Source organism: Dictyostelium purpureum (assembly GCF_000190715.1).
Source record: "Dictyostelium purpureum unplaced genomic scaffold DICPUscaffold_62, whole genome shotgun sequence".
In the NCBI taxonomy this organism is placed as follows: domain Eukaryota; phylum Evosea; class Eumycetozoa; order Dictyosteliales; family Dictyosteliaceae; genus Dictyostelium; species Dictyostelium purpureum.
The window spans coordinates 1-103,660 of NW_003519399.1; the positions used below are offsets into that span (position 1 = coordinate 1).

The 103,660-nt window shown below is 25.4% G+C and overlaps 31 protein-coding genes across 31 annotated transcripts; 21 read left to right on the forward strand and 10 right to left on the reverse strand.

The window, feature by feature from the left end:
• Positions 1-151: 151 nt before the first annotated feature.
• Positions 152-448, reverse strand: DICPUDRAFT_150070 (uncharacterized protein; the record flags this gene model as incomplete). The annotated part of the gene is made up of 1 exon (XM_003286102.1): positions 152-448. One exon carries the CDS (start codon positions 446-448, stop codon positions 152-154), a length of 297 nt encoding a protein of 98 aa, XP_003286150.1.
• An 802-nt stretch (positions 449-1,250) lies between these two features.
• On the reverse strand, positions 1,251-1,559 carry DICPUDRAFT_150071 (uncharacterized protein; the record flags this gene model as incomplete). The annotated part of the gene is made up of 1 exon (XM_003286103.1): positions 1,251-1,559. The coding sequence occupies one exon, from the start codon at positions 1,557-1,559 to the stop codon at positions 1,251-1,253; it is 309 nt and encodes a 102-aa protein (XP_003286151.1).
• Positions 1,560-4,863: 3,304 nt separating this feature from the next.
• DICPUDRAFT_77025 (uncharacterized protein) lies at positions 4,864-7,824 on the forward strand (the record flags this gene model as incomplete). The annotated part of the gene is made up of 5 exons (XM_003286081.1): positions 4,864-4,921; positions 4,989-6,315; positions 6,363-6,864; positions 6,933-7,327; positions 7,401-7,824. The coding sequence occupies 5 exons, from the start codon at positions 4,864-4,866 to the stop codon at positions 7,822-7,824; spliced, it is 2,706 nt and encodes a 901-aa protein (XP_003286129.1).
• Positions 7,825-8,255: 431 nt separating this feature from the next.
• On the reverse strand, positions 8,256-10,599 carry DICPUDRAFT_46585 (uncharacterized protein). Its single transcript, XM_003286104.1, has 3 exons — positions 10,511-10,599; positions 9,589-9,744; positions 8,256-9,503 (listed from the first exon to the last, which is right to left on the reverse strand). Exons 2-3 carry the CDS (start codon positions 9,618-9,620, stop codon positions 8,279-8,281), a joined length of 1,257 nt encoding a protein of 418 aa, XP_003286152.1. The 5' UTR covers positions 9,621-9,744; positions 10,511-10,599; the 3' UTR covers positions 8,256-8,278.
• Positions 10,600-11,414: 815 nt separating this feature from the next.
• On the forward strand, positions 11,415-12,258 carry DICPUDRAFT_54064 (ribosomal protein L23). The gene is made up of 3 exons (XM_003286082.1): positions 11,415-11,436; positions 11,664-11,870; positions 12,001-12,258. The coding sequence occupies exons 1-3, from the start codon at positions 11,427-11,429 to the stop codon at positions 12,192-12,194; spliced, it is 411 nt and encodes a 136-aa protein (XP_003286130.1). The 5' UTR covers positions 11,415-11,426; the 3' UTR covers positions 12,195-12,258.
• Positions 12,259-13,371: 1,113 nt separating this feature from the next.
• On the forward strand, positions 13,372-14,256 carry DICPUDRAFT_77028 (uncharacterized protein; the record flags this gene model as incomplete). The annotated part of the gene is made up of 1 exon (XM_003286083.1): positions 13,372-14,256. One exon carries the CDS (start codon positions 13,372-13,374, stop codon positions 14,254-14,256), a length of 885 nt encoding a protein of 294 aa, XP_003286131.1.
• A 1,193-nt stretch (positions 14,257-15,449) lies between these two features.
• DICPUDRAFT_150076 (uncharacterized protein) lies at positions 15,450-22,226 on the forward strand (the record flags this gene model as incomplete). The annotated part of the gene is made up of 3 exons (XM_003286084.1): positions 15,450-15,497; positions 15,631-18,548; positions 18,632-22,226. The coding sequence occupies 3 exons, from the start codon at positions 15,450-15,452 to the stop codon at positions 22,224-22,226; spliced, it is 6,561 nt and encodes a 2,186-aa protein (XP_003286132.1).
• A 292-nt stretch (positions 22,227-22,518) lies between these two features.
• On the reverse strand, positions 22,519-25,565 carry DICPUDRAFT_77030 (uncharacterized protein; the record flags this gene model as incomplete). Its single annotated transcript, XM_003286105.1, has 4 exons — positions 22,519-22,933; positions 23,001-23,401; positions 23,467-25,376; positions 25,460-25,565. The coding sequence occupies 4 exons, from the start codon at positions 25,563-25,565 to the stop codon at positions 22,519-22,521; spliced, it is 2,832 nt and encodes a 943-aa protein (XP_003286153.1).
• Positions 25,566-27,253: 1,688 nt separating this feature from the next.
• DICPUDRAFT_77031 (uncharacterized protein) lies at positions 27,254-27,586 on the forward strand (the record flags this gene model as incomplete). Its single annotated transcript, XM_003286085.1, has 1 exon — positions 27,254-27,586. The coding sequence occupies one exon, from the start codon at positions 27,254-27,256 to the stop codon at positions 27,584-27,586; it is 333 nt and encodes a 110-aa protein (XP_003286133.1).
• A 187-nt stretch (positions 27,587-27,773) lies between these two features.
• On the reverse strand, positions 27,774-28,976 carry DICPUDRAFT_30483 (uncharacterized protein; the record flags this gene model as incomplete). The annotated part of the gene is made up of 3 exons (XM_003286106.1): positions 27,774-28,274; positions 28,350-28,767; positions 28,834-28,976. Coding segments are annotated over 3 exons (1,062 nt in total), but the record flags the coding sequence as incomplete, so codon positions are not given.
• Positions 28,977-29,517: 541 nt separating this feature from the next.
• On the forward strand, positions 29,518-29,718 carry DICPUDRAFT_150081 (uncharacterized protein; the record flags this gene model as incomplete). Its single annotated transcript, XM_003286086.1, has 1 exon — positions 29,518-29,718. One exon carries the CDS (start codon positions 29,518-29,520, stop codon positions 29,716-29,718), a length of 201 nt encoding a protein of 66 aa, XP_003286134.1.
• Positions 29,719-29,773: 55 nt separating this feature from the next.
• Positions 29,774-30,693, reverse strand: DICPUDRAFT_91656 (uncharacterized protein). Its single transcript, XM_003286107.1, has one exon. The coding sequence runs from the start codon at positions 30,623-30,625 to the stop codon at positions 29,921-29,923; it is 705 nt and encodes a 234-aa protein (XP_003286155.1). The 5' UTR covers positions 30,626-30,693; the 3' UTR covers positions 29,774-29,920.
• Positions 30,694-33,332: 2,639 nt separating this feature from the next.
• DICPUDRAFT_150083 (uncharacterized protein) lies at positions 33,333-34,590 on the forward strand (the record flags this gene model as incomplete). Its single annotated transcript, XM_003286087.1, has 3 exons — positions 33,333-33,343; positions 33,384-33,676; positions 34,571-34,590. 3 exons carry the CDS (start codon positions 33,333-33,335, stop codon positions 34,588-34,590), a joined length of 324 nt encoding a protein of 107 aa, XP_003286135.1.
• Positions 34,591-34,927: 337 nt separating this feature from the next.
• Positions 34,928-35,611, forward strand: DICPUDRAFT_77035 (uncharacterized protein; the record flags this gene model as incomplete). The annotated part of the gene is made up of 1 exon (XM_003286088.1): positions 34,928-35,611. The coding sequence occupies one exon, from the start codon at positions 34,928-34,930 to the stop codon at positions 35,609-35,611; it is 684 nt and encodes a 227-aa protein (XP_003286136.1).
• Positions 35,612-35,739: 128 nt separating this feature from the next.
• DICPUDRAFT_150085 (uncharacterized protein) lies at positions 35,740-36,902 on the reverse strand (the record flags this gene model as incomplete). Its single annotated transcript, XM_003286108.1, has 2 exons — positions 35,740-35,745; positions 36,519-36,902. The coding sequence occupies 2 exons, from the start codon at positions 36,900-36,902 to the stop codon at positions 35,740-35,742; spliced, it is 390 nt and encodes a 129-aa protein (XP_003286156.1).
• A 682-nt stretch (positions 36,903-37,584) lies between these two features.
• On the forward strand, positions 37,585-39,048 carry DICPUDRAFT_77037 (uncharacterized protein; the record flags this gene model as incomplete). Its single annotated transcript, XM_003286089.1, has 2 exons — positions 37,585-37,605; positions 37,699-39,048. 2 exons carry the CDS (start codon positions 37,585-37,587, stop codon positions 39,046-39,048), a joined length of 1,371 nt encoding a protein of 456 aa, XP_003286137.1.
• A 1,256-nt stretch (positions 39,049-40,304) lies between these two features.
• Positions 40,305-42,604, forward strand: DICPUDRAFT_150090 (uncharacterized protein; the record flags this gene model as incomplete). Its single annotated transcript, XM_003286090.1, has 2 exons — positions 40,305-42,175; positions 42,325-42,604. 2 exons carry the CDS (start codon positions 40,305-40,307, stop codon positions 42,602-42,604), a joined length of 2,151 nt encoding a protein of 716 aa, XP_003286138.1.
• A 617-nt stretch (positions 42,605-43,221) lies between these two features.
• On the forward strand, positions 43,222-47,780 carry DICPUDRAFT_46589 (Rac-binding component of scar regulatory complex; the record flags this gene model as incomplete). The annotated part of the gene is made up of 3 exons (XM_003286091.1): positions 43,222-43,805; positions 43,893-47,199; positions 47,520-47,780. The coding sequence occupies 3 exons, from the start codon at positions 43,222-43,224 to the stop codon at positions 47,592-47,594; spliced, it is 3,966 nt and encodes a 1,321-aa protein (XP_003286139.1). The 3' UTR covers positions 47,595-47,780.
• A 10,711-nt stretch (positions 47,781-58,491) lies between these two features.
• DICPUDRAFT_91657 (uncharacterized protein) lies at positions 58,492-59,322 on the forward strand. Its single transcript, XM_003286092.1, has one exon. It carries the CDS (start codon positions 58,952-58,954, stop codon positions 59,174-59,176), a length of 225 nt encoding a protein of 74 aa, XP_003286140.1. The 5' UTR covers positions 58,492-58,951; the 3' UTR covers positions 59,177-59,322.
• A 26-nt stretch (positions 59,323-59,348) lies between these two features.
• On the reverse strand, positions 59,349-60,287 carry DICPUDRAFT_54069 (uncharacterized protein; the record flags this gene model as incomplete). Its single annotated transcript, XM_003286109.1, has 3 exons — positions 59,803-60,287; positions 59,554-59,730; positions 59,349-59,485 (listed from the first exon to the last, which is right to left on the reverse strand). The coding sequence occupies exons 1-3, from the start codon at positions 59,900-59,902 to the stop codon at positions 59,349-59,351; spliced, it is 414 nt and encodes a 137-aa protein (XP_003286157.1). The 5' UTR covers positions 59,903-60,287.
• Positions 60,288-60,570: 283 nt separating this feature from the next.
• On the forward strand, positions 60,571-63,701 carry DICPUDRAFT_87019 (uncharacterized protein; the record flags this gene model as incomplete). Its single annotated transcript, XM_003286093.1, has 4 exons — positions 60,571-60,583; positions 61,958-62,079; positions 62,158-62,282; positions 62,345-63,701. The coding sequence occupies 4 exons, from the start codon at positions 60,571-60,573 to the stop codon at positions 63,699-63,701; spliced, it is 1,617 nt and encodes a 538-aa protein (XP_003286141.1).
• A 460-nt stretch (positions 63,702-64,161) lies between these two features.
• On the forward strand, positions 64,162-65,151 carry DICPUDRAFT_150094 (uncharacterized protein; the record flags this gene model as incomplete). The annotated part of the gene is made up of 1 exon (XM_003286094.1): positions 64,162-65,151. The coding sequence occupies one exon, from the start codon at positions 64,162-64,164 to the stop codon at positions 65,149-65,151; it is 990 nt and encodes a 329-aa protein (XP_003286142.1).
• A 210-nt stretch (positions 65,152-65,361) lies between these two features.
• On the forward strand, positions 65,362-69,056 carry DICPUDRAFT_46595 (uncharacterized protein). Its single transcript, XM_003286095.1, has 5 exons — positions 65,362-65,744; positions 65,829-66,611; positions 66,674-67,884; positions 67,963-68,724; positions 68,793-69,056. The coding sequence occupies exons 1-5, from the start codon at positions 65,454-65,456 to the stop codon at positions 69,034-69,036; spliced, it is 3,291 nt and encodes a 1,096-aa protein (XP_003286143.1). The 5' UTR covers positions 65,362-65,453; the 3' UTR covers positions 69,037-69,056.
• A 171-nt stretch (positions 69,057-69,227) lies between these two features.
• Positions 69,228-76,159, reverse strand: TagA (uncharacterized protein; the record flags this gene model as incomplete). Its single annotated transcript, XM_003286110.1, has 6 exons — positions 69,228-70,607; positions 70,680-74,209; positions 74,952-75,251; positions 75,394-75,619; positions 75,695-75,783; positions 75,877-76,159. 6 exons carry the CDS (start codon positions 76,157-76,159, stop codon positions 69,228-69,230), a joined length of 5,808 nt encoding a protein of 1,935 aa, XP_003286158.1.
• Positions 76,160-76,597: 438 nt separating this feature from the next.
• Positions 76,598-77,563, forward strand: DICPUDRAFT_77048 (uncharacterized protein; the record flags this gene model as incomplete). Its single annotated transcript, XM_003286096.1, has 1 exon — positions 76,598-77,563. One exon carries the CDS (start codon positions 76,598-76,600, stop codon positions 77,561-77,563), a length of 966 nt encoding a protein of 321 aa, XP_003286144.1.
• A 332-nt stretch (positions 77,564-77,895) lies between these two features.
• DICPUDRAFT_87022 (uncharacterized protein) lies at positions 77,896-80,609 on the forward strand (the record flags this gene model as incomplete). The annotated part of the gene is made up of 4 exons (XM_003286097.1): positions 77,896-78,286; positions 78,338-79,093; positions 79,289-79,606; positions 79,693-80,609. 4 exons carry the CDS (start codon positions 77,896-77,898, stop codon positions 80,607-80,609), a joined length of 2,382 nt encoding a protein of 793 aa, XP_003286145.1.
• A 1,584-nt stretch (positions 80,610-82,193) lies between these two features.
• DICPUDRAFT_24393 (uncharacterized protein) lies at positions 82,194-83,168 on the forward strand (the record flags this gene model as incomplete). The annotated part of the gene is made up of 2 exons (XM_003286098.1): positions 82,194-82,252; positions 82,328-83,168. Coding segments are annotated over 2 exons (900 nt in total), but the record flags the coding sequence as incomplete, so codon positions are not given.
• A 2,583-nt stretch (positions 83,169-85,751) lies between these two features.
• DICPUDRAFT_46602 (uncharacterized protein) lies at positions 85,752-93,977 on the forward strand (the record flags this gene model as incomplete). The annotated part of the gene is made up of 7 exons (XM_003286099.1): positions 85,752-86,129; positions 86,199-86,332; positions 86,410-86,918; positions 88,770-88,877; positions 91,882-92,266; positions 92,340-92,487; positions 92,556-93,977. The coding sequence occupies 7 exons, from the start codon at positions 85,752-85,754 to the stop codon at positions 93,960-93,962; spliced, it is 3,069 nt and encodes a 1,022-aa protein (XP_003286147.1). The 3' UTR covers positions 93,963-93,977.
• Positions 93,978-94,050: 73 nt separating this feature from the next.
• Positions 94,051-95,005, reverse strand: DICPUDRAFT_150105 (uncharacterized protein; the record flags this gene model as incomplete). Its single annotated transcript, XM_003286111.1, has 2 exons — positions 94,051-94,526; positions 94,615-95,005. 2 exons carry the CDS (start codon positions 95,003-95,005, stop codon positions 94,051-94,053), a joined length of 867 nt encoding a protein of 288 aa, XP_003286159.1.
• An 816-nt stretch (positions 95,006-95,821) lies between these two features.
• Positions 95,822-96,644, forward strand: DICPUDRAFT_30479 (uncharacterized protein; the record flags this gene model as incomplete). Its single annotated transcript, XM_003286100.1, has 3 exons — positions 95,822-95,856; positions 95,959-96,037; positions 96,153-96,644. 3 exons carry the CDS (start codon positions 95,822-95,824, stop codon positions 96,642-96,644), a joined length of 606 nt encoding a protein of 201 aa, XP_003286148.1.
• Positions 96,645-98,609: 1,965 nt separating this feature from the next.
• DICPUDRAFT_87026 (uncharacterized protein) lies at positions 98,610-100,977 on the forward strand (the record flags this gene model as incomplete). The annotated part of the gene is made up of 5 exons (XM_003286101.1): positions 98,610-98,906; positions 98,975-99,182; positions 99,260-99,546; positions 99,595-99,877; positions 100,748-100,977. 5 exons carry the CDS (start codon positions 98,610-98,612, stop codon positions 100,975-100,977), a joined length of 1,305 nt encoding a protein of 434 aa, XP_003286149.1.
• Between the last annotated feature and the right edge of the window lie 2,683 nt (positions 100,978-103,660).

Below are 103,660 nucleotides of genomic sequence, written 5' to 3' on the forward strand. Positions count from 1 at the left end.
ATAAAAAAAGTTTATGGGTAGATTTATAAATACAAAATGATTAAAGTGTGTTTTTGTTTTATAGTTTTTTAAAATTACAATTTATTTTTTATCGCACAGCGAAAGAGAAACACGTAAAGAGGAGAACCACTTGTAAACACATACTATCCTTTTATTGATATGGAACAAATTCATAGATTACAATTTTTGGTGTGCATTGGCTATTTGAAAAGAACTTTTTAATTTTTAAAAATAATTTATTATTATCATTATTGTTTAAAAGATCGTTATTATTTATAGTATTATTTAAATTATTATTATTATTTATATATATATTATTATTTATATTTATATTTAAATTATTACGATGACGACGACGGTGATGATTCCTTATATTATTATTTATATTTGGATAATCTGATAATATATTTATTTTATTTGGTGATACAATTTGATTTGGGATAACCATGTTTTGAATTTATTAAATTAAACAAACTGTTATTTTTATATATTTGTTTATTTATTTATTTATATTTATTTTTAATTATTTATTTATTTTTTATTTATTAATATATTTTTGCCGAGGGCGGTGTATAATAAAAAAATTTGTAAAAAATTATTAAAAAAATTAAAATAAAAATTAATTTAATTTATTGAAAAAAAAAAAAGAAAAGAAAAAAAAAAAGAAAATAGTTAAAAAAAAAGATATTTATTTACATAATCGAATACTTTTTTTTTATTTAATATTATAAAAATTTTATTTTTTTATTTTTTTATTATTTAATTTATAATCATATTTTTTTAATTTAATATATTTATTATCGTATTTTTTTTTAATTTAATATTATATTAATTAAATTTTGTTATATTATTTTTTTTGATTTTAAACCCTGTGATTTTTTTGTTTTTTTTTTTTGTGGTGTGTTTGAAGATCATTTCTTTTCGTTATTTCAATACATTTAATAAAAAATAATAAAATAAAAAAAAAAGTAAATAAAAAAATAAAAAAAATAAAAAGTTTTATGTGTATATATATTGTACAACCGTTGTACAAAAAATAATTATATAATTTACTATATAATTTTAATTTATTAAATATTTTTTTTAAATTTAAAAATTGTTATATAAATTTTTTTAAATAAAAAAATATGTGTTATATGCATGCGTATTAAATATTATTATTATTTAATTCTATTATTAGTATTTCTACTATTGAGCGTGGATTTTAAAAAAGCTTTACTTGTTCGTACTTTTTTTTTAAAAAAAAAATTTTAAAACAATGGAACAAAACAATAGACAACAAGTTTATCTTTATCGGCTTTAACAGGAGTACTATTAAATAATTTTGAAAAACTTCTGACGAGTCTATTTTTTTTATTGTTTCTTTCAGCAATGGAGGAGTTGGCGCTTGATGAGGGGTTTCTATTTTGATTATTATTAGCATTATTATTATTGTTATTATTGTTATTATTGTTATTATTATTATTTCTAAATGGAGCAATTCCGACACCATTGTTGAAATAAGCAATATCATTGCAAATAACTCTAACTGATTTAATATTTTGATTTTGAGTAACCATTTTTATAATATATTGTATATGATTGAGTTTAATGAAAAAAAATAATAAAAAATGTATTTATATTTATAATTATTTATTAATAAATATTTGTTTTATTTGTTTAAATAAGATTTTATTTGATTGAATGATTTTTTTTTTTTTTTTTTAAACAACGTTTTATACTGATTGAAATCTGACATAGATTAATAGTGAAAATAAAAATAAACAAAAAAATAAAAAAACAAAACTTACATTAAAAGTGTGCTTTTAATAATAGGTGTGCTAGATCTATAGTGCGAAAATTGATTTTCACTTTTTTTATTTTTTTATTTTTTTTTTTTTTAATAAAAACACAATACACATTACACACACATTAAAATACACATACACACACAACCCACACACAACCCACACTTAAACAAAAAATCCCTAAAATTAATTTTGTTAATACCCGCATGTATTTTTAGTGCCCCCAATAGAGCAAATTTATTCCATTTGTTTGTCTTTTTTTCTATTTTTGAAAACAATTACACAAGATAAAAGTGTTATATTTAGGTACTATTAATAGTCTGTGAAATTAAAATATTATTTTTAAATTTTTTAAAAAATACCTCCTAAAATTTTAAAGTAATTAATAAATTATATTAATTTTTTTTTCTATATTTAAAGTGTTTCTAATTTTAAGTGCAACTTTGAAATAATTTATTGGATAAATGTACCTAAATAAAGTAAAACCCATTTTTTAAATTTAGTCTTTGGTTTTATTGGTGCTTGATGATGTTATGGATTATTTTTTTTACTTTAATTCTAAATTTAAATTTTTTATTTTTTATTTTGTGTTTTTTTGATCGTAACAAAAAAATTAAAAATTAAAATAGAAAATTAAAAAAATAAAAAAAGAAAAAAGAAATAATTAAATATAGCTTTTGAATAAATAAATAAAAATAATAATTGTTTATTTTTAAAATTTTATACAAATATAAATTTTATATAAATAGAATTTTCAAACAATTTTATATTTGAAAATAATTTTATTACAGATAATTATTTTTTCAATAAATCTATTTGTTATATTATTTCATAATTTTGATAAAATTAAAAAATGATCAAACGTTTATAATAATTTTTTCGTTTTTTTTATCAAAATTTTTTTTTTAATTTTTTTTTTTTTTTTCGTAAAATTTTTTTTAAATTCCCATAAGTCGGTTGGTAGTGCAATGAAAGCATATGAGAATAATATTTTACTCATACAATTCGAACAATTAAATGGATACCCAAATACATTATTAATTTCAAGTGAGATAATAGTCGTTCCTGTATCCAAGAACAATGTGTTATGTGTATGGTAAAACACTGGACTCCGTGCTTCGTTGCGAATGGTTTTCGGTACTTGGATCATATTACATTTTAAACCCCTTTTAAAAATTAAAAAAAAAAACTTTTAAATATTATTATTTATATTTATTTAAAATTGCAAAATTTTTCACACAAGAAAATATTTTTTTTGTAAATTTTACAAAAAAAAAAAAAATGCATTTTATAAATTTAACTGATTATACCATTGTTTATAAAACAATATTTAAAATCCATACTGTTCATAGTATGAGTTTTTTTCATTTCTGATTGTGCTACATCAAACAATAATACAAATCAATATTGTATTATTGGATATTAGACGTAAACAATAGTCATTAAAAATAAAAATATAATAACAATAAAAAAAAAAAAAAATAATATTAATAAAAAAGAATAGAAAATTTTTAAATTTATTTATTTATTTATGTGGAGAAAATTTCTTAACCTAAGTATATGTATTAATATTAATACATATAAACTATATAAAGTTTTATTTTTTAATCAGCCTAAATCACAATCGCAAAGTTCAACCACTCTATTGTTTTTTTTTTTTTTATAAATATAAGATGTTTATTTTTTTTATTTATTTTTTAATTCACCCAATTTTTTATTTTTAAGAAAATAATTATAAATATTTTTACTTTTTTTGTTTGTTTAATCAATTATGGATGATAAATTTTTTTATATCACAACAGAAATCTAAATCTTGGTTCATCATCAAATGTTTATACACTCACACAAAGTAATATAAACTAAAATAGTTATTATTATAGTAAGTGTGTGTTATTTTTTTTTTATTTTTTTTTAATTCATTTTCTTTTTAATTTTTTTTAAAATTTTTTTCTTAAAAAAAATTCCTTTCAATCAACTATGTGTGTCCCTTTGACCCATGCACATAAATGGAATTAACACACACATAGTTTTAACACACATAGTTTTAACACACTCCTAAAAAAAAAAAACAAAAATTTTTTTTTATAAATTACTGTATACACAGATTTAATTTTATACATTCACATAATTGTGTTAAAATTTTAGATGTATTTTGAAAAACCCACACTATTTAAACATACAATTATATAATATATATGCCAAACTACTGACTGCATGAACACACTTACACCCCCACCTACTCACTTTTACATATATTCCAATAACAACAACTACAATAACAACCACACTAATTCACTTTAAAAACACACTTTTTTATATTTCATTTTAAATTATTTAAATATAATTCACTCTAATTTAATTTTTTTTTTGTTATTATTATTATAATAGGGTTAACTACAGCTAATAACCACATATCAATTATTTTTATACTTACTAAAATATATTAATGTTACCAAAATTAGATTCATTTATATGAATAGTTTATATAAAAATTATTTTTGTTATTCAATATATTTAAAAATAATAATAATATAAAAACAATAAAGTTTATATTTTACATATTATTTCAAAAACAATTTAATAATAATAAATATTACCACTCCTTTCTTTCAGTCTCAAAATATATAAATCCTTTTTTTATTATTTATTTATTTTATTTTTTTATTTTTTTTTTAAATTATAATCGGAAAAAAAAAAAAAAACAATCACACAAACTTTATTATACTATTGTTTTATTATTATAATAACATCATTATAATATAGAGATAAATAAAAAATAAATAATTATTTTAACAATAATAAAAATAAATATAAAAATAATAACTAGTGGGAATAAAAAAAAATAAAAAAAAAAACCATTGATATATAGCATATATAATATACAATTAATTATATATATATATATCTCATTTGTTTATTCATTAATTTAATAATTTGTTTTATTTTTAACCTTAATTTTAATTTATTAATATTAATAATTAATTAAAATATAATTTTTCAAAGATTAAAATTCTTTTTTCATTTTTTTTTTTTTTTCATTTTTTTTTTTTTCAATTTTAAATAACATACCAATAAAATGAATAAAACAGATAATATATTTATTATACAACAAAAACTCCAGCAACAAAAAAAAGGTAATTAAAAAATTAATATTATTTTTCTTATTTTTTATAAAACTAACAATTTTTTTTTTCACAACAGCTGAAGAAAAGTCAAATTTAATTTTGAATATAAATAAAAATAAAAAAAACCAATGTGATGAAAATGTTTCATTTTCAGCATCAACTTCATCACCCGCACCCTCATCACCATTACCAAGGACATTTAATAAAAATACCTCCCCTACCTCAGCAACTCCCATTTCAACTATAAATAATAATTTTAAAAAAAATGTAACCACATCACCAATATCATCTGTATCATCTACAACTAATATAACAACACCACCACCTGTAAAAAAAACACCACCACCAGTGCCACCAAGAAATTTTGTAAATAGCCCACCAAATTTAGATAAACTACCTAAAAATCCACCACCACCAGTACCACCAAAACCAATAAACTACATGAAAAAAAATAATATTGAAAATAACAACACCAACAATAATGATATTAATAATATTTATAACAATAGTAATAATAATATACCCGAGATTAAAGATATTGAAAATGAATATAAAAAACTTTCCATCGAAATACCAGATAATAATGATAATAATATAGATTTAATAAATACACCAACTCAAAAGGAAGCTGATGATGATATGCATACTATTAAAACAGCTTTTAATAGTAATACCCCAAATACACCAACTCCTATTAGCATTGATACTAGTGTCGAAATTACCGACATTAATATCCATCCACAGGTTGTTACACCCCCACCATATCTATCACCAATAGATTCTCCTCAATGTAATAGTACAGAATATTTTTCACCTCAATTCAATAGTCCAACATTATATAGTCCAGCATTATATAGTCCACTTAACGAATGGTCAACCCCTTCAGGTGAATCTCCAGAATATAAAAGCCCCACAATCAACATAATATTACCACCAACACCTAACGATATTCCACAAATAACTGGTGAATCAACATCACTATCCACATCGGTCGAGATAAAACTATCCAATTCAAAACCACCACGAGATCCAAATAGTTCACCAGTTTTGGTTAAGAGATCTGTTTCTATTATGGAGAACCTTAGTCAAAAGTCATTACTTTCACCATCAACCGCTCTTAACCTTATGCCTAGAAAATTAAACACATCTGGTGAACGTTCATCTGGAAGTATTGCCCCTCCACCCTCTCCAACCTCATCAAAAACTGGACATCATCAAAGCTTAAGTACATCACTCGGACTAGATTATCAAGAAGGAAAACCTCAAAGAGTTTTAACAAGAAGAGTTGCATCATCAAATCTTTTAAAAGAAGATGCAGCAAATGAAAACTCGACCAATTCCAAAACATTTATAATGAGCAGCAGTACATATAACCTTAGAAGTGATGGAATTGAAGATGATGAGTATGTAGATACAAAAAATATTTTTAGAAACCAGCATCAATTGGCAGAGAAAACTCTCCTCCACCAACACCAAGTAAACATCAAAGAGCCCATAGTTTGAATAATGAATCTTATTCATCAGCCACTATATCATTTAATTTAAGGGATAGCTTTGAAAAAATCATTCCTGGTTCAAGTAAGAGTGAAATTAAAGGAATTTTAATTGAAAAACTTGATATCCAGCATTGCAAAATTCAACAAAAAGAACCAAGAAAGCTAAAACTACCAGCTATTGACTCGACAACTAGACTTAACAAGAGAATAGCAGAAATGATTGAAACCGAAGCAGACTATATAGATGACTTGGAAACAACATTAAATCTTTATTTATTTGCTTTCACCGAAATGGAGAAGTTAAAAATTATTACCCATAATGATATCAAATCAATATTTTCAAATATAGAAGAGCTTTATCACGTTTCCTTAAAACTTTACCCAATGCTACTTAAAACAATTCCATTATTAGAACAAAAACAATATCCAAATATTGAAGAAATATTTTTAAATAATGTAAAGTATCAATATCTATTTTATTTTATTTTTTTATATAAATACTAATTAAATTTTCAAATTATTAGTTTAAAGCTTTTCAAAGATATGGTCCATATTTATCCTCATATGAGCAATCAAACAAATTTTTAGAAAACCTTATTGAAAAAAACGAAATTGTAAAATTCATTATTGACCATATTAAAAACAAATTACCATTATCAAAACTATTAGATTTACATGCCTATCAAATTAAACCATGTCAAAGACTTTGTAAATATCCATTACTTTTGAAAGATGCCAAATCAGCAGTACCAGAAAGTGAAGAACTCCATCACAAAACATTTGAAAGAGCAGTCAAATTAATGGAAAAAATTGTAAATGATATCAATGGTAAAATCAGTAATGACGAAAAAATTCAATTAATAGTTAAAGAAATTGGTAAAGAAATTGAAACTTTAATTCACCATCAAACCTTTTTAAAGTAATTGTTTTATATTATTATTTATATTAAAAAAAATTATTTTTAACTAATATTTATTTTTAATTTATTATAGGGAGAGTAAAGTTAAAAAACTTAAAAAGAAAAATACAGTCAAGGAAATTCAAATATTTATATTAGATCAAAATATAATTCTTTATGAAAAAGGGACATTTAAAAAGAAACATAAAGTTATTTCATTTAGTAAAATTTCAAGAGTTTGCGATCATGAAAGTAAAACCCCAAACAGCTTTGGAGTTTATTATACAAAAGATGGTAGCCCCACTAAAACACTTTCAATACAAACGGACACTAACAAAGAAAAAACAGATCTAATGAATTTAATAGATGAAACTCTTCAAAGCTATAAATATATTAATGGTGATAACAATAACTTTTTGTATATAACTAATAATAACAACAATCCAAATTTAAGTAGAAATAATTTCAATACAATCAGACAAAAAAACAATGATAAAGATGGTTTTGTTTTCTTTTAAAACAATTTGAAATATTAACAAACAAATGTAAATAAAGAAACAAAAGATTAATAATTTTTTTTTTTCCTAAATATAAATAAAAACGAATAAAAGATTTATAATTATTTTTTTAAATTTAATTATTTATTTAAATTTTTCTTTATTTCTTTTTTTTTTTTTTTCAAAAAAAAAAATATAAAAAAAAAGAGGAAGAGGAAGGATTTTGATGAAATTACAAGTTGTGTAATGTTATTTGTTATTTAATTATAGTGTGATTTATATGATGAATATAGTGAAAAAAAGATAAGAGAAAAATTGGTTGGTTTTTTTTTTAAATTAAATAATGAAAAAAAAAAACTATAAAAAAATTATATATAAAAATAAATAATATAAAAAAAAAAAAAGTTATATTTTTTAATTATATTTGTTTTGTTGTGTTTTTTTTTTTTTTTATATATGAGATGGTGAATTTGATTTAACCCAATTTCCAAATTTTAATTACATCATCTACACCACCTGTTGCTATATGTGGATTATGTATACAAAAATCTAAACATGAAATAAAATGAGAATGAGCCTCATTAATTGTTTTAATACAACGGCCTTGTGCTATATCCCAAACTCTAATAGTTTTATCGTCTGCAACACTTAATAAAAATTTACCACATGGATGAAATCTGACAGCTCTTACCCAGTTATCGTGACCAACATAAGTAGCTAAACAACGACCAGTTGCCAATTCCCAAATTTTAATTGTTTTATCTCTGGAACCAGTTGCTAAATAGCCACATTGTCCCAAAGAATTGCCACCAGGACCTGCTTTAACCTTAGATTTACCTTCAGGAGTTGATAATAAAGAGCCTGGAATTTCGACAATATTTGCTGGAGAGAAGGCTAAACACTCGACAACATGACTATGTTCTCTAAAAGTAGCTAAACATTCACCTTTAACAATATTCCAAGTTTTAATAGTTTGATCGCTTGAACATGAGGCTATACAACTGCCATCTTCGCTAACTGTTACTTTTCTAACCCAATCTTCGTGACCAACCAAAGTTTTAATGCAATAACCCGTTGAAGCTTCCCAAACTTTAATAGTTTTATCTCTACTCGATGAGACTAATTGATCACCACTTGGAAGGAATTTAACACAACTGACATTATGATCGTGACCATGTAATGTTTTTATACAATCATAGGTTTGAAAATCCCAAAGTTTAATTGTAAGATCGGCTGAACATGATGCTAATAAATTACCAGTCTTATCGAAATCTACATCTTGAACTGCGTTGGTGTGGCCTTTAAGTGTACGCTCAAACTCTCCACTTTCAAAATCCCATACCTTCATTGTGGCGTCCTCTGAAGCTGATACCATCAATGAAAACATTGGATGAAATCTAACACTATTGATACAATTTCTATGTCCTGTTAATGTATGCTTTTCTGGTGGTCTTGGTAATGCATCTTCTTTTCCTCTTCTTGATCCTCCTGCTCTACCACCACTATTTAACTCTTCTTCTAATTGTGCTACCTTTGCTTCTAAATCCAATACTTTTTTTTGTAATCTAATAACTGATGTCCATTTTTTTTCTAATAACCCTTTTTTCTTTACATCTAATTCTGAACCTGTTTCTTTTTTAAATTCTTCAAAACTTGCTTTATAATTTGATGACTCTAAATAATCTAAAATTGATCCATTTCTTTTTTTTTTTGAAAAAATAATAAAAAACTATTAATAACTTTTTCCTTTTTTTTGTTTGTGTTTTAGAAAATATAAATAATTACAGTTCTTCTTTTTGTTTTGATGTTAACACCATTTTATTATTTTCGTTTTATTTAATAAATTTGAATAGTATTAAAAAAAAAAAAAAAAAAAAAAGAAAGAAAGAAAAGAAAATTGCTACCTAATTTTTTTTTTTTGGTGCTAACTCTTTTTAAATTCTATAATATATAAATATAAAATATAAAATAAAATTAGTAAAATGTATATATGTATAAAACTCTTAATATTAAAAAAAAAAAAAAAAAATTTTATATATTTATGTTTATATATCTATTATTTTATTATTTTAAAAAAATAAAAAAAAATAAATAAAAAAATTTTATATATATATAAAAAACAGACACAAACACACACACAAAGTCCCATCCATCCAATCCATCTTATTACAATAAACAATCATATCACACAAACAGTATAAGATTATATGGGGTAAACAAATAAATAAATATACAAAAAATCTTTCTTTATATTATTTTTCTTGTTAAATTATTAATATATTATTTTTATTGTATAGCTATTATTATTTATATAAACTCTATTACTATCGATATTTACTGCTGCTGCTGTTATTATTATTGTTATTGTTTATGTTTATGTTTATGTTTATGTTTATGTTTATGTTTATGTTTATGTTTATGTTTATGTTTTTGTTTTTGTTTTTGTTTTTGTTTTTGTTTTTGTTTTTGTTTTTGTTTTTGTTTTTGCTATTATACTATTCTATTATCTTTATTACTATTTTTATTGTAAGTATACCTATACTAGTTTATTAAATAACTTTTATTTCTTAGTTTAAAATAAATCTAAGATTATTTAATCTTATGACTTTTTTTTTTTTTTTTTGTATATTTGCTGTTCTTTTTTTTTAAAAAAAAAAACTATTTTTCTCCTATTATTTGTAATTTTACTGTTTAATATATAATTTACCTTTTTTTGTGTATAATAAATGCAATGGTTTTTTTTTTTTTGTTTTTTTTTTTTTTATCTATAAAGGTGTTAATGAAAGCTTTAATTGATCATTCATATAGTAATAAAATCAAAAAAAATTCAAAAAAATTTTAAAAAAAAAAATAAAAAATTTAAAAAAAATTCAAAAAAAAATTTAAAAAAAAATAAAATAAAATTTAAAAATTTTTAACAGTTATAATCATTGTTATAATTAAATTAATTAATCAACACATAATTCCAATATTTTATTTTTATTTTTATTTTCCTTTTATAAATAAAAAAAAAACAATATAAATATGTATAAGTTTATACATATTTGTATTTATTCCAATTTTTTTTATTGTGATTAATGGTAAATATTTATTAATATTTATAAAAACTGCAAGAGTGTAAAAACACACATAATATCTTTTTTTTATTTTTTTATTTTTTATTTTTTAATTTTCATTTCATTTTTAGTTAAAACCATTACCATTTTTATTTATATTGTTTCATTGTTTTTATGTTCTTTATTTTCCTTATTTTTTTTAATTTTTTTTATAATTATTATTTTCAATTACTATTAAAAAAAAAAAAAAAAAAAAAAAAATTTTTTTTTTTTTTTTTTTTTTTTTTTTTTTTTGGAAAAAAAGAAATAAAAAAATAGTAATAATTGCTTTAACCAAAAATGTATATCTATATTAATATTCATTTATAATTTGTAATTGTTATAGTTTTTTTTTCAAAAAAAAAAATTTTAAAAAAAGTATAACAACGCTACTTAAAAATAAAAAAAAAAAAAAATTTTAAAAAAATTAAAAATTTTTTTTTCGGTTCGTGTATTAAAAATTTTGGCTGTGGAAAAATAATTTTTTTTTTTTTTTTTTGTTGTTAGCTAATTTCCAATATCATAAAAATGAGTAAAGGTGTGTATATACATGCTGAATTTTTATCTCTTCATCAAAAATTTATCACTCTTATCTATTATCCAGCAATCAATAAAAGATATCCATCAATCCAATAACCCTATCAATAATAAGACCTATCTATTATCAAACACTAATAATCTATCACTACAAAACATATCTATATCTATTATCTATCTCTCTCTCTTTTTATTTTTAAATGACAAATCACTAATAATTTTCTATAGCTCAAGCCGTCGGTTCAAACTACAGAGTCTCTCTTGGTCTCCCAGTCGGTGCTGTCATGAACAGCGCTGATAACTCTGGTGCCAAAAACTTATATGTCATCGCTGTTAAAGGTATTAAAGGTAGATTAAACAGATTACCAAGTGCCGGTGTTGGTGATATGTGTATGTGCACTGTTAAAAAAGGTAAACCAGAATTAAGAAAGAAAGGTATGTTTTACATTATTTATTGGATAGCAACGAAAACATTAAAAAACAAAGATATTAATTCAATTTACAACAATTCATAATTGGAATTTTTTCATACAATTTTAATTAATGTTGGATTAAAATAATTTAGTTTGCACTGGTTTAGTCGTCAGACAAAGAAAACACTGGAAGAGAAAGGATGGTGTTTACATTTACTTCGAAGATAACGCTGGTGTTATGTGTAATCCAAAAGGTGAAGTCAAAGGTAACATCTTAGGCCCAGTTGCCAAAGAAGCCTCAGATTTATGGCCAAAAGTTGCCACCAATGCTGGTACCATCGTTTAAACTCTTTTATAAATAAAAATCAATTATAAAAAAAATTAATACAGCGCGTAATTCATTCAGATACAAAAAAAAAGAAGAAAATTTTTATAATGTGGCTTTAGGAAAAAAGAATATTTGTCTTTTATGTTTTTATACTATTTTTATTCCTATTTAAAAAAGACGATTATTTTATTTATTATTTTATTTTATTTTATTTGTTTATAATTTTTTAAATATTATTTTTTTGTTGTTGTAATATGATAAATAAATTTTGTCATATATCTGTAGAATCTCAAAGTTCACATTTATATCTCAAGAATTTTATAAAAAATATCAAACACTCGTTTTATAGTATTTTATGTTTATTTTATTATGGTAATTATTTGCCCATATGTTTAATAATTTTTGGGTAATTATTTTATTTATTTATTTAAAATATTGAAATTTCATAAAATTAACTTTTAAATGTATGTGGGTAGTTTAAACTATATATTATTATTTTTATTTATTATTATTATTATTATTATTCTCTATTTTTATATGAATAATATTTTTATAACAAATACAAATATGTACAGACTAAAAAAATAAAACACACCCGCTTTAGCCATTTATGCTAACACACACAAAACACACTTTTTTTTTTTTTTTTTTTTTTAAAATTTTTTTTTATTTTTTTATTTTTTTAATGTAATAAAGAATAATAATTTTTTTTTCTTTCTTTTTTCTTTTTTAAAAGTTATTTATATTTAAAATTTCAATATATAATAAAATAAAACCTTTAAATTCTCAATTAGAATTCTCAAATAAGTTAAACTTCTTGTATTTTCTTTTTTTATTTTATTTTTTTTATTTTATTTTTTTTTTAATAATAACTTTTTTATATTTTTTTTTTATTTTTTTTTTTTTATTTTTTTTTTAAAATTTTTTTTTTTTATAAATTTTTCATAATTTTTAAAAATTGTATTATGTTTTAAATCAAGTTTTTTTTTTTATTTATTTCCTATTTATTATTTTATAAATAAATAAATTAATTAATTAAATAATCATTTAATTTCAAAAAAATTGTTTTTTTTTTTTAATATATAAATATATTTCACATATTAATAATATATATCAATATAATATACAAAAATTAAAAAAATTTTAAAAACAGCACCATATAATAATTTAAAAAACGAAAAAAAATAATAGAAAAATGATAGAAAATTCACCATCGAGTATTAAACAATCACCAATTTTAGTACCTACATCATGTAGTTCATGTTGTTGTAACTCAATTAAAGATATAGAAGACACAGTAGTTACTTCAAAAAATAGCAATAGCAATAATAATGGTTTAAAAAATAGTAGTGATAGAAAAATTATAATTGAGCAAAAGGTATCAAAAGATCAACCATTAGCAGGCGTTTTAAATAATATATCAAATTCATTACACATGATATCAAATGACCAATTACCACAGGCAAAAAAATTATTAGAAAATTTAGAAAAAGAATCATCGTCACCAAAAAGTAACAATAAATCTACAACAAAGTTAGTATGCGTATGCCAACAGTCCTCAAATTTACCATTTTGTGATTCATCTCATATAAAGTTTAATAAAGAAACCAATTCAAATATACAACCAATTTATTTAACTTTAGATAATAATAGTAATATAGAAAATAATAATAATAATAATAATAATAATATTGAAAATAATAAAAAACAACCACAATTGGTTAAAAAACAACCGGTTCAACAAAAACAACAACAACCAATAATACCCAAGCATAAACCAGGAAAATTAAATGACCCTGTAAACCAACAAAATTATTTTTCATTAGAAGAAATTTCAACCCATAATAGTTTAGAAAGTTGCTGGATGATAATACAAAATAAGGTTTATGATATAACGGCTTATATAGATAAACATCCTGGTGGTAAAAATGCTTTACTTAGATTTGCTGGTAAAGACGGTACCGATAATGTTCAGTTTCATTCGGCAAAAATGTTACAAATTTTAAATAATTGTTATTTCATTGGTCATGTTCAAAAGGATCAACAAACTGTCGAGCCTTCTAGATGTTCAATTTCATAAAATAATACTATTTAATCAAATAAAAATATAATAATAATAATAGTATAAATAATATGAATAATAATAATTAATAATAATAGACAAAAAAAAAAAAAATCAACAAAATAATAATTGCAATGGTTTTTTTTAAACAAACGAATATATATTTTAAATTAGAAAAAATTAGAAATCACATTCAATCAAAAATAATATTTTATCACAAAAACAAGAACATTTATTATTTTGGTAAATCTCAGCGCAAAAGAAGAAAAGAAAAAGAGTTTTTTAATCAGAAATTTTTTTATAAACCACATATTTTTTTTTTTTTTTTTATAATAAATCATAATAAATAATTATAGTTTTATTGCTTTTGGTATTAAATTAATATCAAGATATAAAAAACAAAGAAATAAATCTAAAAAAGTTTATTTACAGGTTAAATTAGTAATAGTAATTAACTAATTTACACATATAAAATTTTTTTTTTTTTTAAACAATTTAAATATTTCCTTTTTTGATTGGGTATTGCTCAATCCTATTGTTTTGTTTTTATTTTTTATTTTTATCTCTAATTTGGTTATTCATTTTATATATATTCTTTTTTAAAATAATGAGTGGTAGGTTCAAAGCATATATGGATTAGATATTTTTTCAAAACAGAATTTTCATATTTATCAATCTAAATATGGATATTTATATACCCACTAACATTCAATTATAAGAAAGAGGTATAAATGATATAATATTTAACCAAAGAGATTATTATTATTTTATTTTTTAAAAAAAATTTAATTTTTTTTTTTTTTTTTTTTTTTTTTTTTTTTTTAATTTTTTTTCATTTTTTTTTTTTTTTTTTAATTTTATTTTTAAATTTTTTGTTTTTTATTACATTATTTCTCTATATCCCTTACTATAGAATAAATATACATACATTGTCGTTATATTTTTATAAATATTAATATAAATCAAGTTTTTAAACAAAGAACAAACCAACAAATCAATATATAAATTTTTTAATGTATTTCTTTTAACTTCAACAAATATTGATATTAATTAAAGGGGTTTTGGGTTTTAATTTGGTTTAAATACACTCAAATATAGTATTCTATTAAATCTATAAAGACACCTTCTTTATAGTTTAATGAAATATACTTTAAAAAGAAAATATAGATATCTAAATAATACATCTAGTACAAAAATAAACATTATATATAATGGTTGATCCAAATGATTCAACTGTAGAGTCAACTACATCAATAAGAGTAGGTTTTAAATTAAATTAATTTTATCAGTCTATAATTAAATTTCAAAAAAAATATTTTATAAAAAAATAAAAAACAAAAAACTAGAAAACTAAAAAAAATTATTTTCAAACAAATCTTTTATAAAATTTAGAAAAAAGCTAATAAACAATTGGGATTATGGAAAGGTGAAGAAGAGTTATTAAATTATACTGGTCTTTCCAGGAGATCTATAGCTGCATTGAAGCAAAGTCAAATTGATGTAGCAGCGATAGAAGCCTCAAATATACAAAATACTGACGACTCCGCTACAATTGTTCCAAAGAAAAATGAAACTAATAAAAAGACATCAAAAAAAGCGGCAAAACCAAAGGCATCAGTTTTAAAGAAAAATACAATTAAGGCCAAAAAATCAGTAAAAAATAATAAAGATTCAGATTCAGATTCAGAACAATCTGATGTTGAGGAGGAAGAGAATCAAGATAATGATGAACAAGATTCTGAGGAAGAGGTAGAGGAAAAACAGACCAAGGGTAAAAGAGGCAGAAAAAAGAAACAAGCCATTAAACTCGAATCTGGATCTGAAGATCATGACAAGGAAGGCGAGGAAGATGAAGAGGATGATGACTATGAGGGTGAAGAAAATGATGGAACAACCAAAAGAAAGCCAAGAGCTAAGCTTCAAACAAAAAAGCCGACAACAGTTAAAGAGGAAATCACCCCAACTTGTACAATAGATTCTACAATATCAGATGGTAAAAGGAAAAGAGTTCAAATTCAACCTATGTTACCACCAAAAAATAATATAAGAAAGGCTCCTGCTAAAAAGAATAAAACAAAGGTTCAAAATAAGAAGCTAAAGCCGCTCGAATCAGAAGAATCGGAAAATGAAGAGATGCAAGACCAATCCGAGGATTATGAGGACAATGAAAGTGAAGCAAACTCCAATGAAGAGGATGAAAAGGCTATTGATTCAAGTGACGAAGAAATTGATAAATTTAAACAAATGGATGGTGATCAAAGAGTTCAGAAAGAATTTTCAATTGATAAAATTTTAAACAAAAGATATGTAAAAAGAGTTGTTGATGGCATTGATGAAGAAGTTTTACAAGTATTAATTAAATGGAAAGACCTTTCATATATTCATTGTTCTTGGGTCGATGCAGATAAACTAAATCAAACCAAATCAAGTAAAATGAGATTGCAAAGATTTATTCAAAAGGTGGACGATGAAGACGATGAGGATGTTGAAGTAGTTGTTGAGTTAGAAAGTGGCAATTTTCCATGGGATGATTTCACAGAAGTTGAAAAGGTACTAGAGGAAAGAACAGTTTCACCATCATCAAACAAATATCAAGCCGATAAACAGTTTTTAATTAAATGGAAATCACAAAGTTATTCACAATCTACATGGGAGTTCAAGGATGATTTTAAAGATGATATTAAAATCGAGTTGTTCCAAAAACAAAATACATTTCCAACAGATGAGGAATTAGCAAACGCCAATAAACCAAGACCACCAGCCTCTCAATGGAAGGAGTTAACTGAAAGTCCATCATACTTTTTAAAGGGCAATAAATTAAGACCATATCAATTAGAAGGTTTAAATTGGTTACGTTACTGTTGGTTCAATCAAAGAAATTCAATTTTGGGTGATGAAATGGGTCTTGGTAAAACTGTTCAAAGTGTTTCAATTTTAGAAACTTTAAGAAAAGCACACGATATTCGTGGCCCATTCTTAGTTGTTGCTCCACTCACAACGATTCCCCATTGGAAGCGTGAATTTGAAAACTGGACCGATATGAATTCATTGGTTTATCATGACACTGGCGCCGGTAGACCAATCCTTAGAAACTACGAATTTTACTTTAAAGATAAGAGTGGTAAACCAACCAATGTCGTCAAATTTAATGTACTTATTACCACTTATGAAATGGCCATCAGCGATCGTTCTTATCTTTCAAAGATCAAATGGAAATATTTAGTAATCGATGAAGCTCATCGTTTAAAGAATAAACAATGTAAATTAACAAGCGAGCTCAAAACTTATCATTTTGACCATCTTTTGCTTTTAACTGGTACTCCACTTCAAAATAATACTCAAGAATTATGGGCATTACTAAACTTTTTAGAGCCATCTAAATTTAACAAACTTGCAGAGTTTCTTGTAGAATTTGGCGATCTCAAACAAGCCGAACAAGTCTCTAAATTACAAAATCTTTTAAAACCATATCTTTTGCGTCGTATGAAAGAAAGAGTCGAAAAATCTATTGCACCAAAAGAAGAGACCATTGTGGAAGTGGAGCTTACTATGGTTCAAAAGAAATATTATCGTGCCATTTATGAAAAGAATTTTGCATTTCTTAGAAAGAATTGTAAGGGTCAACAGGGTCCAAGTTTATTAAATATCATGATGGAATTAAGAAAGTGTTGTAATCATCCATATCTCATTAAAGGTGTTGAGCATTCAGAGACTAATGAAATTAGCGAAAAGGACGAGGTTTATACTAAATTAATTCAGGCCTCTGGTAAGTTGGTATTGGTGGATAAGCTTCTACCAAAGCTTAAGGCTGGTGGTCACAAGGTTTTAATTTTTTCACAAATGGTTAGTGTATTGGATATTCTCGACGATTATCTTACTTTTAGAGGCTATCCACACGAAAGAATTGATGGTTCAATCAAAGGTAATGATCGTCAAGCTGCTATTGACCGTTTTTCAAAACCTGACTCTGATCGTTTTGTTTTCCTTCTTTGTACTCGTGCCGGTGGTATTGGTATTAATTTAACTGCAGCTGATACCGTTATCATTTTTGACTCTGATTGGAACCCTCAAAATGATCTTCAAGCCCAAGCCAGATGTCACAGAATTGGCCAAGATAAAATGGTAAAGGTATACCGTTTAGTTACTAAAAATACTTATGAAAGATTAATGTTTGATAGAGCCTCTAAAAAACTTGGTCTTGATCGTGTTGTTTTAACTAAAATGAATTCTTTAAATCAAACAAGTAAAGAAGAAGTACCAGATAAAGAAACAATTAATAGTTTATTAAAATATGGTGTCTATGCTATAAAGTAAATAGGATTTTTTTCAAATTAGACAAACAAAAAAAAAAAAAGAATTTTGTATTAATAATATTATTTTTTTTCAATATTAGGGACGAAGAAAATGCAAACGAAAAATTTTATGAGGAGGATATTGATCAAATTTTAGATAGATCAACAGTTGTAAATACCGAAGTAGTAGATCCAATGGCAAGTAGTTTTTCAACAGCAAGTTTTTGTTCTTCATCAGCCCAGCCACAAATTGATGTTAACGATCCAAATTTCTGGGATAAATTTGTACCTGAATTGGATACCAAAGATGATTTAATTTTACAACCAAGAATTAGAAAGAATGTTCACAGATTTGGTACCAAAGATGAAGAATCATCATCTGAAGAATCAGACCTTGAAGCTGAGGATGAGGATAATGATCAAAATAAAGATAGCACAAATACTAAAACTTGGACTGCTGGTGAAAGAAATAAATTAAAATCTGCGTTATTATGCTTAGGTAGTGGTAGATGGAATACAATCAAGACTGTTGCTGGTTTAAAACGTTGGACTGTTGAACAAATTAGAACATATGGCCGTGCTTTTATTCATAGGGTAATCACAAATTTTAATAACGATAAAGAAGTTGCCGAGTCAAATAAACTTAGTTTAGAATTATTAAATGCATTGGTCGTTGAATTAGAACCTGCTATTCACAAATATTATATTGAAAAGAAGGAATTGCAATTTAAATTAAAACAAGAAAAGGATAAAGAATTGGCTCAAAATACAAATGTGGGTGAAGAAAAAGTAGATGGAGACCAATCAAATAATATTAATAATAACAATAATAATAATAGTAGTGATAATAATAAAAATAATGAAGATGAAAAAGTTAAAATGGATATTGATTCAAACGAATCTTCAGTTGCAACTACATCGTCGACGACAATTGAAAATAATACTACAACCACCACAACCACCACTTCATCATCATCACCATCACCATCACCACCAGTGGGTTCAATCGAAGACCAAGTAACAAAAACCACCACTATAAATAATACCGAATCAGCTAAAGAGGAAATTGAACTATGTAGAGAATTTAACGAAAGTTCAGAGGATAAAGGTTTTATGGAGTTTATTAATCACACCACATTTAATGATCACTATTTTGCAGATTATTTAATAAGAAATACCAAAAAGATTGCAAGAAAATTACATAATATGGCCATGGTTGCTCAAGTATTAAAGTTAGGTTATCCTTTAATTGCAGAAAGTTTAGGTGATTTATCAGACCCACCATTCCCATGGTGGAGAACTAACCTCGATAATGATTTATTAATTGGTACATATAAGCATGGTTTTGGCGAGTACGATTTAATTAGAAATGATCCAGAGCTTTTATTCTCAAAATATAAGTGGAAATTATCAGTTGAAGATATTCAAGAAGAAACAGAAGAGTCATCCACAAAATCAAAGGATAATATCGATACTGCTCCAGATGGAGGTAGTGATACTACCAGCACCAGTACTACCAGCACCAGTACTACTGAAGAGCATAATACAGACGAGGCTATTAAATGGCCATCATCAAAAGTTTTATCACATAGAGTTAAAAGATTATTAAGAACTATGGAGTTTTATAAAAATAAATTGGAAAAAGATTCAAGAGTTGAAAAAAAGAAACAAGAAAAAGAAAAGAAACAGGAGGAAAAATTAAAAAGACGTCAAGAACCAAAAGTCGAGTGGACCAAGCGTGAAAAGGATTCGTTCTATCGTTGTATAACAATTTATGGTATCCAAGAAGAAACAAAGGGTGAATTTAATTGGGATTTAATTAAAGAAAAAGCCTCACTAAAAAAGAAATCATCTGAATTGATCGAACGTTTCTACTTTGAACTTTATAACAAATGCGAGCAAGCCATTCTTGAGGAAAAGAAATCTAAAGCAAATACCATTTTCAATACTAAAGAGCATCAAAATCAATTAAAAGAACGAGAAAGAGAAAAGCATCATAGCGATAATCAAGATAGTAATTTAGATGATGAAGATGATGAAAAAGAAGAAAAGGAAGAAAAAGAAGATAAAACTGACAAGAAGGAGGATTTATCCCTTGTTCAATGTAAAAGATTTATTTCAAGAATTCAATTCTTTAATAAACTTCGTAACAAAGTATTGAAAATAGAAGATTTAGAGAATACCCTCAAAAACGTTCCAGTCCCACATCATGGTTTCCCAAGCTGGTGGAAAACACCATATCACGATATTGCTTTGCTCAAAGGTATTGCAAAGTATGGCTATTCCCAGTTTGAAGATATTTGCAATGATCAAACTTTACCATTCCATTTAGTTGCAGATTCAATTAAAAAGTCATCTGATACCACCACAAATAGCGAAGATGAAAAGAAGAGAAAGAGAAAAGAAAATATGCTTGATATTATAAATTTCCCAAAAGATAAAGCAATTGCCAAACGTTTAGAATATATTGTAAATTATGCTATGAACCCACCAAAAATAACAAAACACTCATCATTCGATATAATTTCACATCGAAAAGAAAAAGGAGGGGTGTTCTATATAAGACCAAGTAGTAATAATAACAACAATAATAACAATATTAATAATAATAACAATAATAACAATAATAACAATAACAATAGTAGCTATAATGTAGAAAAGAATGCAAGTTTAAACATTTTATTGAATTCAGAAGAAGTCTCTTCAGATAATGAAGATAATATTAAATTCAATATTCAAGACAATCGTAATTCTAAAAAAATTAAATCATTAAATAGTAATAATACCCGTCAATCGCAACATAAAGCTTCACACCCTCTCAACAAGAAATCACACACATTTGAAACTAGTAGCGATGAAGATTATAGCGATGATGACTTTGGTGGAGATTCATATATTCATATTCCAACGGCAACATCAAATAAATCATCCTCATCTTCGTCCTCATCATCATCATCATCATCATCATCATCATCATCATCATCATCATCATCATCATCATCATCATCATCATCATCATCATCATCATCATCATCATCATCATTTTTCTCTAAAAATAATGGTTCAACAAATATAAACAATACTTTATTTAAAACTTTACCACCAAAAACAAATAGTTTACAACCTTTAAATAATAGTTATAGCAATGGTAATAACAATGATAATATTAGCAATATTAATAATAGCAATATTAGCAATATTAATAATAGCAATATTGGCAATATTAATAATAGCAATAGCAATATTAGCAATATTAATAATAGCAATATTAATAATAGCAATATTAATAATATAAATGGTTATAATAGTATGAATATAAATAACAATAGTAATGGTTTCAGTAATTATAATGATAATAGTAATACAGCAGGTAGTTTTTTAACAAATCGTAATAATTATGGTAATAACGGAAATGTTAATACTCATAATAGGTTACCACAATTACCACCAGTTCTCAGTCATCCATCACTTCCACCAATTTCAAATCGTTATTCAAACCCATTACCACCAAAATTTAATCAATATGACTATGAAGATAGCGATGAAGAAGAAGAAGAAGAAGAAGAAGATTATAAAAGTATCCCAACAAATAATAAAGTGCATTATCAATTTAGCGACAATGAAGAAGATGATGATGGTTTAGGAGACGACGATATGATTTACATTCCAAAAGATACCATAAAACCCAATAAATAAAATTTACTTTAAAAAGAAAGTCCAGTTTTTGTTTATATGCACATGTTTATATTTTATTTTTTATAATTATAAAAAATAAAGAAAATAATAAAAATCTATTTTAAAAATGTACAAAAAAACTATAAAACTTAAAAAAATTATAAAACAAATATTTTATTTACTGTTAATTAATAATAATGATAATAATTAAATTATAACTATCATAAATTAAATTTTTATTAAAAAAAAAATAATAAATAAAGTTTACATATAAATATATAAATGTATTGATTTTATAAAACAGATTCCTGGGTTACATTGATGCTATTGATGAAGAGGAGTTTGATGCTGATATTGATGTTGGTGAGTTGGATTCACCAGAATTATTTTGAAGATCTGAGGTTACATAAAGATAGGTTCCATTTAATACCTTGAATGTTTGAATGGTTTCATCTATATCATTAATCCATAGTAGTTTGTGGCTATAGTTATCACAGGCTAAAGAAACATTATGAGTGCTGTTATCTTCTTTGTTATAATTTATTCCAACTCCAAATTGATGTTCTCTTTCGATATCGTTAACACTATTAATTTTTGATAATGGTATGATTATAAGTTTTTTCTTGAATGTGCTCTTTTCAAAAATTAAAATAATTTGACTTAATAAATACACCGTAACATCTTTATAACCTTTTTTCTTTTTGAATGCTTTTCTCATTTTAGAATCCCTATAAAAAATACATATTAGTATGCCGTATTATTAAAAATGATTTTATTATTAAGTGTAATAGTTACTTTATAAATGTTTGGTTCCATAATAAAGATTCGTTTTCTTTTGAGATATTACCAATTTCTTTAATAATTGATTGAATTTTTTCATCATTACTAATTTTGCCATTAATATCATTTACAATCTTTTCCATTAATTTTACACTTCTTTCAAAATTTTTATGATGAGCCTCTTCACTTTCTGGGACTGATTTCTTTAATTCTCTTAGCAATAATGGATATTTACAAAGTCTTTGACATGGTTTAATTAAAAATGAATGTAGGTCTAGTTGCTTACATAGCGATAATGATTTTACATATTGAAAAATTGATTGTATAACTTGATTGCTATCTATTAAACCATTTAAAACCCTAATTGAATTTTCTTGTGATGATAAATAAAATCCATATCTTTGAAATGCTTTGGACTGGATTAAAAAAAAAAAATTAGAATTATAAATTAATATAAAACTTTACATAGTACTGCACTTACATTATATAAAAATATTTCTTCAATATTTGGGTATTGATTGTTTTCTAATAATGGTATGGTTTTTAATAGCATTGGGTATAATTTTAATGAAATATGGTATAGCTCTTCGACATTTGAAAATACATGGAATATATCAGAGTCACTTAATATTCTATATTTGTTCAATTCGATGGCTGCAAATAAATAAAGATTTATAATAACTTCTAGATCATCTAAATAGTCTGCCTCTGTTTCAATGATTTCATTAATAACTTTGTTAACAGATGTTGATTGGTTAATTGGTGGTAATTTGGATTTCCTGGTTGAGTTTGTAAGCATTTGATTATGTTTTTCTTGAATTTTTTCCATTAAAACACCCTTTAAATCTAATGTCTGCTCTCTTCTTAATGTTGCATTTGAATTATTGAATAAAAATGAACCTTTCTTTTTGTGTGATGATATAAAACTTGTTAGTGATGACGTACTGCTTTCTTTTTCTTTGGAGGTTGTATTATTGTTATTGTTATTGTTATTGTTTGTATTATTGTTATTATTATTCTCTATATTAATGTTGTTTGTGTTGCTTGTATTTGTTATTTCTAAATCATCTGCACTATTATTTCTACTGGAAGAATCAGTTGCAATATCATCACCTATACTACCAACACTGCTAGCTAGTTCACTAATTTCACTGCTACTATTGCTTTCAACAATATTATTGCTTGGACTGCTATCTCCATCCTTAAGTTTCATTGTTGCTTGCTTTCTTGTTAAAGTTTTTTGTCTCGTTGTTCTAATATCACTGAATGTAATTGGAGTATCTAAATTGCTTGCACTTAAGCTTGCCTCTTGTTTTTCTTCAGTTTTATTATTATTGGATATGGTAGATGGTTTTGGGAGTGGGGGTTTTGAAATTTTTGGTAATGGTTTAACGGGTGTAGTTGATGTTGTTACAGGTGAGGTTGTTGGGGATTGGTTATTGGATGTTATATTGTTACTACTATTCTCTCTGCTATTTGATGGACTAGTGTTACCAGTATTAATACTCCATGGTCTTGGTGGTAATGATGGTTTACTTGTTGTTGTGGTTGGTGGAGGCATTGTACTTGCATTTGGTTGTGACAGGTTATATGTTGTTTTGGTTGCTGCTGCTGTTGTTGGAATTTGATTTGTATTCATTGGCTCTGGTGTAGAATGTAATCTTTTTGAAACTTGAGGTGGTGTAGTAACACTAATTGTTAATGAGCTATTACTATTTCCTTTGTGTGGTATTAAATTTGTAGATGAATTACTTGGTGAAATAGTTGGTGAGGTTGGTGGCGAAATAGTTGGTGATTTTGGTGGTGATACAGTTTTTATATTGTTGGGTTGTGGTGGTTGGGGTTGTGGTGACCATGGTCTAGGTGGCAAGGGTCTATTTGTATTACTATCGATATTATTGTTATTATTATTGTTTTGAGGCTGTGGTGACCATGGTCTAGGTGGTAATGGTCTATCATTATTATTTTGTGGTTGTGGTGACCATGGTCTTGGAGGTAATTTATTGCTACTATTTGTTGTAGGAGATAAAGTTGGTGTTGTATAGGCTGATTGTGGTTGTGGTGGTGTTGGGGATAGACATCTTGGAGGTGGGGAGGGCTTAATAGTGCCTCTTGGTGATAGTGGTAGTGGTGATACAGATACAGAAGAGGTAGGAGCTGATAAACTAACTGGAGATATTGGTGTTTTTAATATAGGGTTATTTGATGTGTAGCTTGGTGTTAGAGTTCCTTTAATATTAGAATCATTATTATTATTGGTTGTATTTAGTGATCTTGGTGGAACAACTGGAGGTGAGTTTGTTGTAGGTGTGCTAGAATTTGATGTTATTGGTGAGTTATTGCTACTATCATTACTATTAAATTTTGAAATCATATTAGAAACTCCTGTCACTAAGAAAGAAAAAAGAAATTAGTAAATTTTATAATATGAATTCAAATAAATTTATCTATCTATCTAAATAAATGTAAATTACTTTTTCTCTGTGGAGTAACTGTATCATTACTAGGTTGTTTATTTTTATTTAAATTGTTGATTAATGCACTAACTGACCCATTTGATGCTGATCTACCCCTGTTCATTTTCTTGGTTTATAAAAATTATAAAAAAAAAAAAAAAAAAAAAAAAAAAAATTTAATTTTTTATAATAAATGTTTGAATTTTGTGTGTGATCTAAACCTGTACAAAAATTTTGAATTGATTAATAATAAGTTTTAAAACTACTGATTGTTAAAAAATTTAACATACACAAACTCTATCTTTCCTCTTTTTTTTTTTTAATGTTGTGCAAAATTGTAGAAATTTAATTTGATCTAATTTAATTTATATTTAATTTAATTTAATTTTTATAATTCCAAAAGTAAAAAAAGACATAATAATCTAAATTTATACTGCGAGCCTATTGATAATTAATAGTTTATTATATATAAAAAATATTTATTAATTTTATGTATATTGAGAAAAAAAAAAAAAAGATTGTAAATATAATTCTGTGTGTGTTGTGTGTTTGTTGCTGGTTAAAGTAATGTATTTAAAATAGAGAAGAAAAAAAATAAAAAATAAAAAAGTTTATTTAAATTTTATTAAAAACTATTTTATCTGTTGTTATTGTTGTTTAGTTGTTTTGTGATGAATATGAGATTGGGATAATAACAAAAACACAACTAATACAAAATGCATTAAAAAATTGAAAAATTGAAAAAAAAAAAAAAAAAAATTGGTGTGTAAAAATTTTTGTGTTTTGTGGGTGAACAGATGTATGTTATGTGTAGTGTGTGTGGATGTGTGTGTGTGTTTTAAAGTGATTTTGTGGGTTTTTTATTTTTATAAAAAATAAATACATACAATTATTTATATAAATAATTTTATAGTTTTAAATAAAATAAAATATTTTTTTTTAATTAAATAAAATCAAAAATTGTCCAAAAAATTTTTTTAGGTATCAAAATATTTATTTGAAAAAAAAAAAATTTTCAAAAAAATAATCTTTTTTTTAATCCAAAAAATGATTTTTATTTTTTTTATTTTTTTATTATTTTTTTTAATTAATTAAAAAATACAACAATACTTGTTTCCAATAATAGCGACACTGCCTTCTATCGAAAAAAAGTCTTAATGTAAGCACAACACCGTTTTTTTTTATAAATAAAAAAAAAAAAAAAATGGTTTTAAAAAAAATTAAACAAATAAAAAAAATATTCCAGTGATGTAATAAAGAAGTCATATAAAATCTTCAACACTATTTTCAAGGATTTTTCTATTTACACTTTCTCTTTTGATAGCTGAAATATCAAATATCAATTTATGACACAGAAAGTTTTATTATTTTTTCATGCCACACCGACCATTTTTTCAATGCTGAAGCTTTATTCGAACTATATCAATATCGTTTAATTGGATAAAAAATAAATAAATAAATAAATTTTGTGAAGGAAAAGCTATTACATTATTATTATTGTAATTTATTTATTATTTTTAGAATAATTATAGTTTAGGGGCAAAAAAAATTTTTTTTTAATTTTTTTTTAATTTAAATTTTTTTTTTTTTTCGATTTAAAATTAATTAATAGTTTTTTTCGATTTGAATTTAAAATAATAATTATTTTTAAACTATAATTTTTTTATTAAAATTTTTTTTTTATTTAATTAAATACTTAAAATTATTATTTTTTATTTTTCGTATTAAAGGTGTGTGCATGATACATACTATTTCAACGAATTATTTCAACAAATTGGCAGTGGCACTTGTTTTGCTGTTATTAAAAATTTCATGACTGGCCAAGATTGTTTTCCTGACATCGAGAATGGATGCACCGAGGCTTGTAAAGCAAAAATGATAAAATATACCCAGTATGTTTTTAAAAACTATATGAACTCTGTGTGTTGGTACTACCACGATGTTAAAATATTGGAAGACTATAATGGTAATATAGATTATGGTTATTCAAGTTTTTCGGATTACAAATCATCAATAGTAAATGGTTTTAAAGAAGAACATTCAAGATATTTCAACTACACACCACAACTCGAAGAGGGTACCAGTAAGTTTCCAGATTACCCTAATGTTTTAAATGATGATAATAACAACAATCAACAACAATAATTTAAATAAAAAAAATTAATATATATTTCAAAGAATTATTAATTCTTTTATAAATTTTTTTTTTTTGTATCTATAAAACAACCCTCTGTATAATCATTCTGTGTTTGTATATATGATTTGTGTGTGAAAATTTTTTAAAAAATGTATCTAGTCGAAATTTTTCTTTAATTTAATTATTATATTTATTTTATTTTTTTTTAAAATATTTTTTATTATGTTTGTGACCATCCATTGAAGAGGATAATTCAACACGTTTGTGGAATGATGGCATTGGAATTTTACGATCATTGGTTCTACCACCACGATCAGGTACTTTTCCAATGATAACTGAATTTAAAGTTGCGGCAGAGACACTGTGTTGGGAAGTTCTTTTAATTTGTAAAAGATCTCTATGCACATTGATCAAATCGAAATAGGTATAATGAGTGATTGATGGTAAGGATTGGATAAAATAATTTACATTTCTTTTAATTTCTTTTAATTTATCTGCAACTCTTTCGTTCCATAATAATGATTCGACAGTTACATCTAATCTCTTTTGTAAAACTATACTTCTCTTTTTATAATCTTGATACATTGTTTTACTCATTGTTTCAATTTCTTCTTTTTCTTGATCATTAAATGATGTTCTCTTAAAGAATGGTTCGCTAATAAAATCACTTGGTAATAATTTTAATGTGTCTTTGATCTAAATAATTGGGTTAGAGATAGATATTAGTAAAGTTATTATATAGTATAATAGATTGGTTAAACAATATCTTACCTTATCAGAAATTAGGCCTAATGTATTGGATAAATTATCATAGTTGTTAAATTCTATAGAGAATAGATCTGATAATACTTGAATTTCGCTAATGATATAATCTTCTTGATTAACAATTTCAACATCTTTCATTTCTTCACTATCCATTTCTTTTTCTTTTTCTTTTTCTTTTGTATTGTCGAATTTTTCGAATAAATCTAATTGAAGTGTTTGTAATTGTAAAAAGAGATATTCGATCATTGATATTCTATTTTCATAAGTTTCTTCAGTTTTATCAAAACCACTATCTTTAAGTAATTTATTTATTGATGATTCTAATATTGAATTAAATTCCCCTAGTTTTTCAACTTTTTCATTTGCTGGCCATTCAATATTAAAATAAACTGATAATTCTTTACCAATAGCCCAAATTAATTCGCTAAGAAAATAACAATAAGTAACATATCTTTAGATTGTAAAAACCATTAAAATAAAAGTTACTTACTGATATAAAAAGTCAGATTTACCTTTTTCGATAATTGATTTAAATGATTCTTCAGTTTGGTCATTTACCCAATCACATTCTATTCTTAGTAAAGTAATATCATCAATGATATTTTGAATTCTATAATTTTCAAATTCCATTTTATTTGTATATTTTATTTATTTTATTTTATTTAATTTACAACTACACACAAATAATTAATTACAATGAAAGATAAAGAAATTTTTAAAAAAAAATATTTTTTTTAAAATTAAAAATATTTTATTTTTTTATTTTTATTTTTTTAATTTTTTCATAAATTCCTTTTTATGTTAATTTTTAAAGAAAAATAATAGAAATATGATTAAATCATTTATAAATAATTATAACTTTATTAAAATAAATAATAGGTTTTATTGCAGTTTTAATAAAAATAATTGCCAAATAAAATATTCAAAAAATCATACATGGGTATCCATACCCAAAACTGATGATAATTATGATAATAGTTTCGAAATAGACATAGATAATTACAACAATAATAATAATGATAATAATAATAATAGTGAAACTATAGTCACATTTGGATTAACTGAGCAATTTATTAATAATAAAATAAATAATGATGATATTTTGTATATTAAATTTCCATTAATCGATGGAAATGGTATAATTATTGATAAAGAATGTATTAGTATAGAAACAATGTCGGATCACGTCAAGGTAAATTCACCATTATCTGGTAAAGTAGTTTCAATTAATCAAGTGCTTTTAGACTATCCAAATGATTTAAATATCGATCCCAGAAAATCATGGCTTGCAAAACTATTAATTCAAAATAAAAATGAACTAATCCAACTAATGAATGAAGAAGAGTATAATAAATATTGTAAAAACTATTTTTAACCAAATTAATAATATTCATAATATAGAATATAATAAAAACCCCATAAAAAAATATATATCAATTATTACAAGTAAAGGTATTGTTGATGCTGGTTTTGATTTTTCAATAGTATAGATATTTATTGGTAATAATAGAAATAAACATTCATACATTATTTATATATTTTTTTTTAAAACCTTTAATTATAATTTTTTTTATTTTTTATTTTAATTTTATTATGTCGTGGAAATTTCGATCTAATAAATCCAAAAATTTTGTGCATTTTCTGTTTACAATAATTGTTTTCAGATTGTTATGATCAACTAACGGGCAACCATCATTGACAATTAAAGTTTCCAAATGTGGAAAATTATCGATATTGATAATTTCAGAGTAATCATAATCGCCTAGTACCAATGTTTTAATGAAGTTAGATTGTAATTCTGAAAATACAATTTCTGGTACCAAGTTCTCTGATAAATCGAGATACTTTAAACTGTATCTATTATTTAATGTGAACAGTTCTGGATTGATTGAAGCTCTAAACTCTTTTGGAGCTTTGAATGAAATTAATTTTTCAAAGTTTTTTTCGAATTGTTTATAATAGTTACAACAATCCACAATGGTTTTTGGATTAGGTAGTTTGATTGGGAATTTGTTGTATTTTTGATTTTTGATCTGTAACAATTCTAAACCAGATGGTATTGAACCACCATTAATTCTATGATAGTATCTTTCACCAAGTATAAGTGTTTTTAAGCTTTCTGGTAGCACTTTAAGACCTGTAATTGGTTCATTAAAAGTATCACCCAAGTTGAGATAGGTTAAAGATGATGGGAATAAATTATCTTCGGCTAATAGATTGCCTCCATCATTGTCAAATAAAATACCAATGAATTCGATACTGGTTAAACTGGATGGGAACATGTTTGGTTCGAGCTTTTGATTAAAATGACCATTTCTAATAACAAGTTTTTTCAAATTTGTTGATAGAATTGATGTTAAGTTTGAATTGGTTTTGCCTAAACATGTAATATCTAGTACCTCTAAACCATTTGGTAAACTTGTTATAGATTGCATATCTTTAATTTGTATTTTAATTGATTTTAAACTGGATGGGAAACTAATTGGATATTCAGAATCACAAATTGTATTAATTTCTAAATGTTGTAGTGAAGATGGAAGTTTGAAATTATATGGAATTATATAACATTTATCTGTTTTGGGACTTAAATTTTCACCATCATTTCTGTTAATTTTTAATTTTTGCAATCTACTTGGTAAGCCATTACCATCTTTTATTGGGAATGTTGAATCCATGGTAAGAATTGATAGTTCTGTTAAGGAGTTGGGTAAAATTTCAGTTTTTAAAACTTCACTTGTGTGGATATAAAGTTTCTTTAAACCTTTTGGTAACCATGATAACACAACAGGAATTGTTGATGGAAACTTTAATTCTTTTAACATTGGTAATGTATTTTTAAAAGAATTTTGTGATAGTTGGTCAAGCACTATCTCTGATTCAAATTCTAGTGTTTTTAGATTTGGTACCTTTGAAAATAAAGCTTCTAACTTGAGAGGTTCAGATTCGTAGACATCAAGAGTGAGTTGTTGGTCATCGACAATAGAGACTTTCTCGATCCAGCTTGGAATGGGTGTGAGAAAAATTTTAACCGAGATAACCAATGATTTAATGTTTTTTGGTAATAATGTTTCTAAATCTTTTGAATCGTCAACTATAAAATTAAATTTGACTTTGTATAAATATTCCTTAAAATTAAATACCAAAAGGTCTTCTAAACTATAAAATTCTCTGCATTCATAAAAAATGCTAAAAAGTTTAGAATGTTCTCTGATTAACCCTCTTAAATAAACATTTTTCCATACTGTAATAAAAGTTACTGTATCATTTGTATTATTATTGGTTATATTTTCTGTTTCATTATTAGTTATATTTTCTTCATTACTCTCTGAGTTAATACTGGAGATAGCTTTGTTGTTAATTATACTATTTGTTTCTATAAATGAACCCAATCTTGAACCAAAAATCTGAAAAGATTCCATTGTAAATGTGGTGAACAGACGGTAGAATAGAGAAATTTCTGAGTCATTGAAATTCTTGTAGCTCAATAATCTTTCATCTGGTTCATTACTAATAATAGCACTTCTAAAACTCTTACGAGAATATGATCCAACGAAGTCCATTAACTCTTGAAGGGATTCTCTTGAGAAGTAATAAAGGATGACACCTAATATGTAATAGGCACCATGAATATCTTCTGACATTGCAAAAATCTTGATTAAATTTTTTTCTGCAGCTGGAAGTAAATCATGATCTTTAACAACCTTTGAAACATTCAACTTGATATTGGATCCAAAGAGAATATTAATGCTACTGGAGTTGATATATTCCTCAGTTTTTCTGAATTGGTCTGATGGCGATTGGTTTGGCTTAACATCAAATTTGGTAGTTTGATCAAAAAAGTATTGATGCAATTTATTTTTTCTATTGTCTATTAAAGAAATTTAAATTAATTATTTTGTTTTAATAAAAATTTTATATAATATAATATATTTTATATATTATATAATATATTTTATATATTATATAATATATTTATATATTTGAATGTATGTTAATTATTTTTTATTTTATTTAATATAAATATACATATAAAATATTATATTTATTAAATTTATATTTATTAATATTAATATTTTTATTTTACTATTAATATATTTTATTTTATTTTACTAACCTGAACTCATTTTTAAAATTTGTATGGTGGTGGAATGATGATATAAAGTAAACTTAGAGAAATAATATAATATTTTATAGAATTAAATATTTATACAAAAAAATTTTAAAATAAAATAAAAAATAAAAAATAATATTGAATTAAATATTCATATAAAAAATAAATTAAATTAATATAGTATTTTATTGATCGATATTTTTTTTTTTTTATATCTTCATTATGATGTTATAATATAAATAATTATTGTGGGTTGTTTTTGTTTTTTTTTTTTTGTGCTCCCACCTAATAATAATAATTATTGTTAATTTTACTTGGGGTGCGGTTAGTTTGGAAAATATTATTTGTATTTATTTATATTTTTTTTAAAATCCAAACAGATTTATAATAATAAAAATAATTTTTTTTAATAGATAATAGATATGATAATAAATAAGTTCAAAAAAATAGGTTTTCTTAAATTTTTACTTATTAAATCCAATAGATTTAATTGGAAAAAAAGAATAATTATCCATTTAAAAATTTTTAGAAAAAATTATCTCTTTTTTTAAAAAAAATAGTTCATTTTTATTCATTTTTTAGAATTTACAAATTAATTTTTTTATTTTTTTTATTTTTTTTAAAAATTTTATTTTTTTTATTTTTTTTTAATTAAAATCATCACTTTTTTTTTAAAATTTTTTTTTTAAATTTTGAATTTTATTAATTATAATATTTTTATTATCCTTTTCAAAAACCTTCACAAAACCATATTGATAAATCTAATATTATGGTGCTATTTTTCACATGTGTTGATGCTTATATTCGCACCTCTTTATTTCGTACATCACCATTAATCTAAAATATAATATAAAAAAATTTTATTTTGGATAAAAAAGATGGGTTCAATGTAGTTGATGGAAGGAAGAAAACATTTTAAAAAGAAAGAGGTCATCTGAAATTTCAACAAATTTTTCAGGTTGCGTTAATTGGCACGGGGTTGGTTGTGGTTCCTTTATTAATAGTAGCAAGGATGGCGAGACCTACATAAATGTAAAGGGGGATGTATATAAGGAAACATTAGAAGACTATCAACTTGATTTAGATAAAGTCACTCTTTTTCAAGAAAACTGCTCTGTCCATAGGATAACTGCTGTTAAAAAATGTTATGAAGAAAATAACATTAGGGAACATTTTTGCTATGCTGCAAAATCACACGAATCGATATTACTCATAAAGGGTGGTAAATCTATACAAGTATAAAACACATACTAAAAACTATAAAAAAACAATAAATAAATACTTGACTTATGGTATCATTGAAATAAATAAAAAAAATAGTTACAGTGACACCTATTTATAAATTTATTTAAAAATTTTTTTTTAAATTTTTTAATTATTTTTTAATAATTAAAATATACACATACATAAATAATTAAGTAATATAAACGATGGCGGATGTAATTAATAAAACAATACTGGAAATATTTTTAAATGTCTATAATCACTGTTAAATTATTTAAAACTTTTTTTTTAATAACGAACACATATAAATTTATAGAAACAAGGAAAAAATAATTAAATAATTAGTTTGTATCAAATAATTTGCAAAAGCCCTATACACAAATAACCTAAATAATATTTATAAATAAGATTCAGTTAGATGTTAGTTAAAGTTGTGGTTAAAGTAATTAGTCAAGCAGTGTTTTAAGAAGTGAATTAATGGGGTTAGTTCAAGTGTATATTGCAACAGGAATTATGATTTTATTTATATTTTATCGAAAATATAAAATATAAAATAATAATTTAAATATAAAATTAATTCAATGTTTTAATCTTAAAATAGTAATGACTATTAAAATATTGGTTAAAAATGCAGAAAATTTAAAAAAAAAAAAAAGAAGGAAAAGAAACAAATTATTATTTTCCTATATGAACTGTTATTTTAGATCTATTGGCAAATTTTAAAAATGGATAAAAATCAATAATTTTTTTTTGAAAAATGTTTATTAAACACGCTAACGATAATTGGAGTTTATAATCATTTTTAATCATTTTGCTTATCATATTGTCATTATATTTTATTAAATTAAAAATAAAAAATTAATAAAGATTTATATGTTTATTAAAAATATAGCGGTCTCATTTACATTATGAAGTTCAAGTAATATAAATAAAATTTAAAATTTTTTTTAAAAAAAAAAAAACATTAATCCCATATCATTGTACTACGCAATGGTTTATAGTGTGGGGTGTGTGGTACAAATTCCTTCATACCTAAAAAATAATTTTTAAAATAAAAAATTTTTAAATTTAAAAAAAAAATTTTTTTTTTATTTTTATTTTTAATTCACCCACATAGACCTTCTTTTAACATTATTCATGTAAGTAGTATTAATAAACAAAAAATAAAAAATTTATTACAAATATTAATAACTTTTAAAAAAAAAAAAATTTTGTAATTACAGATATACAAAATAAATTATATTCAAATATGGAACAAAGAAATAAAAAGATAAGAGCCATCCCAACTGTTGATCCAAGAACAATAGATGAAATAATCAACGAAAAACTTGCCAATGATTATGAAAAGGAAATTGAAGAAACCAAAGAAGAAATTATTGATAAGGAAATAAAAATTCAAAATATCAATACTGGAAATAAAAGACCATATTATTATGAAGAACAAATGGAAATTTCTATATTAGAAAATGAAATTAAGGATTCAAAAGAAGAAATAATTGAAAAGTTATATTTATTAAAAGAAAAAGATAGTGCCAGAGAAATCCATGCCATATCACTAAGAAAAATGCAAGAAGAAATTGAAGAATCGGAACAATCCTTTGAAAACGCTCAAGAGGATTATGAAATCGAAGAAACCACTCTTGAAATTGAAAAATCCAATTGTAAAGAAATAAGAAAAGAACATGAAAAGCAATTAGAAATTCTTGAACATGATATAGATGTTATAAACTTTCAACTCGAAATCATAGCCAAAAAAAATGAAGAAAAGGAAAAAGAATTAGAGGAAATAAGAAAAAAAAATGAATTCAGATATTTTAAGAAGCAAGCTATAGAATCACTTTTGTACCAATCTGAAGAAGAAATCGAGAGATTAGAAATGGTTCTAGGTCAAATGGTTTATACAAGATTAAATAAAATGAATATTGATAACTAGATCGTATTCATAAACTTTTTATAGATTAATTTAATTTAATAAAAAACACTGTATATTGTAAAAAAAATTTTATTTTTTTATATGTTTTTTTTTATTCATTTTTAAAAATTTATTTTACAAAATAATTTTTAATTCTATTATTATTTTTAAAAATATAAATATATTGGGTATTATCTTTTTGTTTAATATTATTACTTAATATTATAAATTAACATAAGACCTTTCAAAAATTGAAATTGAGGTTTTTCTACATTTATAATTGTTTTATATATGTGTGTTTTCGATTGGTTAAATATATATCTCTTAACAATTGAATTGTATTATGTTTGAGGTCTTCTTATTTTATATTTGAAAATTTGATTTTGATGTTAGATTTTATATGAAGGCATATATTCAGGTAAATAGTATGTGTGTGTATATATTGTTTAAAGTTTATATAATTTTAAAAATTTCCTTTTTAATTTAAAATAATTTTTTTATAAAATGTTACCAATAAATAAAGATAACCTCCACTAATGAATAATGTTAAAACAATTATAAACACAAAAATTAATATACTTTTTATTTTCATTTTTTTTATTTTTTTTTTATTTATTTATTAAGTAAAAAAATAATAATAAATAGTAAGATTAAAAAAATTATACAAAAAAAAAAAATATAAAAAAAAAAAAAAAAATTCGGGTAACAAAAAAGATATTAAAAAATTTTTAGAAAAAATTATCTCTTTTTAAAAAAAATTATCTGTTTTTTTATTGTCTAAATATTTTTGGTGCAATGCATACATTAAAGCAGCATTTTACAAATAATGTATTCTCTTTTTCTAATAGTCACTGTGAGTATTCGCAGTTCCTACAACAACAGCAATAGCAATAATAACAATTACAAGAACAGCAAAGAAGAAACATACTGATAAAATACCATAAACACGTGCAGTTTTGTTTTTATGACGAATGTAAGCAAAGCCAGCAAGCCATAATACAGTACAAAAGAAACCACAAACAAAGATCAATAATGCTGAATTAACAGCACCTTGATCTACTGATGGGTCATTTGCTTTGGCAACAGTGACTGGTGGGGGGGCGGTAACATATACTGGTTGTGGTTGAGTTGGTGGTGCACCATATACTGGTTGTTGTTGAGTTGGTGATGGGTAATAAGCTTGGTTTGGTTGAGTTGGGGGACCTGAATATTGAGGATAGGCTTGTGGTGGTTGAGCTGCATATTCTTGTTGTGCTGGATTTACTGGATGGTTGTATCCAGGTGCTGTTGATTGTCCATTTGGCTCTTGCATTTTATATTCAATTTAATCTTATTTAATTAATAAAAATAAAGTTTTAAAAAAAAAAAAGTTAAAATATAATTTTTTTTTTTATATAATAATTTTTGTTGTTATCAATATAGGGTATGTAAAAAACAATGGTAAAATTTTTTTTTTTTAACAATATAAAATAAAAAAAATATAAATAAATAAAAACTTAAAAATAAATTTATTATCATAATTTTAAGATATTTTTAATTATTTTTTGAATATTTATTTTTAAAATTTTTTTTTTTTTATTAAAAGGGGGTTTAAGACTTAAAAAAAAAAAAAACCGTAAAAAAAATTATGGATTGTTGCTCTTCAAATCCTGGTTAATGAAGAAAGTTCCAAATTTTTTTTTTTACCTTATAGTCTGCTCTTTTTTATTGGATATGTGGTGACTTTTATTACTGCACAAACAGTATTTCAAAATTGGGCACTCAATGCTATTCATCTTTTATTACAAAGCTACTGATTGCTAAAAATATATTGAATTTTATCAAATACAATGTGCATCCAAACTACCAAATTACTTTTATTTGATTAAATAATTTTTTATAAAAAAAAAAAAAAAATTTAAAGAGAAAATCGCTGGATACTCAAAAAGCATCACCAATAAATAATACAACTAATAATAATAATAATAATAATAATAATAATAGTGATAAAATAAATGAAAATACTAATAAAAACAGTAATATTAATAAAAATAAAAAGAAGCAAAGAAATCATTAGAAAATAATTTTTTAAAAAAAAAATTAAAAAAAAATTTTATTTAATTTTTTAGTTTTTTAGTTTTATTGCGCCAATGGAAGATTTCATTATTGAATCAGATGATAATACAGTAAAGTTTAAAACAAGAAATAAAAAATGGGTAAAAAAATTACATCCCAATGATTTATTTTCGGCACCAATGTTTATAAGGTGTAGTTTTTGTTTTAAAGGAAAAATAGATTTAAATAAATTTATTTTAGCATTAAATGAGTCGTTTAAAGACTTTGAAATGTTTTTAACTACTTTTAAAAAAGATAATAACAATGATATCTTCATATGTTATAAAGAGAATGAATATAAACAGGTATTGGAGATTGAAGATAGACCACTAGATCTAATTGAAAACAGTTATAGTAAAGTTGAAAACCTTGTTCCAACTTTAAAAACGATATGTCCCATTCAAGAATCTGGTATTAGTTTACATTTAGATGGTTTAAAAATGGCCGCATTCAAACTATCAATTTTTGAAAATGGTTTTTGTATTGGTTATAATATAAATCATGCTTGTATAGATCAAACTGGAATTTATTATTATTTTAAATATTTATCTCAACTTTATTCATTCGGAAGAGAACATTTAAAACTAAAAAAACCAGAGTTTATTGATTATAAAAGCTATGAAAATAAAGAATTTCAATTTGCAGATACAAATGAGGCTCATGAATATGCAAAAAAACTTGGATTCTATTATAAAGAAAAAGCACAAGATAATAATATCTTTGAAAAAAACTCTATTTTATTTTTAAATTTCAATTTAAGGGAAATCGATAATTTTAAAAAAGAATCAAATGAAACAACACTTTCAAAAAATGATATAATAATTGGTATAATATTTAAACTGTATACTTTTTCATCTCATTTAAATGAAAATCAAGATTTTAATTTAAAATATATTTCAAGCGTTAGAAAACATGGTAACATTGGTGAAGAAATTATGGGTAATATATTTAGATATAATGGAATTTCGTTAAAAGTTGGGGAAATCAGAAAAATGAATATTATTGAACTTTCAAAAATAAACAGAAAAAGTGTTAATAGTATAACTATTGATCATTTTAAAAATGATATTAGCTGGTTTAACTATATTCACTCATTAGATAACTATGGTTATTTTATTCCAACTATCTATGGAACAAATATTTCAAATTGGAACTCTCTAGATTATAATAAAATTCAGTTTGGCAGCTCAACTCCATTTGCTTTAAAAACATTTTGTCGTGCAAGAGATGCAACCAATTATCTTTCTTTTGATATTGATAAAAACAATAACAAAACAATTACAACATCAATATCAGTCCCAAATGATAGTATTGAAAGAATTATTAATTTTTCAAAAGATAATAATTTATTTTCAATTAAATAAACCAAGGTACCTTACTTTTTTTTTTAAAGGGTAAATATTTAAAGTTTTAATGATTAGTTTTTTAAGGTACCTTATATATTGTAATAAACTTTTTTTTTAAAATTTAAAAGTAAAAATGATTTTTAATGATTTTTTTTTTTTTTTTTTTTTTTTTTTTTTTAAAAGTGAAGATAATTAAAAGCAAATGCTTTAAATTAATCAGTAAAATTTTATTTAATGTTTTTTTTATAAAGTTTTTAAAGAAAATATTCTAAACTGTTGATATTTGGTAAAGATTTGATGCTGATGAAGTATGCTCTTGCTATTCTTCTTTTGAATTTTCTATATTCTTCATTGATGTTGCTAATTGTTTGTGGTTGTTTAGCGTGTCTTTCCTTGATGTTTTTTAAACCTTTTAAGTATTCTATAGTAGCTAGTTTAGTCCATTTTGAGGTTAGATTCTTATAATCGAGTTCTTTTATTGTATTTTCTTGATCGTCATATAATTCTTTACATAACCAAATCCAAACTTGATGAAATACCAGGGCTATGGCATTTCTATATGCGAACCATCTAGTTAAGTCGAAATCTATTGCTTTATAGTTCCATTGGAAGTGTGATTTGTGGAATCTGGTGTTGTTGTAATCCATATTTATTTCTCCATCGGATTTGCGACCTTCTGGGATTTTGTATGTTTTAATGATATACTATTTTTATTTATTGTGAATGTGTGAGGTTTCTTCCTGAAGTGACGAATATGGATGATGGGAAAACCTGCTGAGACTGGGTTTATTTTGAAAACCTGCGAGACTGGGAACAGGAAAATTTAAGAAAATTAAAAACTCCCGGAAGATATCCATTACCAAAAAATCGCCTAGACATGGGATCGAACCATGGACCTAGCGGTTAACAGCCGCTCGCTCTGCCTACTGAGCCATCCAGGCTTTTTTGATGAAAAAAGATTTTAGTCTATATTGGGGGTTTTTGTTTATTTTTTTCAAATAAAATTTATTATATTTCATAAATTAAAAAAAATATTTTTATTTTATTATAAAAACCCATGAATAAGCTTTTATTTATAATATAGAAATTTTTAGATATTAATTAATTTGTAAAAAGTATAAAAAAAATATTTAAAAATTATTAAATTTTAAAAAAAAAAAAAAAAAATCTAAAAAATTATTTTTTGCGTTTTTTTTTTATTTTTTTTAAAAATTTTTTAATTGCATTTTTGTCATTGTCATAGTTATAATGATTATAATAAATAATAATTAAAAATGATTAAAAACTCTATAATAATTAATAAAACTTTTATAAATACTAGTTTATTTAATAATAATAAAAATATATTTAATAATAATAATAATAATAGTCTTTATTTTTACTATTCAACAATCACCCAATTTAATAGAGATAAAAAATGGTTCGATTTATATAATAGATCACCCTACTTATTATTACATTCATGTTTTAAAGGAATTTTTGACAAAGCTCTAACTCAAGAAGAAAAGGAAATGGTATTCAACAATAAAAAAATTAAATTCCAACCCCAGTTTTCACAAGTGCCATCAAAAAAAATAGTATCAGATTTTGACTATGCAATCAATAATTTAGTTGTAGCTTCAATGTTATTAAACAAGAAAGATAAAAACAATGACTATATTTCAAAGAAAATTATAGATACATTCGAGTCGAAAAAGAAGGAATTTGAATTTTCAGAAATGATAGAAAAGATTGAGATTGGCTCAAAAGGGTATTTAAATCTTAGGGTTTCAGAAGAGTATTTATTAGATATTTTAAATCTATGGATCAAAGGCCATGAAGGAAAGGGTGCCGAAGCTGACAAGTTCAAGATAAAAAATCTGATATATAACGAAAACAACAAAACAGACGACAACAATAAAATGCTACCACTTAGAAGCAAAAAGGTATTGGTAGATTTCGCATCCCCAAACATGTCGAAGGAATTGCATGTTGGTCATTTAAGATCGATTGCATTGGGCGAATCAGTGTGTAGAATTTTAGAATATATGGGCCATGATGTAGAGCGTATTAGTCATGCAGGCGATTTTGGTACACCAATGGGAATAGTTATAGCACATTCATTAGAAACCAAACAACCATTCCTCAGACATATATGGGATAAAGAATACAAAGGTGAAATCATCATACCAACACCAAAAGAACTATCAGATATTTATAGCGAATCGAAAGCCAGAACCAAAACAGACCCAGAATTTAATAAACGTACATTGGCATCTGCTGCTGAGCTTCAAAAAGGACCACCCACTCCAGATGGGGGTGGTAGTGATCCAGATATATATAATGCTTGGATTGCATTGTGCGACGCAAGTAGAATAGGTTTTAATCAAGTTTTCGACATGATGAACATTAATGTCAATGAAAGAGGTGAATCGTTCTATAGAGAAATGCTACCCAAAGTAATTGATGAACTCACTGAAAAAGGATTTGTCAAGCTTTCAGAGGGAAGAAAATGCATATTTTTATTTGGTGAAGATAAAACACCAGTTATCGTTCAAAAGAGTGACGGTGCATATCTCTATGCCACTACAGATTTAGCAGCAATCAAGCATCGTGTAGAAAATGATAAACAATGGATTGTATACATCACTGACGATTCACAAAGTGATCATTTCGAACAAATATTTAAAATTGCGGAAAATGCAAAATGGTTAGATTTAGAGAAGACCCGTGTTGATCATTTATCATTCGGTGTTGTACGTGGATCAAATGGTTCCAAACTATCATCTCGTGATGGATCACCTGTAGCATTAATCGATCTCTTACACGAATCAATCGAAAGAGCTAAACAAGCAACATCAATTTCAAAATCATTTACACGTGCAGAAAAGATCGACTCCGATCAAAATGCAAGAGATATCACCGTTCCACGTTATTTGGACTCTGATGAAACTTTAGATGATGTAACAGATGACCACTTTCAAAAAATTGGTCTTGGTGCTTTAAAATACTTCGACTTGACCCACAGAAACAACTCTTACATTTTCTCATACGACAATATGCTATCATTTAAAGGAAACACTAGTATCTACATCTTATACTGTTATACCCGTATTTCTACACTTTTCAAAAGAGCCAATTTTAATATAGATCAAATAAATTTAAAGTAAGTATTTGATTATAACAATGATTGCAAAAAAAAAAAAAAAACTTTAAAGTTTAGAATATCAACTAACTTTATTTTATTTTATTTTATTTTATTTTATTTTATTTTATTTTATTTTATTTTATTTTACTTTATTTTATTTTATTCAGTGAAATCGATTTTACAAATCTAACAGAAAAAGAAAGAAATTTAATATTTTTATTTTCCAGATTTAGCGATGTTTTGAAATCAACCGAGCAAAATTTAAGACCTGGTTTAATTTGTGATTATCTTTGGGAAATTGCAAATAGTTTCCACCAACTCTACGAATCTGAAAAATTCATTGGATCAGAAAGACAAAACCAAAAACTATTGATTTGTTATGCTACTCAAAGAATTTTATCGACCGGTTTGAACTTGTTGGGTGTTGAAACTGTTGAAAAATTATAAAAGGAATTAAATATGATAAACAAATAAAATTAAAAAAAAAAAAAAAAAATTTTAACCCATTTGGTATTATTTTTTTTTTTTTTTAGTTTTACTTTTATTTTTTTTTATTTTTTTATTTTTTATTATTATTTTAGATACTCTTTATTCATTCAAAAAATAGGTATTACCTGATTGATTTTATTTTTTTATATGATTGCATACATGTGGTAATTAACCACACACAATCGAAATCAATTAAAGATTTTTAAAATAAAATTATTTTTTTTTTTTTAAAATTTTTTTTTTTTATTTTTTTTTTTAAAATTTTTTTTTATTGATTTTTTTTAATTTTTTTTTTTTTTTTAATTTTTTTTTAATTTTTTTTCAATATAATAATATTATTCAGCTCTCTCATACAGATATTTTTTTTTTTTTTATAGTTGTTGTAGAGATAAAGAAATAAAAAAATTAAATAATAAAATTGTAATATATAAAAAAAAAAAAAAAAATACCAAAATAGAAAATTAAAAATATCAAATAAATATAGTTTTTTATTTTCCACACAGATAAAATTTAATTCACCTTTTTTTTTTTTTTTTTTGTAACATAATAATAACAATAATAATAATAATAATAAAATGTCAGTTGATCCAAAACAAAGTAAAATTGCCGATGTTTTTGAAAGATGTGATGTTTTAGAAAGTTTTCCAATTTTTGATGACCAATCAGAAATCGAAGCACCATCAACAACTATAGGATATGAAACATACGACAGTTCATTAAACTATGCAGATCGTGGAGCATACGAAACTCAAACATGGTCAGAGGAAACTATAGCTATGGAAAAGATGGAGGAAGTTTTAAAGATGGGTGATCAATTTATCAATATGGTTTATACATATCGTTCATGTTCAAAAGCATTACCAACTGTTAAAACTGCTGATCAAGCAAACAAAACTCAAATTTATGAAGGTACCTTTGAAGTATTAGAACCAGAAATTAAAAAATTAAAGGATTTTATGTATTTCCAAAAAGATACAATCAAATTATTTTGTGATCATGTCAAGAAATTAGCTGCTTCCTATGATAAAAAGAAAGAGACCATCGTTGCATCGGAATCATTTATAAATTATTTAATTCGTATATTAGATTTATTAGCAATTTTAGATGCATTAAAAAATATGAAAGCTTGTTTAAATAATGATTTTTCTTTCTTTAAAAGGTATGTAATTTAATTATTTGGTTCATTGAAAAATATAAATATTAATTTTTTTTTTTTCTTTTTTTTTTTTTTTTTTAAAAATTATAGAGCTACTGGATTTTTAAGAAAACAAATGTCAGGTACAGAAGATCAAACTCAAGAAAATCATACATTATATTTATTTTTAGCAAATCAAAATTCAATTACATCATCATTAAAACTTGAATTACACAATATTGGAAATGAGGTTTTACCAACCATTGTCAATCAATGTGCTGATTATTTAGAACAAGACAAGTTTATTTTACCATCAGAAAAACATTGTTTACTTAGAGTTATGCCATTCGCATTGTTTTTAATTGATGAAAATGACAGCAAACACAATATCAATAAAAATAAGAATCTCAACATCTCTCGTTACGCTAAAATCTTTAAGAAGCATCCAGTTGTTCCACTCTATGGTGATATGCAAATTACACTCGAATCATTAGTTAAACGTTCTCCACACTTTGATGAAAAAGCTTGGGGTACCACAACCTTGGATTCAAAATCTGCTCTTGACTATGAAATCATTCATGTTTTAGATCAAACTCGTTCATTCTACAATGACTATATGGCTCGTTTCGCAAATATGATCAATGAAATCAAAGCAGCCAAAGCTCGTGGTCCAAAAGAACCTTTACCAATTTCCGATAATGATATTGAACATATCACATTGGTTGGTCTTCGTGCTCTCTCTGATTGGAGTTCAAAAGTACTTCAACAAAGTGCTTGGAAATATTCAAGACCAAACAATGATCCAAATATTTCAGCAGCTTTCGATTATGAACGTGTAGTCAAATTTAATTACACCAAGGACGAAAGAACTGCTTTAGTTCAATTTATTGCTATGATCAAATCATTAGCTACTCTTATGGTAAAATATGAATCCTTACTTCAACCAATCCTTCGTAAGCATATCCATCATGAAATTCAAGAGTTTATCCAAGTTAATCTCAAAGAAACTATTAAATCATTCAATAAGAACAATCCAAAAAAGAAAGATAACATCAAGTTAGAAATGGCTCAATTAAAGAATATTGCTGTCGATTGGTTCAATGGCGTCGAACCAGCTGAAGCTGCTCCATCAAAGAAATCAAAAGAAGTTGAAGAAAAAGTTCAAATCCCAGCTCGTGCAGTTCCACCATCACCAACTCAACTCGAATTAATTAGCACTCTTGTCAGTAGTCTTATGGATAAAAAGAAAGATTTCAGCTCAACTCAATATCAAGAGTTTGAACAATTCCGTGAGAAAGCTTTCTTTTATCGTTATCTCTTAAATCTTTCTAGCACTATCAACTCCATCACCGATTTGGCCGATCTCTGGTATAGAGAGTTCTATTTAGAATTAAATAATCGTGTTCAATTCCCAATTGAAACTTCACTCCCATGGATTCTTACAGACCACATTTTAGAAAGTGACGATCCATCACTCTTTGAACATCTTTTCTATCCATTAAGTCTCTATAATGATACTGCTCATCGTGCTCTTCAAGAATTAAACCAACGTTTCCTCTATGATGAAATTGAAGCAGAATTAAATCTTTGCTTTGATCAATTACTCTACAAACTCTCTGGTAAAGTTTATACTCAATTCAAAACTCAAGCTTCTTCAATCCTTTTAGATAAACCATACAAAGCTCAATTAGAGTTGGCTCATTTCAATGGCAAACTTCACTCACCAAAAGCCCGTTTCGATGTTTTACTTCGTCAAAAGCACATCACTTTATTAGGTCGTTCTATCAACTTGAATGGTTTACTTGCCGAAAGACAAAACACTCTTATTAGACAAAATTTAGATTATGCTCTCAGCAGATTTGAAGCTAGCGATTTAACCTCAATTGTCGAATTAGAAACCCAAATCACCAATATCAAACTCACCCATAAACTTTTAGCCGAATACTTTGACCTTGATCCATTCGAATCTATTTTCAGTGAAGTTAATGAATCCACTTCATTGGTTTCATATCATGGTCGTATTGTACTCCATATCATTTTCGAATTAGTTGCTGACTTTGCACCAAATTATACATTCAACAGTGTCACCCAACGTTTCATCAAAGCACCACATGTTTTCACAGAGGAACTTAAAAGAGATGCACTTCCAAAAACCAATCCAATCTTTTTATTTGGTAATAAATATTTAAATGCTGCCTATGCCAACTCTATCGAACTCTACAAAAACTTTATTGGTGTTCCACATATCCAATCACTCTTACGTATGGTTACCAAAAAGAATTTACCATTAGTCGTTGCCGAAGTTCTTCGTAATATTGAAATTAAAACAACCAATGTTCTTTCACCATATGTTTTAGAATTACTTCAAGGTATGCCAGCAAGTACTAAATTACCAATCTATGATTATGGTACTGAAGGTGGTTATGGTTATTTCCAACTTAAATTAAAAGATATTTATACCTACCCAGATCTTCGTCCAGAAGTATTACAAACTTTCAGAGAATTGGGTAATAGTATTGTATTTATGAATATCTTGGATCAAGTTATTATTCAAACTGATAGTTATAACTTTAGTAAAGCTGCTCCATTCCTTGGTATTACCCCAGAAACATGGTTTAGCGATCAAACACCAGGCGAAGACCCAACTCTTAACTCACCATTATATTCTCAACTTCAAAAATTAGCCCAATTACTCGAAGATAGACCAGAGGTTGCTAAATCAATCGAATCACTCAGAGATATCGTTGCCAATGCTTGGAGAGCCGATAAATTCTATCGTCCATCAGAAAATAATTTCTCACTCTTTAAATCATTCCTCCAACGTTTCTCATCAATTCTCAGTATTGTTCGTCATGATTGGAGCGGTCAAGCCCCAGATAATGGCGTTATTTGTGTTGATAGTAGTACCGAATTTTATCGTTTATGGAGTGCTCTTCAATTTGTCATTTGCTGGCCATTATCAAATGAAAATGATAAATCTTTCCACGAATTATTTGGTGACGGTTTAATGTGGGCTGGTTGTTCTTTAATTCATTTCCTTGGTCAACAATACAGATTTGAACTCTTTGATTTCTGTTACCATATTTTAAATGTTGAAGAAGCTGCTGCTGTTCGTTCAGATAAACCAGCTCTCAAAAACTTTTTCAAAAATGCTCAACTTATCAAAGATATTAATAATCAAATTTTCAGTGTTTTAAATACTTATTGCCCACCACCACCACCATCAAATATGATTCTTTCTCCACCAGCTACCGAGCAAGCCGAACAATTCATTGTAACTACAACCGTTGAAGAATCATCACCATTACCACAATCACAACAATCTTCATCTCCACCACCACCACCACCATCAGCAGTTCAATCAAGTTCTCCAAATAGTGGTTTACCACCACCACCACCACCACCACCATCATCAATGGTAAGCATATAATCTATTTATTTTATCTATTTTTTTAAACTATTTATTTATAGAAATATTTAATAATAATAATAAAAATAATAAAAATAATAAAAATAATAAATAATAATAAATAATAATAATAATAACAATAATGATAATAACAATAATAATAATAAAAATAGCAATAATAATAATAATAATGATAATAACAATAATGACAATAATTATATATAATAATCATATTTAATTTTAAATTATCAAACGACATTCATATTTTTTTGTAAAATATTGCGAACCCAAAAAAATAAATTACTAATTATTATTTAATATTTATTTAGGACTACGATAACTCATCTATTGATGATTTCGCCCCACCACCACCATTTGGTATGCCACCACCACCACCAATGTAAAAAAAAAAAAAAATACAATAACAACAACAACATTATAATAATAATAATAATAAAAATAATAATATATAAATTAAATAGCAATAATAATTTAAAAAATTATTTTGTGTACAAAGAATTTTTATTATTACAAAGTTCTTGTTTTTTTTGTACAATATAGTTATATATACAGATAAATAAATATTTTATAAAAAAAAAAAATGAAAAAACTAAATAAAGATAATACCAACAATATAATAACAATAATTTTTTTTATTTGTATTTTTTCATACGATAATGATCACTGCTAATAATTTGAAAATGGAAAAAATATTTGTAAATATAAGGTGTATATACCCCACCTATTTCAAATATTATTGTGTTGTGTTTTTGGGTGTGTGTGGGAGCTAATATTTGTAAATTAAAAAAAATGATATGAATACTTTAGAGTTTAAAGTTTTAAGTGGGGTAAAATTGTGGGTATGGTATTAAAAATGAATTTTTTTTTTAAAATTAATCATACAGTGAGTTTTTTTAAAGTGGGTGAATCTAAGGTGTGTTTAATTGTGTGATTCTCATTCAAGTATTAATGTTTTTTGTGTTGTTATAGTCATTATTAATGAGATTGTTTAATAGGAGTTTAAACTTTTTTTTCTTTTTGTATGTGGGTATACTATTTTTATCTTCAATGTGAAAATAACAATAATAATTATTATTATTAAAATATTTATATATTAAAAAAAGTTAACTTTTACTATCTTTGAAAAAAATGATCAAATTCATGTTATTATTAATAATGAATTTATTTTTTTATTTATTTTTTTTTAACAAAGAAAAAAATTAATTTTAATTTTAATTTAAAATTTATTAATAATATATTTGTATATTTTTCAAAAATAACAGATATCATATTGGTGTTTATTTTTTGTATAAATTAATATAAAATATATAGTTTGTAAGTTAATTAATTGTACAAAAATAGAGCTTTGGTTCTTTATGCTAACACCTTATTATAGTATTTAGACAATTGGAAAAAAAAAAAAAAAAGGAAAAAAAAAAAAAAAAAAAACAAACCAAAAACAAGCATTTTACAACTATTGGTAAGTTTTATCCTTATTTTTGAGCCACAACATTTTAGTTTTACTAATAATTGTATTTCTTTTGTTATTAGGTTTTATAAAAAAAAAAACAAATAAATTTTAATTAATTTTTAAAGATTAAAAATGAAGTTAAAATTTATCGTGTTTTTTTTATTTATTTTTTTAACAAAAGTTTTATCAAATGAATTAAAAGATATAAACAAACAAATAGATATAAAAAATGATTTCAATAAAAGTCATATATCGCAATTAGATTTTTCACAAGTTTTTGCACCAGGGTTATATGCTATCCCATGGACAGATACAAGTATACCAACAGTTACATTGGAATCAACAACAAATTCAGGGTTTTATATGGGAAATGTAATAGTACAAGGAAAACAATTCAACGATAGTTTTTTATCAAATCTTTTAAATCATAAAGATTTAATGGTATTGACCCATACATCAGGCGCTGCATGTTGTAAAAATGTAACATCCGAGTTCAAATTTATATTTCCTTTGCCAACAGATAAGTTTTGTTTATTAATAGCTTCAATCGATGAAGCTGATTTAATTTCAATTTCTGCAACAAAATTACACACAAATAATTTAAATGGAATTGGAAAAAGAATAGTCCCAATGAATATGAAGAAAGAATGGGTAAATTTTGCTCAAGGTACTTTATCACACAATCATTATAATGGCACTTCGAATGTAAATAAAAAAGGGCACATAAAAAAATCAGAAAGACCCAATATAAACTTCTCTTCAAATAATAATAAAGTTTTAATTACAAGTATGAAAAACCCAAAATATATAAATTACCAAATATTAGCACCTCTCAATGAAGTTTCAACAATCGATATATCATTTTCAACACTTGCTGATTCTCAATATGTCTTTTATTCTATTTTCCAATGCCCTAAGCCTGATCCCAACCATATACCAATTTGTGAATGTTGTGATCATCATAATGAAACAAATTCTAGCGAACATAATAGCAGTGGTGGTCATAGTTCAAGTGGTTCAATATCATCATCAAATGGTTCAGGTAATGACTCATCCAGTGAGTCAAACCATAGCTCTATTGAAAATAGTTCATCAAATAGCAATAGTAATAGTAGTGATTCAAATAATTCTTCAAATAATAGCTCTAGTAATGGATCATCACACAATTCTAGTAGTGGATCAAATTCAAACAACAGCAATAGTAAAAATAATAATAGTAGTGATTCAAATAGTTCTTCAAATAATAGTTCTAGTACTGGATCATCTGATCAAAGTTCTAGCAGAAATGGTTCTAATAGCAAATCAAGTGCCAGTAGCGATACAAATAGTTCGAGCAGTGGTAATACAAGTTCCAATGAACCACATTCTAGTGGCAGCAACTCCTCGAATAATTCCAGTAATGGATCATCAAACTCAAGTAATAATTCAAATAACTCCAATAGTAATTCATCAAACTCAAGTAACAGTTCAAACAGTTCTGGTAGTAATGGTTCAAGCTCTAATAATAGTTCTGGTTCAAGTGGATCCAATAATAACTCGAGTGGTTCTAAATCAAGTTCTGGTAATGAATCAACTTCAAGTGTTAATAGCTCAGAATCAAATTCTAGTAATTCAGGATCAAGTTCAAGTAATGAATCAAACTCAAATGGTAGCTCAAGTGAGTCTGGTTCCAATAGCAATAGTTCATCTAAAGGATCAAGTAATGGGTCAAGCTCTAATAGTAGCTCAAGTGAGTCTGGTTCCGGTAGCAATAGTTCATCTAAAGGATCTAGAAATGGCTCAAACTCTAGTGGAAGCTTCAGTTCATCTAGTGAATCAAGCAATGGATCAAACTCAAATAGTAACACCAGCTCAAGTGAGTCTGGTTCCAGTGGTAGTAATGGATCAAACTCTAATAGTAGTAGCTCCATCTCAAGTGAATCTAGTTCCAATGAATCGAGCAATGGATCAAGTAACTCAACTGGTAGTAGCTCCAACTCAAGTGGATCAGGTTCAAATGGAAGCAACTCATCAGGTTCTAACGGAGGTGACTCATCCAGTATATCTAGTAATGGATCAAACTCTAATAGTAGTAACTCCATATCAAGTGAATCTAGTTCCAATCAGTCTAGTAATGGATCAAATAGCTCAAATGGTAGTGCCAACTCAAGTGGATCAAGTTCTAATGGAAGCAACTCATCCAGTAATGGATCAAACTCTAATAGTAGTAACTCCATCTCAAGTGAATCTAGTTCCAATGAGTCTAGCAATGGATCAAATAGCTCAACTGGTGGTAGTACCAACTCAAGTGGATCAGGTTCAAATGGAAGCAACTCATCTAGTAACTCTAGTAATGGATCAAATTCCAGTGGTAATAGCACCGGCTCAAGTCAGTCTGGTTCCAGTGGTAGTAATGGATCAAACTCTAATAATAGTAACTCCATATCAAGTGAGTCTGGTTCCAGTGGTAGTAATGGATCAAACTCTAATAGTAGTAACTCCATCTCAAGTGAATCTAGTTCCAATGAGTCTAGCAATGGATCAAATAGCTCAACTGGTGGTAGTACCAACTCAAGTGGATCAGGTTCAAATGGAAGCAACTCATCTAGTAACTCTAGTAATGGATCAAATTCCAGTGGTAATAGCTCTGAATCAAAATCTAGTAGTAATTCAAAATCAGATTCCAGTAATACTAACTCAAGTGAATCTGGTAATAGTTCATCAAATAACTCAAGTAGCAATTCGAATAGTTCCAATGAATCAAATGGAAATGGTTCTTCAAATCAAAGTTCTAATGGGTCAAGTAATAGTTCTAATAGCATGGGTAGTAGTTCTTCGGAAACCAATAGTTCCACAGGATCATCAAGCCATAACTCAAATCAAAGTTCAAGTCAAGGTTCTTCACAGAGTGAAAACACATCCTATAGTACTACCGAAGGTCCTTCAACAGGAAAAACTACAACAGACCACTCATCAATTGGGTTTACAACTGGTTTTTCATCAATTGGGTTAACAATAGGAGGTCTCACAACAAGTAACACTATTGGAGCTTCTGTGGGTCAGTCAGTCGGAGGTCTTACCGCTGTAACCTCAATTACAGGTTTAACTACAGGGCTATCAAATGGAAATTCAATAAGTCAATCTATTGGTGGATATACAACTTCAAATACAGTCGATGGTGGTCAATCAGTAGCAGGTGTAACAACTTCAAATTCTATAGGTTTAACATCATTAAATTCATTGGGTCAATCAATTGGTGGATTAACTACCTCAAATTCGATTGTTGGATTGACAACTGGACTAACTACTTCTAGCTCAATTGCAACGGGTCAATCAACAACTGGTGTAACAGCTGGATTAACTACTTCTAGCTCAATTGCAACAGGTCAATCAACAACTGGTGTTACAGCTGGACTATCTACTTCTAGCTCAATTGCGACAGGTCAATCAACAACTGGATTAACAACTTCAATTGCTACAGGTCAATCAACAACTGGATTAACTACTTCTAGCTCAATTGCTACAGGTCAATCAACAACTGGCGTGACAGCTGGATTAACTACTGCTAGCTCAATTGCGACAGGTCAATCAACAACTGGTGTTACAGCTGGATTAACTACTTCTAGCTCAATTGCGACAGGTCAATCAACAATTGGTGTAACAGCTGGATTAACTACTTCTAGCTCAATTGCAACGGGTCAATCAACAACTGGTGTAACAGCTGGATTAACTACTTCTAGCTCAATTGCAACAGGTCAATCAACAATTGGTTTAACAGCTGGATTAACTACTGCGAGCTCAATTGCAACAGGTCAATCAACAACTGGATTAACAACTTCAAGTACAATAGTAACAGGTCAAAGTGTTGGTGTATTAACTACAACTGGTGCATCAATTGGTTTCATTTCAGGTGCAAACTCTGTAGCAGGTTTAACCACTGCTAACACAATCGATGGTGGTCAATCAATAGCAGGTGTAACGACTTCAAATACATTAGGTTTAACATCATTAAATTCATTGGGTCAATCAATTGGTGGATTAACTACCTCAAATTCGATTGTTGGATTGACAACTGGACTAACTACTTCTAGCTCAATTTCCACGAGTCAATCTACAACTGGTGTAACAGCTGGATTAACTACCGCAAGCTCAATTGCTACAGGTCAATCAACAATTGGTGTAACAGCTGGACTAACTACTTCTAACTCAATTGCCACGAGTCAATCAACAACTGGTCTAACAGCTGGACTTACTACTGCTAGCTCAATTGCAACGGGTCAATCAACAACTGGATTAACAACTTCTAGCTCAATCGAAACGGGTCAATCAACAACTGGTGTAACAGCTGGATTAACTACTGCAAGCTCAATTGCAACGGGTCAATCAACAATTGGTGTTACAGCTGGATTAACTACTTCTAGCTCGATTGCGACAGGTCAATCAACAACTGGTGTTACAGCTGGACTAACTACTGCTAGCTCCATTGCAACAGGTCAATCAACAACTGGATTAACAACTTCTAGCTCAATTGCTACAGGTCAATCAACAACTGGACTAACTACTGCTAGCTCAATTGCAACAGATCAATCAACAACTGGTGTAACAGCTGGATTAACTACTTCTAGCTCAATTGCGACAGGTCAATCAACAACTGGATTAACAACTTCAAGTACAATAGTAACTGGTCAAAGTGTTGGTGTATTAACTACAACTGGTGCATCAATTGGTTTCATTTCAGGTGCAAACTCTGTAGCAGGGTTAACCACTGCTAACACAATCGATGGTGGTCAATCAATAGCAGGTGTAACGACTTCAAATACATTAGGTTTAACATCATTAAATTCACTAGGCCAATCAATTGGTGGATTAACAACTGCAAATTCAATAGCTGACATAACAACAAGTAAAACAACTGGAATAACTGCTAGTTCCATTGCATCTGGTCAATCGACAGCTGGTTTAACAACTGCAAATACAATTGTAACAGGTCAAAGTATAGGTGGATTAACTACAACTGGTGCATCAAGTGGTTTCATTTCAGGTGCAAATTCCGTTGCAGGTTTAACCACTGCAAATACAATCGGAGGTGGTCAATCAGTAGCAGGTGTTACAACTTCAAATACATTAGGTTTAACATCATTAAATTCAATAGGTCAATCAGTTGGTGGATTAACAACTGCAAACTCCATTGGTGGATTAACAACTGGATTAACTACTGCTAGCTCAATTGCAACAGGCCAATCGATTACAGGATTAACAACTGCAAATACAATTGTTACTGGTCAAAGCGTAGGTGGATTAACTACAACTAGTGTATCAATTGGTTTCATTTCAGGTGCAAACTCTGTTGCAGGATTAACCACTGCAAATACAATTGGAGGTGGTCAATCAGTAGCAGGTGTAACGACTTCAAATACATTAGGTTTAACATCATTAAATTCACTAGGTCAATCAGTTGGTGGATTAACTACTGCATCAAATTCAATTGTTGGTTTAACAACTGGTTTAACTACAGTTAGTTCCATTGCATCTGGTCAATCAACAACTGGTTTATCAACTTCAAATACAATTGTAACTGGTCAAAGTGTTGGTGGATTAGCTACAACTAGTGCATCAAGTGGTTTTATTTCAGGTGCAAACTCTGTTGCAGGTTTAACAACAGCATCTACAATTGGAGGTGGTCAATCAGTAGCAGGTGTAACAACATCGAATACACTAGGTTTAACATCATTAAATTCACTAGGTCAATCAGTTGGTGGATTAACCACTGCAAATTCGATTGTTGGGTTAACAACTGGATTAACTACTGATAGCTCAATTGCAACAGGCCAGTCAATAACTGGATTATCAACTGCAAATACAATTGTAACAGGTCAAAGCGTAGGTGGATTAACTACAACTGGTGCATCAAGTGGTTTCATTTCAGGTGCAAACTCTGTAGCAGGTTTAACCACTGCAAATACAATCGGAGGTGGCCAATCAGTAGCAGGTGTAACAACATCGAATACACTAGGTTTAACATCATTAAATTCGATAGGTCAATCAATTGGTGGATTAACTACTGCAAATTCAATAGCTGGTATTACTACAAGTAAAACCACTGGAATAACTGATGGTTCAATTGCAACAAGTCAATCAATAACTGGTTTAACAACTGCAAATACAATCGTAACTGGTCAAAGTGTAGGTGGTTTTACTACTGCAAATACCTTGGGATTAACATCATTAAATTCAATAGGTCAATCAGTTGGTGGACTAACTACTTCAAATTCTATTGGTGGATTAACAACTGGATTAACTACAGCAAGTTCAATTGCCACAGGTCAATCAATAACTGGTTTATCAACTTCAAATACAATTGTAACAGGTCAAAGCGTAGGTGGATTAACTACAACTGGTGCATCAAGTGGTTTCATTTCAGGTGCAAACTCTGTAGCAGGATTAACCACTGCAAATACAATTGGAGGTGGTCAAACAGTAGCAGGTGTAACAACTTCGAATACATTAGGTTTAACATCACTAAATTCGCTAGGTCAATCAGTTGGTGGATTAACAACTGCAAACTCCATTGGTGGATTAACAACTGGATTAACTACTGCTAGCTCAATTGCAACAGGCCAATCAATAACTGGTTTAACAACTGCAAATACAATTGGAGGAGGTCAATCAATAGCTGGATTAACAACTTCTAATACATTAGGTTTAACATCATTAAATTCAATAGGTCAATCAGTTGGTGGATTAACTACTTCAAATTCTATTGGTGGATTAACAACTGGATTAACTACTGCAAGTTCAATTGCAACAGGCCAATCAATAACTGGATTAACTACTGCAAATACAATTGTAACTGGTCAAAGCATAGGTGGATTAACCACAACCACAAATGGTCCATCGAGTGGTTTCATTTCAGGTGCAAATTCTGTAGCAGGTTTAACCACTGCAAATACAATTGGAGGTGGTCAATCAGTAGCAGGTGTAACAACTTCAACAGGAGTAACTTCATTAAATTCACTAGGACAATCAATTGGTGGATTAACTACTGCAAATTCAATAGCTGATATTACAACAAGTAAAACAACTGGTATTGTCACTGCTGGATCAATTGCCACAGGCCAATCAATAACTGGTTTATCAACTGCAAATACAATTGTAACTGGTCAAAGTGTTGGTGGATTAACTACAACTGGTGCATCAAGTGGTTTCATTTCAGGTGCCAACTCTGTAGCAGGATTAACAACAGCAGCTACAATCGGAGGTGGTCAATCAGTAGCAGGTGTAACAACTTCAAATACATTAGGTTTAACATCATTAAATTCACTAGGCCAATCAGTTGGTGGATTTACTACTTCAAATTCAATTGTTGGCTTAACAACTGGTTTAACAACTGCTAGTTCAATTGCTTCTGGCCAATCAATAACTGGTTTAACAACTGCAAATACAATTGTAACTGGTCAAAGTGTTGGTGGATTAACCACAAATGGTGCATCAAGTGGTTTCATTTCAGGTGCAAACTCTGTAGCAGGTTTAACAACTGCAAATACAATCGGTGGTGGTCAATCAGTAGCAGGTGTAACAACTTCAATAGGAATAACATCATTAAATTCACTAGGTCAATCAGTTGGTGGATTAACCACTGCAAACTCGATTGCTGATATAACAACAAGTAAAACAACTGGTATTGTCACTGCTGGATCAATTGCCACAGGTCAATCAATAACTGGATTATCAACCTCAAATACAATTGTAACAGGTCAAAGTGTTGGTGGATTAACTACAACCGGAGCATCAAGTGGTTTTATTTCAGGTGCAAACTCTGTAGCAGGATTAACCACTGCAAATACAATTGGAGGTGGTCAATCAGTAGCAGGTGTAACAACTTCAACAGGAGTAACATCATTAAATTCACTAGGTCAATCAGTTGGTGGATTAACTACTGCAAATTCAATAGCTGATATTACAACAAGTAAAACAACTGGTATTGTTACTGCTGGATCTATTGCCACAGGTCAATCAATAACTGGATTATCAACTTCAAATACAATTGTAACTGGCCAAAGTGTAGGTGGATTAACTACAACTGGTTCATCGAGTGGTTTCATTTCAGGTGCAAACTCTGTAGCAGGTTTAACCACTGCAAATACAATCGGAGGTGGTCAATCAGTAGCAGGTGTAACAACTTCAACAGGAGTAACATCATTAAATTCACTAGGACAATCAATTGGTGGATTAACCACTGCAAATACAATCGGAGGTGGTCAATCAGTAGCAGGTGTAACAACTTCAACAGAAATAACATCATTAAATTCACTAGGCCAATCAGTTGGTGGATTAACAACTGCAAACTCAATAGCTGATATAACAACAAGTAAAACAACTGGACTAACTGCTAGTTCCATTGCCACAGGTCAATCAATAACAGGCTTAACAACTGCAAATACAATAGTAACTGGCCAAAGTGTAGGTGGATTAACTACAACTGGTTCATTGAGTGGCTTCATTTCAGGTGCAAACTCTGTAGCAGGGTTAACAACTGCAAATACAATTGGAGGTGGTCAATCAGTAGCAGGTGTAACAACTTCAAATACATTAGGTTTAATTTCAGGTGCAAACTCTGTAGCAGGGTTAACCACTGCAAATACAATCGGAGGTGGTCAATCAGTAGCGGGTGTAACAACTTCAATTGGGTTGACATCATTAAACTCATTAGGCCAATCAGTTGGTGGATTAACCACTTCAAATTCAATAGCTGATATTACAACAAGTAAAACAACTGGATTAACTGCTGGATCAATTGCCACAGGTCCATCAATAACTGGTTTATCAACTGCAAATACAATAGTAACTGGTCAAAGTGTAGGTGGATTAACTACAACTGGTTCATCGAGTGGCTTCATTTCAGGTGCAAACTCTGTAGCAGGGTTAACCACTGCAAATACAATCGGTGGTGGTCAATCAGTAGCAGGTGTAACAACTTCAAATACATTAGGTTTAACATCATTAAATTCGCTAGGTCAATCAGTTGGTGGATTAACTACTGCAAATTCAATAGCTGATATAACAACAAGTAAAACAACTGGAGTAACAGCTAGTTCCATTGCATCTAGTCAATCGATAACTGGTTTAACAACTGCAAATACAATTGTAACAGGTCAAAGTGTAGGTGGATTAACTACAACTGGTGCATCGAGTGGCTTCATTTCAGGTGCAAACTCTGTAGCAGGTTTAACAACAGCAAATACAATCGGAGGTGGTCAATCAGTAGCAGGTGTAACAACTTCAATTGGTTTAACATCATTAAATTCGCTAGGACAATCAGTTGGTGGATTAACAACTGCAAACTCAATAGCTGACATAACAACAAGTAAAACAACTGGATTAACTGCTAGTTCCATTGCATCTGGTCAATCAATAACTGGTTTAACTACTGCAAATACAATTGTAACTGGCCAAAGTGTTGGTGGATTAACTACAACTGGTGCATCGAGTGGCTTCATTTCAGGTGCAAACTCTGTAGCAGGTTTAACCACTGCAAATACAATCGGTGGTGGTCAATCAGTAGCAGGTGTAACAACTTCAATTGGTTTAACATCATTAAATTCATTAGGCCAATCAGTTGGTGGATTAACCACTTCAAATTCAATAGCTGATATTACAACAAGTAAAACAACTGGTATTGTAACTGCTGGATCAATTGCCACAGGTCCATCAATAACTGGTTTATCAACTTCAAATACAATTGTAACTGGTCAAAGTGTTGGTGGATTAACTACAACCGGAGCATCAAGTGGTTTCATTTCAGGTGCAAACTCTGTAGCAGGGTTAACCACTGCAAATACAATCGGTGGTGGTCAATCAGTAGCAGGTGTAACAACCTCAAATTCAATTGGATTAACATCATTGAATACAATAGGTCAATCTGTTGGGGGTCTTACAACTGCTTCAACCAGTCAATCATCAATAGGTTTAACAACTGCATCAACTACCCAATCATCAATCGGTGTAACAACTGCCTCAACTAGTCAATCATCACTCGGTGTAACAACTGCATCAGCTAGTCAATCATCAATTGGTGTATCAACTGCTTCAACTAGCCAATCAACAATTGGTGTATCAACCACATCAACAGGACAGAGTGTAGGTGGTTACTCCACATCAAGTGGAATCCTATCAGGATACTTTGGTTCATTAACTTCCTCTAAAACCTCAACAAGTACAACAACAGGATCAGCTGGTGGATCCACCTCAAACTTTTTATCAGGAGTTATTTCTGGTTTAACAACTTCAAAAACAACCGGCTTAACTAGTTTTATGGGTATTAGCTTCGAACAGGTTGATATAGATAAACCAAAAGAAATAAATCAAATATCAATTAAAAAATCAGAACAATCTCCAGCTTTTATAAAAGATACTAATGAAAAAGAAATAGAAAATGAAAACTATGGTATAAATAATGTCGAACAATTAAATAATAATAATAATAATAATAATAATAATAATAATAATAATAATAATAATAATATAAATGAAATATAGATATAATTATCTATAATAAAAAATATAGAAAAGATTAAAGAAAACCATATTTAATTTAAAGAATGTGATAAAAACGAAAAATGACGAAATATAATTTATTTACAAAACAATTAAAATATAAATAAAATAAAAATAGTATTTTTATTAAAAAACATTATGCTTTTCTTTATTTTTATAAGTAATTTGTATATTCTGGTTTCTCTTCCCATAATTCATTTTGACCATCAATATATTTTCTTTTCAATAAAGATAATTGTTTATTTGTTAGGTTTTCTACAGTTGGTATATTAATAAAATAGAATGGTTTACCTTTAGAAAAATGATTTTAAAATATTAGTATTAGATATTTTTTTAAAGTTATGTCTTTAAAGACCTACCCAATTTATTTATCTCACTTAATCCATGAGTATGAATACCACAATCTCCACAAAAATAGTGATGAGTTTCTTTATTTCCAAACTGATAAAGTTTCAAAGACTCTTTTCCTTCAATAATTTCGAAACTATCTAAATCAAATACTCTTACTTCCCAAAATCTAGCTTGCCAACAGTAAGCTTTTTTTTTGAAATTACATTGATTTAATAATTTTTTTTTTTCTGTAATAATATATTTATTCTTTTACTTACAACAATTACAAATTACCGTTGTAGTATTATCAATAATATCCTCAATTTTAAATCTATATTTGATCTTTTTGCAATGACATGAACCAAAATACTCTGCCATTCTTAAAAACTTTTTTATTATCAACAAAAATAAAAAATTAAATTAGTTTTTAAAAAAAATTTTATAATTTTTAAAATTTTGTGTTCCAAAAAATTGATGAAATTTTTAATTTTTTTTTCCCAAAGTATAATCTCTTTAATATCTTTAAAAGTAATAATAAAGTTAAATTAATTCCATGTTATTTATAAATAATTGAATATCTATTATATTTTTCAAAATCAACTTTCTTTTTTTTAAATATATAATTTGGTTGGAATTTCAATAATTTTATCAAAATTGAAATTATTATTAGATTTGTAAATTTTGGCAAAATAAAAAAATAATCACCACAAATTTAAAAGATAAGATTATAGGTTTTGATTTTTGAATATCTATTATATTTTTTAAAAGTGATTTCTTTAAAAAGATTATCTATAGATTTATCTAAAATAATTAATCAATCATTTTTTTTTCTTTTTTTTTTTTTAAAAAAAATAAATTTGAAATTTTTTTTTTTTTTTGTTGTTATTTTTAGCCAAAAAATTTATAATAATATTGGAGTATTGGGGTTGTGCGAAGTGTGAAAAGAAAATAAAAAAACTGTTTTTTTTTCTTTTAAAAAATATTTGTGATTTTAGTTTGTCACATATATAATTTATCAACAATAAAAAAAAAATGTTCTTTCCCCAATGAATTTTAATGGTAATTATTTGTTTTTATTTAATATGGACATATATATTTTTATATACACATACATAAAAAATAAATATATTAATTTCATAATCGGTTTATTCTATAATTTAAATTAACTTAATTAGAATAAAAAACATCATAAAACATCATAAGAACCCAACAAGATTTATTTTTTTTTTTATTTTTTTTTTTTTTAAATTGTTATAGTGTGTTTGTATGTAAATGATGGGGGAAATATACAGCGTGGTTAAAAAAAAAACGCAACTCTATCATGATTTTTTATTTTACTCACAACCCATTACATAAAGCATATTTAAATTAACATTAATGTTCTAATGGAAAAGTGTTAATATTAAAATTAAATAAACCAAGATAAATTAGTTAGTTTTTTTTTTTTTTTAATTTATTTTAATATAATATTATAATTATTATTATTTTTGTTTTTATTATTATTAATTAAACAAGTAGATGAAATAATTATAATTATTAATAATAAAAAAAAACCAATATTGGGGCATAAAAAAAAAAAAAAAAAAATAATAATAATAATAATAATGTCTTTATAATAATTAAAAGAAAGTAGAAAAGTTTTAATTCGACATAATATTATTAACAAAAATTACGGTAATAAAAAACATTAGTGTTGCATCGTTTAAAGACCCTTTAAATTAAATTTTTGTTTTCACAAACACCCACAAAAAAAAAACAATCCTCATTCCTGTCAATAGTTCTCACTTGGTTGAATTTAACAACCTCTCTACCATATCATATAATCACCTAATCTATATTGTGTTTTTCAACAACGAAAAATCTCTTAAGAAAGATTTTTTTTTTTTTATATACCTAAGAATAGGGTAATTATTATTTTTTTTTTTTTCTTTTAATTTTTTTTTTTTTTTTTTTTAAAAAATTAATATTATATAATTAATTTCAAAACCAAAGATTTTTTTCATGGTTACATTATAAAGTTTAATACATTAACAAAAATTTTTTATTGGGGTTCCCAATATTGGGGAATAATTTTTTTTTTTTTTTTTTTTTTTTTTTTTTTTTTTTTTTAAAATCAAAAAATTATTTAAACTAATTGTAAAACTTTAATTTATTTTTTTTATTATTATTATTTTTATTATTTAAATAAATACACACTATTTTATTCTTAAATTTTTATTTTATTTACTAAATAAATTTAAATTTATTTATGTTTTTTAAAAATGAAACCCCTTCGATTTTTCATTTTATTTTTAATTATTTTTATTATATTTATTAAATCATCATCCTCTTTAACATCATCTTCGTCTTCATCTTCTTCGTCTTCAACCGCTAGTCTTTTATTGCCATATGATTTTATTGTTGTGGGTTCTGGTGTTTCTGGTTCTATTTTAGCTTACAGACTTTCTCAAAAGGGATACTCAGTATTAATTATTGAAGGTGGTGGTAAATCGATTGGAGTATTAGGTGGTGTTGATTATGTAGGAACCAAAGGTACAATTGACCCAAATACAAATGTATATACACCATTGGTAGGTATTTTTATTTTTATGTAAATTATTATTATGAGTGTTAATTCTTTTTTTTAATTTTAGAAACCATTAACAAAATATGATGTTCCATTTTATTTTCAATCTGCTGATATAACAGGTAATAGATGGGATATAGAGGGTACAAATGTTGCCAAAATGATTGGCGGTTCTGGTTTGCATAATGCAATGTAAATATTAATTGTTTCTATTTTATTTTTTAAAAAATGATCTAACATTTTTATTTAAATAGGGTATACCAAAGAGGTATTGAAAGCGATTATAATTGGGGCTTAACTGGTTGGAACTATCAAGATATGCTACCATATTTTTTAAAAGTTGAAACTATTTTAGACGCAGATTTACAAACTAGTAACAACCATGGTCATACTGGATTTATAAAAGTTAAAAGTATTCCATTTGATAAAGAAGGTAATGATTATATAAAATCTTGCAACGCCAGTGGTTTACCATTTAATGGTGATTTTCAAACAGGGCCAAGAGCCGGCTGTGGTTATTTCCATCTAAATATTGACGAAAACGGAGAGAGATGCTCAACTGCCCATCAATATCTTGTAAAAGCTCTTCAAAACCCAAGAGTTAAACTATTAGACTCTGCTACTGTTGTAAGAATTAAATGGATTTTCAATATTATAACTGGTAAAAGTGAAGCTATTGGAATAGAATACTTTACAAATGACCAACCTAATACAATTAAAACCTTATTCTGTAACAAAGAGGTTATTCTAGCTGCCGGTACTTTAAATACTCCAAAGATCTTGATGCACTCTGGCATTGGTGATGCTAATTTACTTGCACAAACTAAATACAGTAACTTTATTACCCCAGTCAAGCATTTACCTGGTGTTGGAAAAAACCTACAAAACCATTTCATTGTCTTTAACGTTTGGAGCTACAGCGATGCCGGATCAAGACCAGACTACTATAATACCTTTAATATTAATTTAGAGTACTCTACATTAGGAACTGGTATATTAGCGACACCAGGTTTCTCTGTAGGTGCATGGTTAAAACCAAATGCCTCTGCTGTCAATGCCGATTCTATTATGACTATTTTCCCAGGCGCTCTAGGTTCTACATTACCAGGTATGATGACATTTGCAATAAGTCTATGTGAACCAACCCCAAATTCAAATAATTTCTTAACTCTTAATGACAATACCAGTGGAAATGCTGCCCAATTCTACAGCAGAGGTGCTAAAGTTTCATTCACACCAACTCTCGAAAATAAAGATGTTAAAAAACTCGTTGCTAGTCTTAAGGAATCAAGACGTATCATGGCATTCCCACCAATGTCAAATCTTGCAACACCAGTTCAACCAGGACCACAAATAGATACTGACCAAGAAATTGAAGACTATGTTTCACAAAATATTGTTCCACACGATCATTGGGTTGGCACTTGTAAAATTGGGGATCCTGCTTCTGATCCAAATGCTGTTGTTGACGTTAATCTTCGAGTAATCGGTGTAAACAAAGTTAGAGTAGTTGATGCATCACTATTCCCAATTATTCCACACGGTCTCGTACAAGCATCTGTAATGGCTCTTGCTGAAAAAGCTGCAGCTACAATCTTGAAAGATTATTAATAATTAAAATTCTTTTATTAGAAAAAAGTTCGATTTAATATGTAAAACTATATTTATTTTTTTGTAACATTACTATTATAATAAAAAATAAATCAATTTAAAAAAAAAAAAAAATCTTTTATTTTACCATTAAAAAAAAAAAAAAAAAAATAAATAAATGAGATTAATGATTTATATAATTATTGTTTATAAGATATATAATCATAAAAAATAGAGGTTCCAATATTGAAGAATTTTTAAGTGGGGCGTCAGGGTTTAAACATATGTTTTTTTATGAAATTAAATTTTTTTAAAAATATAAATAATTTAAAAATAAATATAATTATTTAAAATTTTTTATTTTTCAAAATAATTTTATTATAAATTTGTAATTTATTTGGTTAAAGCTTTATCTAATAGAAATAACAATAATTAATAAAATAATCAGATATTACAAAATTAAAAAAATAATTTATTTTAAATGGATTCATTTTATGATAATAATAATAGTTTAAACAACTCTTTTGAAAACTATAATAGTATAAATTTTTTAGATGATGAATATGATAATAGTGAAAATAATAATAATATTGATAATAGTATAGAAAAAAATAATGATCTTTATTCAAATTTTTTTTCAAATCATAACATATATCAAGATACCGAATTAAACCAAAAAAATGTGTGGGAAGGATATATAAATAATAATAATAATATTGAAAATATCGATGATTATAATTTATTATCACATGTACCAGAATTTATATCTCCACCCACAACACCTTCATTTTTTAATACCCCAATAAATCAATTAGATAATATTCATCAACAAGAAAATTCCATTGATGATTCACAGCTATCTTCACCCAATTTACCATTAGTACCATTAGTACCATTAGTACCAATAATAGAGTCAACAACTATTATTAATCAAAATCAACATTTAATATCATCACCTACATTACCCTTTTCACCTTTATTATTATCTGAAGATGATTATATAACTAAAACTTCAACAACCTCAACTCCCACAATTTTTGAAAATGATGATTGTAATTTTATTTTAAATATCGGAAACAATGATAATAATATTAGCAACGATAATAAAGATGATAATACCAGTAACGATTTGATCTCTAATAAAGATCAAAGTGATTTAGAAAATAAAAGAAATACCAACCCATCCACAATTTTCGAAAATCATAAAGTGAAAATGACCCCACCACAATCAAGAAGTAATGGAAGATATACAAAAACTCCCAAAAGTTGTACTTGCCGTAGTTTAAAAAACTCTACATTAGAGAAATGTTCAATTAAATTATGTGGATGTAGAAGATTTAATAAAGGATGCTCCATTAAATGTTGCTGCTTAGGAAATTGTAGTAACGGTCCAAAAACAAATAAATTTTTAGATGTCTGGAGAGTAAATGAAATTAGAAACCACATTATTGGCTTTATCAAACCAAATTAAATTACTATAATTTAATTTTAAATTTATATAAAAAAAAAAAAAAAATAAAGAAAATTTAATCATATTTTTATTAATTGATTAAATTCAATTAAAGTTTAGGTAATTTAACACATCGCGTGCATTAAAAAAAACTAAAAAATTTAATTTTGTAAAAAAAAAAAATTTTGAAAAAAAAAAATTTTATTTTTTTTCATTTTTTTTTTTATTTTTGTTCGAAAGTTTCATTTTCTAAATTTTTTTTTTTTTCTTTCATTAATTTATTTAAATTGTCATTTCATTTTAGATAACTCAGAGATAATAAAATGTATTATCAAAAAACAAAAAAAAAGATAAATGAATCATCTCAACAACAATCATTTAATAATAACAATAATAACACAATAAAATCTTCAATATTTGATGGTGCCGGATTAACCAATTTTAAAAAACAAGAATACAATTTAACACCAACATTCGATTTACCATTCATTCTTGCACAAACTATAAATGAAACAGGCAAACCAATTTCAAAATTAAATTTATCTGGTTCATTAAATAATGATGGTAGTTGTTTTATAATTTTTGATAAAAATTTATATATTTGGTCAATCGACGTAAGTAATAATAACAATAATAATTAACAATAATGATAATAAAAAAATCTTTACTTATATTTTTTTTTTCTTCATCTAATATAGAGACCAGAGTATTGTGATAAAATTGAATTATTAGAAAATATTAAAAGAAATCATATCGTTGTTTATAAAAATAAAATATCAAGTGATAGATTTACAGTATTTATTTGTTCACCAATTACAGGATTTATTAGATATTGGGGAAACTCATCAAGACCAAATGTATCTCAAGATTTACCATTAGATAGTCCAAGTGGAAATAATTTTAATATTTATATTACAGAATGCAATCCAGGTGTAATTGTCGGTAATTCATTGGGATCAATTTATTTAGTATCAATCAAAAATAATAATCAATTAACATCAAAGAAAATCAATAAACCACAAGGAATGTTTAGCTATTTATATCTTTCAAGACAACTTCCAGTAATTTCAGTTTCATCAGTTAATAATTTACAATCATCATCCCAACAACAATCTTTTATGTCAGGAACTAACAACACTGTAATTAATAGCAAATTTATTTATGTTTTAACTGAAGGATCTTTATTAAAATATGAAATTGCAAACAATGGTACAGAGGCAGTGGTATTAGACTATTTAATTCATAAGGAAATTCAAAAACAATTCCAAGATGTTCCTGATATCAGATTCCATCAAATGTATATAGAAACGGTTCAAGATCAAAATAAAGACCAAGTAGAAATCGTAAATATTATACTCTATGAAACTTCTTCTTCTTCACACAGCCATGTAAATTATTATTTATTCCAAGTTGAAATTCAAAATGAACAAATTTTTAAATCTAAAAGAATTGATAATTTTGTATCAAATAAACAAATTTCAGTAAGTAATCAAATATAATATTAAAATTTTATTTTATTAATTTACTAATATTTAATTTTTAGAGTGGTGGATTAAAACCAACTGAACCAAATTTTTCAACAGATTCAATTAAATACTTTTTAGTTTGGAATGATTGTATTTTTTATTATTTAAGAAATCAATTTTCACAAAGCAATATTACATCAGGTTTAATAAAATTCCAAAATCAAGATATTGCATTTAGTGGCTTCTTTAAGAATCAATTTTATTTCTTTTCAGAAAAAGGTATTATGAAAGTAAATTTATTTAACTCTGGTCAAATTCAATCATCATCACCATCAGGTTCATCAACACCACCAATGTTAATTTCAATGGATACAGATACTGCCACAGTACCAACCATATTATTTGATATCCCACAAAATGAAGAGATGATTTTTGCTAAAAGAAACAATGTATTAAAATGGATGAACTTAATTTCATTGAAACAATTTGATAAAGCTGAACAATTTTTCAAACAATTTAAATCATATCAAGATTTAAACCAAATCATTCAACAAGTTTCTATATTTATTGTTGATCAACAACCATCAAGTAGATTTTGGGCTGATGATGGAACTAAAATGCTTTGTAATTTAGGTACTGACATGTCCGTTCAATTAAAGCAACAATTAGAAGATAAAAAAAAACGTTATGCATTCTTTTTAAAATGTATCTCTGAAAATAACTTGGAAAGATCGTTAAATAACGAAACTAAAGAATCTCTCAGAAAGAATGAAGTTTTAGTTCGTTTAGCTATCGAATTGAGAGATTATCAAAATCATCAAATTTCAAAACCATCTATTTTACCACAATTAATTCAAGACCTAGTTAAAGAATTAAATCCAAATTGGAGCAATATGGGCATGAATATCCATGAAATCTTTTATAGCTATGTTAGTGGTATCGATCAAATTCTCATCAGTATCGTTTCAAAATTACAAGAGCCATTGCAAAAACCAACATCACAAAAAGTTCGTAATCTTTTAGAAGGTTCTGAAATATTTTATAAGGCCATCGAAATCATTCCAGTTGAATTTTTAAATTTACCAATTATCTCCCAACCAAATAAAATAACAGCTCAAACTTTAATGTTCCAATTAATTTCAAATCTGGTCTCATTCATCCAATCTGAATTTAAGCAAAACTCTGCAACTTTAATAATTTATAAAAAAGATTTGGGTATTTCAGATATTGATAATTTATTTTATAATTTATTATTTAAAATTACCGAAAAATATTTATATTCATTAAAGTAAGTATCTTCTAAAACTAGAATCAATATAAATATAAATTAATCAAATATTAATGTTTTATTTTTAATTTTTTATAGGATTAATCAAAATGATCAATTTAATCAAATGAAAACAAGAATTATTGAACCATTTATTTTATTTGGTAAATTTGATGAAGCAATCAAATTAGCAAATCAATTTGATGATTATCAAAGCTATATTGATGTATATATTGCAGATGTTAATAATAGAGATATTCAAATTAAACAGGTTACAGATTGTCTAAAGAAGTTTGAAGCCATGAATACATCACTTTCAAAAATTTATCAATATATGTTAGATAAAGATTTAAAGAGCGAAATTTTACAACTTCCATCCGAATTTAATGACAGTTTAGCTTTATTCCTTCAACAATACTCTGATTTATCATGGATTCATGCAATTAGAATGAAAAACTATTCAAAATCCTCAGAAATTTTGTATGGTAAAGCAAACCAATTATCAGGATCATTTGAAAACCCATTAAAGGAAAAGAAAAATTATCTCAGTGCTGCTAAAATCGCCTTATTAGCTTCTTCAAGTGGTCAATTACAACCAACCCAACAAAATCAATTAAATATCATCAATCAAAATTTAACTTTGATTAAAACCCAAAAGTACTTTTTCCCAAATGCCAAACAAGTCTACACAGCTTCTGATCTCATTAAAGATATTTTAAAACAGATATCCGAATATGAAAATCCTTTAGAAATTTATTTATCTTGCATCGATATCATTTTAGAATCAAATTTATTATTATCTAAATCTGATAGTGACAATTACCTTTTAAATATTTTAAAAATTTCTTTAGAAAAAGAAACGTAAGTAAAAATAATATAAACATTTGTTAAAGTATTTGTATACTAATAAATCCCTATTTATTTTACAGAGTATTTTCTGAAAAATCAAAATCAGATATTCAATTAGATTATTGTATTAGAGATACAGATTTCTTCAAAGTAATCGCATCAGGTTTCCCAAAAGAACTTGCTCAAGCCAATTTACGTTTATTAATCGAAAGCTATTATAATTCAAAAATAAATGAATTTAATAATCAACCAGAAAAAAAGAGAGATTTTGAAATCTGGATCACAAGACTTTTAGAGCTTTCAAAAAATGAAATTTCAAACTAAATAAAATTTTAATTAAAATTAAAAAAGATTAAACATTTAAAATTTATTTTATAAATATTTAAAATAAACGATTTATATAATTTTAGTAAAAAGTACACATAAATTTTAATAATTTATTTTTAATTATATAATATATATTTTGATTTTTATATAAATGTATGTATATTTATATTATTGTAGTTGTAATAATATTAATATAATACAAGAGCTGCTTTAATATCTTTGTTCTCTTGATTATTGTAGAAACCCTTCTTTCTTGATTTTTGCAAAACTCTTTGAAGTTTATCATCGACATTTCCTTTTTGCCATCCGCCCCCTCTATGTTGAGTTGAGTTACGGACCAATAACAAGCTTTGATTTTGTTTACCATCACCCTTTTTACCTCTTCTCCACATTGGTGTTGAAGGTGGTCTATGTTGACTACTTCCAGAGGGTCTATCATCTTCATAATCATCTTCATAATCTTGAATATTTTTACCTTTTGGATATGGCATAACTGAATCTCTTTTTCCTTTAGCGATTTGTTTAATGGTTTCACTACGTTGACGTAATTTTTCTGTTGTTCTATTCGATTTATCTCTAGTTGGTAACTGAATTTCAATATCTTCACCTTGTTTACCGTATTGAATTTGAACAAAGTCATAAAACATGCCTTTTTTAGCTAATAATTCTTCTGGAGTACCCTTTTCAGTAATACCACCTTCAGTTACAACAGCAATAATATCAGCGGTTAAAATAGTGGTTAAACGATGTGCTACAATAATTACAGTACGACCTACAACCAAACGATCAATAGCCTCTTGAACAAGTCTTTCACTTTCTACATCTAATTCTGAGGTTGCTTCATCTAAAAGTAATACAGTTGGGTTTTTAATAATGGTACGAGCAATAGCTATACGCTGTTTTTGACCACCCGAGAGTGATGTGCCTCTCTCTCCAATTAATGTATCGTATTTTTCGGGCATTGCCATAATAAAGTCGTGTGCATTAGCTTGTTTACATGCAGTAATAACTTCATCTCTAGTAGCATTTGCCTTACCATACATAATATTTTCGGCAATAGTACCAGAGAATAAAGATGGCTCTTGATTTACAATTGAGATATGCTGATGAAGATTTGCAACATTGAATTCTTTAATATCTGTGCCATCCAAAGTAATTGCACCACCACTAATATTATATAATCTACCAATTAATGAAAGCATTGTTGATTTACCACCACCAGATGGACCAATTAAAGCTGTAATAGAACCTGGATTAAATTGAATGTCAACGTTGTCTAAAATTGGTTGGCTTGGGTTTGATGAATATGTAAAACCAACATTTTTAAATTCAACAATACCTTGAACTGAATTTCTTTGAATACCGCCCTCTTGTTGAATTTCTGGAACTCTTTGCATAATTTCAAAAAATCTATAACTTGAACCTTTGTATGATTTATAAGTTGTATATAATGTTGCTACGTGTGTTACTGCTGATGTGATAAATGGTAAGAATAGATTGAAAGCAATTAACATTGATGGAGTTAAATCACCATTTCTAACCAATGAGGATCCATACCATAATAAAATCTAATATAAATAAATATTATAGTTAGTTAAATAATACATATTAAAAAAGAAATAATTTAATTTGAAACTTACAAATACTGATAACTGTTCGAAAATACCAGAAGTTGAACTATAAATACCATTCCAAATTGTCATTTTTAATGCAATTTTATAAGAAATATTAATTAAAACTGAGAACTTTGCTACTTCTTTTTCTTCGGATGAGAACCATCTAACAGTTTTCATATTAAAAAGAGTTTCGGCGGCATGGGTAGCAGCATCAGCTAAGGCATCTTGTACTTTAACTGAAATAACTTCGATATAACCACCATAGAATTTAGAGAAAACCAAGAGAATTGGTAATGGACATAAAACTACTAAAGATAACTTCCATGAGATAATAAATAACATAATTAAAGTACCACCAATAGTTGCAATTTGAGTAATCATATTTGGAATACTATCGGAAATAATTGAACGAACGGAAGATACATCACTTGCTAAACGACTCATTAATTCACCAGTCTTTCTTTCATTGAAGAATGCCATATCTTGTTTCATTAAACTTTTGAACATTTCATTACGTAAACGAGCGATGATTTTATGACCTGCTAAAGCTAAAAGAATACCATATAAGAATTGGACAACAATCATACCAATGATAATGAGAGCGAATGTAAGAATGGTTGTTGAAATCTTTTCGCCACTGTCTGAATAGAGAATATCGAAAATATTAGCAGCAACCAACGGAATAGCAAGACCTAAAGCAATATCGACAAATGATAAGATCAAGGCAGCACCAAGGATATGTGACTCTGGTTTACCTAAAGAAATAACCTCTAGAATTGAAATTTCGATTTCTTGACCTGAAATTAATCTACCATCTTCATCATAGACTGGTGGTTCGTATGAATCTTCATATCCACCTGGTGTATGATTGTTACCTTGACCATTACCATCTTCATCAACTTGACCCAATTCAATTGAACCATTCTTAGTATTTCCATCTTTATTTGAATCGCCACTGTTTGCACTTGAAGATTTTCCACCCAAACTCTTACCACCATTAAAGTCGTCATCTTTTTTCATCATTCTATATTTTTCTTGATCTAATGATTTTGATTTATAACATAATAAAATAAAGATAACAACAGTAACAATAATAATACCAAAAACAGCCAATAAAACTATATTATAAAGTGTCAATGCCAATGTTGTAATACATTTCTTTGTAATACCATTATCGTATACATAGCCGGTGTCACATGCATATATTTTACATTTGGTTAAAAGATTATCTTCCCCACATACTTGAGTACCAACACCATTTTCAATTAAACAAAATTGCTCTGGATTATTATCTGGATCATAAAAACATTCTGAACAATAAGATTCCTCCATACCTTTTTCACCAGTAGTTCTAATTACAAGAGCGAATGTTTGATCTGGAACTACAATATTTGCACCAACAACAATAATATCATAACGACCAGCTGGAGCTTGTTTAATACGAATTATTTCAACATTATTGCTGTCATCAAACTCTAAATCTGCAAATCCATTACCATTTAATTGAGTAACATTACCACCGTTTATAAATTGTAACAAAACAAGATCTAAATTATTAACTAAGGTTTTTGCTGACAATGGTGAAGCTGGTGGATCGGTCCAAACTAATGTAATATCGATATCACTTGGTTCGCTGAGAGTAAGACAATATGAAAAAGTATCATTGGTGTTAATGATTGGGTCTGTACCATTAATTGATGATGGAATATTTAAAAAAGTTTTAACAGTACTGCTAGAAGTTTGATTAAAAAGCTTTGAGAGTGAAACACTACCAAAACCTTGTGCATAAATATTGTCAATTGATGTTGAAATAAAATCGGCAGTATTAATAAGAGTTGCTTTAACTAATGCGGCAGATGGGGCAAAACCTTTTTCATCATCCTTAACACCATTAACAAAATATCCCTCTCTATAATATTGACGAACTAATGAAGCAGCAGCAGTCATAACAGCAGCAGCCTGGCTGGAACCTTCCATGGCTAAAAGTGATGGATTAGTTCCAGAAATTGGGTCACAATGATCTGGAGTTGATGGATTAAAAGCACGGGATGAAATTACTGGAGAACCTGGTGCAAGAAGATCTGGCTTTAAACGACCATCAGAGGTTGGTCCAATACCACTAAAAACGCTTGGATAAAACTCTTCATAAATTGATGTATTGGTGGAGTATTGAGTAGCAAGATAAGTTTTGCAACATAATTGTTGTAAAGCTACACTACCACCACAACATTCAGTTTGAATATCTGCTGGATTTGCTTGTAAATCACTGCAAGATAAATCGTAAACTGATTGACCTAAATTACAAACTTTGTTATAAACACTATTATAAATTGAATCGAAATCCCAGTAGTCTAGAGAAGCTGTAAAAATTGATGATGGTTGGTTATAACTGCCAACTACTAATGAATTTTTAGATGTTGATTCTTGAGATAAGGAATATACTGAAGAGTACCCAAAATTGTTACTATTACCTGATGATCTAATAACAAGAAAATCCAAATGTTCATATTGGAATTGATCGATTGCTGAAGTAACTGAGGTATAAAATGGGCCAATATTTGAGTTCCAAGCATCGCAATGAATTTTAGCATTTGTACCATAGGTTTGTTCATAAATTTTTGTAATATTTGATGGAATAGATAGACCACTGTCAGCATTAGCGCTTGCTTGTAAATCGATGAAAGAAACTTTTGAATTTGGTGAACCACCGACATAACCAGCAATTGCTTGAGCTGAACCATCTGGAAGAGATCCTAAAATTGTACCAACGATATGGGTACCATGACCATTTTGGCTATCACCTGTATCACCTGCGCCATCAATTTGTGTGTATGAAATAACCTTTCTATGATTTGGACCGATTGGATTAGTATCATAAAAAAAACAATGATCAACATCGATACCGGTATCAGCGCAACCAATGATTTCGCCATCACCTTTTAAACCCAAGTCCCAAAGAGGAGTTGATTGAACTGAAGCTTTACCATTTTGAATTGAATAATGTGAATTTATATTACTTGGATGATTCTTTGTTTGTTTAGAAATTGGTTCGATCCAATAAACAAGTGATTGAGTTGATAATTTATAAATAATGTTTTCGACTATATGATCATTGTTGATATTATTTAAATTTAATAAAATTATTATTGAATTATTATCTGTTGATTTTAATATATCTGAAACTAAAACATTGGATGAAGAGGATGAAATTTTAACTGCACTATTTAATTCCTGTTGTAATTTATTTGAAATTTGGTTATAATCTTCATTTTTCGATACATGGTAATATACTTTTAATTGGATGATATCTGATTTACTTGTAATTAATTTAAAAAGAGGGGATTGCTTTAATCTTGGCTCTAATGGCTTTGTCCATTGTACTGATGGAATACTCTTTTTAATTTCATTAATTGAGTTGTGATTATTTCCTTCGACGATTGAAACTAAATAACTATTATCTGGAATATAATGGATAATTTCACCATTATGTTTTGTTTTTAAAATTTCATTTAATTGAAGATAGGTTGATTTTTTAATTGGACCTTCTAAGTGAACTAAATAAATATTTTCTTTATTATTATTATTATTAAAAATTTTATTTTTTATAGTTGAAGTTTCTATTATTTCTTCATGAAAGTGAATATATTTTGAATTTCTATTTTTATTTAATAAATAATTTTTTATATTATTATTATTTATTGTTGCATTTATTGAAAATATATATAATAAAAATATTATTGAAAATACAATAATAAATTTATTTAATTTCATTTTTTTTTTTTGGGATAAAAAAAAAATAAATGATTTATATCTTTTCTAAAGTATGAAAATAAAAAAATTACTTCCTTTTTTCTTTTTTTTTTTTTTTGCAACAAAAATAAAATAATTATTTTAAAAAAAAAAAAAAAAAAAAAATCAGTTAATAAAAAATTTTATAAATATCTTGGGACCCTTTACGAAATATGGTTTTTTTTATTTTTTAGTTTTTTAAAATAATTGAACCAAAAACCTGTATAAATATTTAAAAAATAAAATTAAAATATTTTAAAATTTTAAAATTTTAAAATAAAATTTAGTAAAACGTTTTACACAAATAAAAAAAAGTTTAAAATTTAAAATTGTTGCACACCAACATACATTGCACATTACCACTGTCGGTTTCCAAGATTTTTTAAAAATGATTTTTATAAAGCAGGGTGTGTTTGATTTTGATTTTAATTTTAATTTTATTTTTTTTATTTTTTTATTTTATAAAAGTATTTAAATTATTTATTTATTGGTAAAATCTTCTTTTACCTTGTTTTTCGTGTGATACTAAATATTTATCGATTGTATCATTAAGTGAAGCTGAGGTTTTGGTAATTGAAGCAAGATATGTAACTAATAAAACATCATTGTACTCTTGTAAATAGGATCTCTTAAAGTCGTGGGTATCAATGGTTGGTAATTGATTACATAATGATTTAACTTTTCTTAAAATACCATGTTCATATGGTAATCTCTTTTCTTTAACTGCTTGTAAATAATCGCTGAGGGCTTTAACACGGATATTCAACATTGAAATTGCATTGTGCATACTTAATAAATGAGTTGTTACTATAAAAAAATAAATGAAAATTAATACCTAATTGTATTTTTATACTATTATTTGTTATTATATTGCTATTGTTGTAGCTACTGCTGCTAGTGTTGCTGTTATTGTTATTTTATTGTTGTTTTATTTATTCTATATACATACAACCTGAACCTTCGCTACCTGATGGTGTAACTTTGGCAATGTGATTAACACCAATTCTTTCAGCTTCACCAGTTTGAATTTTAAATGGAGTTTTAACAAAAATTGTAGTTGGTTCGTCACCAACCATGTGTAATTCTGATTCATAAATATATACTGGAAGATCTTTATTTTTTGATGCAACTGTATCTAACATTAAATATAGAGGACTTTCATTAAACTCTAAAATCTAAAAAATAAATATGATTAATATGTGTTTATGTTTGGTGGTAATGTAATGGTTATTGCTAAAATTAAAACATACTTGTTTGTGAAGTAAAATATCATCTTTTGAAACTTCAGAACCTGTGGAGTACCAACCCAATAAATCGTAATTTGGGAAAACTTTTTTGACTATTTTTTTGAATAAATTATAATGATTTCTGTTAATATACCACAGTTTTTTTTTTTATTTTTTATTTTTTTTAATTTATTTTCACTACTTACATTGTTCATACTTTTTCTTTAAATATGCGGTATCTAAAACCAAAACCTTTTCAACTTCTGTATTAACTAATTCAAAAGAGTTACAAATTTCTACATTTCTACCATTTTGAAGACCAAGAATTACACCAATAACTCTAGTATTTGAATAATTGTTTTCAACTTTTTGACGAGTGAAATGATCACTAATATTAATTAAAACCAATGGATGTAATTCGACTTCTAAACCAGAAGTATTGCTACTTTTTTCTAAAACAATTTTGTCTGCAGCAGTTGGTTGAGACATTTTATACAATCTATATCTAAAAATACAAAGGAAAAAAATAAAAAAATATAAATAAAAATTTGAAAATAAAAATTTGATTTAATTAAAAAAAAAAAAAAATTATAAAAAAAAAAAAAAATTAATTAAAAAATTGAAATAAAAAAATTTTAAAAAAAATTAAGAAAATTTTATGATTTTTTTGGAATTTATATACCCAATTATACAAAATAAATAATGAAAAATAAATAATCCCCAAACAATGATATTCAAACTATATTTGTAAATATAAAATAAATAATATTTTTCTTTTTTTTTTTTTTTTTATAAAAATATTTTTTAAAAATAATTTTCAAAATAATTTTTTTTTTTTTTTTTTTTTTCATTTTTATATTTAAATATTTAAATATTACAATAATAAACAAAAAAATAATTAAACAATAGTAATAATAGTAATAAACTATGAGTGATATTATTAAAACTTTATTGTCACCAAAAGAATTTAAAAAATGTAATGTTATTTTTGATGGTTCAGAGAGAAGGTTCAAGAAAGAATGGAGTTGCTTTAATCAATCAAATAGTTGGGTGCAACTATTCCATGATATTATTATTTTATGTAATGGTGTTAGAAGCTCAGTTTTAATCGACTATATGGTACCGGAGTGGGAAGATTTAGTAGAGTTTTTGGAATATCTCAAATCAAAATCTGAACTGGTTAAATGTTTACCAAATTTAACAGATATACAAATAATATTTTTAGATGATTTCCTATTCTTTTTAGTAAACAAAGCAAAACTAAATGAAAGAGCTATTCAAGACCAATCCACTTCATTTTCAAACTATTTATTTATCGATGTTTCACCATCAAACGAAAATCCACAACTTTGTAATAACTCACAATATCATATTAAACTATTAAATAATTTAATCTCAGTAATAAATAATAATAATAATAATAACACATCAATTAAATTAAATAACCACAATGATATTTTAGAACTAAATAAAAATTACTACCCAATTATTTCAGGATGGTTGTGTGAATATCCAATTATTTATTGCAACAGTGGTTATTTTCAAAATTGTATCAGTTTAAATGAAAATCTTAATAATAATACAATCAACATTGATCAATTAAATAAAGATTGGGAAAATAATAATTTAGGTGGTGATGAATTAATAAAAATTCAAGTTCAATTAGAAGAACCAATCAATCAGTTTTTACCAATAGATATTTTAAAAGTGCAATCAATTGTCAGAATTTGTGCATTTACATGCCCACAGTCATTATTTAAAAATGTTGAATCCTATTTATCAAATTATGAACAAAGAATATTAGAGAGATTTCAAAATTCAACCTTCAAAAACTATTGGAAAAATATAAAGTTTATAAAAGATGTAATTTCAAATCCCTCAATCAGATTGTAAAAAAGGTCTATATCTATTTTTTTTCCCCTTTTCAAAAAAAATAAAAAAAATTTTTATTTTAAAATAAAAAAAAAAAATTAAAATAAAAAATTAAAATATTTTTAAAAAAAAAAAAAAAAAACGAAAAAAAAAAAAATTCTTCATTATTGTACATATTTCTAAATTATAAATAACTATAAAATAAATCATATATAACCACAAAAATAAAAAATTAAAAAAAAAAAATTAAAAAAACCCACCAAAAAATAAATTGTATAAATACCCACCAAATTTTTTTTTTTTTTTTTTTTTTTTTTCAAAATACGACAAATATATTAACATAACAAAGAGATATGACATCGCCATCGTCTTCTGATAACCATAATATATCAGAAGAATTAAATAATGAAGGCAACCAAGAAATGAGTGATGGGGAAATTGTTGATGATAAAACAACAGCAACAGCCAAAGCCAGTAATATACAAGAAAATATAGAAGATAATAAAAAAGAAGAAAAAGAAGAAATTGAATTTAGAGATATCGAAAAAGAACAACAAGTTTTAAATAATTCAAACTGTATAGAAAAAAACAAAATTGAAACAACAGAAACATCAATATCAACAGCAGCAACTACGACAACAGCAGTTGAAACCAATTTAACTGCTAATTATTTTTATATTGACTCTGAAACAATTGTAAATGAAAACGAGCTTATTGAATATTCAAATAATAATAATAATAACAGTAATAATATGGACCCACATGCAAGTGGTTATGTTGAACATGGTATGGTAGCACCCAGTGGTTTGGTTTTAAGAAACAGCAGTAATGGAATCGTAACATATAACACACCCATCGAATCAATTCCATATCCATCAATTGTCGGTGATAGATTATATATGCCATTGGCCTACAGTTCAGATCAAAACCGTAAAGAGGAGCTTGATTTTGAAGAAACATTAAGAGATTATAAGAATTTTAAAGAAAAAAAGAGAAGCAGAAGCTATAGTAGTGATAGATCAAGATCAAGATCTAGATCCAGATCAGGAAGAAGAAGAAATTATAGCAGTAGTAGAAGCAGATCAAAAAGTGACAGTAGATCAAGATCAAGATCATCACATAGATATAGCAGCAGTAGTAAAAAGAGCAGCAGTAGAAGAAGAAGAAGATCAAGAAGCAGTAGTGACAGTAGATCAAGATCAAGATCAAGTAAAAGATATAGCAGCAGCAGGTATAGCAGCAGATATAGCAGGAGTAGATACTCGTCAAGAAGAGGCAGTAGAAGTCGCTCAAGAAGTCGTAGTTACAGTCGTTCAAGAAGAGATAGAAGCAGAAGTCGTAGTTATAGCAGAAGAAGGAGTTATTCCACATCATCTTCAAGATCACGCTCAAGATCAAATAGAAAAAGATACTCTAGATCAAAAAGATCAAGAAGCACAAGTTATTCAGATTCTTCAAGATCACGTTCAAGATCAAATAGAAGATCAAGAAAATCAAAATCAAGATCAAGATCAAGAGATAAACACTCATCCAAAAACAAATCATCAACAAGTAATAAAAAAGATGATAAAAAACCATCATCAACAATAACAATATCAGCAACAACAACAACAACAACAACAATAAACAATAATGAACCTCATAATAATAATAATCATCATCATCATTTACCACCACCACCACCACTACCAAATGTAAATAATAACTTTAACCAAATTAATCAACCAACAAATTATTTTGAATTAGTTGGCATAAAACCAAACCAACAAACCAGTTTTGTAACATTTTTAAAACCAGATGGATCATGGTTCGATTCAGATGAAAGCTCAAAGGCCTCAACACCAAAAATGCATTTAATCGTTGATATTGACCATACACTTATTCATTCAACTAAAGATCCAAATGGTGAATCATATTTTTTAAAAGATAAAACAGTTCACAAAATTTCATTCCCAGAAACCAATGAAACATTTTATGTCAAAGAAAGACCAAATGCAATCGAATTTTTAAGAACACTATCACAACAATTCTATATTTATGTTTACTCTTTTCACCCAAAATACTGTATGTATTTAAATAATATAGCTATATTTCAACAATATGTTTTATAAATATTAACCATTTCATTTATTATTATTATTACAATTTAGATGTCGAGAGAGTTGCATCAATTTTAGATCCACATTCAAATATTTTTTCAAAAGTAATATCAAAAGAAATTATAGAATCAATTGAAAATATTAAAATTTGCAGGGAAAATAATAATTCACAAAAACCATTTATTGTATTCAATGAACAAAATGTACCAAAAATATTTAAATTTGAATCAATAAATCAATTAATTATATTGGATGATCGTGAAGATGTTTGGAGGAACTTTCAAGATAATCTTATACTTTTAGATACATTTAAATATTTTAATAAGGAAGTACAAGATTTCACACCGATCTATCAATATCCATTTTCATTCCAAGAGCTATCACGTGCATTCCCATTCCCAAATATCACAGAGTCATTAAATAATAATAATTTCAATAGTAACCTAAACCAAATCATTAAATGCTCGCAATATCAGCAACAGCAACAACCCACCCAACAACCACCTCAACCAAATATAAACTTTTTATCATCAAACCAACCCTATTTAGATATGTTTTCATGTTTATTAGGTGCAATGCAATCAGAATTCATTTCAAGAGAGATTACCGATCCTTCATTACATATTAAAAGTGTTATTCAAGAGATTAGAAGCAGTGTATTAATGGATTGTAACATTGTTTTTAGTGGTATTTTTCCTAAACAGATTGATCCATCCAAACTTTGTCATACCAGAGTTTCAAAAATTACTGAATCTTTTGGTGCTTCAATCTCTCAAGAAATAGATTCAAATACTACCCATGTTATCTTTATTAAAGAGGGTACTTCTAAAGTTTTACAGGCTTTAAAAAATCCAAATATTAAAGTAGTTCATTTTGCTTGGTTAAGAGATTGCATTCATCGTTGGGAAAGAATTGATGAATTAAATTACTCTGTAAATTCCTATCAAAATTTAATTAAACTTAATTAAATAATAATAATAATAATACAATAATAATACAATAATAATAAAAACAACACAATATCATTATTATATTTTAATTTATTTATTCTTACCAAATATTTTTTATAAAATAATAAAATAATTTGAAAAAAAAAAATTTAATAAAATTTATTATAATAAAAAATAATTATTTTTAAAGTTTAAAGTTTATTTATTTATTTTTGTTTTTTTTTTTTTTTTTTTTGAAAAGTTATCGGATTTTTTTGAATAGGTTATCATTTTTTAAAAATAAAAATTATTTTTATTTTTAAAATGAAAATATTTTGTAAATGAAATTAATATTAATATTAATTTCATTTCATTTCATTTATTTTAATATTTATATTAAAATAAAATTATAATTTTTTTATATTAACTATTTATTATTTTATATAAAATTATTTTAATTATTTTACCAAAGCTGAAAAGGTTTTGTGATTTGGATTTTTTTGGTGGGTTGGTGTTGGTGTGGAGGTGTTTTTAAAAAAAAAATTATAATTTTTTTATTTTTTTATTTTTTTTTTTTTAAAATTAATTTTTTTTATTTTTAAAAAATAATTTTATTTCCTTTTTTTTTTATTTTTTTTTATTATTAAATTATTTTTCACATAACAATTATAATTATTATTATATCTTTATAATTTATTTTTCTTTTTCTTTTTCTTATTCTTATTCTCTTTCTTTTTTTTATTTTTTTTATTTCAATTTTGTTAAAGTTAAAAAAAAAAAAAAAAAAAATGGAGGGTAAGTTTATCAAATTTTAACAATGAAAAGATACACACGGTTATTTAAAATAAAGATATTAATATGTAATACTTTTTTTCTTAAGTATTGGCTTCAGAAATATCAAATGAAAAATATGTTCTTACAGAGGAGGAGGACGATTATTATGAATATATAGATAATAGTTCCGAATTAGAATATAATATTTCAGACAGTAGCAGTGATAGTAGTGACAGTGGAAGTGGTTCAGCAGAAAATAATAATAATAATAAAAATAGTAATATAAAGCACAGAAAAAGAACAAAGAGAATAAATAAACAAGTGGGCGATAACAAAGAGGGTAACAACACAAGCAGCGATAGTAAAAACAAAGATTTATCATCATCTTCATCATCAACTCAATCATTAGCAGCTGATGGTGCCGATTCAAATATTGGTGGTAATGACTCTTCAAAATCACCATCATATTTAAGTGTTACAAGCGACGATTCATTATCTCAAAAATCACCAGTATTAGGGCAACAATCGTCACCAACAAATTCTATTGGAATATCAGGTAGCAATAGCAATGGATTTTTATCAGATATCGACGATGATTTATTGTCATCATCTCATGACCATCACCATGATGTTAATGACAACAATAAGGAGTTACCTCTATTAAATTTGTTCCAAAAGTTTTTAAATAGAGAGGCAATTAAAATGTTACAACAAAGACACATGGCTATTAATAACCGTTTAGATAGATTAAAGAGAGCTGTCAAAGCTGTGGATCCAGGCAAAATAAGAGAAAAAGGAAGAAATTTAAGAAATGAAAAGGAAAAAATTAAAGCATTAATTAAGCTCAAAAAGAACGAATTGGACGAAAATATGAAAGCACCACCATTTATTAGATTATTAGATAAAATGTAGGTTACAAAAACAAAAACAAAAAAAAAAAATATGTATATTAATAATTTTCTTTTTTTTTTTTTTAATTATAGCGCATTTACTTTAGGTTTAATCGTCTTATTCATTTCAGAATTTGTTTTATTAAGAATACCACAATATATGTATCTTTGGTATACTATATTAATTTTCCCATTAATGGCAATTAGATTTATAATGTATCACAGAGACAAATATCATTATTTCATGTTGGATTTCTGTTATCTCAGTCAAATTTTATTATTGTTTTATCTTTTTGGCCACCAATATGTATTAGGGGAGCAAGCTACACCAAATCTTTTCAAATTAGTATTCGCTCTTTCCAATGGACCATTAGCTTGGGGAACTATAGTGTGGAGAAATAGTCTTGTATTCCATGACGTTGATAAGTTAACATCTGTGTTTATTCATCTTTGCCCACCAATTGTTACTTATTGTTTACGTTGGTATCCAAATGTTTATCCATTAGAAACTGCATGCGGTGGTGTAGAATGTTATCTTACAATGAAGGAAAATTTCTTGATGCCTCTTTATGTTTACTTTTTCTGGCAAACCTTCTATTACATTAAAACCGAAGTAGTCGATAGAAAGAAATTAGCCAACGATAAAGATATTATGACAAGCAGTCGTTGGATGTCTGTTAAACAACCACATCCAATCTATCAATGGTGTCAAAATCATGGTTACAATGTTAGTCCAGTCGCAATTTTAATGTTGGTCCAATTATTCTATACCTTGGGTACTGTTATCACTGTTCCATTCATCATTAGATCTTTCTGGCTTCACACTGCTTTCATGATTTTTATTTTCGTCGCCGTCAGTTGGAATGGTGCCTCATATTACTTTGAAGTATTCAGTGAAAATTATAGCTCAAGATTAAAATCAGAAATCAAGAAAAATGAACCAAAACCAATAGAACATTTAAAAATATCATCAATTATGTCCTTTTTTAAATTTTTATCAATATTTTTATTATCTTTATTAATATTTTTAAAATTAATATTATAAACCAAATCATATAAAAAAAAAACTATATATCAAAATTTATTAAAAAAAAAAAAAATAATACAATAATATTATAAAAATAAATAAGTAAATAAATAAATAAATAAAAATAAATAAATAATAACAATCATAATAATAATAATATATAATACTTTTTTGTAATAAATTCAATATATAACAACCTTTAAATAATAATTTTAATTGTTATTTTTAAATTGTAAATTTTCAAAGTTAAAAAAAATATTCAATTTGTTTGTGAAAAAAAAAAAAAAAAAGAAATTTTACAATATTTTATTTATAATTATAATATTTAAAGGAAAAATGAAGATAGAGATGAAGAAGAGAATAGGAAGAGGAAAAAAATATATTACAAAAAAGAAATATAAACAAAAAAAACTATATATTTAATTTTATTTAGGAATTTTATTGTTGGAGCTTTTTATTTTTTTGAACATTTGCAAGAGTCGGTACCACATTTACAATTGCTATCACATTTGCAATCGGAACCGCATTTACAATTGTCCCATTTACATTTACTTTCAGTTTTGGCTGGAGGACAAGTACATGAATCACCACGTGAGCAGCTATCCCCACAGGAACAGTTATGTTTTGTCTAATTATTTAAAAAAAAAAAAAAAAAAAAAAAAAGAGTTAATAATGATTTAATTATATTATATCTTGAATTATATTTATTTACCATTTTAAATTTATTTAATTTATTTAAAGTATAAAAAAACTTTGAATGAAAAAATTATTAGTTTTAATTTGGAATGGATTATAATTATATATACAATTATGAAAAATATTATTTAATATAAAAAAATTAAAAATAAAACAATAAATATTTTCAAAAATGAAAAAAAAAAAAAAAAAAAATTAAAAAAATTAAAAAAAAAATTAAAAAAATTAAATTAATTTTAAAAAAATAAAAATAAATATTTTATTGGTGTTTGTTACATAGGGGGGCACAAAAATTTAAAATTTACATTAATAATTGTTATTTCTTTCCATAATTTCAATATTGTTATTTTTAAATTTTATTGCAATAATACTTGTATTTATTGAAAATTTAAGTTTTTCATGTTTGTATTTTTTAAATATATAATAATTAAATCTAAGATTATTTTCAGAATGGGAAATTTTATTATGGCACTATTATTATGTAATTTATAATTGTTATTGTTTTCATTTGTTTTTTTTTTGTTTAGCTTTATTTTTTTTGTGTTAATTTGTATGTTATCAAATTAAAAATTTTTTTAATATGGATAGCTATTTGTTATAATGTTATTTGATTAACAATAATAATAATAATAATAATAATAATAATAATAATAATAATAATAATAATAATAATAATAATAATAATAATAATAAAAATATTAATATTATTGTTTCTTCTTTTAAAACCTTTGGGATTACTCATATTAAAAACTCATCAATAATACTTTAGAATCGATATTCTATATGATTTGATTTCTTTTGGTAATTTTTTGCAATACAGTTTTATATTTCTTTATTTTTTTAATTAAATCATTTATATTCTTTTATATATTTCTATAACACTTTTCAAATTCCAATATAGAGTGATAAAAAAAATATATGGTATTTACAAGAAATTATGGAGCTTCTATATCTTGGATCAAAGTCTATTCTACCAATATTTTGAGTTTTTTTTTTATTATTTTACTATTAATATGAGTAGTATTATGTGTTACAATTGTAATTATTATTATTATTATTATTATTATTATTATTATTATTATTGTTATTGTTATTGTTATTGTTATTGTTATTATTACTACCAAAGTCTATTCTACCAATATTTTTTTTTTTGAATTATTTTTTCATACAAACATTATCCTTGCCATTATTGTTAAAGTTTCTATTTATTTAAAAATCTTTGTATAAATCAAAATAAGTTCAGTTATGTATTCTTGATAAATCCTAAAAAATTGAGTATTGTAAATAACTTAATTTGAAATTAATTTGAAATTTAAAAAAAAATATTTAAATTTCCCCCACATATATACCCAAAATTTTTTTTTAATAGGAGGTTTATTATTCAAAATTATTTGCTGTTCATATGGCTTGTTATTAGAACAGATAAAACTAATATTTAAACGCTAAAAAATATTTCATTTCATTTCATTTCATTTTTTTTATTTTTTTTTTTTATTTTATTTTTTTTTTTTTTCAAGATAATTTTAATTAATTTTAAGGTTCATTTATTTTTTGGGTTTCTATAGAATATACCACTTATTAAAAAATTTAAAATGAAAAGATTATATTATTTTGATACATGATTTCCGATTTCTGATAATATCCTCAAAAAAATTATTTAAAAAATTTAAAAAAATTATAAAATTTTTAAATTTTTTTTCTCATAATTATAATATTTAAAATTTTTTTTTTTTTATTAAATTATTAAACTAATAAATAAGCATAAGCAACACTATTATAACAATAATCATTAAAATGGAAAATAGATTAAAACTTTACCAAATACCCTTTGATAACGAAGGATATAGCAAATCATTTTCGTTAGAAGATTTAGATAAAGAGTTTGACGAAACAGAAAATAATAACTTTGATATTAACCCTTATGCTTTCTTTGAAAGATTTGGATTTTTAGTAGTTAGAGGTTGTATATCAGAAGAAGATGCCGATAAAACTCAAAATGAAATATTTGATATCATAGAATCAAAAATATCAACATTTAAAAGAGATGACATATCAACTTGGGATAACGCATTCGAAGAAGGAACAAGTATACCACAATATGGCTCACCCTCAAAACCACCGGTTTTTAAAAGACAATTTTTACTTAATAGAACCAATCCAAATGTTTTTAAAGTAAATATAGATTATTATTAGTAAAAAAAAAAAAATATATTAATTTTTTTTGTTTTTTTTTAACTAAAGGTATTTTCAAAACTATTGAAAAATGAAGAATTGGTAGTGAATCATGATAGATGTTGTTTCTTTAGACCCGGTAAAGTTAATGAAAAATGGAAAACTAGAAATAATGTACACTTAGATATGAACCCTTATAAATGGTAAAATCAACTATTACTTCTTATTTTTTAAAAATAAAGTTATTAATATTTTTTTTTTTTTTTTAAAATTTTTTTAGGATGCAAGATTCAAATGAAGAAAGTAAAAAAGAATTGGATTCATTAAGATATGAAAGAATAGGAGAATTTATTGTTGAAAATAATCAAGTAAATTATAAAGAAGGTTTATCGTTACAAGGTGTTATTAATTTACGTGACAATAAAATTGAAGATGGCGGCTATTGTGTTACACCAGGATTCCATCATGAATTTAGGGAGTATTTTGGAACCACTAAACCACAATTAACAAATCCATCATGGAATTTCCAATCAAAAGATATTGCATTCAAGTGTGCCAAAAGGATATCAATGAGAAAAGGTGACATGGTAGTATGGAATCAGCAAATGCCCCACGGTTCAATGGCAAACAATAGCGATAATCATCGTATGGCTCAATTTTTAAAGATATTCCCACAATCCAATATATCACCAAAAAGATATAAAGCAAGAAAAGAGGCTATGGAAAGAATACTAAAAGAAGAACATAATAATAATTTTCCTTTAGATAATTTAAAAATTCAATTATTGGGTTTAAAATAATTTAAAAACTTAAATAAAATTTATTTATAGCTTTTTAAATGAATGTTATATTCCTTTTCTTTTTGATTATGATATGATTTTTCTGTAAATGATGAATTTTCTTTAAATTTAAATGGGGCTCTATTAACACTATTTATAGTTAGTGTCTGTTTTTAAAAAAAAAAATAATTGTTTTAAAAAAAAAATTTATAAAAAGAATTTATCTTTATCTTTATTTTAAGGCAGCAGTTTTTAAATTAATGAAATCTGGATGGTTATAGAGAAAACCATCAATTGAACGCAGATAGCGGATTGACTAAGATCAGAACTTGTGTCAATTGATTAAGTTTTTTTGAAGCTGCAGGATAGGAACTATTAAATCATTTCTTCTAATGAACCATTAAATCTTTTCTTCTTCTAAATCCATTCGATGATACCATAGTTGCTTGGCCAGAACAATGTCTGATATTCATCAAATAGTTGATTAGAATGAAAAAATTCTTTGGTGTTGATTTAATTGAAGGTCTTTTACTTTGATTGGATCTTTACCTTCATGGATTTTGAAAATATTTGATAAATTCTTCTAAGTCTTTTTTTTTTTTATTTCTAAGGAGCAGTTTCTAATTTTTTTTTTTTTTTTTGATTCATTTTTAATTTATATCTACTAAGATATGTGGAGGTTGATGTTCTAGTGGTGACCACTATGGTGGTTTATTTTGATGATCTTTGTATCTGTTATCAAAATCTAAAAAAATAGTTAGAAACTACATTACTACTTATATAATATTTAAATAATGAATACTATCTGATACCTTATTTTTTTTGAAAATTTGATATTCCTCAAAAAGTTTTTTAGTAAATATTTTTAATATAGTTACCTTATTGAATTATTAGCTGTTATGTTGAACTGGAACATTTAGTATTTTCTTGAATTTTTTCTTGCTTTTATTATAATTTCAATGATTAATTTACATTAATACAGTTATTTATTTTTGTGATTACCTTTTTAGTCAATAAATAGAAAGAAATTAATTTTTATATTTTATCTTTTTTTTCTAAAATGATATTTACTATTTGTTATTATTTTTAATTTATTATTATTTTTTACATAATGATTATTAAATATTCATTTTTGGTGATTTATTAAATTATTTTTTTATTTTTTCTTTATTTTTTTTTATTTTTTTTTTTTATAAATTTATTTAAAATTATAATCCATTAATTTTTTATAATGATTTTAAAAAATTTTTTAATTTAAATTTTTTAATAAAAACTTTTTATTTCAATTTTATTTTTTTTAATTTTTAAATTTCATTCCAAAAAGAAATTTTTTTTATTTTTTTTCTTTATTAATTTATCTTCATACAAATAATAATTTATATTTATTTATTTATTATAACAATCAACACAATAATAATAATTTAAAATAAAATGATTGGTTATATAGTTTTATTTATCCTTCTTAGTTTAGTCCTCGGTTTTTTATCTGGTTTTTTATCCGGTTATGTCCCATATATATTTTCAACCAATAAAAACAATAATAACAACAACAATAACAATAGAAATAACATTGGCAAAGATTATTTACACAGATACAACACCTACATCTACCCACAACAAACTACACCAATCTTTTATACTGCTCCATCAAATAGACCACAACCATCACAAAATCAAATCTCACAACCACAACAAAACCCACAATCACAACAACAAAGCTCTCAACACGAACAACACAATCCATTTTCAAGGGTTAAATATTACCATTACCCATCCAATAACCAAAGTTATGCATCTGATATTATTTTAACAACCGGTGCACATCAACAAAACCCACAATCATTAGAAAAAACTCGTATAGAAATGGAGAAAATGGTAAGAGAGCGTGCAGAAAAAGAGAGATTAGAAAAAGAAAGATTAGAAAAGGAACGTTTAGAACAAAAACAAAAAGATAACGTATGTAATATATGTTATGATGAAGTAGGGGCCATTTATATGGTAACATTAGGTTGTAACCATAAACTTTGCTTAGATTGCATTTATAAATGGTCTAAAAATTGCCCATTTTGTAGAAAAAAAATCACTTCCTTTAAAGTAAGTAATTCACACATTCATATTTATACTTCATAAATAAAAAATATATATTAATTTATTTCTTTATTTAATTTTAGACTGCAGGCGAAACAATTTATCTTGATGATTCCGACGATGATTAATCCAGTGGTGACTCCATTCATTCAGAAAGTCGCCTAGCTCCTGATTCTGTTTTTTTTATAGACGTAATAATATCAGATACACTTGAAATCGATGGCAATTAAATTAATAGTTTAAATACTTCATTCATTGTTTCCTTTATTGAAATAGGTGAAGAACTAAATATTAGTTAAATTGTTTCATTCCCAGTAAGTTTCTAGATATTATATAAATTACAGTTTTCCAAATCATCCTAAACCTCCAAAGGAATTCTAAAATTAGTCACATATACATCAAGATTTAAATAATAAATATCGCATCATACAGTTCAGTTCTACAGAAAAAAGCAAGAAAATGTTCAAGAAAATGTTCCAGTTCAACATAGCAATATCAATAAGTTGCCATTTAAAGTTTCTAATCTAACAATTGGGTTTTTTCGATCTAATATTCAACAACAAAGTGCACGAAAATCTTCAGGCTAACCATAGCTCAAAATCAGGGCACATTTTTAAAGCTCACAACATTTTATTTCACTACCACCGCCTCATTCCTTCAACTAAATCACCATTTCAAAATAATTAAAGTCTTATCCCAGCAGTATAAACACCTTTACAACCATTTCATCAACAATCGAACCCAAATCAGTAATCGAGCAATATAAACACACTCAAACTCATAACCCAGCAGTATAAACACCATTTACAATCATCACATCAACAATCACACACAAATCCGTAATCTAGCAGTATAAACACCATTTGCCACCATCACATCAAAAATCGTACTTAAAATAATAATCAATCAGAATTGCCGCACTAATTCACAATACACTAAACTATATATAGTCATACATAAACCTTCAAAAATAATCAAAAGTATGTATATATTTATAAACAATAATCAACTTATAAAAAAGAATGAAGATATAAACAGAATTATTAACCAGATTATTAATATCAAAGAATAGGTTGGAAAACAATTATAATAATTAACATATAACAATCAAAAAAAAAGTAAATTTAATTCAATTTAATGATTATCAATCCAGAGTTCATTTTTTTATTTTATACAGAGTTAACTAAAGATTATATTAATTATCCATTTATAAATAAAATATATTTATTAAATAAAGATTAAATATTTATTACATCAATTTTTTAAAATAAAAAAAAAAAAAAAATATAAATCATTACTAAAGCAGTGAATATGTATTTTTATAAAATTATTATGAGCAATAATGTTGGAAATAATATTTTTGATTTGATGACGAATTTAACTCTTGGTCAAGATTGTTTCCCTTTCCACTTGAGCTACCACCACTTGAAAAACCACTTGCACCACTAGAGCCACCTCCACTTGCATGATTACCACTAAAACTACCGCTATTACTGCCGCTATAAATACCGGTACCACCAGAGCTCGATAAGATATTGGATGAAGAGGAGTTATAAAAAGGAACTGTTTGAACACAAATTTGTAACAATGGCACTGGATCGTGGCATTCATTTTTTAAACAGGTTACATAATATGGAGCTTGGTTGATACAGTAATAAAATAAAGTTAATCCGTTCAAGAATCGGTATTTGTACCATTGATGACATATTCTGATGAAAGTATATTTTCGGGTTCACAGCTATCTCTCATAAATGAGATGGATGCTGAATTTGGTTGTACAACTGGAGATGATGATACGGTTACTTTAAAATAATAATCTTTATCATCTGCGGACATTGCTTGGTTTAATGTTATTTGATTTTGGGAACACATGAATTGATTTCAAATGATTTTGGACTACCGACACTTGAATCACTTTTTTCCATATCAAAAAAAGTATATATTTTAAAAAAAAAATTTTAAAAAAAAAAAAATATACTATGTTTTTTCCAAAAAAAAGATTTAATTTCTTTTTTTATTTTTTATTATATTACTACCAAAAAATTAATAATACATTTTGTTGTTGTTGTTTTCTGATAAAAATATTAATCTTTAAATCAAAAATTAAATATAGGTTTATTTATTTATTTATATATTTTATTTTATTTTATTTATTAATTTATTTTATTTATTTATTTAAATATTTAAATTATTAATGTAAAAAAAAAAATTAAAAAAAAAATGAAAGTGTGTTAAAAAAGTTTTTATTTTATTTTTGGGTGTGATGATTTTGGAAAAAAAACAAATAAATAAATTTCTCAAGAATAGTGTGAATATGGAGTTAATCAAAATCATGATAATACTAATTCTCATTTATTCATTTAATTATAGCTATGGAATATGGAAAAAGAAAATGGATCATTATTATTATTTTTATTATTTTTTTTTATTATTTTTTTAATTTTTTTATAAAAAAATTTGTTTTTTTTTTAATTTTTTTTTTTTAATTTAATTTTTTAAAATTAATTTTTTTTATTTTTTTTAAATATTTTTTTTTTTTTAATTAAAATTTTTTTTCTTTTTTTAAATTGTATATATTATAAAAAACAATAAATTTGAATAAATAGTTGAAAATAATAACAAATAATTATCAACAATAACAAATATCTCATTTTAAAAACTCAATTTTATAAAAAAATCATATAATTAATTCCTTATTTAAATTATTAAGTTTAGAGTGGTGGTTTAGAATTTTAATAATATAAATTTAATAAAGTTATATTATTATATTTTTCCAATCATTCTCTTTATTAATAAGTAAAGAGTTAATATAAATTAAATATCAAACATTACGGATCCAAATAACAATATTAATTTATCGAGGGTAGACACACCCCAATCATCAGGCGTACTAGAAACAACAAATAATAATAGTAACAGTAGAAATAATAACCAAATAGGTAATAATAGTAATAATAGTAGCAATATTATTAATGATAGTAATAATACTAGAACTAATATAACTCAAAATACACAAATAACAGAGGAAGATATTGTAACCCATCCAGAATCAGATAGACCACATAAAAAACAAAGAACATTAAATAAAAATATGTCTTATGAAAATTCAAATGAACCAAATGATGATAAAAATAACAACAATAATAATAATAATATAGACAGTAACTCCAAATCACTCACAAACAATAAGCATAATCATAAAGAACCATATTTCAATAGAACTGAGCTGGTTAGACTTTTAATTCAATCATTGGATAGTTTAGGCTATGAGTAATTATAGAACAATATAGTATGATTATTTCATTATATCATTTATTAATTTTTTTTTTTTCTATTTTCATAGCAAATCATCAAAAATTTTGGAACAAGAGAGTGGTATTTCATTACAATCAAAAGAAATTAATCAATTCTCCGAAAGTGTAATAGAAGGTGATTGGAAAAAAGTGGAAGAATTGTTGCCATTTTTAAAATTAAATGATAGAGATACAAATGTAAATAAATAACAAAAAAATACTATAGTATTTTATATAAATATTAATTGTTTTTTTTTTTTTTTTAGAATGTAAAATTTTTAATATTTAGCCAAAAATTTTTAGAATATTTAGAACATAATAAAATCTCAAAAGCTTTACAATGTTTAAGAGAAGAGATTACACCATTAAATAAGGATTCAAAAAAATTACAACATTTAACATCATTAATAATGACAGTTAATACAAGCGAAACCAAAAAGATTATTAAACAGAAATCATCAAGGGTGACATTACTTAGTGAAATTAGAAAGTTTGTAAATCCAAATCTAATGCTACCAGATAATCGTTTAGAGCAACTAATCAAACAATCAATTCAATATCAAATTGGAAAATGTCTTTATCACAATACATCAGAACAATTCACCGAACTCTTTAAAGATCACACCTGTGAAAAAGATCAAATGCCACTAGATGTACTCTTTACATTAAAAGATAAACATCGTGACGAAGTTTGGTTCATTACATTTTCGAATGATGGTAAAAAATTGGCAAGTTGTTCAAGAGATAATAACATTATTATTTGGGACATGTCACCAATCTATTTAGATGAACCATCCGAACCAAAAGTTTTACATACATTAAGTGGCCATACAAAGGAAGTTTCCCATTTAGCATGGAGTCCAAACGATAAATATCTTTTAAGTACAAGTAACGATTCGACAACTAAATTATGGAATCCAGCCGATGGTACACTTTTAAAAACGTTTGCAAAACATACAGATTATGTAACATGTTGCAGTTGGCACCCAGATAACAAAAGATTTGTAACTGGTGGAAATGATAGAAATATTTATTTGTGGTCAATTGAAAATTTAAATTTAGATCAACCAAATGGAAATAGCAGTAGTAGTAGTAGTAACCTTAGTAATAATAATTATAATAATCATCTTCACATTCCCAATCAATCAGCACAACCAATTAAATCATGGCAATGTGCTCGTGTTAACGATTTGGCAATTCATAAGGACGGTAGACAATTGATTGTAATTTGTCATGAAAAGAAAATTAGAATTTATGATTTAGAAAATGAAAAGAAAGCAGAAACATCACTAAATGAAGCCGATTCAATCACAAGTATGCAACTCTCAAAAGACTGTAAATATGCTTTAGTAAACACAAGTTGTCAAGAGATCCATTTGTGGGACTTGGAGAAACAAAATATTGTCCAAAAATATAGAGGCCAGAAACAAGGACGTTTCGTTATTCGATCTTGTTTTGGCGGTGTCGATGAGGCCTTCATTCTTAGTGGTTCTGAAGATTCAACCATTTATATCTGGCATCGTCAAACTGGTACTCTTTTAGAAACTTTATCTCGTCACTCTGGTACTGTAAATACTGTATGTTGGTCACCATGCTCTCCTAATATATTTTGTTCAGCTTCTGATGATCAAACCATTAAAGTTTGGTCAAATACAAATAGAGTAAATAAATAAATAAACTTAATTATTAAAAAAAAAAAAAAAAAAGTGAATGTTTGTTTTTAAAAACTAGTTTTAATAAAAAACTTTATTTACTAATTATTTAATGGGTTTTTGGTAAGAAATAAGCGTCACAATGATAATTGTTACAACCGAATTTAGCTCCTTTCCATGAATCTAAGTAGTATCCTTCTGGACATACTGGAATACTTAAAGTACAGAATCCACTTTCGGTGCAATTTGGGTCAGCAAGACATCTATTTTCATCTCTGGTATAAATAACAACATTATTAGCTTGACACTTAAGGAGTGGCAATGCTGGGCACTTGGATGATGGATCTGGTAAACGAACATATGAATTTGAAATTATAACCTCACCATTTGAATTAATTGTAGCTTGACCAATGATACCATTATCATCTGATCTAACAGTCTTTGATGATAACCAAACACTATCAAACAAACTACCAACATTTGCTTGATATGGTTGTTTAACTGTATTGACTTTTTGAGTTTGACCATACAAGTTGGCTAAAATAGCGGTAATACTGTCGCATGGTGCTTTAACACATCTCATACCTAAAAAAAATAATTATAAGAAAAGCAATAAAAATTAATAAAAAGAAAAATTTCTATTTTAAATTTATATGTAAAAAGTTTTTATTACCATTATCAGTGAATAAATAAAATTTGTCAGTTGCTGCTGCTGTATTACCTAATGGTAATTTCTTGAATGCTCTAACAATATTCAAGTCAGTTGCTTCGGTTGGATATTGTGGGCTGGGGCTAACATTACCATAAATGATTACAGAGTTTGATTCATTTAAGGTTAAATATTTTTCATAAGATTTTAATGCTGCTGGAATATTGATGCCTAAAATTGATCTTGTGGTGGCACTATTTAAATTTTGGATGGTATATTGTGGACATGGGGCTCTAACGCAAACTTTTGAGCTCCATGAAACCAAATAATAAAAGTTTGGTCTGATAATATCATTAACCTCTGCATAGCAAAGTGTTGAAAATATAAGTAAGCAAAGAGATAAAAGTAGTTTCATTTTTTGAATATATAATAAACTATTGATTAATAAAATATTATTATGAAAATAATTTTATAATGAAAAAAATTATTTCTTTTGTTCCTTTTTTTTTTTAAAATTAAAATTAAAATAAATAATTTAAAATTATAATAAATCAAAATATAATAAAAAAAAAACCTATATAATTTGGCTGGGTGTGGGGTGTGGGTAAAAAACTGTATAAGTATTACTATTATTGTTAAAATAATATTGAGAATGTTTATGTGGTAATGTGGGTGTGGTTAAAAAAACTCCTATTTAGGAACGGTGACTTCCATTCTATGATATTTTCTTTTATTATAAAAAAAATATTAACAAAAAAAAAAAAAAATTGAATCTATTATTAAATCTTGATAAATTTACAATAAATGGTTTCTATTACTTGACCCATATACTTTTCGATAATGAATGGTTGAAATTGAGGGTATTTTATTTTTAACGATATTTACCATTTTTTACAAACAAATAAAACTTCCAAAAAAAAAAAATTAACAGATTAGGTCACAAATTATAAAACATTGTTTAATCTATCAAAAAAAAAAAAAAAAAGAATGATGAATGGTAAAAAAATAATCTAAAATAACAATAATTAAATAAAAAAATGAAAAAGGTAATTATTTAACAAACATATTTGTTATATTACTAAATGAAAAATAGATTGAAAAATAATTTGAAAAAAATAAAAAAATAAAAAATAATTTTTTTTGATTTTTTTTTTAATTTTTTTTTAATTTTTTTAATTTTTTTATTATTAACAATTATACAAAAAATATAAATATAAATATAAATATAGCAATGACAGATAATAATATATTTGGTAACACAAAAAAGTATAAATACCATACACCATATAAAAACTATATTTCCATATAAAGATTCTAATAAAACCTTACCAATCTCCTAATAATAAAATCAATTTAAAATAACTTTAGGTTCAATGATTCAATCGATATTATAAATAAATTAGAAACTCCAAGATTTCAAAAGATTTTAATTAGAGTTTTAAATAAAGTTGGGCATAAGGTAATATTATTATTATTATTATTATTATTATTATTATTATTATTATTATTATAATTTAAAATAATTTGAAAAAGAAACTAATTTGTTGTTTTATTTTTAATAGAATGAAAGAATTTTTACAGAACAAGAAGAAGGTATATTACAAAATATTTTTAAATTAACATCATCAGAATTCAAAGGAGTACTTGAATGTTGCTCATTTATTTTCGAACAAACAGCATATTATTCACTTTCACCAAATAATTTATTAAACCAATTAAAGAAAACCAATTTAGATGACGATAAAGCCTCCTCATTTCAATCAACATGGGAAGACAACTCTGATGAGGTATTAGGCTATCTTAGAACCCAATCTATCTCACCATTACAATTAGATGAAATCGGTTGGAGACTTCACTATCAAATGTCATCTTCAACAGCAATTAAAAGACAAGCAAGCGCCATTTTATCTTTAGATTTTAAATCTGACACAAGTAATAATAATAATAACAGTAATAAAAAGAATAATATGATTTTAGAATTCAATAAAGAACAATTATTAGATTTTTATAACAAATTAGAAACAATTCAAGAAAAATTAGATTCGTTAGCTTAGAAGGAAAAAACTATATTTAATAAAATAAAAAACAATTAAAATAAAAATCAATCAAAATAGAACAAAACAAATTATTTTTAATTTAATTTAAATTTAATTTAATTTAATTTAAATTTTAATAATTTTAGTTTGTTGTTTTTTTTTTATTTATTTTTATTTTTTACACACACCACTCCCGCCCATATATTAACTGTTGCATTATATATCAAAAAAAAAAAAAAAAAAAAGGAACAAAAAAAAAAAAAAACAATTCCAGTTAAATAAATAAAATATATGATAATAATAACAAAATAAAAAAAATTAATTAGTAATAATAATCATAGTATTTATTTTTTAAAAATAAAAGAAAAGTAATGGATAATAGATCAATAATAGCCCAATCCATTTTTGAAATGCATAAAAAAAATATAAAATTTAAACTTAATAATTAAATTAAAATTAAAAAAAAATTTTATTTTTTATTTTTTTTTTTTTTTTCTTTTTTTACAAATAATAATAGTTTATAAAAATCATTATATTTTTTTTTTTTTTTTTTTTGTTCATTTTATTTTTTTCTTATAGTTTATAAAACTGTTAATAAAAAAATCAAACAAAAAAATATGATAATAAAAAACAATAATAAATAACATTATAAAAACAAGATAATAATATTAATAATATAAATAATATAATAACAAGATTTATTTAAAATATTAAATGGAATACGTATTAATAATATATTAAAAAAAAAAATTAAAAAATATAAAAAAAAATAATAAAAGGTAGAGTGATTAAATTTAATTTTGATCCCCAATAATAAGAAATACTAGATACTTAAACGCAAGAGAAACATAAGGCTATAATAAGACTCTTTGTGTCAATCAATCGATGGTCAATTTTGGGTGTTGTGTTATTAAAATTTGTTTATTGTGTATTGACCATCAATTGTTGTATAAATCAAAAAGCATATAACCTTATCCCTGGTCTTCTTTATTTACTATTTAATTTTCCTATTATTGTTGTGTAGGTCGTTTAAAGCTATGTTTTATATCAACTAGTTGATGGCCAATTTTGGGTTTTGTGTTTTAAAAAATGTGTTTATTTTGTATTGGCCTTCAATTATGATAGAAATCAAATAGCTGTGGTTAGTTATGGTGGGTAATCTGGAGTACAGACATGCTACTCATTCCTATTGGTGGAACAGACGACCATCCCTTATTTAAATATCAATAACTATTTTATTGTGTTAAATTTGCTAATCTAAACTCAGTAATTCCGGCTTTACCTTTTTTCCTTTTTTATATATGGTTTGTTTTTTTTTTTTTTTCCTTTTTTTTTAATATTTACATCTCATCAAACAATATAATCAATAATCAATAAATATTAAAATAACAATAATAAATAATAATTAATAATTAAATCAAAAATAGTAAAATCAAAATCAATAACCAATAAATATTAAAAATTAAAATAATAATAATAATTTCGACTTCTTTCTCTTTTTCTCTTTTTCTATTTCTTTTTCTTTTTTTTCTTATTCATATTTTCTAATTGATTGAAAATATATATAATCAATTTTGGAGTGATTCTTTTATACAGATTTGCATAAGAGGACACCCACCCAAATCATTATATATTTTTTCAACAAACCATTTTAACCCACACAGTTTTTTTTTTATAAAAATAAATGTGTAATTATAAAAATCATCTTAAAAAAATATCTTCATAAAAAAATAGTAGAAATGATGGGTATGTATTTTTTTGTGAATCACTGGTATTATAAATTATACCAAAAATAAAAAATAAAAATAAAAATAATAAAAAATAAAAAAAATAAAAAAAAAATAAAATTAAAAATTATAAAAAAAAAAAAAGATTTTTTTTTAAATTTATTCAAACCAACAATAGTTTTATAAAATATAAAATTCGAATATTTTTTTACATACCCCTTTTTTTTTTTAAAGAAATTAGTTTGTAGGAAATAAAATGAGAATTCTTACATTATTAGTATTGTTATTTGTAGCAACTTGTAGCGGTGTCAAGATTAAAACACCATCAAGATCATCTTTAAACATTCCAAAATCATTTGGTGAAGTCAGAACCCCAGAATGGGATTTACTCGATACTTTCTTACAAGAAGGTGTTGAAAATGGTACTTTCCCAGGTGCAGTTGCATTAATTGGTAATAAAAATGGTATTTTATATTCATCTGCCAAAGGTAGCTATACATATGGTATTCCAACCCCAAACAACCCAAACTATAACCCAGCAATGCAATTATCTGTAAGTAACAATAACATACAATTAATTAGTTTTAAAACTTTAGATTATTAATAATTAAAATTTTTTAGACACTATTTGATATGGCAAGTTGTTCAAAAGTTACAGCATGCACAACTTCAGTTGCACAATTTTATCAAAGAGGTGAATTAAATTTAGATGCACCAATTACTGACTTTTTAGGTGATGAATTTGGTGTTAATGGTAAAGAAGGTATCACTGTTAGAAATTGTTTATTACATAACTCTGGTTTTTTCCCAGATCCAAACCCATTTTGGAGTAACTATCATTAAATACATAATAATAATAGTAATAACAATAATATTAATATTAATAATTATTTACCTCATATTTAGATACCCCAGAATTTGGATGCCCAGCAACAGCAGATTATAATCCACCATTAGAATTTACATGCCAAAACAAAATTTATAATAATATTTTAAATCAAACATTACAAAACCCAATTGGTTCAACATATGTCTACAGTGATCTTAACTTTATGACTTTAATGTATGTTGTTGGTAATTTAGTTAAAGATTTTGGATATATTAATGCCAACCAACTTGCACCAGTTGTGATAACGGTGGTCCAGAGAATGCCCAATGCTACTATGAAGCTTACGTTAGAGAATATGTATTTGGTGCCATTAATCTAAAATCAACTTCATATCTTCCACCAGCTACAGTAGTTAATCAATGTGCTCCAACTGAAAAAAGACCCCCTTTATATGCATCCTACAATTCAAAGTGTTGTATCTGATGGTAATGCTTATGCTTTGGGTGGTATCAGTGGTCATGCTGGTGTTTTTTCAAATGCCGAAGATATGTGGACCTTTATGTACACCTTAATGTTCAGCTCCTCAGATTCTCAATATCTCAATAGTACAACCGTTGAATATTTCACTACCGAATATAATCACACTCAAAGTTCAAGAGCTTTAGGTTGGAATACAAATGACCCAACAGTTAACGGTAAATATTCAATTGTTTATTCATTTATTTATTTGTTTTTTTTTTTAAATCTTTTTTTTTTTTATAGCAACGATAATTATTACAATGCTCGCAAAATATTTTTGTTTTGGTTTGGATATAATTTTGGTGTAAAATTTTGTTTTTTTTTGGCCACTCACCAAAAAAAAAAAAAAATCATTTTCGTAATTTTCGTTTTAAAATTCACACATTTTGCAGTATTTTTTTTTTTTTTAGTTAAAAATCTTTTTTGATTGGATTCAATTTAAATATTAATTTATTTTAAATGATTTTTTATAAAAAAAAAAAAAAAACTTTCACATTTTAAAATATTTTTTCCACCAAGCTATCATTTTTTTGTGTTAGATTTATGAAATATATTTTTGTAATGTTCACAAGTTTTTAATTGGCGTTCACGCGTATTATTGATGCCTTTTTGTGTGGTTTTTTTTTTTTTAAATGTTTTTAAATAATAATATTTTTTTAATGGTTTTAATGATTTTTTAAATTCATTTATTTTTTTATGGCAAAATATTAAAAAAAACTTATTTTGGGGTTGTTTTTTTTTTTTTTATTTATTTTTTTTTTTTCAAAATTTTTTTTTAATTTTTCAATTGGCCCAACTTTATTGATAAATATCTGCGTTTCCCCAAAAATAAGGAATATTTTTAAGGAGCGGTTTTGTCCTTATTTTCCAGGACTTTTTTTTTTTTTTTTTCTCATAGTAAATAGTGTGCAAATACCCTCTTAAATTTTTTTTTAACCCACACAAAATATAAGATTTTTTTTCTCATACTAATTTTTATCATATTTCACAAAATAATAAAAAAAAATAAAATAAATAAATAATATATAAATAATATATATGAATAGATGAGGGTTGGGGCTTAGCATGTGGTTCACTTTCTTCAAAAACTTGGATGCATTTAGGCTACACTGGTACAATGTTATGTGGAGATCCAGAACGTGAATTAATTCTTATTTTGCTCACAAATAGAGTTTACCCAGATCCAAGCAATACAAAAATTTCAAATTTCAGAAGACCATTTTCAACATTAGCACAAAAAATTTATGATAGCACCGTAGGTTACAGTACTGATTAAATACATAAATAAAAAATAAAATATAAATAAACAATATAAATAAAAAACATAAAATTTTTTAATTATTTATAAATAGAACATTTAAAACATAATTTTTATTAATATAATCACGATAAAGTCGATAAAAAATCACAAAGCACCAATATAAAAAAAAAAAATTAATCGAAAAAAAAAATAATATAATAAAAAAAAATCATATTGTTGTTATTGTTATGGGTACAAAAATGTATTTCCTTGGTTTTAAAGAATTTATTTTTATTGTTTATACTAGTCCTAATTATCTGCGACAAAATAATATAAAAAATAATAATAATTAAATAAAAAAAAAAAAAATATCACAACTATTTAATCACAAAAAAAAATTATATTAATATATTTTTTTTATATATAATTTAAAAAAAAGACGACAATAGAAAAAACCCATTTATGTATACTTTTTGGAACACACATGGTTGATATTGTTGTTTATGAGAGAGAAAGACATTGCAAATATAAGAGAGTTTTTTCTTTTTTTTTTTTTTCAAAAATTTTTTTTTAATTTTTTTTTTTTTAAATTTTGATAGTAAAAAAATTGAACAAGGTTTTTTTTTTTTTTTTTTTTTTTTTAAAGTTCTCTTGTTTATTGGGGATTTGTTCAAAAAAGGAAGTAGTTTTAGGTTTTGAGGAAACTATCAGTTTTCACTCACCCATATAAATTTTATAAACACACAGTATTATCAAACATAGTTTCTTTGAAATTTGATAATAATAGGGCACAAATAATTTTTTTTTTTTTTCTTATCATTGTTTTTTATTGATATATGTATGTATGTATTTGTAGTCCCTTATTATAAAGACTATAATATTTTTGGTTCTTAGAGTTTCAAAACAATAGTTTTAGTTTTCTTCTCTTATTTATTTATTTATATACACCCTTGTTTTTTTGTAGACTTAAAAATTTTTTATTTTATTTTTAATTTTTTTTTTTTTTTTTTTTTTTTACAATTCCTTATCTCTTAGGGATACAGAAATTTATTTATAAGGTAAAAAATTCAATTCAATTATTGTTGAATTTATTACTCTTAATTTGCACAATAGCTACATTTCATTTTAAGTTGTTTTGCTTTTTCAAGAATTTTTAAATCCTTCCAATTGTTTTTTTATAAATCACAAAACCCTTAAAAATTAACGTGTATGCGATCACATATTTCACATATTATTATATTAATTATATATAAATCGTATTATTGTCGTTGTGTGTGGGAGGTTTGTTGCTAATGCATTAATCTCTGCTCCAAAGGTTTTTCTCTTAAACAGTCTTTGTTTCAATTTTAACTTATAAAAACTATTAAACTAATTCTTTATATTTAAAGTTTTTTTAAATAGTCTTTAGGGGAAAAACATTAAATTCATTTAAAAAAAACCTTGGTTTTTTAAAAATCATTACTTTAGTTTTAAAAATAATCTTTAAAAATATAAAAAATAAAAATTTTGTCTTAATTTCATATATTACTTCGACACACTCACTCATACACTCATACAATATTTCAACCACACACATTTATAATATCATAGTAATAAAATAAGCACATTTTTTTTTCCTTCCATTCATCAAAGTTTTCTTTAATACACAAGCACCCTCTATTACATTTTCTTAGTTTAATACGTCACCTGCAATTACTCTTAGACTATACTATAATAAATAAATAATTAACAATAATAATTTAATCACTTTCACTTAGGCTCATTGGAATTTAAAGAAACTTTTATTTAAAGTTTAAAATTATTTCTTGGCTAGTGAAAATAATTTGGTAAGTTTAAAGACTCAATCCCTAGAAATAAAAATAATTTATTTTTAAGTATATATATGTTATATTATTGGTTGTTTTTTTGGTTTAATTTATCGTTTTTTTTTAATAATTGTTTTATAAATATCTAATCCCTGCTCAATTAAAGTTTTATAATTCTATTTTTTTAATAAAACTATAATTCTATAGTAATCATATTACTGATACAATTTTGATTACTAAATTTAACTATAGTACCGTTATTATCATTTTTAAAAATGTTTTTAAAAAAAAAAATTATTTTAAAAATAATATTTCATCTTCGCTGTAATTGTTTTTTTTTATTTTGGCCTGATTATTAAGGATCATGGACTTTAAAGACCAAGAATGATAAATAGTTATGAAAATACTTTTAAAACTTTTTCATAGTGTGTATTTTTAAATATTTGTGTGTTGTTTATAAAAATTTTTTTTTTTTAAATATTAAAAATATAAAATTTAATATTAGTATATAATTTTTTTCAAATATTAAATCTTTTATTTATTGCGGCAATCGTTAATTTAATTTTTTATTAAAGAAGTATATATAAAGTTTAGTATGTATTTCTTGTAAAAGTTTATTTTTTAAATATGAAAAAAAAAAAAAAAAAAAAAAAAAAAAAAAAATTTTAAAAAAAACTTATTTTTGTTTTTTTTTTTTTTTTTTTTTCCAAAATTTTTTTAAAAATATTTGAAAAAACTTCAAAATTGTTAATTTAAAGGGGAAAACAAAAAAAAAAAAAAAAAAAAAAGGAAAGATATTGGTTTTTTTTTTTTTTTTTTTTTTTTTTTTTTTGGGTAAATATTTATATTTTTTGGGGGGAACTTAGGGGTCCGCCTTTTTCCCCCCCGAAAAAAAAAATTTTTAAAAAAAAAAA

What these genes read in the sequence shown, in the direction of transcription:
- DICPUDRAFT_91656 (XM_003286107.1), bottom strand. Translation starts at nt 30,625, where the DNA reads ATGTTCCCATCCAGTTTAACCAGTATCGAATTCATTGGTATTTTATTT.
- DICPUDRAFT_91657 (XM_003286092.1), top strand. Translation starts at nt 58,952, where the DNA reads ATGGGTATTAGCTTCGAACAGGTTGATATAGATAAACCAAAAGAAATA.
- DICPUDRAFT_54064 (XM_003286082.1), top strand. An exon ending in ACCAGAATTAAGAAAGAAAG is followed by an intron (nt 11,871 to 12,000) that starts GTATGTTTTACA and finishes AAAATAATTTAG; the next exon opens with TTTGCACTGGTTTAGTCGTC.
- DICPUDRAFT_46595 (XM_003286095.1), top strand. Translation starts at nt 65,454, where the DNA reads ATGTATTATCAAAAAACAAAAAAAAAGATAAATGAATCATCTCAACAA. An exon ending in TATATATTTGGTCAATCGAC is followed by an intron (nt 65,745 to 65,828) that starts GTAAGTAATAAT and finishes CATCTAATATAG; the next exon opens with AGACCAGAGTATTGTGATAA. An exon ending in TATCAAATAAACAAATTTCA is followed by an intron (nt 66,612 to 66,673) that starts GTAAGTAATCAA and finishes TTTAATTTTTAG; the next exon opens with AGTGGTGGATTAAAACCAAC.
- DICPUDRAFT_46585 (XM_003286104.1), bottom strand. Translation starts at nt 9,620, where the DNA reads ATGGTGTTAACATCAAAACAAAAAGAAGAACT. An exon ending in TCAAAACAAAAAGAAGAACT is followed by an intron (nt 9,504 to 9,588) that starts GTAATTATTTAT and finishes AAAAAAAAAAAG; the next exon opens with AAATGGATCAATTTTAGATT.